The 144,179-nt window shown below is 41.9% G+C and overlaps 1 protein-coding gene across 2 annotated transcripts; it reads right to left on the bottom strand.

Annotated features, from left to right (window-relative positions):
• Window positions 1-55,870: 55,870 nt before the first annotated feature.
• On the bottom strand, window positions 55,871-142,530 carry ST6GAL2 (ST6 beta-galactoside alpha-2,6-sialyltransferase 2). 2 transcript variants are annotated; one of them, XM_025354186.1, is made up of 6 exons: window positions 142,399-142,530; window positions 97,758-98,757; window positions 88,768-88,865; window positions 87,287-87,388; window positions 84,781-84,955; window positions 55,871-61,183 (listed from the first exon to the last, which is right to left on the bottom strand). In XM_025354186.1, the coding sequence occupies exons 2-6, from the start codon at window positions 98,698-98,700 to the stop codon at window positions 60,912-60,914; spliced, it is 1,590 nt and encodes a 529-aa protein (XP_025209971.1). In that variant the 5' UTR covers window positions 98,701-98,757; window positions 142,399-142,530; the 3' UTR covers window positions 55,871-60,911. The 2 variants fall into 2 exon arrangements, with proteins under 2 accessions (XP_025209971.1, XP_025209972.1); XM_025354187.1 differs by lacking the exon at window positions 142,399-142,530 and adding an exon at window positions 141,512-142,019.
• Window positions 142,531-144,179: the final 1,649 nt, after the last annotated feature.

Raw genomic sequence — 144,179 nt, 5'->3', positions numbered from 1 at the left:
ATTAATTATTTGTCAGAAGCAATGTAATGTGGGGCAACATGACAATGTATAAGACGTTTAGAAAGTCTGGGATAGTGATGCTGAAAGTAGCTTGAGTGCAAACTGAAGCACAAAGTTCATCGTAATTCCAGGGAAGCAGATGGCCGTGCTTCTATGATGGAAGATGCTCGGTGCAGTCACTGTGCCACCCAGAAGCTGGTTGCTCCCAGGGTATGGTGAATATTAAAATCTCAATTTGGTGAATGGTGCCAGTCGCTTGGGCACTATGCAGTGGGGATGGCAGAGTAGGTTGTGGAGAATTGCTTTTGACCCAATTCATCACCTCCTTTCCGACAGTTTGGCCACTCTCTAGAATACCACCACGCAAGAGATTGGCTGGCTGGAGGAGGATGCTGACCCGCAGTGACAGAGCAGGGCATCTCATCCAGTCTGGGAGTAGCTGCAGAGAATACAGATATTCTGCTACTCTTGGACCATTCTGAAAAGACAACGCATATCCTCTTTTCCACACTGTTCGTCTCCAGGTCCCTTCTGCCGCTTCTAAATTCCTTGCTATTTGGCCAAAGCTCTAAGCTGGAGTGAACTGTGCACCCCTATCTCTAGCCACCCCTCATTCCAGGACATGTGGGGAATGAGATATGTGGCTTGAAGTTCTGCTCACTGCAGGGAAGTTCCTCCTCCACTGTCCTTTAGTGCCACTGCTGAGCTGTGATGCCATGCAGAGGCATCTGTTTCTTCCTAATCAGTTGTTCCTCAGGAATGTCCCCTGAAGATAAAAGTGAAGCTTGAAGAAAAAGGAACAAGGTGGTAGGATGAGGCTCTCTGAGATTGGGTGCTTCAGGCTTGCTAGACAATGGAGTGCAAAGCTTCTCTACGATGAAACTGACAATTCCCGGGTCAGCAAGGGCTGCTCAAGTCACACAGATGCCTGGTGTATCAATTAGGGATGCTTCAGCATGCAAACAACAGAGTATACAACTCATAGTGACTTCAGCACATCGGGCTTTGCTTTTCTCTTATAGTCTTGTAGAAATAAGTCCGAGGGGATGCAGGCTCAGTGACCCAGGACCTGCACCTTTGCAATTATCTTTGCTGGGAATTCTGCTTTGGTCTTATTGGCCAAAACTGTGACCGGTGGCATCCTACCCCACCCTCATCTACAGAAGTGGAGAGATACTTGATAATATAGCTCCTCCGGTCCTGTTAATGATACAGACATGGGGATAAGGGCTTGAGCACATAGGAATTGGTTTGACAGCCAACAGCATCTACAGCACCTGGTGATATAGTCAGCTGCTGAGTCTCCACAGAGCCTAGTTGCAAACTAAGAAATGTTTTCTCAAAGGGAAGGTAATTCCTGGTGGAATGCTGAGCCTCTCATTCTCCAGTGGGGCTCACTGCAGGCTTCAGACAGCAGCCTAGCTGTTTTGGTACTTTGCCCTTAGTTGGCTCTGCCAGTTTGTAAGTTGATGAACCCAGCTGCTTTTACTGCAGCTGCATCACTTGAAAAACTGCTTTTTCCTCTGGTTACCAATCAAAACTGGAAGTAATTTGGAAAAACAGTAAGTAAAAATGGGCCACCCAAAAGTTATGGAATATATATATATCCAAAGTCCAATGTGTCTTCTTCTTGGAGGTGGGGAGCTCTAGGTTTAGCAGCTTGTCCTTTGTCTCCCTTGTCTGGGAGGGGTATCCCGATGTGCCCCAGGACACTAGACCCCAATGCTTTATCAGGGTGAGCCTGCATGTTCATGGTGTTCACCTCCATCCCTCTGGCAGTTTGCCTTTCCCAGTGATTTAGGGTGTGCACCACTTCCTACTGGGTAAGGCCAGAGTACCATTTCATCACTATAACAGGTTGATGGACTTCTCAGTTTTCCTTTCTACTCAATGGGTCTAGGAGCCAATATGGGAGTTATCCCAGTTACTGAAAATAACAATTCCAAGTATGCGTATTCTCCTAGGAGAATAAGAACCTGAAACATGGAACTAGGAGAATAATCTTAGGAGCTATGATTGACGTTTCAACAACTGCCAAGGGAACTCGGTCTATAGTGCACGTATTCACTAATGTCCATGACAACCCTACTCTGACCCATGGATAGCAGCAGTGATCTAGGTCTCAGGAATCAGCAGTTTTCTTACAACTTTCTTGAGACACATTTTATACGTCATATAATTCACCCATTTCAAGTGTGCAATTCAATGAACAGTAAATTTACCAAGTTGTGCAGCCATCACTATTAATCAGTTTTAGAACATTTTCATCAGTCCAATAAAGCCTCTGGCACACAGGTAAAAGAGATCTTATTGGACTGATAGAAATATTATTAAACAGACTTTGAAAAAACATTTTAAGATAATTGCACTATATTCCATTGTATTGATGAATTGTCATAATGTACTTAACCAGGACTACCACTCAGATTGTTTAACATCTTGTACAATATACATAAAGATATGATGAACTTCACAGGTGGTAAATATTTTCATACATTTCTCGACATACACCTAGGATAAATTTCTAAAAATGGAATTAGTAGACTAATATTTTTAAGTGAAAAGAAAATTCAGAAATTATAAAAATTACCAGAGTCTGAATAAAGATAAAAATAGTTAAAGGGCCTTTTGTAACTCTGCAGTTGGCAAAAATGTCAGGGGAACAATTATTTCCAGTGACAGCTGACACCTACTGTGATAAAGAAGATGTAGCCTCGTCTCCGTAGGCCTGAAAGTGTCCCTAGGCGGTCCTGGGAGCTTCCCTCTGTGCCTTTACCTCTGCTGCCAGAAAAGCAATTCCTTAGAAACTGCCTGTTAAAATTTAAAATCTGACTGTTCCTGAAATCTTAAAGCCAAAAGTCACATAAATGATCTAAGGTCTGGGCCCAAATGGGCAACTGTGATTTCTCTTCCTTGACTCTTTTTTTCCCCCTTCGGTGTGTGTATAGTATCCTGTTTTCAGAAGGCTAGGCCATAGACACTCTCACTTGAGCTGCTTTGAGTTGGATGTGGCCACACCGGGGGCAAAGAGCAGCACTCCAGTGGGTAAGGAGAACATTCGTCACCTGTCAGAGCCCTCACATTAGTAAATCTGAGAAAACATACTTCAAGTTTCTCACTGTGAGTCTAGGAAGCACCAGGGCTGGAATTGAGATGGTGCAATTCGCAAGTTGCCTCCAAACTACTAATTTATCATCCTCATTTTACATTTTGCCACCACCACACCCAAGAGAATAGTTTTGACAAGCCTTCAAGTCTTCTATTCAAAAAGAATTAAATCCATAGCATCCATGTGCACACACACACACACACTTAAATGACATTTATTATTTCAATGGCATTTTTCTTGTACTTCACTATTTTCCAGAAAATTCTTAACTAGCCTCTAAGTAGTTTTGCACTCGAGGCAATAAATTCTCAGTGTTGAATGATTCCAACCAGGTTTCACTGAGTCCAAGTGTCTTGGTTTACCTCTTTCTCATATAAGAAGAGGGAGAACAACCTTTCCATTTCCAAGCTTTTGAAGGAGTCACAGAAGTTCTGGGAACTGGTGGAGTTTGAATGTGTCCCAGCAAGGATACTTCAGAGGATCTGGAGATATCTGGTTCCCAGCACCACAAGCAGCATCATCATGCTCTGCAAGCTGAACTCAGGCTCCACCAAGGCTCTGGGTCCTAAACCTCCTTTTGCCTCCTATTACTCACTGATAGATGATCAATACAAAAGAACAAAGGACAAAGCTGGAATGAGCCTGTGGTATCAGGAGGCATTGGTATGAACTCATGGTATTTTTAATACATTTACAAAAATGTAAAAATAAATAATATGATAGCTTATTTTACATTATGTTATTTTACTATTTATTATTTTGTTTTAAATTATAATTAAAATAAATGTGTCTCCATAAAGAGAAACAACAGACACTGGGGCCTACTGGAGGGTGAAGTGTGGGAGGAGAGAGAAGATCAGGAAAAATAACTAATGGGTACTGGGCTTAATACCTGGGTGATACAATAATCTGTACAACAAACTCCTATGACGTGAGTTCACCTGTATAACAAACCTACACATGTACCTCTGAACTTAAAATAAAAGTTAAAAGTAACAATAATAATAAATGCATCTCAAGAGAATGGGAAGACAATCCAATCCATGAACTTGGAGAAAATATTTACAAAAGATACATCTGATAAAAGGCTGTTTTCCAAAACAGAGAACTCTTAAAGCTCAACAATTCACAATAGCAAAGACTTGGAATCAACCCAAATGTCCATCAGTGACAGACTGGATTAAGAAAATGTGGCACATATACACCATGGAATACTATGCAGCCATAAAAAAGAATGAGTTTGTGTCCTTTGTAGGGACATGGATGCAGCTGGAAACCATCATTCTCAGCAAACTATCACAAGAACAGAAAACCAAACACCGCATGTTCTCACTCATAGGTGGGAACTGAACAATGAGATCACTTGGACTCAGGAAGGGGAACATCACACACCGGGGCCTATTATGGGGAGGGCGGAGGAGGGAGGGATGGCATTGGGAGTTATACCTGATGTAAATGACGAGTTGATGGGTGCTGACGAGTTGATGGGTGCAGCACACCAACATGGCACAAGTATACATATGTGATAAACCTGCACGTTGTGCACATGTACCCTAGAACTTGAAGTATAATAATAAAAAATTAAATTAAATTAAAAAAGAAGAAAACAAACAATGTGATTGAAAAATAGGCGAAGGACCTAGACACCTCACCAAAGAAGATATACAGATGGCAAATAAGCATATGAAAAGATGCTCAGATCATATCTCATTAGAAAGTTGCAAAGTAAAACAGCAATGAATTAAACTACCCACCTATTAGAATGTCCAAAATCCAGGACGCTGACAACAGCAAATGCTGGTAAGTATGTGGAGCAACAGGAACTCTCATTCATTGTTGGTGGGAAGGCAAAATGGTGCAGCCACTTTGGAAAGTCGTTTGGCAGTTTCTTTCAAAAGTAAACGTACTCTTACCGTATGATCCAGAAATTACGCTCCTTGATATTTACCCAAGTAAACTGAAAACTTATGTCCACACAAAAACCTTTCCCAGTGATTTAGGCTGTGCACTGCTTCCTACTTGGAAGATGTTTATCGACACGTTATTCATAATTGCCTAGAGAGAGGAAGCAACAATCCAAAACTTGAAAGAAACCAAGATGTCCTTCCGTAGGTAAATAGATAGGTAAATGATGGAATATCCAAACAATGAAATATTACTCAGTGCTAAAATAAGATGAGCTATCAAGCCATGAAAAAGTGTGGAGAAACCCTAAATGCATATTACTAAGTGAAAGAAGTCAACCCGAAAAGACTATGCACTGTGTAATTCAACTATATGACATTAAGTAAAAGGAAAATGGTGAGTGTAAAAAGACTCATGGCGGCCAGAAATTGGGAGAAGGAGAGATGAGAGATGAATAGACAGAGTACGGAGGATTTTTTGGGCAATGAAACTACTCTATATGATACTATGATGTTGGAAATTGTACATTTGTCAAAACCCATAGAATACAAAAGATTAAAACCGAACCCTAATGTAAACTATGGACTTTGAGTGATGATTATCCGTCAATGTAGGTTCACTGCCTGTAAGAAATGTACCGCTGTGGTGTGAGATGTAAATTGTGGGGAAAGTCATGCATGTGTGGGGACAAGGGTATGTGAGAAATCTGTAGTGTTCACTCAATTTTGCTGTACTCCTAAAAATGCTCTAGAAAATAAAGTCTATTAATAAATCAATAAACAATTGTGTATATACATAAATTAGTATATACACAGATATTTCCTAGTTCTTCCTAATGAGAGGACTTAGAAGCAGTAACACCCCAGTAGCAACAAGCAATCCTAATGCCCAGGACTTGGCTCCTAAATACAAGCATTTTCTAATAAAGTAAACCAGGGCTTCTGGAAGAAGTGCTTGATTCTAAGTGTTACAGACTAAGTGTTTTTGTGTCCCATACCTCAAAGTCCTATGCTGAAGCCCTAACCTCTAACGTAATAGTATTTGGTGATGTGGCTTTTTGGAGATAATTAGTGTTAGATGAAGTCTCATATAAGAAAAGACACCAGAGGCCGGGCGCGGTGGCTCAAGCCTGTAATCCCAGCACTTTGGGAGGCCGAGACGGGCGGATCACAAGGTCAGGAGATCGAGACCATCCTGGCTAACCCAGTGAAACCCCGTCTCTACTAAAAAATACAAAAAATTAGCCGGGCGTGGTGGTGGGCGCCTGTAGTCCCAGCTACTCGGGAGGCTGAGGCAGGAGAATGGCGTAAACTTGGGAGGCGGAGCTTGCAGTGAGCTGAGATTCGGCCACTGCACTCCAGCCTGGGTGACAGACCGAGACTCTGTCTCAAAAAAAAAAAAGAAAAGACACCAGAGAGTGCTCTCTCTCTTCACCATGTGAGCACACACCAAGACGGCAGTCTCCTACAAGCCAAGAGAGAGGCCTCAGAAGGAAGTGTTTTTTGTAGGCAGCTTGATCTTGAACTTCCAGCCACCAGAACTATGAGAAATACACTGCTGTTGTTTAAGCCACCCATATGTTACAGCATTTTGTTATGGCAGCCCAGCTGACTAATTCACCAAGGCTGCAACAGGAACAATCCAGGATGAGCCTGGAGCATCTTGTGGCAGCAGAAAGTAAATAAGTACCATTTAAAATAAAAAAGAAGGAAAGAAAGAAAAAAAGGAGGGTATATTAAAAGGACACAAAACCTAATCTAGAGAGTTTATAATGGACAAAACTAGAAGAATTTGAGCAATGAAATAAAAGAAATAACTACTATATAAGTATCTGTAAGTCTATATTGCAAAAATGATTTAATAGACAAACAAATGGAGGAAAGGGCATAACTCTTCATTACAGGAGAGGCCCAGTTAATATGTGCAGGAGAAATGAGGGAAATAGACAGTGACCATGAGAACACCCCGGTAATAGCTACTGTAGGTGTAGTCCCTTGATGAATGCTAATATTAAAGGACAAAAGTTTAAGGAGAACCAGAAATTTGAGTAGCCTCAAAGTGTGTGCCCTCGAGTATTCACTATTTACAAAAGAAAAAACATTCAGAATATACTAACCACTAAAGAAGACACATGGACAAATTAAGCATGCTGTAAATATTAAAACTTTTAAAAACTCTTTTAGCAAACCATAATGGTAGATTGGTGTAAAAGTAATTGCATTTTTTTTTCATTGAAAGTAATGGCAAAAACCACAATCACACTGCACCAACCTAATGTTTATACATGATATAATTTTGACTTTCTCAGAATCTTATGACTTTGATTCTGAAATCTCAAGTAAATTAACTCAAATTGGGTATTAGTAAAGTGCAAAGTTTCGCATCTGTGAAGATCTAATGGAACAGTCCTCTACATACAAACACTCTGATAAGCTTACTGGGTCCTCCACTTGGGTATGTCCAGATAAGTGCCTATTCCATTAAAAGGAAGCAGTATTCCACGAATGGGAAGCAGCTGGCCAGTTGTTCTGGTCACTTCCTTGCTCCCTGGACTGTGGCTCCTTGCCCTCCCCATGCTCCCAAGCCCCGAGACCTCCTGGACAGCTTGTCATCTGTGAGCTTCCTCTGGTGTGTGGTTTCTCACGAGCCACAGGGAGAGGCATTGGAAGAAGCTTGCAGCTGTGGGACTGTGCAGAGCCCACCGTCAGCCAGATTTGTACTAGTTAGGATTCCTGTGGTTGCGAAGTCCTAGATGGGTTTACAAGAAGGGCAAGGTAATAGGACCAGAGGGGTTGCTGAGCATCTAGACCATGTGGGCCAGGCTGCACTCAGGTTCCTCATCTATGTTCTTCTCCATTTCATTCTGCAGTTTGGTGACCAAGTCTTGAATCATGGTTCATGCATATTCATATAATACATGTGCTTCTATGATACATATTTATTATTAATATATAATTAGTTATTTGTTGATATTACAATATACAATAAACAATGGTATTTATGATTCTAGACTTCATTGCCCCCTCATACACACGGATGGGATATATATGAATATACCTGGTTCCCATGATACAGGTATTGGGGCAAGTGAGGAGAGGGTAGAGGAATATCTAATAGTTCCCAATTTTACATATCACAGACCAGGCAGTCAAGGTAGACTGACTCTTTTCTCAGGTTCATTTCCAGAATTCCTAGGGGGAAAATGCTGTTTGGCCCCCTTCGCTAGATGTTTTACTGCTGCCTGGCCAGGAAGTCACTAAAGCTCCTGCGATCATCACCCACCTGTGTGGGTGGAGGTCCCAGCCTGATAATCTGAAAGTGTCCACTGTAGTCCATAGTCAGGACCCTCACCTAGGACTCACCATGGGGAAGGCACAGTCTAAGCAGTTTACACAGACAGGGTGGTTTGGAACCCGGATTGTGTCTCCAGGCAGTCGGGCTCCAGTCTGCACTCTTATCACTGACTACACTGGCCAACATTCAAATAACTGTTTTGTTCTTAGGTTTGTTTCCTAAAGTTTTAGGTGTTTATTGTGGAGAAATTGGAAAATACAGAAAGCATTAAGAATAGAATGGGCCAGGCATGGTGGCTCACACCTATAATCCCAGCACTTTGGGAGGCCGAGGCAGGCAGATCACTTGAGGTCGGGAGTTCAAGACCAGCCTGGCCAAGACGTTGAAATCCCGTTTCTACTAAAATACAAAGGTTAGCCAGGCGTGGTGGCAGGTACCTATGATCCCAGCTGCTGGGGAGGTGGAGGGAGGAGAATCGCTTGTACCTGGGAGGCGGAGGTTGCAGTGAGCTAAGATTGTGCCACTGCACTCTAGCCTAGGTGACAAGAGTGATACTCTGTCTCAAATAATAATAATTAAAAAATTAAATAAAAAAATAAAATAATATGTTACTATTAATATCATCACTATGTAGAGATAAATACTATTAACAGATTGGTGTATTTCTTTGTGGTACTTTCCATTTTGTGTGTGAATGAGTGTGTCCGTGCTTTCGCAATTGCGTTCATGTTATATTCACCTTGTACCTTGGGATTTGCTTTTGTTTTTAAGATTTGAATCATGGACACTTTCTTATGTCATCAAATAATTTTTGAAAACCTGACCTTTTAGAAATCCAATTTTTCAAATTTTACTGCACAATGTTTAATTTTATAAGGTTACACATTTATTATTGGGTTTTTTTTGTTGCCTAAGTTTTATATAAATGATTCAATCATAAATACGTATATGTAAACATTTGTATATGTCTCCAATTATTTCATAAGTTTATTTTATAAGTAAACAAATAAATTTATGTAATGAATTCCTATGAAATTCTGACTTTATGAAATTTATTCACGAATTGCTCTGACAAAGCTCTGAGGTTTTCAAGGTCTTGAAGTTTGTGGTCCGATTGCTTGCCTGAAAAATTTACCAATTTATACTCTCATTACACAGACAGTTTGATAAAGAAAACTACCTATTTGTCTCATGAGAAATCAAACTTTATAAGCAAAGGAGAGATATACAGTCTGAGAAGACTTTGAATCTTGGAGGAAGTGAGTTTTTAGAAGGATGGTCTGAGACTATGTGCATGCCTTTACATTCTAAATCATAGATGTGGCTGACTGGATTAAAAACAGAAAAGAGATATAAATTTGGGTAGCAGAGTAGTTGCTTAGACTTAGAAGATGGGGAATTTCTTACTTGGAGTTAATTAGCTAAAGATTAAACCTTAGAAGGAAAGATAAAGGATTTATATGACTCTCTCTCTGTCTCTCTCTCTCTCAAACTCAACAAGCAGCTAAATACCAAAGTAATCACTTTTAGGAATGCAAAGGAGAGACAAGATCCATTATCCAGTAGACGAATATGAATAACGGGACATATGGCCAGGGAGGCACTTTTCTCAAATCTCATGAAAAGAAAAGGATTACTTAACTTCAAGAGGACAGAACAATTTTGGGAAAGGAGACAGAGAGAGCACAAAGTGTGTTTAAAGCAAGGAGGCAAAAATGTTGCTGAGCCCCTACGAACAACTGTGCAGCTCTCCCCTGCAGAGGGTAATAATGAGTGGGAAACAAGGACATAAGATTGTTGGGGGCAGGAGCAGCACCTGGTCATTGACAGGATGGTGTCAGTGCTCAGAACTTAGAGATTCTCCGTGAAATACAGGCAGAAAAAAAATAGGGGGAAAGGACGTTAACAAATAACAGACATTAAAGAGCAAGTGATGATAGCGTGAAAAGAACTAAGGTGGTTAAATGAAGAAATAAACGACACAACTTTCATTTCTTATGACTGCTGTAATAAAGTCCCTCAAAATTGGTGGCTTAATGCAATACAAATTTATTATGTTACAGTACCGGAGGTCAGAAGCCCTGAATGAGTCTCTCTGGGCTGAAATCAAGGTGTCGGCAACGCTGCCGTCCTTCTGAAGACCCTGGGGAGAATTGGCTGTGGGTCTTTCCCAGCCTGTAGAAGCCCCGCATTCCTTGGCTCATGGTGGTATGTCATTCCAGCCTCTGAGCTGTCTGCACATCTCCTCTAACTCTGACTTCTTGCTCCTTTATAAAACCACATTGGGGCTACCCAGATAATCCAGGATGACCCCGCATCTCAAGATTGTTAATCACACCTGTAAAGTCCCTTTTGCCATGTAAAGTGCCATATTCACAGGTTCCAAGGATTAGGACCTGGGCATCACCATTGGTCTGCCTACTGCAGACACTAAACCCATCTGAGATCTCTGGATTCCAGTAGTTGGAAATGATGTTTCAGGGAATCCTGGACAGGCTTCCCAAGTGAAGCTTAAAGCCCCTCTCTGTCTATAGGCAGAATAAATGATGAAGGATCAGAAAGGAAGCAGAATCATGGGGATGGTAGTTTTAAAATTCAACAATAGATCAACGAGAAGAACACGAAAAAAATATTGGGAATTCAGAGAACAAAATTATCCCAGATGGACAAGAAGCAAAGAACGCTGGATTTTTCCCTCTGTAAGATATCACTGGTGCCATTTAGAATCAAGAATCGTGCATAGTGGAGGATTAGTGAACCGAAGCCCCAAGAAGGAAGACCACCCCTGACTTTAATGTATGTTCTCTGACTGGCCATCTCAATGCCTGAGAAAATGTTCAATGTCATTTTGGAGAAAGAGAATAGATTAAAGTTGATTGTCGATTTTGACAACGCTTTTTCATCTTGGAGTGATGAGGAAGACCACAGGCATGGATGTTAAACAAATTCTTTAACATATAGCTGTATGTGACGAGGGCAGGAAAAGTCCTGGGGGTGTGGGGAGTAAGAAAGCCAAAGGTCCTAGCCTTTGCCTAGGCGGCCACTAAATATCCTGGGAGGAGACTGGATGCAGGAAATACAAATTCCTTCCAGAGGGGCCTGAGGAGTACCACAGGGTGGCTTCTGGCAGAGATCTTTTGGCCACAGCCTTTGCACAGGCTAGGATTTAATCTGCAATAGCCATTGTAGCACTGGTGATTAAAGTATTATGCAATAGAGGCAAATATCTTTATATTTGGTTTTTAAGGTGAAATAAACATGCTCGTGCTCTCTCTCTCTCTCAAATCCAGCAACCAACTAAATACCAAACTGATCACTTTTAGGAAAGCAAAGGTGATTACATGATTGTAAAATAGGACTGATTATGGACTAAGATTATTAAGTAATGGGAAGAATATTAAAAAAAGAGAAAAAAATTGAGGATAAGTGAATTTATCCCCAGATTTTCTTTTCATATTTGTTACTAAAACAAAGTGAGTATAAATGAATTGATTCTAATGGAAAGAAAAATTAAACTAATATCATAGAGATATGTTCCTATAGTGTGTGTGTATGTGTATATATATATTTTTAATTTTTAATTTTTTTAATTTTTAGTTTTTTTGAGATGGAGTCTTTCTCTGTCACCAGGCTGTAGTTCAGTGGTGCGACCTTGGCTCACTGCAACCTTCACCTCCTGGATTCAAGCAATTCTCTTGCCTCAGCCTCCCAAGTAGCTGGGACTGCAGGTGCACACCACCATGCCCAGCTAATTTTTGTATTTTTAGTAGAGATGAGGTTTCACCATGTTGACCAGGATGGTCTCGATCTCTTAACCTTGTGATCCGCCCACCTTGGCCTCCCAAAGTGCTGGGATTAAAGGTGTGAGCCACCGGCCGGGCGCGGTGGCTCAAGCCTGTAATCCCAGCACTTTGGGAGGCCGAGACGGGCGGATCACGAGTTCAGGAGATCGAGACCATCCTGGCTAACACGGTGAAACCCCGTCTCTACTAAAATACAAAAAAAAAATTAGCCAGGCGAGGTGGCGGGTGCCTGTACTCCCAGCTACTCGGGAGGCTGAGGCAGGAGAATGGCGTGAACCCGGGAGGCGGGGCTTGCAGTGAGCTGAGGTCCGGCCACTGCACTCCAGCCTGGGCAACAGAGCCAGACTCCGTCTCAAAAAAAAAAAAAAAAAAAAAAAAGGTGTGAGCCACCACGCCCAGCCAATCGTTACCTATTCCTGATGGATGAGAACAAATCCATTAATTGAGGAAAAAAATACATAGTTTCCAGGGAAAAAAGGACAAATTAGATAAGCAATGGAGAAGTAATGGAAAAGTTTTAAATAACTCAAAGAATTGTAAAATTAGAAATAAAATGTCCAATCATTTTGGAATGACTCCATTCTCATTAACCATGCAAAATAACATAAGATATAGACTCGTTTGGAAATTGTCTTACTTTCATTGGCGAAATTCAAATAAGTAATTCCCCTCCAAAATGAGTTTTTACTAAATCTTTATTGTCAAGTGGCGTGTATATCTTTTTGCTGAACCAGGGAAATAAGTAAGTGCTGAACTTACACTCACTGCCAACTGATGAGAAAAAAATGTTGGAGGACTGCCATTTTAACAGAAGAAAATGAAAATTTACTCTACATTAAATACTGAAAGGCCTTAGCTCCAGCACAGGGAATGTCAGACCCAAGGTTAGTCTACTGGGAGTATAGAATCTCAGTGCAGCGTGTGAGCAGATTTCAACTCACTAGACATGTTTTCTCTATAAAGAATTCCAAGCTCTTGCTTCTTTGGAAACAAAACCTTAAGATGTAGGAAAATATGGCTACATATTGGGAATATCACCAATGTAAAAAGGGGCTAGCAACTTTCTGACTCAGTTCCAAATGAAGCAATTTGTTGAATGGAAGTGAAACATTTTGCTGCCCATTCTCCCCTTGGAACATCTGTGCTGGGAAACGAAGTGCATAAGAGACCACTGTTTTGGGCTGGCCTCCTGCACTGGGCCCTAGCAGATCAGGCCAAACCAGAATGGAGTCACTGGTGCCAAGTGCCATGTAATCAAATTGAACATTGAAATAGGACTGCTTTCCTAAAAACAGGAGATTCTAGTCAACCTGATTTGGTATAATAAGGAAATCCCCTCTGTTTTTTTTTTGTTTTTTTTTTTTTTTTTTCTTTGAGACAGGGTCTTGCTCTGTTACCCAGCTGAGTGTTCAGTGCCATGATCATAGCTTACTGCAGCCTCAAACTTCTGGGTTCAAATGATCCTCCTGCCTCAGCCTCCAGAGTAGCTGAGACTGCAGGTGTGTGCCACCACACCAAGTAATTTTTAATTTTTTTGTAGATACAGGGGTTTCTCTATGTTGCCCAGACTGGTCTTGAACTCCTGGGCTCAAGCCATCCTCCCACCTCAGCTTCCTACAGTGCTAGGATTAGAGGTGTTGGGGCTGTAGCCCCTTGGCCCCCTAAAGTTTTGCTAAAAATCACTGACATGAGACACATTGATTAATAGGAGAAAAGGCATACAAATTTATTTAGTGTGCATGCACAGGAGTCTACAGAATGAAGTCCTAACTTCCCAATGAGTTAAGAAACTTGTATACCATTTCGAGGTTACAGAAAGACTAGGGGCTTAGATTCTGGTAAAACAGAGTGTGGGAGGTAGAGAAAAGGCTTGGCTGCAAAGGTGGACTTGTTATGTAGATGAAGCCTCCATCAGACAGAATAGATGGTAAACCATTTCTTTTCAGACTTTTAAAGGTGTCAGATTCTCAACATCTCCTGGATCTGGGGAAAGGAATAGAAAGGGGAGGGGCCTGGAAGCATTAACAGAGATTCTCTGCAGATGCACATTTTTCCCACTTGATATGGTTTGGCTCTGTGTCCCCACCCAAATCTCATCTTGAATTATAATCCCCATAATTCCCATGTGTCAAGGGCAGGACCTGGTAGGAGGTGATTGGATCATGGGGGTGGTTTCCCCCATGCTGTTCTCATGATAATGACAGAGTTCTCAGGATAGCTGATGATTTTATAAGTGTTTGACCATTTCTCCCACACACACTCTCTCGCCTGCCGCCATGTACGACATGCCTACTTCCCCTTCCACCATGATTGTAAATTTTCTGAGGCCTCCCCAGCCATGCAGAACTGTGAGTCAATTAAACTTCCTTTCTTTATAAATTACTCCATCTTGGGTATGTCTTTATAGCAGTGTGAGAACAGACTAATACACCACTTAAGGCAGCTTTGAAAGGCCACTTCTGTCAGGATGCCTAGGTGGCAGCCATTTCAAAATATGCCAAAGAAATCTATTTTGGGCAAAATATTTTCATTTTCTTCACAGGTGTGAGTGATTGTGCCCAGTCAATTCCCTCTGTTTTTAACCCTATACGAAAAGTAACTTTGAAATGACCAATCTTTTTGTTCCCTGTGCCTGCATTCCTCAGCCCTTTTCTGTCTGTCAAGCCAACCTCCTCTGCTCAGATTATCAGAACACTCATTCTGTTTTACAGAATAAAGTGTTGCCTGATTCTAGAATCACACATGTAGGCCAAGTAAGATCTTTAAACTAAAGTTGCTGTGATTTTGTCATTAGACATTGCCTAGGATTCAATCAGAACATTTTGGCAGCTTTGGTGTGCCTCATAATCTTGTATTTCTTCATGCCCTTTTGCTGTTGTTTTTCTGTGAAGATGGAGGTGAGATAGAAATTTGGTAGAACTTGTTTAACAAGACACAGGTGTAAATCAAAAATAAAATTCTAGGGCTGGGCACGGTGCCTCACACCTATAATCCCAGCACTTTAGGAAGCCCAGGTGGGTGGATCACTTGAGTTCAGGAGTTCAAGACCAGCCTGGCCAACATGGTGAAACCCTGTCTCTACTAAAAATAAAAAAATTAGCTGGGCATGGTTGTGGGCACCTATAATCCCAGCTACTGGGGACACTGAGGCAGGAAAATAATTTGAACCCAGGAGGTGGAGATTGCAGTGAACTGAGATTACGCCATTGTACTCCAGCCTGGGTGACAAGAGCGAAACTCCATCTCAAAAAAAAAAAAAAAACCAAAACCAAATTCTAAGCCCCTCAACCAATTGAACGAATTGGACCTCACCTCTCAGCCAAGCGCATTTCTAAGTTAACCTGAAAATCTAGGCCAGGTCATGATGGGAGGTGGGGGTCAAACATGCCTCATTTTGCTCTTCTCCCTTTGGAAATCAGGCACACCTGACCAGCGTTAACATTAACAGACCTTAAGACTGAAAAAGCAGACTCTGTAGCAAAAAGATACCAACATGAGGGATGGTAGGTCCTCAAAGAAATCAACAGAATTAAACTCAAAATATACTTATTTGACATATTATGAAATGGTCCCCAAATCTGTCTCTTCTGGGGAAAATCTACATTCTGTAGATAACCCCTTTCTTTTTCCAGGTCTTTTTCCTGATTTAGGAGAGAACTAAGAGTCTGACACCTTTTTAAGTCTGATAAGAAATATTTACAATCTATTCTCTCTGAAGCCTGCCAACTGAAGGCTTCATCTGCATAATAAAAACCTTGGTCTCCATAACCCCTTATCTTAACCCAGACACTCCTTTCTATTGATTCCATGTCTTTAAATAAACTTTTTCAACCAATTGCCTATCAGAGAATCTTTGAATCCACCTATGACCTGGAAGCCCCTCCCTCCACTTCCAGGTGTCTCACCTTTCCTGACTGAACAAATTTACATCTTATGTGTATTGATTGATCTCTTGTGTCTCCCTAAAACATATAAAACCAAGCTGTAGCCCAAACACCTTGGGGACAAGTCCTCAGGATCTCCTGAGCATGTCCTTAACCTTGGCAAAATAAACTTCTAAATTGATTGGGACCTGTCTCAGCTACTGTTTCATTTACACGAGTCACAAAGACCTGCTGATAAAACAGCATGCAGTAAGAAGCCGGCCAAAACCTGTCCAGCCTCTTTACTTTTTAATAAACATACTTCCTTTTTCGGTGGGGAGCAGAGGGACAGAGTCTGGGTCTGTTGTTCAGGCTGGAACGTAGTGGCATGATCTCACCTCACTGCAACCTTTACCTCCGGGGTTCAAGTGATTCTCAAGCCTCAGTCTCTTGAGTAGCTGGGATTAGACGTGTGCACCATCACACCCAGCTAATTTTTGTATATTTTGTAGAGATGAGGTTTCGCCATGTTGGCCAGCCTGGTTTCAAACTCCTGATCTCAAGTGATCCATCCACCTTGGCCTCCCAAAATGCGGGCATTACTGGGGTGAGCCACCGCACCTGGCCAAGTAAACATACTTTCAGTTTACTCTGCTTGCTCTTGATTTCTTTCTTGCATGGAGCCAAGAACCCACATGGCCTCCCAGGCTGAACCCCAATTTTGGGATTTGCCCTGTGACAGAGGTAGTGGTAGTATTAGAGGTAAGAAAATAGGGCAGCTTGTTACGAGTGGGCAGTGGAAAGGGATGTCACTGCATACATGTGCTTGTATACATATTTATTAAATGGGATGTAGGTGGAGGAGTGTTGGCCATCTCATTGGCTTGTTCTTCTAAATCCAGGAATTTATCCTATGGCCTCCTATAACAAATGGTTTTAGATATGATTCTTGACTCCCATCTAACTTACAAATAGCAAAAATAATAATATTGCAATGGTCATATCAATCTCTTTACACAACAGAAGACATTTTCCAGTAAACTGATTACAATTTGTCTAATGATGAAATATTTTTCTGCCTTCAGGTGATTTATGTAATTTTCTATGGCTATAAAACTCCTACAGTTCATCCCCGGGGCCCCATCTGCAACTAAGATGTCATAGTGGGACAATAGCGGGCTCTAGGATCAAATAAATGCCGAGTCCTCCTTGGGCCTGGCTGGCTGCTCAACATTGCTAAGGTATTTAAGAACTCTGACCTCGCTTCCTCCCCTGGAAGCTGTGGAGAGGGAAGATGACCCCTGATCTAGATATGATAATCAAGTGCACGTATGGCAGACAACAGAAAACCAAGAACTGTGGTTTCTCTTTCTAAAAAAAGGATAACATAACAAGTCCCTTCTTTTGGAGTGGGTAGAACTTATGCCCAGGCTCCAGAGGTGCTGTGGAGTCCCCCACATGCTTGGGCAATGGAGCAAAGCTTGAAATGGTTTATTCATTCCATCCTAGCCTTCCCTCTTCCACTTTGTTTGTAATTCTCTTTTTTTGCCATTTTCTATCAGCATCTCTTGCCCAATTAAAAAAAAAAACTAAAGGCCCTATCAGACAGCTTGACTTGAAGTCCCACAGGAATTTAACTCCATTTGTTGAAAAATTGAACTCCAAACCTGAACACCAGCCTGTATATTTTAGTATCTGTTTTTTTTTTGTTTTTTTTTTTTTAAGTTTCTTACAAACTATTGAAACTTTTTCAAGAGCTGACGTTGGTTTCATACCTGCCTTCTCCAAACCCCTTCCTACTCTCCTGAGCTATTTATTCTGGATTTCATTTTTTGAAACTATTCCACATCTTTCTTAGAAACTCTTTTTATTCCTATGACATAATGCATTTATTCCTTTTAACATAATACGTTTAATACATCTCATTTGCTGTCAAAGTTATGTTCCTTGGAAATGGCTTCCTGTCTAAAATGCCCTTTCCTGATGTGTTACCAGTTTTATTCTGTAGAGCGGAAGTTGGCCAGTTAACATTGTGATCTTTCAGGGCAGGGTAAAGAATTCAGTGGTAATCCACTGTGTGATTTTTCAAGCCAGTGTCCTGAAAATCAAGGGTCTTGTTTTCACATCCAACTAATATGAAGGCTAAGGTTCACAAACTGGTATTTGAAACAACATTTCTCATCTTCCCAGCAATTCACAGCTTCAAGAATGTTTAGCAGCTGCTGACATTGGGTGAGAGACCCTGTGGATGCCTTGCTTTAAAATTGTGAGGAGATAGTAAACACACATTGCCCTAACTGAGCCTTGGAATTCTTTGAGGGAAAACTAAAAGTCAACAGCAGAAATTATCTGTGCTGCTAATTACACATCCAGGGACTTGGGCTAAAGGTCTTATTGTGAGGAATTGTGAAACTTTGTGTCTACCAAGGTCAGCCCTGTCCTGACATAACTTGCTGGATACAATTATAAATGAATTAGATATGACAGCCTAAACCCTCTGTTAACTCCAAAGTCACAAAAGACTCTATACAATAAATTCACAACAGAATAGACGCATGAAATCTGATTTTAAGATAAAAATATATGACTTTGTTTTGCTTGGCTCCTACCAAACTTACAGCATTCTATCCTTTCATGAGGTTGTAGACAGCTTTTCTCTAGAGAAAGCCAGAAAATTCTCTCCTTTACTGCCTAAAAAAACTTTAATAACCAAGAACAGGCATAAAATCTCCCTTTGCAAATCTCCATTTCTGGTACAGAGTGACAGGAAAATGAGCCCCAGCGTTCAACAAATCCCCTTTGTGTGTTAATAATCCTCAAACATGGCTGTGAAAAATTAGGAAGCATGCCCATTTGTGGTGCATCATCCTTAGCTGTGTGTGATTGGTTTGTTTGCCTCCTGGTTCTTTGAGTATACTGATCTGCATGTCAATTTGGAAACAGGATGAGAAGCTGTTGATTTTAGGGCAAAAAAGTTAAGAACATTTAATGGCTACATTTTTCTCAATTTATTCCCTCAAATCAATGAAACGTATAACTCAGTTTTTTTTTTTTTTGTTATGTAAAATCCATCTAAAGAAGTAAGAGGTAATGCTCACCAAATGCTTTCCATGCACGAGGTACGACACAGGGTTTTTGCATTCATTTATTCACTTACTCTCAACAACAGCCTTATGAGTTAGGGACACAGAGAAATAAAAGGAATAGAGCCCTTTAAAAAAGGGTGTCTTTGTCTGTTTTGTGTTGCTAAAACAGAACACCCAAAACTGAGTAATTTATAATGAACAGAAACATATTGGTTAATGGTTCTGGAGGCAGGGAAGTCCAAACTCCAAGACCAACATCTGGTGAGGGCCTTCTTCCTGTGTCATCTCATGGCAGAAGGTGGAAGGTGAAAGAGAGAGAGAGAGAGAGAGGGAGGGGGGGCAGAGAGAGAGAGAGAGAGAGAGACCCAAACTCCCCCTTTTATAGAAACTCACTCCAGTGATAGTGATAGTGGCAATTCACTCCACCCTCATGGCCTAATCACCTCTCATCTCCCAACACATCTCATCTCCCAACACAGCTGCATTGGGGATTAAGTTTCCAGTACCAGCTTCTTGGGAAATACATTCAAATCATAGCAAATTGGTTCCTGGGAAATTAGCTTTTATATGAAAACCATCAAGAACAGCATGTATGTGCCTTGCACTAAATATTGCCTCCTGGCTTAACTTTGGGACAATGAAGTACTGAATTGTGCTTGCCATTTCAATCATTAGTATGCTACAAAAGACTGCGGTGAATTAGAGCAGAGCGTCTCAAACATTAATATCTACCCAACTCACCTGGCAAACTTGTTAGAATGCAGATAATGTTTTCAATGGGTCTGAAGTGGGGTCTGATAATTTGCAGATCAAGCTGATGCCACTTTGCCACTTCTCAGAGCACACGTGAATTGTGAAGAACCAGAAAACAGACTTGATAGAGCCACAAGACAGGAAGGGCAGCTACTGAGCATCTTCAAGATGACAGGGATAACTGACCAAGGTTCACAAATGGCCAAGTGAGCTAACCAAGTGGATGGGTTAGGGCAGAACTATGGTGAGGCATGACAGGCACCAGGGCACAAAATCCAAGGAAGCCCCTGCTCTCATTTGTCTGTGAGAATGAGTGTCGTCATCTTCAATTTGTGTCATAGACATTTTGCTTGCCTTCCTCTAGTTCCTGTTCTGATTTGCTTATCAAATCAATCTCATCCACATGAGAGATGTTACCTCATACTAAATTTTCCTGGTAGTTCTGGGCTCAGGGGGCTCCAGGTCGCAGACAAAGAGAGAGAGGAGTGGGGCAGCCTGGATAGCACCCAGGAGCCTCCTTCCCATGTCAGAGGCACTGTCAGCTGAGATTACTAGATGGGCTCCAAGTGAGGTTCTGTGAGGATCCACACAGTGGGGATGCTGAAGCCATTCTATACTGTGCCCCAGAGAGTTATGCTACTTATGTGGCATTCTCCCCAGGGAACTTTACATTGTAGATTCTGGTTTTATTTGCTCAAAGTTATTCATTAGGCAGGGACATTCTGTTAATGGCATTCAATAAATAAAGTCTCTTCCTCCTAGCAGATATTGTTAGTCTCTTTCCCCATTTGTTTCGTTGCCACAAAGCTCAGACCAGAGGCATACTACTGTAAAGCAAATGAATGGATACAAGGCCAGCAGCTTCCACTCTTTCCTCCTGCTTCCTTGAGGCACAATTTTTATGTGTTCAATGATTTTTGTCTCACTTGGTAGTAGTATCATCAGCAGTTTGCAGGAAGTTTGCATAATTCATGCAACTCATGTAAGTGGAGGAGTCAAGAGGAGTTCTCAGCAGTTGACTCCAGAGCCTATGTTTTTAATCACACAGTGGACTCCTTTGAAGTCTGTGCTGACCACAAATCCTCCTTTCTTCCCACACCTTTCTGGATCTGTGAGCCTGGCCCATATGGATGGCATCAGTGGGCTTCCTTGACTCTAGCCTCCTGTCGACTTGGGCCAGTGGGGATGGTAGAGATTGAAGAGAGGAGAAGATGAGGCTGGGCATTTATTCATCCTGATCCCCTCTTCCAGTGTTACCTCAGGCTGGACTTCATCCCTGGACTAGGTCACAGCTGCTCTTAGGTGGCCGTCTCTCTGAACTGGGTTTGAGTGATCCCTCCTTCTCTTGCCTCTTTAGTTCCAGAGGTGCCCAGGTCCTGTGCTATCCCTTATGGTCTCCAACACTACGCCCAAACCTTTACAAACAATCATTTGATTAAATTTTCTTGAGTCATGCAATCTGAATGTGATGTCTGTTTTCAGCCAGGACTCCCCCAGTTGGACTCTCACATACCTGTGGACCTCAAGTGCTCCTTCATATGTGTTTTCAATGAACTTCATCCAAACCACATCAAATGTCTGTATATAACACTAAGGAAATGTCATATTGTCTCCTAGTCCTCTACCACGGTAGGTTAAACTTTCATATTTTGAAAGTTCTCCCTCATTTTTAATAAAACAAGCTGTATGTGTCCTATATAGCCCATGAATCTTACTGTGTGGGATGTCATAGACAGTGACATTCAGGATATTTTGAGTCCTTTCTTCCTCTCAGCTCTCTTGGGACATAGATTAAAACTGTCATCTTCAGTTAAGAGAGAAGCCAACTCCAGCAGAAAGCCCGACTTTCTCAAGGTCACTGCAAGTTGTTGACCAGGGCAACATCCAAGCTCTGGCTTCCTGCCTTTCCTATCACTTTCTTAGACTTCTGCAGAAACCCTGAAGTGTGTCCATTTTCTGCCTGGTGTGATTAGTCCATGGGATGAATTATTTGGAAAACAAAAATAATAACTGGCATAAATATCCCTGATGAATATAGAGGCAAAAATCCTCAGTAAAATACTAGCTAACCAAATCCAACCGCGTATCAAAAAAAAAAAAAAAATCCATTATGATCAAGTGGATTTCATACCAGGGATTCAGGGATGGTTGAACATATATAAGTCAATAAATGTGCTATACCACATAAACAGAATTAAAAACAAAAATCACATGATTATATCAATAGACACAGAAAAAGCATTTGACAAAATCCAGCATCCCTTTATAATTAAAACCCTTAGCAAAATCAGCATAGAAGGTACATACCTTAATGTAATAAAAGCCATCTATGACAAACCCACAGCCAACATAATACTGATTGAGGAAAAACTGATTTCCATCACGCTTTATTGAAGAACTGAAAATGGACTGAGGCAGCCCTAAATCTGAGCCTATTGTGGTTGCAGATGTTGCTGGAAATCGGTGACCACTCTGGACAGCCCACTGGGACTCTTTAGGCAGCTCCTCCCCTCTCCTCACCCCAGCTCCTCTATTCCCACTATAATTAAAAATTTTTCATGGCCCCGAAATAGCAGCATGGGACTCTGCAATGTACCAATTCGTCAAATTTACTACGTATTTGTAAATTGCTCTGGATACTAGTTGGATCTTAACTGCATCTGTTTGATTGTTTTTAATAGAAAAAGGTGAAGTTTATTCTTTAGGAAATAAGTTTACAAAGGACCACATGTGTGATTCTAGACAAATTTGCTTTGAACATTTAAAAACAATAAGAAGACATGACAGACTCCTTGAGCTGTCCTGAGAACTTATCTTAGGGACAGAATCAAGCAAGAGCTGTTTTAGCTTGACCCTTGGGCTTGCTTGGGGCTTGTTTACATTGTTTCAGAGGCAATACAGGGCAGCAGTCCTACCCTGCTCTGATCCTTAAGAGATGCACACTCCCCTGTTCCACTGTGTCTTAGTAGGGGCTGCAGGTGGATTTTCATCACATGTTTGTGTGCTCCTCCCTCTGCGGTTGACTTTGCACCTTTCTTCCTGTCCTGGACTGTCGGCAGGTGTTGGAGGCTGGAGAACTACCTGAGTCTCATTGAAGAATTTTCACTATAAATGAAGGCACTGCAGTCTCAGACTACGACAACACTTGATATTGTCTGTTTCTACCATAGGGAGACATTAAGATGTTTCACCAAGTATCATGATATTTTAGTAGCCTCTGTAAATAAAATGCAAAATGCTGCAGCCCAGCCTCTTATTTCTGCTGCTGGAGGCTGGGAAGAGAGACAAGGGCTGACATGGAGGATGGGAAATCTATAAAACTCCTTAAACTTCAATTGGCTGAGGGTTTGTAGTCTCCTCCCTGGCCAAACTGTCCAGAAAAATTGTAAACAAGAGATACATTTGCTTGATTTAAGTTTTACTCATCGTTTTATTATGAAGAAATTTAACCATATAGCAAAGTTGGAAGAATTTTACAGTGAACATCCATGATATGGCCTGAATCATATTTTTATGTTAAAGTCATAATCCCCAGTATCACATAATGTGACTGTATTTGGAGATAAGATCTTTGAGTAGGCAGCTAAGTTACCATTATGTGTTAGGGTTGGCCCTCATCCAATCTGACTGGTGTCCTTATAAAGAAGAGGAGATTAGGACATCCACATGCACAGAGGGAATATCGTGTGAAGACACAGCAAAAAGGCAAAGAAAAAGGCTGTAGAAGAAACCAGCCCTGCCAACAACTTGATCGTAGACTTTTAATCTCCAGAACTCGAAGTCAACAAATTTCTGTTGTTTAAGCCACCCAGTTTGTTATGGCAGCTCTAGCAAACTCATACGAGCCATGGTGATGATACTGAACTATAAATGTCAAGGTGTGCGTGTGAATCCCTTTCCTCCCCAGGAGTTTCCATGGACCCTGCATGCATTTGTCCACCCCGTCCCAGGAACCTTTGAACTGAGTATGAAGCAGGGAAGCCTTTATAAACATGGAAGGAAGCCTGATTATGTTATTTTCCCTGGAACCAAAGGTGTCAATCTACACCCATCACCTAGATTCTACCATCATCATCCTTGCTTTATTGTGTGTCTACTCACCCCTCCATCCCTCTGTCATCCATCTTCCCACTTGGTTTAAAGTTACATAAGCCCAGAAGCATGTTAGCTGGAAAAGATGTTCTGACCCGAGAATAAGCCCCCAAAAGCCCTCTCTGTCTCAAGGATTTCAGACTAACCTGGTCACTGAAGTTATTCAAGGTGGAGCCTCAAATGGAACTTCAGAGAGAAGTGGTCTCATTGCAGTCCGCTCCTGATAATCTTCACAAATATGGGTAGACAGGCTCCTGGAACCTCGGCTCAGTACTACCATGTGAATTTTAGGGCACTGCTCTGGTTAGAAGAGAACCCACTTCAATGGCTATACTGAACTACCAGGGACAGGCCCCTGTGGCCCCCCAGGGAAGACACTGGAGGGAGAGGTTCCTTTCCTTTTTGTCTTTTGAAAGAGACTCAGTTTGTCCTTGTCATCTTTTTCTTAATCAGTCGTGCTTGACGGTATGTACTCATCATTGATGTCAGTGATAACTGTGCATTTCTGATGCACAAGTAATTGTGTGTCTGAGGAAGGAATAGTAAACAAATGAATACAAACAATAACTCTTTTCCCCTCTTTGATAAAGAGAGTCTAAATTCTAATGCTGTGCCTCACTAATCTCCCCTTGAAAATTTCTGTGGTGCCTACCATCCACATCACCGATCTTGGCCCTTCCAGTCCACTCAGTGTCACTCCACTTTTAATTTGACCTGACTGCTTGGTTGCAAACTCTTAGAAGGCTCATCCAGTCTAAAACATACTACTTGTTCCTGCCTCATCCACCCGAGTTCCCTCCCAGTGCACATACTAGGTCCTTACTAAACATGTTTTGAATGAAGGGCCTGATGGAAGCATTTCCATCTATCTTTTGTCCAAACCAATACCCAAAGCATCACTGATCTCCTGCTAGTCCACCTGTCAGCGATTATGGCTCTGGGGTCTCTGCAGGAGACAGACACAGAGTGAAATGATCCTCATGAGTTCAATGGGAGGTTGACTGCAGTCAGTTGATGCCTCTGTAACCAAAGCTTTTCCTCTTATTAATCATTGTCTCCACTGCTCTGCCCATCTAAAGTCTCCCATCAAGGTCTAGCCAGACACTTGTGTCTCTAAAGCCTTCCCTGAATACTCCATCCAAAGTAGTACATGGTGGCAAAGAACAACCAACCAGTTTCTGATAATATATCTAATAAATATGATATATAAATACACGCATATATACACACACACACACATATATATATACACACACACATATGTGTATATATATACATACACACATATGTAATATGCATTTTTGCCTTCAACATTTTTACATTTGGCAGTTTGGTTTCAAGTGTAGGAAAATAGTATAATGTTATTTTTAGTAGTATAACAAATATGTCCCCTTCACAGGTAGAGGGTACACGTTAGGTCGCATTACTTTTATTAATCAAATTTAACTTCTAGGAGTCCCCATTCTGCCAAACCCAAGAAAGCATTTTGCTTCGTTGACTTCCTGGGTGATAAATTAATCCAGAATGTCAGTTCTAGCGTTTCGTGCCTTCTAGAGAGCTGGAAAATCCACTAAAGCAGAAACTCTTAAGCTTCCATGTGCACGTAAAGTCCCTGCAGACCTTATCGAAATGCAGGTTCCAATTTGGTGGGAAGGAGACCCAAGACTCCATATATCTGATGACCTCCCTGGAGATCCCTGCACTGCCACTTTGTACACTGCATTCAGGGCAGCAAGGCAAGAGGAGGCCCTGTCATGGTAGGCTGGGCCCTTGTTCATTGCTGAGCTGTGTATGTCTGGTTCCCCAAGCCCAACCGTATCCCAGGGCCCTCCCTGCTCGTGGAGGGATTTACTTAGGTAGCTGAAGCCTGCACTGCTGTCACTGGTGTGCCAGTGACAGACATCTCAACGCTCCCTCTAAAGAAAGTCTCTTGCATACAGTAGTATGGTCACTCTGTAGCTCCAAGGGCTCAAACCCCACCAGTACAGCTTTGTACACACACACACACACACACACACACACAGAGACACACACACACACACACTTTCCCCCAGGAAAGCTCATAGTGTTAGTGTTTCCAACACGACCCCATGCTGTAAACAGAATGAGTCTTGTCCCTTCACACTCTAAACCCGAAAGTAGAACCGAGGACTATTCTAGGCTTTTCTTTCTCTTGTGCTGTAAGTGAGAACTTTCAGGTCCCTGATGTCCTTGAATGCCGGATTTCTTATATGAAGTCACCCCTATTCTTCAGCGATGTGGTGATGATATTGAAGGTGTGTGTGTGAATCCCTTTCCTCCCCAGGAGGTTCCATGGCCCCTGTGTGCATTTGTCCACCCCGTCCCAAGAACCTTTGAACTAAATATGAAGCAGGGAAGCCTTTATAAACATGGAAGGAAGCCTGATTATGTTATTTTCCCTGGAACAAAAGGTGCCAATCTACTCTCTGTCTATAGATGTTACAGGAATCACACACGCTCACACTAAAGGCCACAGGTAGAATTCCTCTCGAGCTGCACTGTATGATTTGGCGGTTATGGTTACATGCACAAGTGTGGCTAGTCTGAATTGAGATGAGTTGTGTGGACCCAGAAAATCTGAGACAGGTCTCAGTTAATTTAGAAAGTTTTTTTTGCCAAGGTTGAGGATGCGCACCCTTGACACAGCCTCAGGAAGTCCTGAGGACATGTGCCCAAGGTGGTCAGGGCACAGCTTGTGTTTATACATTTTAGGGAGACAGGAGACATCAATAAATTTATGTAAGAAGTACGTTGGTTCAGTCTGGAAAAGTGGGACCAATCGAAGCGATGGCAGGAAACTCCAAGCGAGGAGGGGGCTTCCGGGTCACAGATAGGTGAGAGACAAATGGTTGCATTCTTTTGAGTGTCTGATTAGCCTTTCCAAAGGCGGCAATCAGATATGCATTCATCTCAGTGAGCAGAGGGATAACGGTGAATAGAACGGGAGGCAGTTTGCCCTAAGCAGTTACCGGCTCTACTTTTCCATTTAGTTGAGTGATTTTGGGGGCCCAAGATATTTTCCTTTCACAGTTGTAACTGTAAAATACATGCAGAATGTCAAAGAATTTAGTAAAACAATTAAAAAATATATAAAAAGAATATATCTCATTGATAGTGTTTATAATGCTTATGTGTTGATGGAGTGGAGGATAAAAACTTTTCTTCTATCCTCTTAGATTCGGTGCCTGGGATGAGCAAATGCAACTGACAAAAGAAAGATTAACATGAGAAAAGGCATATAAATTTTTATTGATTTTAATATTTTTATGTGCACAAGTACTGCACAGAAAAGTATAGACCCCATAAAGTGATTAGACTTGGGGGCTTAGATAGCTTTTTTTTGGGAGGCGGGGGTGGAGTTTCTCTGTTGTTGCCCAGGCTGGAGTGCAATGATGCGATCTCAGCTCACTGCAACCTCCGCCTCCCGGGTTCAAGCAATTCTCCCGTCTTAGCTTCCCGAGTAGCTGGGATTACAGGCATGCACCACCATACCCAGCTAATCTTTTTTTTTTTTTTTTTTAGTAGAGACGGAGTTTCTCCATGTTGGTCAGGCTGGTCTTGAACTCCTGACCTCAGGTCATCCACCCACCTCAGCCTCCCAAAGTGTTGGGATTCAGGCGGGAGCCACTGCTCCTGGCAGATACCTTTTTAACAATGGGTGATCAATTGAGAAGTGACTAGACAAAGGAAAGGGTTGAGGCTTCCAGGGCTAATACGTGACCAGGAAATCTATGAGGGGAACCAATGGAAGGTAGGGTTATTTTAGTAAGGTTTAATCCTCGTGATGCTGGCTCCTCGTATCCAGCGATAAGGGTCACCCCTTCATTCTAGTCCAGGAGAAGAGGGAAACCTACACTCCGATTTTAGGCAGAAAAGGAGAGAGCAGAAAGCTCTTCTTGCTCCTGCTGTTTCTCGGTTGCCATCAGCTCAACATAATCAATTTGCCACAGTAGCACATTTTTGGGTGGCATATCCTAATCCTCTTCATTGAAACGACAATATTTTGAATGCTTCAGGTTAAATAAAATACATCATGAAAATTGATTTCACCTGTTTCTCTTTATTTTTTAATGAGGCTCATAGAAAATTTTAAATTACATAATGCAGCTCACATTCTATTTCCATTGGACAGAGCTGCTCTAGGGAGAAAACAGTTGTTTGTTAAGCAAATTATTTTGGACCTTTGGAAAGGGAGAAAATCGTCCACAGAGTAAGGCATGAAAAGAGAGGAGGAAAACCACAGAGCTGGAGATAGGAGTTTGAATTGGCAGAAAGAGCAGAGGACACTTGTTAAAGGCAGGAAATCCAAATATTCAGTTACATTGTTTTCAAGTTAGTGATGTAAACCTTCTTTGCCTCTCTTGAGTTTCAGGAAAATCTGCTCAGAGGCTTTCAAGGAAAATAAAGGGTAAGAGGCTAGTCCAGCTCTCTCTGGTATGAAGTGGGGTTACAAAGCCACAGATAGTGAAGTAGCGAATGGCAATTTGTCAGAAGCAGAAAGTCCAAATCAGAAGCCTGTATGCACAATGAGAGGCTCCAGAAAAATGCAGAATTCTTAGGGAGACAATTGAAATCACTGAGAAGCCATGAAATGGGCTTGTGGGTCTTGCAAGTGGGGCAGCCTTACAAAAGGGGTCACCCAGATGTCATTTTCTGGACAGTAGAGGCTCTACCCATGAACACAGCATAGTTTCCAGCACTTTCTTATGAAAATTTGCAAACAGTCATCCAAGTTGAGATACTGTTATATATACTCACTGCCTAGTTCTATCACTAACACACACACACACACACACACACACACACATATATATATATATATATATATAAAATTGGCCAAGTGTGGTGACTCATGCCTATAATCCTAGCACTTTGGGAGGTGAAGGCAACCTTGAACCAAGGAGTTTGAAACCAACCCTGGCAACATAGAAAGCCCTCATTTCTACAAAAAATAAGAGAAATAGTCAGGCATGGTGTCATGTGCCTGTAGCTTCAGCTTACTTGAGAGGCTGAGGTGGGAAGACTTTTTGAACCCAGGAGTTGAAGGCTGCAGTAAGCCATGATAGTGTCACTGCACTCCATCCTGGGCAACAGAATGAGACCCTGTCTCAAAAAAAAAAAAAAAAAAAAAAAATTACACATCTATTTCTTTATCAAATCCTCCATTTATTCATAATTCCTCTTATTTTTGACACGTTTGAAAGTAAATTCCATACCTCAGTATACATCCTTCTAAATACTGTACTGTGTGACTGGGTGCAGTGGCTCATGTTTGTAATCCCAGCACTTTGGGAGGTCAAGGCTGGTGGATCATCTGAGGTCAGGAGTTTGAGACCATCCTGGCCACCATGGTGAAACAACCCTGTCTCTACTAAAAATACAAAAATTAGCTGGGCATGGTGGTGGATGCTTGTAATCCCAGCTACTTGGGAGGCTGAGACAGGAGAATTGCTTGAACCCAGGAGGCAGATGTTGAGAAGGACCAAGATTGTGCCATTGCATTCCAGCTTGGGCAAGAAGAGTGAAATTCTGTCTCAATAAAATGAAATAAAATAGAAATACTGTAGTGTGCATATTGCAGGGGCTCAAGGTATGCCTCCCCAAAATATGCCACTTTGGCCTAAGGATTATTTTGAGCCATAGACAATTGAGAATCAACGGATGCAGGAAGAGTTCTCTTTCTTCCCCTTTTCTGCCAAAAAAGAAGGGCATACATTTCCCTTTGTGAAGTGTTTCTCTGTCCTATACCAGAAAGATGAGAGCAACTCATCACCAGAGACACAGTTGGCACCAACGAGTTTGCATAAACAGACCTAAGGAAAATAACATTCAACTTCCATTAATTTCGCACATAAGTTGGTGCAAAGGTAATTGCAGTTTCTGCCAAAGTAATGACAAAACTGCAATAATTTTTGCACCAACCTAATATTTCCTAGTCACTTTCCCGTAATTTATCACTCCTAGAAGCTCAAACCTTCTTTCCTTGGTTAAAATGGTATATAAGCCCCAAGTCTGCTTCTTTGAGTTTCTCTTCTTTTCTGTGAACTCCCATGTGTGCAAAACATTAAAACATACTGTGTTTCCGTCAATCTGTCTTTTGACATTCTTTGTTGTTGTTGTTGTTTTGCTATTGAGACAGTCTTGCTCTGTTGCTCAGGCTGGAGGGCAGTGGCATGATCTAGGCTCACTGCCACCTCCACCTCCTGGGTTTTACCAATTCTCCTGCCTCAGGCTCCCAAGTAGCTGGGATTACAGGCATGTGCCACCATGCCAGGCTAATTTTTGTATTTTTAGTAGACACAAGGTTTCTTCATGTTGGCCAGGCTCGTCTCAAACTCCTGACCTCAAGTGATCCACCCACCTCGGCCTCTCAAAATGCTGGGATTACAGACATGAGCCACCGTGTCTGGCCAATCTGTTTTCTTCAGTTAAATTTACAGCCACTGTAAATTTTAAAAAGCAACGACTCTTCTGATTTTTTTTCCTGCCATAGGTTAGTTTTGCCCTTTCTCGAAATTCATGTAAATGGAATTCTACCGTGTGTACTCTTTGATAAGGCTTCTTTTACTCAGCATGATATTTTGAGATTCACCCATGTTGTCGCAAAGCACAGCATTCAAAGGCTTTCCTCACTCAAACAAGCCAAAACAATTCTATTTCTACTGGACTAAGCATTCAGTATGAAATTTTAACATAAAGACATAGACCATCATCATAGTCCATCTTACCCAATATTATCTTTCTGATATTGATAATAGTAGAAAGAAATATCTGTGGACACCATAGTATCACTTCAAACGTTCATGAAGTACAACAATACTAAAACATTGTGTCGTCCTTTCAAGGACATTGGATAAATTCCTCAACCTTAAATAGATCATAATGCTTCATTAATTTAGCATATTCATTTCTTTTCTAATTTTTTATTGTAGTAAAATGCAAATAACTTAAAGTTTACCACCGTACCCATTTTTAAGTGTACAGTTCAGTATTATTAAGTACAGTTAGATTGTTATATAACTATTACCATCATTTATCTCTAGAACTTCATCTTCCCAAATCAAAATTCTGCACCCATTAAACAATAACCCCATCTCCGCTTCCTCTAGCCTCTGAAAATCACCATTCTACTTTCTGTATCTATGATTTTGACTACTCTATCTGCCTCATGCAAGTGGAATAATGCAGTCGTTGTCTTTTTTTAACTGGTTTATGTCACTGAGAATAATGTGCTCAAGACTCATTCATGCTGTAGCATATGTTGGAATTTCCTTTCTTCTTAAGGCTAAGTGATAGGGAGAGACTTACTTTTGTCATTTTGCTATTCGTTTTCTACATGGCTTATAGCTTTTCTGTCTTTCCTTTCTTGCATTACTGTCCTCTTTTGTGTTTAATTCTTTACAGTGAAATATTTAAATTCCTTTCTTATTTTTGTGTATATTCTATAGCTGTTTTCTCTGTGGTTACTCTTGAGATTATCCTTAATATTATAAAGTTATAGTGCTCTAATTTGTATGTAAACCAGCTTAAGTTCAATAACATATGAAAACACTGCTTCTTTACATCTCTGTCTCTGCTCCCTTTCAGTTGTTAATGTCCCATAATTACATCTGCATACTTTGTATGTTCAACAACATAAACCAATAGCTTTTAAAGGTGAATTAGTCTCTTAGATTATGTAAGAAACAAAATGTGGTTACAACCCAAAGTTACAGTAATTCTAGCTTTTAGACTAATTGTTTCTTATTTTGTTTTTTAAACAGTCTTTTACACACACTGAGGATCTTGTGAAGATGGTCATCTATATATCAAGTTGAATGGCCCTCAGAAGAAACCAACCCTATGGACAACTTGATCTTCACCTTCCAGTTTTCAGACCTGTGAGAAAATAAATTGCTGTTGTTTAAATTTTAAAAAAAAGTCTTTTAAATCATGTATAAAACAAAGCCGTGTTACAAACCGTTGTTATATTACTAGCTTTTGTAATTGCCTATGTGTCGATCTTTACTGAGATGTTTATTTCTTCATATGGCTCTGAGTTACTGAGTAGCGTCCTTTTATTTCAACCTGAAGAACTCCCTTGAGCGTTTCTTGTAGGGTATGTCTAGAGGTAACAAATTACCTTAGCTTTTGTTAATCTGGGAATATTGTAATTCTCCTTCACTTTTGAAGGACAATTTTACCAAATATAGAATTTGGGGTTCATATTTTTATTTCTTTTAGCACTTTGAATATATCAGCCCACTGCCTTTTGGTCTCCAATATTTATGATGAGACTCTCTCTTTTTAATCTCATAATTTATTATTTACTATTTTTAAATGTTTCTAGAGATATACAGTAATTAAACATATTTGTGGGATACATGTGATATTTTGATACAAGAATATACAATGCATATGCTGTGTATTCAATATACAATCAATGATCAAATCAGGATACTTAGGATATCCATCAACTTGAACATTTATCATTTCTTTGTGTTGGGAGTATTTTACATCTTCTCTCCTAGCTATCATGAAATATGAAATATTTCTTGTTAACTAGTCGCCCTACTGTGTTATCAAACACTAGAACTTATTCCTCCTATCTAACTGTATCTTTGGACCCATAATCTTATTGATGATCATCTTATGTGATGAATCACTTTTCTGTTGCAACTTTCAAGACTCTGTCTTTGGCTTTTGACAGTTTGATTATATTGTGTCTCAGTGTGGATCTTTTTGAGTTCATCGTACTTGGAGTTACTGAGTTTCTTGAATATTTTTACTTATGTTTTTTATCAAATCTATAAAGATTTTGGCCATCAATTCTCCTAATAGCTTACCTTCCCTGTTTTCTCTTCTCTTTCTGAGCCTACCACCACACATGTGGTTGTTCTGCTCAGCAGTGTTCCAGAAGTCCCTTAAGCTCGCTTCACTTTTCTTCAATCATTTTACTTTCTGTTCCTCAGATTCAATGATTTCCTTTGTCCTATTTTCAAATTTGTTGATTCTTCTTCCTTCTCATATCAGCCTTTGAAAAATCCTCTAGTGAATTTTTTATTTCAGTTAGAGCACTTTTTAGCATCAAACTTATTTTTTGTTTCTTCATAGGCTTTCTATATGTTTACAAATATTTCTATTTTGTCCTTAGGTCATTTTCTTGGCTTTTTCTTCATCTTTCTTTAGCTCTTTGAGTATCTTGAAGATAATTGTTTTTGTTTAGTAGATCTGACATCAGATCTTTTTCAGGAGCAGCTTCTTCTTTCTTCCATTAAAATGGTCCATACATTCCTTTTCTTTTGTATGTCTCTTGATTTTTTTTTGTTAAAAATGGACATTTGAAGTTAATGATTTGATAACACTGGAAATTAGGTTCTCTCCCTTCCCTAGGGTTTGCTGGGCTTTTGTTCTTGGTTTTGTTTTTTGTTGTTGTTGTTGCTTACTGTTTTTGTTTTTTTAATTGTTGCAGGCTGTCTCAGTGCTGAGGGTTAGCCTGAGGTGTAAACTTAAGGTCTTCTCAGGTCTTTCTGAGCCTGTACCTTTCCTTGGGCCTGCATAGTCACCTTCCAATGTCCCCCATATATGCAGTCACTTTGGAATGTTCCAGTCTCTAATGGATGTCTCCCAAAAGGGGAAAAGATAAAAATTAAAGAGAGGAAAAATAATGCTGGGCTTTTAAGTACCCTGGAAGTCACTTCAGCCAGAGAGAGGCTAGCAATAATGAGGGTGGAACAATAGCAATGGCCACCTGCCTCTTTGTCTATACTTCTGTGATGAGAAGTAGCAATCAGTAATCACAACACAGATATTTGGAGGACTGGGTCCTTATTGCCCACCCTGGCTCCCACAAACTGTATACAGGTTTCTTCAGGTGATGTGCACAGCCGCCTGCCACAGGGCTAGAGTGGTCAACAGGTAGTTACTACTGTGCTGAGTCCAAGTTGACCAAAATTAACTGAAATTTACTTCTAAGACATTCCCTGGAGGTTGCAATCCTTCAATAGACTCCAGAATTCCAAAATAGTTACATCAGGCAGATTCTGCCAGTGCAGTTGTTGTCTGGATGGGGAAACAGATTCCTGGAGCTTCCTATTTCAGCATCTTGCCAGAATCCTCTCCCTATGTGTATTTATTTTATCATATCTTGAGACAGTTTTTGTTTCAGAAGTTTGCTATCCACTATGCTAAGTAGAACTTCAATAGTTGCCCCTGTGTCTAATAGACTAGAAGTGGTAGACCGCAGCACGGAAGTACACACTGTGGACACACCCAACCATGTGGCAGGAAATAGTCTACTGAGTTTTTGGCTGCCATAATTCTTTGGCATTTCTGGTTTGGTGGCCATTGATTCCTAAATATTAAAGTGGTTCCTAGCATGTATCAGTTGTTTGTTAAATGACCTTAAATGTTCTGATACTTGTAGAAATGAAAAAAGCTAGTTTCTCTGTCAATAAGACTCTGATCTGAATGTGAATAAATATGCATGAGCAGTAACTTGATGCACATCTTGAAAATATGCCTTCTTAGAAATCTATCACTATTTTTTCTAATTTGGAGAGTTTTTCTCAAGAACAACTGAATATAATCAAATTTAAGGAAATGCATTTTATAAAAAAGTATGAAAGGCTTTATTAAACATCAACTCTTTACTTGAAGAAATAATGTTGTTTAAAAAAAATCTTGTGAATTGGCTCCTGGGAAGTTTGTCAGTGATTTCTTTCTTTCTTGTTCTTTTTCTCCTTATACAAAGTAGCCAAGCTTCATTCCTATAAGCTGTAAATTTTAATAGAAAGCAGACTCACACATATTTATTAACATTCCTAAATTCTCAACATCATTTATTAATCCCTTAAAAGTCATTCCTTCTTTATATTAAGATAATGGCAACCATAAAGATACATAGTTTCATTATGATGTTCGTGTTTTGTCTCAAGTCTCTTCTGAAATGCCTCTACTGAGTTGGGTGATAATGACAGCACTCAGACATACAGCACAGAGGCAGGGGACAAAGGAATCCCAGGAAAGAAGTAGGAAAAGGTATTTGGTTAGAATTTAAAGTCAAGTGGAGGAATCAATGAGCCAGAAAACAGACAAGTGAAGCTGCTTGTTCATCTGGAGCCTACAGCAGAGCAGGAGTTGGAATTCACAAAGCAGATGACTGAGATGGGTCTGCTGGGGCACAGGAGTGACAGACCAAGGTAGGATGCGGCAACCTCTACTCTGGGAAGAAGGTGGCAGCCACTACTGGGCACCATCTCCTTTTAAGGGGTGGACCCACAGAGCATTTAAGGAGGAAGCCCAGTAGATCTAGTTAATTAACATGGTATTGGGAGTCCCTAGAATTTAAGTCCAAAGCATGGTGTGATTTTTCTTTGTTGAACTACCATATGTTGAAGTTCAGGAAAGAAACCATCCAGTTGATGTAGCAATAGGATACAAAACCTGCTGGATTATGAGAAATTTCCAACATTCTTTATTCAACAAGCAAACACTTTTAATCTTACCTGTGATAGGTTTGGAACTTTTTTTTCCAAGTTGTCACACAGAAGGGAAGCAAGAAAGAAAGCATGAAGACCAATTAGAAGGATCCTTCAATATTTCTCAGAAAAGAAGATGATGGTTTAGACCAGTGGTGATGTTCAAAATCTCACAAAGGTAGAAGATTAGCAACATTTGTGACTGAATTGGATAAGGGGGTGTGTGTGAAAGAGAAGAGTCAAAGGTGACATTATTCTTCCTTTTCTAGGCAAATAGAGGAAGGGAGATTGTATTTATGAAGATGGAGGTCTGTGGGAGGTTTTGAGGGGAAAAATTGGGAGCTGAATTTTGGACATGTTAACTTTGAGATCTCTGTTAGAGATCTACAAGTCTCTACAAGTAGAGACGTCAAGAAAGCATTTCGATATAAAATTCTAGAATCCAAAAGGTAAAGAATTGGTTGGTAGTTGTTGGTATGTAGATAGAATTTCGAGCTATGAGACTGGATTTGACCATCTGAAAAAATATTCAACTTAATGAAATCTGAAATGTCTATTAAGGAGATCCAGAAAAAACAAAAGGACATATTAACTAAAACATTCAAGGAACAATGAAGATAGAATTTATAATTGGGCTTCTGAGAGAGGTGGACAGATTTACAGAAGACTGGAGCTGGGGAACACCTAACCCCAGCTAAGACACACAGTGCTTGTCTAATTTATGCCTGTACCTCGAATGGGTGGCAGAGTGCCCGAAATATCACAGATGGCCATTCAATATCTGACAAATGATAAATGAATGGATGAATAAAGGAAGGAAAGAAAGCCTGGTGGAAGGGCAGTCAGGCTTCCTGGAGATGGGACTGGGTTGCGGGGGGTACTATGTAGCAACTGGGTGTCCCTGGGTTTTCCTCACACTGGCTGTTTTCTTGGTTATTTATGACTATTCCTTTGGCTATGACTCTTTGACTTTCTTGTCTGTGCTATGAAAATTAACCTTACTATCTACCTTTTCTTTTACAATAGGGATTCATGGATAAGTGCTCAGGAATCACTAGGCTGAGAAAGGGAAGGGTGAATAAACCAGATATCCCCTAGAGAAGCTCAGGGAAAGGCATTATTGTAGGGTTTACTTCCACAGTCACATTCTTTTATCTTGCAGCACAAGTTCTCGGCATAGAATAGCAATGAGCTGAGGCACATTACTAATTTGCCAGATCGACATAACCTCTAGGGAGAAAAGCAAAAAAGCATTCCTATTAACTTCAGCATTGGGATAATTTGAATCTCTCTTCTAAGACATCTTGTCTCTTTTTTGGTTAATTACTGTGGCAAACCTTATTTTCTCTTTAAATTAAACCCTGAGATGCCTTTAATTCAACCAGGCTGCTACTAAAATGTGGTCTTCATGGAAAGGAATTAGGAGTCTTTCTTTTGAGAAAAAACATATATCATCTTGACTGTTGTCTCTTTGCCACTGATCTTGGAGAGGATGACCTTTTGTCGCTAGCCCACACCTGTGGAGTAGCACACTTACTTAAAAACCTGCTCCCAACAAGAAGGTAAGGATGTCTTCCCTGCACAGTCATGAACGTCTGCTGTTCTTCTTGAAAACCACCACCTCTTTCTCTTGTAGCATGAAGTGAGTGCTGTTTGGGAATCTCTTTTAACTTAGAGAGCTCTCAGGCACAGTATTGGCCTGGGCAGATTTCTGTGGTTGCCTCTCAGCAAAGAATAGGCAGACCTCATATGTGTAGAGCATGCGTTGTATTATGACTGCCTCCCAAGCACTTTATCCATGTCCCCTCATCGAACACCACAACACAAAAGGTTGGGGATATGAGTAGATCCTCACTGTAATAAAAAGGAGAGACAAAGGGAGCTTCAGCAATTTACCAGCTGACTTGCTGCTAGTGGGGAGCAGGACTGGACAATAAACTTACCGTCACTACGGTTTGGTCCTTCCATGCTCTCTAATTGAACGGTTCATTTATTCTGTCATTTCAACTGTACTGCAAGCTTGTAGAAGTCAGGGATGTTTTCATGGTGCTCATTCCAGGGCTGCAGGAAACCCCAGTGCTAACACCACGCCAGAAAGCTGACTGCTGAGCCTGCCCTGTGTACCAGGCTTTGGCCAGGCATCCTACCCTGTGCCCTGTTCACGATGTAACATATATGCACTGTCCTTTCTTAAGGAAATGCTGATGGTACTACAATTCCTTTCTCTCCTCTAGAGAGAGCATTCCGCGAGAGTAGGAAGCATTGCTTTCCATCTACCAGCCCACCTCTTCTCCTAACTGACTCTGGGTGGTTAACAGAACATGCCACTCTTCAGGTTGCTGTACATACTGTGTCCTCTTACTTTTCCTGGATCCATGTTATTAACTAGTATGGGATGAACAAGAGAGAGAGAACAAGCAGTGGTGTCCATTGGGCAACTATTTGCAAATACTTGTATCTCTCCTATGAGATGCCCAAAGAGCAGAGATCTTGTGTTTCTCTTCTTTGAATGCCCCACCTGCTAGAATAGTACCTGATACGTAGTACATGCTATTTGAAGGCATCACACAAAAATCCACATAAATTTTTTTGGATGAATTCAGTGCTGATTATTTTCCTTTTCTGATATTGTCTTTCTCCATTGTAAGTGATGAAAACTAGTATCCTATTCAAGAATTATTTTAAGAGTGTAGTTAGAGTGAAATGATCAAAAATGAATTCAAGACTGATGGTCTTAATTGGAGCACACTTCATAAACAACAGCAAATAAAATCTCCATGGCAATTTTAATATTTTTTTCTCCTACTGTTAAAAATTGTGGCATGTCTTAATAGGCATGCATAGATGCAATAAGTGCTCATATAAATGCAAAGCTTGCTCTGATAATTATATATTACTCAGTCACAGTGATTAGTGAAGTGCACAGAAAGAACACTAAGAACAATGCTATTTCATAATAGAGACTAAAGCTGCTGAACTTTTGCTATAGAACTTCTGATAAATGATGAACGATATGAATAGAATTGTACCAATAAACTAAGCCGAGATTCTAGTTTGAGTCTTATTTTAAAACTCAATACACGACAATAAGTACTCATTGTGTACCTTTTGTGTGCCAGGCACTGAAGGTACAAAGTCAGTGAAACACACAAAAGCTAACAAAAAACTCAGAATGCTTAGAAGTTTGACTTTCCATGATGATTTTACAGGTTGGAGTTATGTAACATAAAAGAGGCAACTGAACACAGCTCCTTTGGAAACAGCCAGGGCAGTGGTATTGTCTTAGTCTGTTTTGGGCTGCTATTAGAAAATATCACAAACTGAGCAACTTACAAACAATAGAAATTTATTTCTTAAAATTTTGGAGGCTGGGAAGTCTAAGAACAAGGTGCCAATAGATCTGGTATCTGGTGAGGACCCGTTTCCTGGCTCATAGAAGGCATTTTCTCGCTGTGTCCTCACATTGTGGAAGGGACAGGGAGTCTTTCTTAGGCCTCTTTTATAAAGTCTTTAATCATGTTCACACCGATAATTAGGACTTTGTGGGAAGGCACAAACATTCAGATCACAGCAGGCATTTATATGCAAGTAAAGGAGTCCATTTCAATTTCTTTCTGATACTCGGCTTTGTAGGAGCTGGGAGATAATTCTCCAGGGGCAAGGATCTTTTCAAATGTTCTTTAAAAACATGGAGGAAAAAACAAATGAACATTTACTGAGCATCTACTGTTGCACAGACAAATAGCTCACAATGATAGTGATAAAGATTACTAAAACACTTGTAAACAGTGCAGATTTCTGGGCTCCACCGCCAGAGGTTCTGACTCAGGGGGTCTAGGAATGTGGCATAAGAACCTGTATTATAATATGAGTGGCCTGAGGGCAGCATTATGAAAAAATGGATCTCGGTGGAGATGAGAAAGATGAATCTGAACCAAATATCTGCTATTTCTGGGCTCTATGAAGCTTGGCTGAGATCAACCAAATGTGGCTTTTCATTACAAACTACATAGATGTCTGGTCTCAGACTTCTGTTTCTGGCAATATGGGGAAATAGGTACCCTGGGAACCCTCACCCTACAAAATGCCTCTAAATACTAAGTCAAATAGAACAAACACCACCTACTAGTCTTTTATATGAATATTTAGCTCTTCTCAGTATTGCGTAATACTAATGCAGCTTCCAACCTGATTACTGCTCCCAAGCCATTCTTATTTTAAAATTTCAGAGATTCTGGAACTACCTATAGTAGGTCTTTTTGCCTGACTTGACTGATTTACTGCCTGGCTTGGTTCTGCCTCAGATGTCACCTCTGACTGTCTCCCATACTCCTTCACTGAGCTTACATGGGTCTTGTTCTGGCTTCAGGCAAAGAACAAATATAGGTTTGTCCCAAGAGAGTGGCTCCCAAGTCTCTAGGTTCCCACGGCTTAGTTATTTACTTTTTAAACTGTCTTCTCCCACATGCCTGCTACTCTTTTATGATTCTGTTTATTCCCAAACCTAGTTTCCTCATCCCCTCAGCTACCAGATGTCTGCTTTAGATGAAGATCAACTGTTAGAAATGACAACGGCCTCACCCCTTACTGGCTCTGCCATCGGATCCTATCACGGGTGCTTTTGCTGTGGTGTTTCCAGGCCCTCTCATGAGTCACAGGTTCAATTCCATGTCTGCTCCTTTACCCCAAACTCTCCCCATCTGGGTCCTCAGCCAGTCTTAAGTCATCCACTCAAGCATGGTGGAATCATACTCTTTTCACCCTTTGAAGGTGTTTACCCTCTTAGAATTCAGACCAGTCGTATTTTCACATGACTATGGGTCTCTTTAAGATAACAATAACAACCACATTTACTAAACATACAGAAAATGTACTGAACACATATGGAGAGGTCCAGAATATGCCACTTCAAAATATGCTACTTTGGGATGAGGATTATTTTGAGCTAAAGGCAGTTGAGAATCAACACATGTAAGAAAGCTTCTCTGCCTTCCCCTTTCTGCCTAAAAGCAGAGCATAAATTTCCCTTTGTGCAGTGGCCTAAAATACCCTCAACCCCAGTCCCCATACCAGGATGAGGAGAGTGACTCTTATCACCACAGACAGAGAACTAGAGCTAAGTTTACATAAATGAACCTTACCAAAATAACTCTTATCTTCCATTAGTTTTCCCTACATATTAGCTAGTTCTCTTCCCATAATTTATTGACCCCAGAAGCCCAAACCGGCCTTCCTTTTTCTAGTCACTTCTCCACAATTTCTCACCCTTTGTTAAAATGATATATTAGCCCCCAAGTCTAACATTCTTTGGGTTTTTACTTCTTTTCTGTGAAAACTCTCTGCACATAACAATATTATAAATATTGTATGTCTTTTCTCTTATTAATCTTTTGTCAGTTAATTTACAGTCTACAGGTTTGAACCTAAGACGGCAGAGAAAAAGTTTTTCCCCATTATGTGTATTGTGTATCAGGCACTGTGCTCAAATCTAGTTTTTATTTTAGCCATACCTCACATAGCCATGTAAGACATTTCTGCTATTATCCACCATGGTTTTAAGACTCAGGAGTTTAACTGCTTTGCCTGAGACCAACAAGAAAGCAAACTGAAGAAAGTATCTCCAATGGAGGAGGTTTGGGTAATGGAGCACAAAGGGGCTGTGTGGAGGAGAGAGAGAGGCCATTCAGCTATTGGTAAAATTGTAATTAAATGCATATTTATATGTTCAATATTGATTAGTGGCCTAGGGAATTGGGAAAACAGAAGGGGACAATCAGTGTATTATTTAGAGTAATGTTAGTTGGAATAATACATCAACCCCAAAATATACATTGGGTTAAGACAAGCCTAAGCTTATTTCCTGCTCATATTGCAGTTCCTAGTAGTTTGGGTCATTTGGGGAGCTTGGTTCCACGCAGCCATTAAGGAAAGAACCTGGAGCCTCATCACACATGAGAAGTGTTTATAGGCCAGCCCAGTAATTGGTACCTGTCACTTTCAGTCACATTCCATTGGCTAGAACTCAGTCATGTTGCCCCATTTAATTGTAAAGGAGACTAGGAGATACTGTCTAGCTGAATATACAAAAGGCAGAATAGAACATGATGTCTGGTGTGATGCCAGCAGTCTCTGTCCTAGTCCATCATTCTGTTCCCCAAATATCCATTCATATCCTTATTTCCATCTCTGCTCACATTCTATTGGCTAAACGCAGTCATGTGACTACCAACAGCTGCAAGGAAGGCTGGGAAATGAAGTCTTTGTGTGTATCTTGAGTCAAGGCTCCTGGGAAGAAGGTTGAGAACATACCTTCTTCTCTCCCTAGAGGAGACAATTTAAGACCTACCCAGATACCACATCAAGTTTAAAGTCCAAGTTCTCCTGGTTATGTGCAATCTATTCTACCACATCTGAAGGTAGCTTTGTATGGTTTGACAAAGTAAAAGACAAGTTACCATCTTCCTACTCTGCCTGGCATCCTCCATTACACTCACTCATAATGCTGAAGCAGGAATAAGAAAACCACAACAAAAATGTCCCTATTAAAAAAGGGAATGGTTTTGCACATACAGCAGTCATTGGTCCGTAGCAATAATAAAATCCTTACAGGCAGGAATTGCAAGCCTCTGCCCTGGCATGGGGCACAGTTCTTGATACAATTCTGTTGCTTCTGTGTAGCCTAGAAGGAACTTCCCTATCCATCCATTTTTGTGCTTCCGTCCTCTGGGAGGGCTTTCTTGTTCTTTATTTTATGTGTTCACAGCAGAAGGGAACTTCAGAGTATTAGAAAGGATATCCTCTTAGGGACCATGAACTTTCACTGCCCACTTTCTGCTTATGTGAGTTTGAGGAGCCAAGGTTGCAGTAAGACTCAAACCATCAAAGGCGTTTGTTTTTGTTTTCATTTTGTCTGGCCTTCTTGGCAAGGTAATTCTTTCAAACCTCTGAAGGCTTCCGTCTAATCTGTGTGATTCCACTCTGTTCTGTGCGGGAACACAAGACTTTTCCTAGATGTAATTATCAAGCCTGAATTTATTTTCTTCCTGGACTCCATTATAGCCTCAATGTAATGGCAGCTGCTCTGAGGCCATTTGAACCACTGGTAAGGGTAGGGGAGAAAAAGCCCCACCCTTGATCTGATACTTGCCACAGGACAAGTCACTTAACTGAGAAAACTTAATGGGTCATTATTGATGGAAACCTTTTTTAGTCTTTTTCCTAAAAACGTGTGGTCTAGATATTTTCTGCTCCTTTTAACCCTGCCAGACCCTAAATTTATGCGCACATTCTCTGTTCTCTCTCTCTCTTTGATTTTTTTTTTTTTTTTGCTTACAAACTTGCCAGAATTTCCCAAATTCATCTCTTTCTTGCATCTTGTTAAATGCACCAGCAGGCAGCATTTCAGCTGGTTTCCCTCCTTTCCAAGTTGTATTAAGTAACCATTTTACCAAAGTTTTTGTCTTGACCTAACAGGGATGTGTATTGCTGTAGAACTCAGGCTGATGGAAAGTCTGCCATTTTCAGAGTGGCTTCCCAAGGTTACATGGCCTTTGCCACTTGGTTGCAGGGGGGAAAGAACTTGGACATGCAATGTGGCAGGTTTGTAGAGGCTATGGGCGGATATGGTATGCACCATCTCTGCTCACATTCTACTGGCTAAACTCAGTCATGTGACTACTGACAGTTGCAAGGAAGGCTGGCAAATGAAGTCTTTGTGTGTATCTTGGGTCAAGGCTCCTAGGAAACTAGTCATGCCCAGTAACTTCCCACTCACTCTTACAAAACCCAAGACTGACTGCTTTTTAGCCCCAGGAACACATCCTTCTATTGCAGGATTCTCTCCGTCCTTGCACATTCCCCAATCTGAATATCTCATACTGACCTACTTGCTGGCCTCAGACATGCGAAACTCTATGAGAGCTCTGAGCTCTCACAACCCAGATTACCCAAAGTTCCCATACAATCCCCTCCACCCAGCATTTTCCTTCCTCTAGGATGTAACACCTTGCAAATAAAGACTGAAACGTATGTTTTAGCCTCAGAATAAAATTATTTTGTACTCCAAAATAAAAGAATCTGGATTTTGGAGAGCACTAACAATGTTGACCACAATAAGGAAAGAGAAGCTTGTTCGCAGCACTTTGGGTAGGGTACAGGATAACAAAGAAGAGATTTTTGGGCCGGGCGCGGTGGCTCAAGCCTGTAATCCCAGCACTTTGGGAGGCCGAGATGGGCGGATCACGAGGTCAGGAGATCGAGACCATCCTGGCTAACACGGTGAAACCCCGTCTCTACTAAAAATACAAAAAACTAGCCGGGCGAGGTGGCAGGCGCCTGTAGTCCCAGCTACTCGGGAGGCTGAGGCAGGAGAATGGCGTGAACCCGGGAGGCGGAGCTTGCAGTGAGCTGAGATCCGGCCACTGTACTCCAGCCTGGGCGGCAGAGCAAGACTCCGTCTCAAAAAAAAAAAAAAAAGAAGAGATTTTTGATCTCCTGTAGCCTTGGAGTTTTGCTTTTGTTATTTTTCTTTGTGGAATGAGGACTGGGAAGGGGAGTCGTTTCTCCATCAAGGCTGTTCACATATATCAAGGTATTCCTCTCTGCCATTGAAGTACTGCCTGTAAGTAAAGCTTGGGGAATATAATACACTATCTGCTCACTCCTTTGGGAAAGGAATTATAAACTTGACTTTTGGGCTCATGAAGTTTTTAATCTCAAATGCTGCCTTTTAGAAACTCCAGGGTCAGCTGTCCGTGTCACTATTACGCTAAGTCCCCCAGGAGCTGTGGCAGCATATTAACTCTTAACCTTCCCAGTGCTCCTTTCCACTGCCGCTAGCCAACAAAGAGATAAATCAAAATGTCAAGGCTTGATCCTGCATACACATCCCATTAGCACCTGCATCATTCTTGATAAGCATTTAATTGAGCACAATAAATGGTTTAGCACTGAATCATGTCAGACTGTACACTTGGGGTCTCCTTTAAGGTATCTGGGGAGGGAAGAAACATGGGCAAGGCATGGGTTGTGATTACAAGCCTGAAAAATCTTCAGTCACTTCTCAGTAATGTGCTAGAATCCACTGCCAGACTCTCACCTAAGGAGGAAACATCAAGTCCAAATGGAGATTTGGGTGAACCATCTGGGCTTCTTTTGGTTGTAAAAATAAAGCTTCAGTAACAAAAAATAAATAAATAAATAAATTGTGGCCTTTCCTTTAAATGCAAAATGTCTTTAATCAACAACAAAAAAAATCAGGTTAGAAAAATGCATGACTTGGACATATTCACATCTATTCATGCTCAGTCGGCATCAGGAGTCCCATAACCAACGTCCAAGGTCAATGAGGTGGAAATGGGGAGCCAATATTTTGTTGGCGGTTTATGAGAAGTTCCTTGATCCGTGTACTCTAGTTACAGGAAAAATGACAATATATATTGGTCTCTGGTCACGTTGCTGTTAGCTTGTTGATGCTACAATTTGTAGTGATAAAGTGTATGGTAAAACCAGTGGATTCCATGGGTATAAGGTCATCACCACACTTCCTGCATTGTAAAATGAGTTACCTGATTGGAAGACTTGTCCTGTGGAATACGACAGAGAATAAGGTCTTCTAAAAGTCCAATAGAGGCACCAGCAGAGGTATTGCAGGCAGGGAATGTGAATCCATATTCAGAGGAAGTGATCATTCCAGTGAAGGCGCATCCCTTCCTCTGCCCCCACTTGCTGTGATGGGGAAGAGGGTCCAATGTATCCAACCAGCTGGCCAGCTGACTGCCAGAAAGAAAGTTGCTAAATTAGAGGGCTTGGTGTTACCCTCTGCTGTGGTCAGGGTCAGCACTCAGTAGATGCTATGGCCGGGTCAGCCTTGGTGGGGGAAAGCCCATATTGTGGCGCTCATACTTGACCATCAAACTTGCCAGTACAATTACTTCACACATAAGTCTAGTGGGCCCACGTTGGGGAGGTGGCAGAAAGAGTGACTGATAGCCATTCATCAGGCTACCTATTCTGCTGTTTGATAAGAGCCACCTCTAGCATAGTTGGGAAGAATTTCCAAGGGGCCCAAGTCCTCATGGTCTGTTACTTCAGAAAGGTCCATTCAAGCACTCTTTTCCCAGAGCATTGATTTTTTCACTTCCAAGTCCCTGAACATCCCATGATGCCATTAAGCGTGACCTCTCACTCAATGTGGTTCCATACCTCTGGCCCCTCTCTTCGCAGGTATAGAGAACAAACCTGGGAGGACCCCCCCTTTCCACTGCCCTTGAGGTCACTCCCCTGTGGTGCTGTAGAGCTACAGCTGCTGGCTTTCAAAGATGCCAGTAGAACCATATGAAAATGAAGTCAAGGTTTTTTCTTCTTCTTCTTCTTCTTCTTCTTCTTCTTCTTCTTCTTCTTCTTCTTCTCCTCCTCCTCCTCCTCCTCCTCCTCCACTGGTGTGGCGTGAGTTGAGGTAAAGGTATCAGTGCAAGAGGACAAGCTGCACAAAAGTTGAAGCCACTTGTTCAAGCAACTTACTTGTGCCTTTAAGCCCAATTTCCCATATAGCAGTTCGACTTGATGATGGACAGCAGCTACCATACCCAGCTTTATGGCTCAGTGACTTACAGCAGGACTCCACAATCCTTGGGCCATGGACTGGTACTGGTCCGTGGCCTGTTAGGAACCAGGTCTCATAGCAGGAGGTGAGTGGTCTGTGAGTGTGCATTATCACCTGAGCTCTGCCTCCTGTCAGATCTGCAGCATCACTAGATTCTCACAGGAGCAGGAATCCTATTGTGAACCATGCAATCAAGGGATCTAGGTTGTGTGCTCCTTATGAGAATCTAATGCCTGATGATCTGAGGTGAAACAGTTTGATCCTGAAACCATCCTACCCCCTACAATCACTGTGGGAAAATTGTCTTCAACAAAACGAGCCCCTGGTGCCAAAAATGTTGGGGATCACTGACTTAGAGAAGATGCACCTCTCAATGTGCATCTTGAGTTACATAATGCTACCAGGGCCCAGAAGCAAGTCAGGAGTTATTTCTTAAAAGGAGAGGAGTTATACGAAGGAGCGGATGATCTTATTCCAAAATTTTAAGGGATTTTCCACATGTAATCTTCTGTCAGGGCCTGCTAATGCCCACATTGGACCTGCTAGACATATGGCCCCTATGTAAGGCCTCTTGCCCAGCAGGCTAGATCAGCTACAGAGCCTTCTGTAACTATGGCACCCATTCAAATCTGGCAACCTGATGGGTAACTTGGGAAACAGGTTGGAACAGTATGGTCAAATAGAGATTTGACCAGGAATCTATTTCAGAATCTATTTCTATACATATTCCTCAGGTTACACTCAATGTAAACCAATAAAATTTTGTAATTATTTTGATGCATATTGTATTAGTCCATTCTAACACTGCTATAAAGAACTATATGAGACTGAGTAATTCATAAAGCAAAGAGATTTAATTGACTCACAGTTCCACACACTGCACAGGAAGCATGGCTGGGGAAACCTCAGGAAATGTACAATCATGGTGGCAGGTTGAAGGGGAAGCAAGCACATTTTCACATGGTAGCAGGAGAGACAGAGAGAGTGAAGAGGGGAGTGCTACACACTTAAACAACCAGAGGTCATGAGAACTCACTCACTATCATGAGAACAACAAGGGGGAAATCCACCCCCACGATCTAATCACCTCCCAACTGGTGCCCCTCCCAACATTGGGAATTGCAATTTGATATTAGATTTGGATGGGGACACAGAGCCAAACCATATCACATATAGAATCTCTTTTGAGATCACATTTTATACCTCTCCCCTGATGGTCCACAGTGAATCCATAGCTGTTATTTTATTTTATTTATTTATTTATTTTTTGAGACGGAGTCTCGCTCTGCCACCCAGGCTAGAGTGCAGTGGCGCAACGTTGGCTCATGGCAAGCTCCACTGCCCGGGTTCACGTCATTCTCCTGCCTCAGCCTCTCAAGTAGCTGGGACTACAGGCGCCTGCCACCAAGTCCGGCTAATTTTTTTGTATTTTTAGTAGAGATGGGGTTTCACTGTGTTAGCCAGGATGCTCTCAATATCCTGACCTCATAATCCACCCACCTCAGTCTCCCAAAGTGCTGGGATTACAGGCGTGAGCCACCACGCCTGGCCCATAGCTGTTATTAGACTCTAATTACAGATGTGAAAGCTTTGAGAGTTGGTGAGGTGGGTCTGAGGGAGAATCATCACCCCCTGCAAGCTAACTACTTCAAATGCGGTTATTACACAGTCTTCAAGTAAGAGGAGGCTCACTTACTTTGCTTGGGAAGAAAGGGCTACTTTGGCAGGGTGGGGCGCTTGCTGGGATGTGGGATTCTAGGTCCTCAGAATCACAGGAATAGGATCATATTGATCCCATTCTAATCTCAGGGACGTTCTTTCCTGATCAACACTTTAACTTCACAAAAGACACCAGACAACACTGCAATTTCAATTTGTATTATATTTCAGCTACTCTCAGGATTCAGTTTTGGCTTGGTTAGCTTCCCTGAGTCCTGGTTGTTCAGCTATGAGAAACAAGGGATTTCTTGAGGACAGCTGTAGAACCTCTCTATGCATGCCTTAAGATGAGAATTTAAAGTGACAAGCGTGTCACTGCCTTTTCCCCAAATCTTTGAGAAATAACCATTAAGCCCCACATTAAACCTTGGACTCTTCATTTCCATCAGAACATTCCATGTAGCAGCTGCTCAGTTTCCCATATTTCGCCTTCTATAGGCACTTGGTTCCAGGCAACTAACTGCATTTGAGAACTTCAATGGCTTTGCCACAACATGTCATGGGTGGTAAACATCCCATTTTCCACTGGCAATAAGGTCTCCACTACGTTCATATCTGGTCAGATCTGAGGAATCCTTTGGTAAGAAAAACCGTGTCCTTCAACATTCAGATAGTGAACAGAAGCCACACTATGTGCTCAAGGTTTAGAGCTTTTAATGTAAGGAAATAGTGGCTTGCACAAACAGTTGGAAGAGGTATGAGTGAAGGTCGGGGAAGCTGCCACCAGTGATCTCAAGCTGGCACACCTGAGGGTTATTCTTAAGTGCACCCCAAGAAGCCCCCATAATTCTCCAGAACTTATGGCAAGCTACTGCCATTCTCCCAGTAGAAGCAATGAAGTAGGGGGGGTCTTCAGAAGTTGCTGGGAAGCTGCTGTGAATCGCATCTGCTCACACCTTTGTCCCCAGTTGCCTCTAGAAACTCATGGCCCTTCACTCTCTTTGATCTTTGAAATCTCCTTTGAATGCCTCTGATTGACACTCTTACCCAGACCCACATGGAGTGAGGATTCCAGGGAGATGGGGTGCACAGCTTCTTTTCTGCATTGTGGAGGGGACCCCAGGGTGCAGCATTGGCAATAGCGAGTCAACTGCAGACTGTCCTGTGCGAGAACATCTCTCTGCTTTACCATGGGTGGGGAATCTTGCTCCCAATTTGGATGAAGTCATGGGAAAATGGAAACACAGTGACTTGGGCAAGGAGCAATTGGCTTGCAGCAGAAGAAGTGAGGGCTCACACTCAAGTGTGGTGAGCTGCTCTACAGCCACAAATTGGCCCATCCTGACACATGTCCCTTTTCCAGGGTCGTTTGGCCACCTTCTCCCTTATACCCTCTTAGGACCCTACTGTGAGGTTTGCTGGAAGGGAGCCGCCCTGGCTCACTGGAGCCTGGGCGCCTCCATGGAGGAGAAAGGAGGGAATCCAGGCGATGGCCAGTGCCACCTGCTGGACATGTGAATGTGACCATCTCGAACCGTCCAGCCCGGCTGCCTTTCCAGCCGAACATGGCTGCTGGAGCGTGCCAGGAGAAGCGAGCAGAGGAGCTGCCCAGCAAAACCTCGGAAGCATGAGGAATGACACATCACAATTGTTTTGAGCCACTACAGTCTATTGTGCCACAAGATAACCAATAACCACAGTGGGAAAGCTCCAGTAAGGCGCGAAGCTGGAAAGAAGAGAGCGCAGAGGGTCGCTGTGCTGTTTACAACACTCCCTCCGTTTGCTAGCTTCATTTGTTTAGTGGGTGTGTGCATTCTGACAAGCATCATTTGAACATGTTTGACCCCGTCCTTGGGGGCCATGAAGCGGAGACCTCTCAACAACAGGCGCAGATCCTCTATATGGAAAAAACAAAACAAACAAACAAAAAACACAGGACAAGAAAAAATGTTGAAAAACATTTTTACCTATACTTCTCATTTCACCAAAAAGGATTCCTGCAGAGTTTTGTTTAGAGGACCTTGAAAACAAATCATCACCACAAAGACTCGGTTTTATTTCACTTTTAAAAATTAAGCAGATGCAACTTCCCTGAAAAAGCAACCATCTGCAACTTGTAGCATTCATCAGTGTTCCCCTCTATTAATTATTTAGATATACTGGACTGGGGAGATCAAAATATAATAATAATAATACCACCACCAGTTCATATTCACTAGGTGTCAGACTGTGTTAAATAATTTATATGCAGTGTCTAAATTAATAATTGCAATAAGTCAATGAGTAGGTACTGTCAGTATCTCTATTTTATGCATGAGGAAACTAAACTCAGAGAAAATAAGTAATATACACAAGGTCACATAGCTAGTTTGGGAGGCAGGGACTGACCCATGCCTTTCTAATCAATAATGCGATCCCAGGTGCTTGCCCCAAGGGCTTGGATATAGATGCAATTCTGGTCACCGGGTGCTATGCAGCCTGTGTTGCTGTGGACATTTGTGGCTCTGGCCCTCATCACACTTGGATTAAAACAATGCATAAACAAAAATCAGGATGTGAATTTTCTTCTCTGATCACTCACACCATTTATCAAAGCCCAGTCTCTTTTCACTAGACCCCAAGTCTTCCCTAATGTTTTTTAAACTTGCTTTTTAAAATTTGTGATTGTATTTACTGTCCTTTTAAACATGAGTGTGATATAAGATATTAGGACAAGATATAAACTACCCTTTTCCCCACTGCCCAAAGATAATAACTATTGTTATATTTTGACATCTTTAAAGATTTTGGTTTTTTGTTTGTTTGTTTGTTTTGAGACAGAGTCTAGCTCTGTCGCCCAGGCTGGAGTGCAGTGGCCTGAGCTCGGCTCACTGCAACCTCCACATCCCAGGTTCAAGCTATTCTCCTGCCTCAGCCTCCCAAGTAGCTGGGACTACAGGTGCCCGCCACCATGCCTGGCTAATGTTTGTATTTTTAGTAGAGACGGGGTTTCACTATGTTGACCGGGTTGGTCTCAAACTCCTGACCTCAGGTGATCTGCCTGTCTTGGCCTCTCAAAGTGCTGGGATTACAGACATGAGCCACTGCACCTGGCCATCTTTAAAGATTTTTAAGTCATAGAAGTATATAGGTATGACTCATATACATATATCTGTGTATAAATTTATAAGAAATATATGTATCTATATGAATAATAAAGAGATTATGACATAAATAGTTTTCTATCATACTTGTTTCCCTTAACATTACATCATATTAGTTCCCACGTCATACACTTTTGCTTGAAGACATGGTTTTCATGGCTGCATGGAACTCCCCAAGGCCTTGTTGCAGTCATTCTATGATGTTTTCACTGAGTTAGGACATAAAAGAGCTAGAGTCTAAGATAATCTTCTTGGAAATCCCATTCACGGTGGATGTCCCCATGTTTTTGACACAGGCAAGCCCCCATCTTTATACCTGCATTTGCTTTGTTCCTTATGCAAAGAAGTGGGGGTGAATATATTAGAGACTTTGAGCCAAAGGACCTAGGCTGATATCCTGCCCTGCCACAGTGACCTTGATCAGGGAAGAGAGCCTCCTAGAGCCTCTATTTCCTTGTATATCAAATGGGGGTGATGATATCTATCTTCCAAGGATGTTGTGAGAATTAATGAGGTAATGTTGGTGCAGCATCTGCTACATAGTGGGTGTTCAGTCTCAACATGTATGTTATTTTCTACTTTCCGGGCTTATTTTCCTTGGGGAAGGCAGATAGAGGCTAAATTTTAAATACTAATTATTTGTCTCATACTGTCCATTAAGTATGGCTGTTTAGTATGTCTGGTGGCTAATAAGGCTTTGTGGCAGGCTCCTTTTAACAGTCGATAACACAGTAATAGCATAACAAAGGGATCAAGGGCTATGGAGCCAGCTACCCGGATTGGCTCTGCCCCTTACCAGCTCTGCAACCTAGGTTATTTCTCCATGTCTCAGTTTTCTCATTTGTCAAATGCAGAATCAATAGTATTTTGTCTATAAGACTAAATACATTCTTTCATGTGGTATGATACGGTAGGACATTAGGCAGAATGAAGTGCTTAATAAATATTAGCTCTTAACTATTCAACATCATCTTCCAAATCAGGTAATATACAAGGTCACATAACTAGCATGTGATTGATTTCAGCACAGTGGGCAGAAGTCCTGCATACCATCCCAGGCTAGGCCTGAAAGTGTCCAAGAGGTCCTGCAGCTCTCTCCCCATCTGGTGGCTCATGCAGAGGCTGCAATGGGGGGGGCGCTGCAGCCTTCAGGCAGGGGGAAGAGCCTCAAGGTGCGGAAACCTGTATCTGCATTCCCCATGTGGAAGGATGTTGACCAAGCACTCTATTGAACTATCATGGATGCACAACCCAAATTTTATACTTGGGAGTTGTTACAACAACAACTTGCTTTATTAATATAGAAATCATTTCCTAATTTGCAGGTGGGTGTAAAAACTACGATAATTGCTAAATTTTTCTCAATGTAAAGTACACCATCCTTATTTTTCTCTTAAGCCGTTGGCCCCTACTGTTGTCTGCTAATGATGCCGGGAAATGACAAAACTATTAAGTCACAAATGAAGAAAAATTGTAAATTCAAGGAATAAATTATCATTCTTAGCTCAGAAATTTGCTTTGTTGATCTTCAGGCATACTCATGGTTATAATTACAGAATGTATCAGTAGCTTAGAAGAAAATTCTGGAAACAGTCATGGAGTGCTCTTTAAAAGTAGTGCATTGTCATTGCTTCTGATGGTGCAGAAGACAATTTGGGATAGAAAAAAAATCATAGCAATTGGCTGGGCATGGTGTCTCGTGCCTGTATTCCCAGCACTTTGGGAGGCTGAGGTAGGTGGATCACTTGAGGTCAGGAGTTCAAGACCAGCCGGACCAACATGATGAAACCCTGTTTCTACTAAAAATACAAAATTAATCAGGCGTGGTGGCACAAGCCTGTAATCCTAGCTACTCAGGAGGCTGAAGCAGGAGAATCGCTTGTACCCGGAAGGCAGAGGTTTACTGTGCCAAGACTGCACCATTACCCTCCAGCCTGGGCAAAAAGAGTGAAAACTGTGTCTGAAAAAAAAAAAAAAAAGAAAGAAAGAAAAAAAGGAAGAAGTAAAAAAAGAAAAAAAGAAAAAAAAAGAAGTAATTAATGACTTATTCAAAAGGTGATTCAGAAGAGAACTACCGTAAGTATAAATGTTTTAAGAATAATTTAAATCATCAGTTTCACACATATTGTGCTTTCCTTTGTATCCCTTGGTGATATGTAATGAAAAATCTATGCCTAAATAAGACTAAAATGGTTTTTCAACAAATATGGAAGTTCAAAGCTACTATTGTTTACTGGAAATATAATGTGAGCAGACAATTTTAAATCTTCTAGTAAGCATGTTCAAAGATATAAAAAGGAACGTCAAAATTAATCTTAGTAACATGTTTTTATTTGAAGAAATATGTGGAAAATATCAGTTCAACATGTACTCAATATAACAAAGTTACTGAGGTATTTTACATTCACCTTTTCATACTAAGTCTTGGAAGTCCAGCCTGTATTTTCCACTTCACACCTCAATTCAGTACTGGCCACATTTCAACTACGCCAAATTCACATGTAGCTCATGGCTACTGTGCTTCACAGTGCATACCTAAGTGGGACAGGAGACTCGTGTTCTAGTTTGATTACGTTTTTCTTTGTACTGGAGTGCAAAAGAATGGTGCATTTTATACTTTGCCATGTCTTAGATTAGATGAAATAGGGTAGTTTTTACCTTGCATTGAAAAGGGGTTCAAGGTAAGAAATAAATTTAGTTAGGGAAAAATATTTGTTTCTCACACATACCTACTATGTAGTTTTTAGAAGAAAGTCGTCCGAGAATGCAATTACTTGCACAATATTCCTAAAATGAGTTCTGTGAGTCACCATCACTGCTGGCTGTTTCTCTACGTGGGCCCACATGGGTTGCCAAGGTCCCTGGATGTCTTCTTCTAGGTTTTCTAGCACCCACCTCGGCTCTCCCATACCCTCTTCAACCTCTTCATGCCAGCATTGTTTTAAAAACTAAAGAGCATGTTGTTGTTTCTATCACCTTTTTTTCCCCATCCTTGGGACGGTAAGCCAGCAATGACAAGAGAAGACATGTTTTCCAAAGTCATTGATTTTTCTTTTGCTTTACTTTTCTGATCAGTTTCTCAGGGGGTTCCTCATTCTTAAGTACTGCCTGTTTCTCCAGCATGATACAATTGAGCTAGGAGAGTGGCTGGGCATAGAGTTTGTGGAATGTCAATCTTTCCTGGCTGCATTCTCTACACCACATCAGAGGCACTCTTTACATTGGGCTGTGACAATCATAGAGGCTGCCTTCTTATAACAAAATAATTGTACTTGACTGACTTCTACAGTTCAGAAAGATTCCGGGGCTCTGGGGATTTAGAGGACTGGAAAAGCCTCTGGAAAAGCCCAATGTTAGTCTCCATAAATTTGAAAGCACAGTTTCTCACAATATTCAAAGTGCAATGATCCTCTGTAGAATTTTTGAGTGTTAGGGCAGCATCCCAGGGCAAGGCTGCTGTTAGAAGACTAACACAATGCTTCTCACCAAAGGCTTAGAAGCCAGTCAGAGATTGCATGCCTGGCTCTGTCATTTCCTGGCTGTGTGTCAGAGGCTGACACCTAACCGCTCTGACTTCAACTTTCTTGGGCTAATATAGTACCTATTTTAGAAGGTGTTCTTATGATGATTACATGTACATCATCTACCACAAGACCAGCCTAGAGTTTTCCACAGATTGTATTCATGATCAGAGGTCAGCAAACTGTTTCTGTAAAGGGCCAGGTTGGCATGGTGGCTGCAGAGTCTCTGTTGCAACTCAACTCTACCCTTGTAGGGTGAAAGCAACCATAGACATGTGAATGAATGAGTGTGGCTGTGTTCCAATAAAACTTTATTTACAAAAGTAGGTTGTGGGCCAGCCCCTGCTCTAGGCAATGAGGGGCTTGCAGAGATCTAGTGCAGGAGGGCCTTCTCCCTGCCACGCTGTGTGCACCAGGGTGTCTTGAACACAGTGCTTCAGTGCATTCAGTGGGGTTGCCTGGGTATGCCTTTGGTTATGAGGTAGTTCTGTTTCTGATTGCAAAAAATCGTTGATTTTGATATGCAAATGGCATCTGGGACCCCTGGACTTACTTTTCACTCCCTCTCACTTTAGCCTTCTCTCTCTATCCTGCTGTTCACTTCACCTCCTTCCCCTAGCTCCTGCCGTCTGGGAATGCAACTTATCTTACACAATTCCTTTCTCTTCCTCTGAATCCTCCCAGCAGCATCTAGCGCTAACTGACACCGAGTCTCCTGTGTGTGCCCCTCAAAGTCCCCGGGGTTTGTGCATGCCTGGCTTCTCCAAGAACATGGAATAATATCCTTCCAGTGATCTACTCCAGCCCTTCCCGATCAGGGCTGGTGTAGCCAGGTCTACCTTTTAATTACCTGGAAGAAAGTGGTCAGCTTGTGGGGAACGAAATATGACAACAGCACGAAGGTGGTGGAGTCGTCTCTGATTCAGCACAGCTGTTTGAGGTGATGGAAGACTCTGAATTTCCTACCTGCTCACACTGTCCTCACACCAAAAACCCCAAAGACTTCCTTGATTGGAGGATTTCCTCACATTCTAAACAGAAAGCGCAAATGACCGAGAATTTCTTTCCAGGAGCCTAATTAACTGATTTTCCCTTCACGTCACAAGTATGAAAATATCAAGGCTAATTTGACATTGTGGTGGGTTGCAGGTGACTCAGCTGTCTTTAGGCTTTTCTCAAATAACTTATTTATGTTTTCCAAGACTGAATGCCCTGTCAAGCCGAGGAAGAGTCTCCCAAAGCCATGCATTCATCAAAACCCTGGCTTATTAAGTCAACATCAAGATTTGTTAGCCTCAATATGCCTTTTCCACTTGATTTCGCCACTTTCATTCTCCTGCATGTGGCAATTAATCCCTGGAAGAAAAAACCCCGCCCACCTGTGGTTTCAGGCCCAGGCTGCGTCCATATTCATGGCTGAAGGCCTGCTGCTGTTCCTTCTGTTGCCACTCAGTCTTCTAATTAGATTTCAGCTTTGCCATTTGTTTTCCTAGGGATGGATTGTTACTTTGCCACTTCCGCATTTGTATGTGTAACTTCTATGAATTAAAACAAGAAACTTCTAGACAAATGAAAACATGTTTTATTTACAAGAAAAAAGTCTGTACATTGTGTATACATAAAAATATACAAAACCAAAATAGAAAATATCAAAGTGTTAAAATGTGTACAAACACTTTTAAAATGCGACTCCTGGAAAACTTCAAGCCTTAATTAGTTTGAAGAGTACACATTTCATTTTAAAAATTATTATACAAAAGAATTCCCAAAGCTGTTAAAAAAGTTCACTGGTTTCCACTGGAAGAACTAAGTATTTCATCTAGAGTAAAACAGGATTTGTTATAAATGTTACATTTTAACACTCCCGGTGCAATTTCTTTGTTTCAAATCTACCTAGCAAGAAGACTATTTTCCATAGAACCAGTAAAAGTTTCTTCTAGTCTTTGAAAGCCATGAGCTATAGCTAAGCTTCCCTTCAAAGTTCAGTGTTAAATCAGGCTTCTGACTAGGATACAATATTAAGGTAGTGTTCTACCTACATAGTGCCTTTTAAATAATTCTGTCAGACCATTTTAACGTATCCAAGATGTGCAGAGTATGAGTGTGTGGGAAGTGGTTGGCGGAGGACTGAATTTTTTTTTTTAACAGAAGGACATATAACATTTGTTTCCTTCTCTTAAAATATTAGTGGTTACATAATTAAAATAAAATTTATAGTAAAGGCTTCAGTCAAAAACATTGATGAAAAAGCAATATGAAACCAACCATGTTTGTAGATATGTATATACACAATTATATAACTATATCTACTACATGTATGCTTTTTATACTAAGAACTAGATCATTGTCTTTACTTCTTTAAATTTCATTAGCTCAAGTTTGAACAGAAACATGTTAGATTACTTTTTTTTAACCAAAAGGCTTCATTCATTTAATAAAACAAGAACTTAACATTTTATTTCCTTGAACCGACAGAGAAATACCTTTCATTTATCAAGTGTGTAAATAATGCCCATGTGACACAAACATGCATAATAATCTCACAATGAGGATATCCAGAGTATAAAAGACAAGTTGAAACTCAGGAACATGTTACCTAAACAATTAATTTCCAGATAGAGTTGCCTTGATCAGTCACGTAACCACTGGGTAAGAGTTCTAAACTATCAGAAAGTCAGAAATCGAAACAGACAATACAATAGAACAGACTTGGAAGCTACCTGGCCAATAGGTTCACTCATGTCTCTCTGATAATTCCCCTGATCCCACCTCACTCCCTTTCTCTGTCTCTTACCACAGCTAAGCAGAAATTCAACCAGGTAACTGACCACATGTAGTGCATGTTGATCGATAAGAAAAATTGGAGAGAGAACTTGAATCATGGCATTTGTTTGTATGAAATTCTTCTATCATATACTGGCACTCATCTAAGACTGATCCCACTTAATGCACCCAAACGGGATCTACCTAATTAATGCAGGAGATGTGTTACTGCTTAGAAGAGTCAATCAGCAGCATGAGTATGATCCGTCCCAGCAGAATGACCTGGCTCATATACATGTAAGAGAGTGACCCAGCTACTTTGATTTCCTAATTTTGAAAATGCTAATGATTATTTTAGCACTTCTTTTTGTGCAGATGCTATGGCTACAATGACCGAGGACTACTGGAGAGTCCAGGGTTGATTAAGTGTCTAGCTGAGAGACCAAGAGGACCAGACACATGGGAAGTGCTGTTCCTCAAAGCTCTGCCTTCAGGCAGACAAGGAAATACCTGGTCATTCAAAGATGTATAAAAGCCCCCCTTGCCCATTTTAATGCACAAGCCTGATGCTGACATGCAACTTTTAATTGACCATCCCTTGGTCCTGAGCACAAAGTTCTCTGTAGGAGCAGCTCTATAAGGACGTAGTGGGAAAGGTCAGCTCCCTGGGACGAGCATTGGTATTCCATGAGAACACCAGGTCTGTAAAGGTTACCTGCCTGCTTGGTGTGACCCGCTGGAGAAATAAGTTAGGGAGAGTCTAGATGTGGTTGAATTGTCATTGCTGGTCAAAATTTGTTTCTTTGTGATAACAACAACAACAATGGGTGAAATTATCTTGAAATACAAAAGAATGTTTGTTGGTCCTGAGAGTGCAAAAAGGAATCCTTAACAGCTTTGGCTTGCACCAAGAGGATTTTTTACCAGCTTCCCTTCATAAGAGAGGATGGAGGATTTTGGAAGAGACAGAACCTGGGAGAAATTCAGTGAGCTGCCACTTATTGTTAACTACTCCACAGAAGAACTGTGTGTTTACTGGAATTCAGTAAATGTAAGGATTTAGGCATGTAAAGATTTAGTCAATGTCTGGCAAAATACTGCCACTTAGGACCCATTTGGCTAATACTAGAAGTAGTCATCACGTTAACTATAACTGCCTAACATTTTTTAGAAGTTAAATAACTTAAACTTTTATAGAAGAATGCCCAGTCAATACTATATTAATATGTGTATTACATTTACTGACTGTTGAACAGACCCTGATTCCCAAGAGTCTTTAAGGCTATAATAAAAGCAAAAATTGTAATTAAATTTCCGTCGTACTCTTCAGTCTTTCTTGTAACCTCAGTGAAACTGAAAGTACTATTTTAAAAGTACAATGATTACAACAAAATTCTATTTAAAAATCTTTTAAGTGTGGGGTTCTGAGGCTTTTGAACTTGAATACTTACACTGACCCCCATAAATTCTCCTCTAACCAAGTTCTCATGTCAGCCAAGGGGGATTGTGCTGGATAGTGAGGATGCCTACAAGTAAATCCACTCGCAAAACTATAAAAGGAGCTTCAATAGTCAGGGGCATTTAATGGCCGGGAAGATCTAGAAAGATCCAAGGATTGTAGGGAGTAATATTCACCCACCAGAGCCACCTCACCCACATTCCAGAGCTGCTGAACTGATTACACACATGTAAACATAAGGACGAGACCAAGTTCTTTCAAGAAATTAGAAAGGAACAGCCGGGCACGGGTGGCTCACGCCTGTAATCCCAGCACTTTGGGAGGCCAAGGCAGGCAGATCACAAGGTCAGGAGATCGAGACCATCGTGGCTAACATGGTGAAACCCTGTCTCTACTAAAAATACAAAAAAGTAGCCGGGCATGGTGGCGGGCACCTGTAGTCCCAGCTACTTGGGAGGCTGAAGCAGAAGAATGGTGTGAACCCAGGAGGTGGAGCTGGCAGTGAGCCGAGATGGCACCACTGCACTCCAGCCTGGGTGACACAACGAGACTCCGTTTCAAAAAAAAAAAAAAAAGAAATTAGAAAGGAACATGGCTTAACCATGTCTATTTAGACATAAGTTAATACATAGGACAAAGTTATCTATCCCTTCTCATAGACTTAATAACAAAACTCTCAAAATGGGCTTTTATTGGATATTGTTGTGATTAAGACTTTCCAATTTTTCCTTCACTATTATAATAAGCTATAGGAGATGTCTTGTTATTCAGCTCCATATCTGCTGAATAGACTAACCAAACAGAAGCCGCCAGTCTCTGTAAGCCGTTTTTGCTCAAGAAAATAGTCCTGAGAACAGTCTAGAAACCAATCCTGAAACAAGTAAAACTTTTCCACTAAACTCTCCTGACATTCATACACTTTGCAAGGGAGAACGCCTTTAATTAAGCTGCTATTGTCACTGCAACAAGTCTTAACTGTACCATGGAGATACGTTTTGGTTATACATTGAAATAATAGCATGTTTAATTAAAGTATTACAAAATGTTTCTGTTTCACTGTATTCTCGGCAAAAAATGTTCAGTGTATCAGTGACAGTTGAGATTTAAAAAAAAAATCAACCCTGAATATAGCTAACATATTGGGATGAAAATTTCCCTCTAGGTGCCTTTCCCTCTGAAGCATCTAGATATTTTCCTTGTTAATAAGCAATGCTTTCACATAAATGATTTAATTACATGGCTTTGTCATGCTGCTGACATAAAACATATCTGCGAAAGCAAGGATTGGATTCCTAAATGTCTGTAGGAAGATTTAGTGAAGATTCAGTGCTCATCACTCTTGAGCGCCCCCTGGTTGATGAAACCTGCCGGAAACTCATACAATAAAGACAGGCGTGCATCCCTAGAAGCACAGAGTGACGGCTCCGAAATCTTTCCTTCTAGTTTGGAAGGAGCGAGGTGTCTCCTGTCTTCCCCAGCATGGCTGTGCCAATTGTCAGGTGTGTCACTGACTACGCAAAAGCTGTGGGGTAGATCTGCAGGTGAGGAGGTACAAGGCAGAACAGCCAGAACCGGGAAGTGTCCAGGGGCACCTGCAGCCCCGTGATTCTGTGTCACTTGCCGGTGATGTGCCTCCTGGTGGATGTGATACTAATGCTCCTGGTTGAAATTCTGCAGGGAAACAAAGGGCCTCCTCTGTGCTGCTATATGGAATTTGGCTTTTTCTTGGACCTTTCAAGGTGTATGTTTTCTGGTTCTAGAGCTCCGTCTTGACGCACAGAAAGCAAAGCATTCAGTGGGCAATGGGAAGCAGAGATGAAGAATGCAACGGCTGGAAACACAAGCATTTGCCAGGATGTGCTGGGAATTTTTGCTGTAAAACACATCTGAGTGATAATTTCAATGTTTGTCATAAAACCTAGGATATTTAATGATGAAGGCATGTATCAGTGATGCACTTGATGCTGTAAATGATGTCCCTCAACTTGGATGTTTCTAAATATAAACCACTTCCTGTGGTCAGGAGCATCACCAAAACCTATTACTGAAACCAACCCTGATGAGGGGTACTCATGGCAGAAGAGTAAGTTGTTAACATTTCTGGAGGTACCATACCCATGGTCATACACGTGTTTTCTTTCTAGCTATCCTTTGTTTTGCATCTTTCTTGTGCCCTACTTTTTAAAAAATCCGTTTCTATATTCAAAGCAGTAATAAATACTCAATGGCTTAGAAAGTGAAGAATTCTCATGACCACCACTAAATTACAGTTTAAAGACTCAAAACTACATTGTCTAAAATCTATCTTCAAGTATTCTTTTGTGACTTTGAGTACAACAGTAGTACCTTATTGCACATTGATTCCCAAGAAACCCTTTTTAAGAGTGTGGAATGACTGGACTCGGTGCAGGGCAGTGCACCGTCTGGAAGCCAGGCAGAACCACCTTGCCCTTGCGTTGCAAATCCCCCTGCGTGCCTGTGTTCAGGCGCTGCACCAGAAGCTTCTCATAGAGCAGCGGGTGGTACGCCCCAAGGGTGCAGGCTGCGTCGTAGTACAGCTCGTGGTAGTGGCACAGCTCCGTCTGCCGCACGGACGGGATGTATTCGTACACGTGCACCTCTCTGCACATGGACATCATGATGAGGATTCCTGACATGAAAACGAAAAATTAGAACCTAATGAACAACTCCACATGAGAGGAATGATTTTTTTTTGGGGGGGGGTGGTTGTGATGGGGTATGACTGTGGCAAGAGACACTTGCTTTGCATTCACTTTTTTGTTATTGTTACATTTGCAACGTTATAACTTCCATTAAGTGGTGTGTATGCAGTTCATGGAGTATGGGTGCATATTAAAATGTAATACTCTCTCTCTATATATATCTATTCACTCATTCAATTTATCACTGTGGGCCTGGTAAGGAGAGATGAAAAGAAGTCAGTGAACTTAAGGGAACCACACTCTAGTGAAGAACAGATTTGCAACCCCCAAATCAGAGTCTCCTATATCACGTTCTACACACATGTCCCATCTGGTTTGCAATGGTGGGACTGTTACATTCCAAAGAAACAAATGCCATAAAAACTAAATTATAAAATAGTTGCTTGATTATAAATTGACTATAATACAGTTGTTCGAAAAGTTGTAACATAAAACTGTACAATGGACCAGCTCTTATAAAATACTATAGTTCTCTGAATGGAAAGAAATGGAGTTAGAGGGACACAGAGTTTAAGATTCATATTAACAAAATTATTTTTCTCACTGCACTATCACTGTTAAAGGTTTAATTTTTTCATGTTTCAAATAAACAGCTATAACAGCTAATCATCACTGAGTAGATTTTATTCTTTTTTTTCTTTTTTTTTGAGACAGAGTCTCACTGTGTCACCCAGGCTGGAGTGCAGTGGCACGATCTCCGCTCACTGCAAGCTCCACCTCCCAGATTCACGCCATTCTCTTCCCTCAGCCTCCTGAGTAGCTAGGACTACAGGTGCCCACCACCACGCCTGGCTAATTTTTTGTATTTTTAGTAGAGACAGGATTTCACCGTTTTAGCCAGGATGGTGTCGATCTCCTGACCTTGTGATCCGCCCACCTCGGCCTCTCAAAGTGCTGGGATTACAGGCGCGAGCCACCGCGCCCAGCCTGAGTACATTTTATTCTTCATCTAGACTAATGGCTTTCTTTCTTTTCTCAACACCATCAGTGCCACTATTAACTTGAAAGTTTAAAAAAAACATGCTTATCTGTTTTCTGAAAGGGATATCCCTTGTTATAAAAAACATAAAGCAGCAGTTATTCTTGTTATATAGCCAATATTTATCTGAAGATGACAGTAATATTCCCTAATTAATCAACCATGTGTGCAACACAAAAATCTCATATCAGAGGAGTCCTGTATAAGGGACACTGGGAGAGAAGAGAGAAGGGGCCTAATTTTGCTGAGGGGATCCAGAAAGGTTGCCCAAAAGTGGAGAAGTGTGAAGCTCAAGGGGCTGCCTGGTAGAAGGAAACAGGAGAAGGGATACTGCTCCAGAGACAGCAAGGATAGCTTGCATAGAAGATGTCAGAGTCATGATACGGTATCATAGTTGAGAGTAAAACACACTCTTAACAAAGAGAAGGGGATTATGCAGTTCAAATTCTATGCAGTCAAGTTGCTCTCAAGAGCGATGGTCAGAACCTCAGGTTACTGGATCAATTCCTCTTGTTTTTCTCCCAGGTCCTTCTACCACTTTCCTTCCTTCTTCCACGGCTGCCTGGCCGCTGCCACTCCCTTAGGTTAGCCCAAAGCATGTGATTCAGGCATTCAGGTGGCACCAATTGAGAACAAGGAAGCAGCACCCCCCAGATGCTCAGAGTGTCTGCACCCATGGAGAAACATGAATGCAGGTGGTCAAAAGTTTGCCTCCTGATTGGTAATGACTGCTCTCAAACATTTTTTCTCCCCTGCATAAAATCATATACAAGGAATTCACATGGTGAATGACATCTGCCCATGGAGAATTAAATTCTTTTATTTCCAGTCACTTGCCGACGTGGTGAAATCCCATCTCTACTAAAAATACAAAAAACTAGCTGGGCATGGTGGCATGCGCTGGTATTCTTAGCTACTTGAGAGGCTGAGGCAGGAGAATCACTTGAGCCTGGGAGGTGGAGGATGCAGTGAGCCAAGACTGCACCACTGCACTCCAGCCTGGGCGACAGAGTGTGACTCTGTCTCAAAACAAAACAAAACAACCCACAGACAAACCTAAACAAACAAGAAACGCTCTGGTGTGAATGTTCTCTGGTGGCTGAAGTTTTCCCAGAGCCTGTGTCTGTGAAGCTGAGGACAGCTTCATGCTTTCTAATCAGGGGCTACAGACCAAGTTGCTGTGCATTGCCCAGCACTGGGGGCTCCCTCTCACCTGGGTGTGACATCTGCTCTGCCAGCTCTGCACAAGGAACCACATTGAAGGAGGTGGACTTCATCACGGGCATCATTAATCGATATATTTATTACAACACTTTCCTTGCACATGGCAGGGAGGTGGCTCCAAGGGTGTCTTTTGCACAAAGTCACTGTATAACCTAGCAGTGGAACTGTACCCAGAAACCACAATTCTTTGCTACTTGGGCATTTCTATGAGCTAATAACCCAATGGCATCCATAAGGACTGGAGTCAATTGTGTTGGAGTTGTGACCTTTGCAACTCTGGCTCTTAAACTGGATGGTTTTCAAAAGCCAATCTTATACTTAGGGGAGTATGTTAGCCATGCAGTTGGTCCTCCCCATGAAGCAGTAGTCCTCAGAGTTCAGCATAGAAAAGAATGACACAGGCAGCTTGATCAAATGCAGGTTCCTGGGACTTGTCTTCATTTCCAGAAATTCAGGTTCCATTGGTTTGTGCTGGGGTCCAGGAATCGGAATTTTTAACAAGCATTCCCTTTAGGTGAAAGGCCAGTTAGAGAAAATCTCCAAACTATCACAGACCAATGCTTTTGTAAAACACCATAATGAGGAATTATGAGAAAAATGATCACCTATTTGGATGCCATGGCTACGGGAAATTGCTGTAAGGTGTGTAAATCCTTCCAGTTTCTACAGTAATCTAGTTGCAGAGCAATAAGACACGTTCCTGGACCAGTGCGGGTCTCGTCTCCTGCTCTAAAGAAAAGGTTGTTCGAACACACATTTTCTGAGAACTGCTGAGGAATCCCTAAGTTGTCTCATAGGCAGGAAGACATTCTGTATGTTGACAGCTAATCTAGATTTGAACTGCTACCAAATCCAAGTAACTCTGGGGAGTTTCCCTATACATCCTTGCTATCCTCTTGGACTCAGAGAGCTATCAGATGCTTGAATCTGATTGTTTTTCCAGAGACAAATTTTACTCTTGCTGCTAGTTAACCGTTATATCTTAAATCATGTTGTCTGCTAAATATACAATATAGATTTTGTCACAGACTATGCAAATAGTTATGCTTTCAATATATGTAAATAGGTACACTTTTAGTATTTTCTTATATAAGTACTCTATATTTAAAAAGAACTTCTTCAGCTTCAGAAATAGAGGGATTTGTCAGTTAGCTCATGGTAGTCCAAATTGAAAGCCAATAGATGCTATGAGAGTGGGTGTTTGACCTGAGTTTTCTGCACAGTTCTTCCTGATCTTTACCTATTGGATACAGATTTAGCAACAATGATTTCTCCATCTTGTTTTGTAGTCTCATGAACTTGTGGCTGCCTGAAACTATGAACCATGGCTTGGAGCATCCTAAAATTAAAGTAACAGTAGAATCTACCCTGAGTGTTTAAGTGGCAGCCAGCTGCAGCCACTGATATGGAATTGGTATGGAGGCATCTTCCAAAAAAAAATGAAAAAATTAATTTAAAACTCACTATGGAGTAAGGCGTGCAGTGGCTCACGCCTGTAATCCCAGTACTTTGGGAGGTCAAGGCAGGTAGATCACTTGAACCGAGGAGTTTGAGACCAGCCTGGTCAACATGGTGAAACCCTGTCTCTACAAAAAAAAAAAAAATACAAAAAAATACAAAAATATCAGCCAGGCATGGTGGCTTGTGCCTTTGGTGCCAGCTACTTAAGAGGCTGAGGTGGCAGGATCACTTCAGCTCCGAGGTTGAGGCTGCAGTGAGCCATGATTGTGCCACTGCACTCCAGCCTGAGTGACAGAGTGACATCCTGTCCAAAAAAAAAAAAAAACTAGTAATAAAAATAAAACTAATTGCGTTATGTGAAAGGTAGACAAGGAGATTTATGCTGTCAAAGATGTAGAATATTCTTTAATATTTTCAGACAGCATGATCAATTCATTTAGCATATGCATACTTTGCTTTTTAATTTTCTTTAAGGCTGTTGTTACACATAAATTTGAGTTTAGATTCAGACTCTGTCATATAATAGTGAAAATTATTAGTATTAAATTTCATTCCATCTACACATCAATTTTCCTAAGAGTTAATAATAGTACTTAGCAATGCACAAACACTTGAAGAATAAATTTCTTCATACTTTGCAAAAAAGAACTAGGTAGATGTCAATGTTTGGACATATACAGTAATAGCTCTTACACGGTTCAGAATGGGGTATGTGGGGAGTAGACACTGCAGGCAGGCAGAACGGGGACAGGATTAGGGAAGAATAGAGTCTTTAAGTGCTGTTTGAGGCCTCCTCAATTAAATTCAACATCTATCAAACTGCCCACGTTACTAATCATCAGAGATTTAGAGCACCTTTCTTTAAAAACAAAACGAAGTTAAACAAAACGAAAGATTTCACCTTTAAATTTAATGACAGGTAGAAGGCCCATGACCATTCTCAGGATGGCTTGAAGAAAGTATCCTAAACGTCATACTGAGAAAAATGTTTATGAACTACCATGAGATCTCTTCCGCAATGCCCCAATGCTGAGCCTTGTCATTCACAAATGACTACCAACAGCACACAGCTCTCAAACGAACTCTGCGTCATCACCATTAAGGTACTGTCAGTTCCCAACACACCCTTAGGTTCAATGATTCAATAGGAAGACCCAGTATCTAGCACAGAGTTTTACTCACGATGATGATTTATACAAAATGATACATAGCAAAATCAGCACAAGCAAAAGGTGCACGGGGTAAACAGTCCAGGGGGCACCAGGTGCGAGCCTCAAGAATCCTCTCCCAGGGAATGGCACAGGGACTGAATTCCCCCAGCATTGAGTTGTGACAACTGCTATGAACCAAATGTGTCTCCATCCCCCACTCACAGGTTGAGATCCTTCCTAATCCTTAATGTGATGGTGTTAGGAAGCGAGGCCTTGGGAAGTGATTAGGTCATGTGAGTGGAGCCCTCATGAATGGGATTAGTGCCTTTGTAAGAAAAGACGTTGTGGAGATGATTTCTCTCTGCAACACCACCATGTGTGGAACCAGCAAGAAGGCTCCGTCTCCGAACCAGGAAGAGAGTCCACACCCGGAGCCAAACTGACCAGTGCCTGCTCTCTAACTTCTCACCTCCAGAACCATGAGACAGAACTTTCTGTTGTTTAAGACATCCAGTCTATGGTATTTGTTATAGCAGCCAGAAATAATGGAGACAGCAACACAAATGAAATGTTGCCAACCAGGGAATCTTTTCAGAGACTCAGTACTCAGTGTTTTTATTTGAAACTGGTCATGTCAGCAGTCTCTGCCTGGCATGTACGAAAATTCCAGACTCTAGGAAGGAAAGCAAGTATCCAGCATAAAACACATTTCTTGCATAAACAGTACACACACAGTGAACAACACTTATCAATTAGAGGGGTGGGAACCTTCCCAAAAAATCCAAGTTCCCAGACATCAGCCAAGGGCCAGTCTTGCAAGCACGCCTTCCTGAGGATAAGCAGTCAAGCTGGCCATGTTGTCTTTTCTGCCCTGATACCATATATGCACAAATTCAAAGTCTCACATTACTTCGTAATCATTTCCCCATGCCAGATTGATGTGGGGAATTCACATCTGGTTATGCTAAAAATGTTATTGATTCTTTTTTTATTTCCTCTCTTATGTCTGCTCAGGACTACCCAAAATGCAAGAAGAATACAAATCATCTAATAATATGCAATTCAGTAAAGGACAGCTTTTAAAAAGCATTTAAGAAACTTTTATGTTAAGTAATTTTGTTTAAGGACTACCAAAAATTAACAACTTTAATCGCTTATAAAAGTTTTACTGCTTTCAACATGAGGCTGGACTTTTTGATAGGCAGATCAAGATTTAGACACTTTTTAATGTTATTTTTCCAAGCCAATCAAATGGGTGTGGGACCAGCTGTTTAGAATCTTTAAACGGTATGAATGTTAAGTTTCTTATATGGCCAGTTGTTACAAATGAGTCCATATGAGGGATTCATTTGAAGAAAATAAGCATTAGTATTTTCTAGGCAATTATGACTCAAGAAGTATTCATTTGCTAAACTGTATGCTTTTAAACGTTGTATAATGCAAGACAATTATCAAACCAATTAAAAAGCATTTCTACTGGTCTTTATAAAATGTCATGTTATATGATTCAGCATAATAAGCAGAATGAGCACTTATTTGTTCTAAAACCTGGTTAAAAGGCAAACTTTGACACATGCTCAGATTATCACAAATTCTAGATGGCTGAGGTTTCCTTTATACATCTTTAATTGGCATATATAGATATATTTGATGTGTTATCAGAGCCTAGTATAATCATTTAGCATTTAGCTTAACTGTGGTTATGCCAAAACTATCTTGTTTTTCACTTGGCAGAATATTTAAAATAACATCCCAAATCATTGAGAAAAACAAAATTTTCTCCTTGATGAAACAGCCTTTCATTAAATGGCAAAATGATGGATGTAAAACAGAACATAATACAAGTAACAGGAAAAGTACCAGTTTAAATCAGTTCTAATAAACACTTGAACATAACTCACACATGAAGTAAATTAGCAGTTTCTACGAGTCACCAATAGAACACTGCAGAACACGTTTCTGAATGAGGGGTGAGGGTGAAAGGCTAAGTGTATTAAATATGCCAGGCTAATAAAACTCTAGCAGCTGTTCTGTGGTTTCTCCTTAAATTCAATCATAAAATGGAAAATAATGAGAGCTACACCTGAGATTCTTAAAGAGATAAAAGTGACTTTTTAAGTGGCAGTTCTAGAAAATATTTGTAACTAAAAGATGCTTTGGAAATTTGAACCTGATGTCATTTAAGAAGACTCTACCACCCTAAACAAAATAGTATAATGCGAGAATAATACTGGAAGGTCAATTTGTAGCTCATTATTTCTTGTTATCACACACTCAGGATTCATTATTTACAGGAAAATACAAAAAGTTGTTCCTAACCAACAAAACTGTGACACATTTTACACAATCCGTAGTTTATTATTTTGTGCTAATGTTCTGAGTTTGGGTGACATATTAAAAAATGAGATTCGGCCGGGCGCGGTGGCTCAAGCCTGTAATCCCAGCACTTTGGGAGGCCGAGACGGGCGGATCACAAGGTCAGGAGATCGAGACCATCCTGGTTAACACGGTGAAACCCCGTCTCTACTAAAAAAATACAAAAAACTAGCCGGGCGAGGTGGCGGGTGCCTGTAGTCCCAGCTACTAGGGAGGCTGAGCCAGGAGAATGGTGTAAACCCGGGAGGCGGAGCTTGCAGTGAGCTGAGATCCGGCCACTGCACTCCAGCCTGGGCGACAGAGCTAGACTCCGTCTCAAAAAAAAAAAAAATGAGATTCCAAAAACCAATATAAAATGGAAAAGCAAGAAGTTATGACATGTTTTTAAGCCTATTATTCTTGTGCATATATAAATTAGCCTGAAATTACAGTGTTTGCACCTGTAAACTTCAGAAATATTAGTTATAATATTATGACTAGTGGTTGCATTAAAAAAAGAAAAAAAGTCAGGGTGGGGGTGTTGGTGGCTTCTGCAATGAAAAGAACTGGCAATTGTACCTTAAAAAGGAGTTCCACGTCCGTGTGTATGTTGGGCGGATCCCCTGGCTACAAGGTCTGTCTGCCTGTCAGCACTCAGGCTGGGAGCCAGAGTGGGTGAGGCTGGTGCCTGCTGGTGTGTCTGGATGCCCAACTGCATGCAGATGGCAAACCCATCCAGCCATGCTTGAAGACCCCAGGTGAGATCACTCACCTATAAAAATATGTCATTACGTGGGCAAAATAGAAGCTGCAGGACTCCAAGAAAATTATTCCTTATCCTCAGTCAGGCACATTTCAAAATGACTTCATTGCACTGAATAACAAGATAAAATCTCTAGTATCCGACTAGGGATGAAAGAGAGAAATGCTCTTCATATGTGAACAAGTAGCTCCCAATGGGCTGAGTGTAAGGAAGCTAACGAGATGGAGAAGTTGTTCCAAAGAAACGAGTCCTTATGGATCATCTAAATTACCCTGATTCATGTTACATCTTTTTGGTTTTAAAAATACATGTGCAGTCCAATAATAAGTTTATGAATTCCTTTATTGCTTCTCTAGAGAAGGAGATAGTACCTGCAATCCAATCCAATGTATCTACTAGTGTCCTTTCTTCTGTGAACCCATAGGACAAACATGGAGTCTAATGAGAAACTCAACTACATAATTCTTGGGAAAGCAATATATCAGCTCTTATCAACAATCATCAGCGTGTCATACCCTTTGCACTGGCACTAATACTCCTGGGAATTTATCTTAAGGAAATAGTTTAAAGAAAAGCCTCTATAGTCACATACTGCACATAATCTATATTAACACATAAATATAGTAATGACTTGTCAACATAATTGTTTGATAATATCAAGCACTCTGAAACAACAGAATACTCAACAACTAACAAAGGCATACATTATGATACACCTGTTTGATGTAATTATATGATCTCTGTAATAGCAAAGAAAACAAAAGTCTATTTTCACCTCGATTATAGGTCTTAATGAAAGAACAGTCCTTTTCTATTTGGGAAAGAGTCTTATTTGACCTAGCATAAATTTTTAGATGACACACATTACAATAATAGTGAATAGTAAATATTAGTTATTGTGCTTAGGCACATGATAATTCAAAGTTAAAGGTACTATCCGTATCTTCATTTTACAGATGAAGGAACTGGGCTTTAGAGATGCTAAGTAACTTGTTCAAGGTCATATAGCTATTCAGTGGTAGGGCCAAGATTTGATTCTGGTCTCTGTAGAATCTAAGGTCTTAGCCACAGTGCACACATAAAGTGACAGGTCAGGAGGGTGGCCACCCTTCTACATATGAGACCAGTTAAATCAAAGGTGAGAGTCTATAAGATGACATAAATTACAGCCTCCCATTCATTCATTTGTGTTTTCATTCAGGGAACACCGTGCACTGGGCTGTGGTGCTTCACAGTGAGGGAGCCTCGTTCATTACAACAATGCTAAGATCTGGATGTGGTCAAGATTTGGAAGAGTATTCACTAAAGTCAAGTCACGATGGCAGTACCAGAAAATAGGGTGGAGTTATTTGGTGTTTTAAAAAATGTGTAAGCATTTAGTTGTATTGTTATTTTCTTTCTTTTTATAAAGACTGCAAAGTTCTAGGGGATTATTCAAAAAAGTTGCAAAGAGAAACTAATGAAGTAAGGCAGAGTCATTCTCTTCCTTAAGGTTTGGTGAAAGCTTTGGACACATACTTATGTGAGAATAAATAGTAACTCTAAACCTCCTCAGCCTTACATATGTTAATAAAATGGGATTTCTTAAAAAGCTATCAGACTTTTACTGAATTCCAAGTAAGAATCTTGATACCAAAAGCAAAACATATTTGCAAAGTTATGGTTTAAATGTTTTGAAAAATAATTATCAATAATCGATATGCAACTTTGAGTCAGGTTTCCATGATAAATTGCAGTAAATAGTCAACTCTAATAATGATTCTTCAGAATATTTTGTTAGGTGGAGTTGCTCAGTAATAACAAAAATCTGACGTTAAAAACATAGAAAACATGATTTAAAAATATTAATTTAGAAATTTGAGAGGGCTAACTTCAGTATACACTAGTTTTAAAACCTCAATAAAGATATAGGGAGGCAGAGCAAGATGGCCGAATAGAATCCTCCGCCAATTGTCCTCCCAGCAGGAACATCAAAGTCAACAACTATCCACACAAGAAAAGCATCTTTGTAAGAACTAAAAATCAGGCGAGAGATCACAGTATCTGTTTTTAACTTCCTATCACTGAAAGAAGCACTGAAGAGAGTAGGAAATTCAGTCTTACACTGCCAGCACCATGCCTCCTCCACCCACCAGCAGGGAGGAGAACCTGTGCACTTGTGGGGAAGGAAAGTGCAGTGACTGGGAGACTTTGCAATGGAACTCGGTGCTGCCCTGTTACAGCAGAAAGCAACACCGGGCAGAACTTAGCCAGCACCTATGGAGGGAGCATTTAGAAGAGCCCTGGCCAAAGGCAAATCATCCATCCCAGTGGTCACAACCTGACCACTGGGATGGTAGTCTGGCAAGCCTCACTACCAGGGGCTAAAGTGCTCCTGTGTCCTAAGTAAACTTCAATGGCAGTCTAGGCCACAAGGACTTCCATTCCTGGGCACGTCCTAGTGCTGTGCTGGGCTCAGAGCCAGTGGACCTGGAGGCATGCAACCCGGTTGAGACACAAGCTAGGGCAGCCAAGGGAGTGCTTGTACCACTCTTCCCCCAGCTCCAGGCAGCACAGGTTGCAGCTCTGGAAGAGACTCCTTCCTTCCTTGTGAGGAGAGGAGAGAGAAGAGTAACGAGAACTTTGTCTTACAACTTGGATACTAGCTCAGCCACAGTAGGATAGGGTACCAAGCAGAGTCCTGAGGCCCCCATTCCAGGCCCTAGCTTCTGGATGACATTTCTAGACACACCTGAGCCAAAAGGGAACCTGCCTCATGGAGAGGACTCAGTCCTGGCAGGATCCATCATCTGCTGACTAAAGAGCTGTCAGGTCTTGAATAATCAGCAGTGGTACTCAGGCAGTACTCACTGTGGGCCTTGGGTGAGACTCAAGAGCCATGTTGGCTTCAGGTGACACTCAGCATTTTCCCAGTGGTGGTGGCTACAGAGAGGAACTCCTGCTTGAAAAAAGGAGAAGGAAGAGTAAAGGGCACTTTGTCTTGCAGCAAAGATACCAGCTTGGGCAAAGTAGGGTAGAGCACCAAGCAGGCTCTTGGGGTGCCAGATTCCAGGCCTTGGCTCTCACACAGCCCTTCTTGACCTGCCCTGGGCCAGAGGGGGGCCCCCTGCCTTGAAAGGAGAATCCCAGGTCTGGTAGCATTTACCATAAGCTAACTGAAGAGTCCTTGGGCCTTAAATGTACATTGGTGGAAGCCAGATAATGCTCACTGTGAGTCTGGGCTGGTAGTGGCCATGGGAGACACTCCTCTGCTTGTGAAAAGGGGCGAGAACAGGGGGAGAGGACTTTGTCTTATGCCTTGGGTGCCAGGTTGGCTGTGCTAAGTACAATATCAGGTAGACTCCTAAGTTTCCGACTCTAGGCCCTGGCTTCCAGATGGCATTTCAAGACCCACCTGGGGCCAGAGGGAACTCATTGCCCTGAAGGGAAGGACATAAGCTGGCTGGCTTCATCATTTGCTGATTGTAGAGTCCTGGGACATTGCGTGAACATAGGCAGTAGCCAGCCAGTGGTTACCATGGTCCTTAGGTGAGACCCAGTGCTATGCTGGCTTCAAATCTTACCCAGTACAGTCCCAGTGATGGTGGCCACAGAGGTGCTTTTGTCCCCCGTTCCCCAGTCTAGGCAGCTCAGCACAGAGAGAAAGACTCTGTTTGTTTGACAGAAAGTGAGGGAAGAAAACAAGTCTCTGACTGGCAATCCAGAGAATTCATCTGGATCTTATCCAGGACCACCAAGGCAGTACCTCTACAAGTCTGCAAGGGCCAGAGTGTTACTGGGCTCAGGGTGCCCCTTAATGCAGATACAGCTGAAGTGACCAAAAACTTAGATCATAATACCATACAACTCCTTTCAAAAACCTGGAAAGCCTTCTCAAAAAGGCTGGGTACAAACAAGCCCAGACGGTGAAGACTACAATAATACCTAACACCTGAATGCCCAGACACCAGAAAACATCCACAAGCCTCAAAACCATCCAGGAAAATGACCTCATCAAACAAATTAAATAAGGCACCAGTGACCAAACCCAGAGAGACAGACATACGTGACCTTTGAACAGAAAATGCAAAATAGCTCTTCTGAAGAAAGTCAGTGAAATTCAAGATAACAGAAAGAAGAAATTCAGAATCCTATCAGATAAATTTAACAAAGAGATTGAAATAATTAAATACAATCAGGCAGAAATTCCAGAGTTGAAAAATGCAATTGACATACCAAGGAATGCATCAGGGTCTCTTAACAGCAAAATTATTCAAGCAGAAGAAAGAATTACTGAGCTTGAAGTCAGGCTATTTGAAAATATATAGTCAGAAGGGACAAAAGTAAAAAGAATAAGAAAGAATAAAGTACACCTGCAGGATCTAGAAAATAGCCTCAAAAGGACAAATCTAAGAGTTATTGGTCTTAAAGAGGAGGTAGAGCAAGATATAGGGCTAGAGGGTTTATTCAAAGGGATAATAACAGAAAACTTCCAAAACCTAGAGAAATATACCAATATTCCAGTATAAGAACACCAAGCAGATTTAACTTGAAAAAGAATACCTCAAGAAATGTAATAACCAAACTACCACAGGTCAAGGATAAAGAAAGGATCCTAAAGGCAGCAAGAGAAAGAAAAACAAATAATAATAGCATACAATGAAACTCTAATATGTTTGGTAGCAGACTTCTCAATGAAAACCTTACAGGCCAGGAGAGAGTGGCATGACATATTTAAAGTGCAGAAGGAAAAACAAATACACTTTTATCTTAGAATAGTATATCCAGCAAAAATGTCCTTCAAACATAAAGGAGAAATAAAGACCTTCCAAGACACACAAAAACTGAGGGATTTCAAGAAAACTAGACATATCTAACAAGAAATGCTAAAGGGAATTCTTCAATCTGAAAGAAAAGAATGTTAATGAGTAACAAGAAATCTGAAGGTACAAAACTCACTGGTAATAGTAAGTCCATAGAATATTATAATACTTAATTGTAGCCTGTAAACTATTCATATCTTGAGTAGAAAGACTGAAAAATGATAAAAAAATAATAACTATAACAACTTTTCAAGACACAGACATTTAAAAAAAGATATAAAGAAAAACAACAAAAACTTTAAAACTGGGAGGATGACATTAAAGTGTAGAATTTTTATTGGTTTTCTCTTTATTTATGCAATCAGTTTTGTCATCAGTTTAAAATAATGGATTGTTAAGATATTATTTGCCAACCTCATGGTAACCTCAAATTGAAAAACACACAACAGGTACACAAAAAGTTCCTTTTATTCACACTATTTTGAAGGGATTTTATCATGAAACGATGTTGAATTTTATCAAATGCTTTTTTGATAAAAAAGGTTTTATCAAAGGTTTTACCTCACGGTAACCTCAAATTGAAAAACACGCAACAGGTGCACAAAAAGTAAAAAGCAAGAAATGAAAATACCACCAGAGAAAATCACCTTCACTAAAAGTAAGACGAGAAGGAAGGAAAGAAGGAAGAGGAGACTGCTAAAACAATCAGAAAACAACAAAATGGCAGGAACAAGTCCTTACTTATCAATAATAACACTGAATGTAAGTGGACTAAACTCTCCAATCAAATACATAGAGTGGTTGAATGGATGAAAAAACAAGACCCAGTGATCTACTGCCTACAAGAAACACACTTCACCAATAAAGACACACATAGACTGAAAACAAGGAGACAGAAAAAGACATTCCATGCTAATGGAACCCACTTCCCAACTGAAAGCAGGAGTAGCTACACTTGTATCAGATAACATAGATTTCCAGCCAAAAACCTATAAAAAAAAAGACCAAGTAGGTCATTATATAATGATAAAGGGGTCAATTCAGCAAGAAGATATAACAATCGTAAATATATATTGGACCCAACACTGGAGCACCCAGATCCATAAAGCAAATATTACTAGAGCTAAAGAGAGAGATAGACCCCAAAACAATAAAGGCTGGAGACTTTAACACCCCACTTCCAGCACTGGACAGATCATACAGACTGAAAATCAACAAAGAAACATTAGACTTAATCTGTATCACAGACCAAATGGACCTATAATTATTTACAGGACATTTCATCCAATGGCTGCAGAATACACATTCTTTTCCTCAGCACCTGGATCATTCTCAAGGATAGACCATATGTTAGGACACAAAACAAGTCTTAAAAAATTTGAAAAAAACTGAAATTGTATCAAGTATCTTCTCTGACCACCATGGAATAAAACTAGAATTAACAAGAGGAATGTTGGAATTAAAAAGATGAATTTTGGAAACTATATAAACACATGAAAATAAAATGGTATTCTCCTGAATGACCAATGGTCCAGTGAAAAAATTTAGAAAAATTTTAAAGTTTCTTGAAACAAATGATAATGAAAACACAACATACCAAAACCTATGAGATAAAGCAAAAGTAGTAGTGAGAGGAAAGTTTATAGCTATAAGCATCTACATAAAAAAGTAGAACAACTTCAAGGAAACAACTAAATGATATATCTTTAAAAAGTAGAAAAGCAAGAGCAAACCAAAACCAAATTTAGTGGAAGAAATAAGAGAGATCAAGCAAAATGAATGAAATTGAAATGAAGAAAATGATACAAAGGTCAATGGAACATAAAGTTGGCTTTTTGAAAAGATAAACAAAATTGAAAAAATCTTTAGCCAGACAAAGATAAAAAGAAAGAAGACTCAGATAAATAAAGTCAGAGATGAAAAAGGAGACATAATACAACCGATGTCACAAAAATCCAAAGGCTCATTAGAGGCTACTATGAGCAGCTATACACCAATAAATTGGAAAACCTAGAGAAATGAATACATTCCTAGACACATACAATCTAGTAAGATTGAGTTATAAAGAAATCCAAAACCTGAACAGACCAATAACAATTAATGAGATCAAAATTGTAATAAAGTTTCCCAGCAAAGAAAAGCCCAGGATTCAATGGCTTTACTGCTGAATTTTACAAAACATTTAAAGAAGAACTAATACCAATCTTACTCAAACCATTCTGAAAAATAAAGGAGGAGGGAATACTTCCAACCTCATTCTACAAGCCATCCTGATACTAAAACCAGACAAAGACACATCAAAAAAGAAAACTACAGGCCAACATCTTTGACAAATATTGACTTAAAAAATCCTCAATAAAATACTAGTAAATTGAATTCAACAACACATTAAAAACCATTCATCACAACCAAGTGGGATTTATCCCTGGAATGCAAGGATGGTTCAACATACGCAATCAATCAATGTGATACATTAACAAAATGAAGGACAAAAAACATATAATCATTTCAACTGATGCTGAAAAAGCATTTGATAAAATTCAACATCGTTTCATGATAAAATCCCTTCAAAATAGTGGGAATAAAAGGAACATAATTCAACACAATAAAAGCCATATATGACAGAGCTAATATCATAATGAATGGAGAAAAATTGAAAACTTTTCCTCTAAGATCTGGAACATGGCAAGGATGCCCACTTTCATCACTGTTATTCAATATAGTACTGAAAGTCCTAGCTAGAGCAATCAGACAAGAGAAAGAAGTAAAGGGCATCCAAATTCAAATAGAAGCAGTCAAATGATCCTTGTTTGCAGATGACATGATCTTATATTTGGAAAAACCTAATTAGAACTGATAAACATTCAGTAAAACTGCAGGATACAAAATCAACATACAAAAATCAGTAGCATTTCTATATGCCAACAATGAAAAATCTGAAAAAGAGATCAAGACGGTAATCCTATTTACAATAAGTACAAATAAAATACATAGGAATTAACCAAAGAAGTGAAAGATCTCTATAATGAAAATTATAAAACATCCATGAAAGAAGTTGAAGAGGCCACAAAAATATAGAAATATATTCCACGTTCATGGGTTGGAAGAATCAATATTGTTCACATGTCCATCTGACCCAAAGCAATCGACAGATTCAATACAATCCCTATCAAAATACCAATGATATTCTTCACAGAAACAGAAAAAACAATCTTAATCTTAATATTTATATGTAATCATAAAACACTTATTCAATAGAATGACCCAGAATAGCCAAAACTATCCTGAGTGAAAAGAACAAAACTGGGGGAAATCACATGACCTGACTTCAAATTATACTAGGTTGGTACAAAAGTAATTATGGTTTTTGCCGTTTTTGCCATGCGGTTTCTCCATTAATAAGAATCTTATTAATATTGAAGTAAGCTTGTAATAAAAGCATAGTTTAATTTCATATTAGAATGTGTTTATATTGTGTCAAGAATATAATTGTTCACATGTTTTGGAATTCATTTATTATAAGGAAAACAATCATTCTTATCTTTGATACATTTTCTGTGTTCGTAAATTGCAAACTTCTGAAATCAGGTGTTTTTCCAACAATAAAATGACTTTTGTTGAAGAGGTTCTTAGAGTTTGCTTTCTTCAATGCTAGATCAATGTGTTCTTAAAATTTTGAAACCTATTGTTCTTTCTCTTTAAGCAGAAAAGGAAGCCCTGTTATTTTCAGAAAAACAGGAAGAATTTATTGGCTACAAACTTAAGTATTTCTGTCCAAATCTGATTTCACTAGGAAATCTGATTTTCTTTTCCATAGGAAATAGTGCACAGATCTTACAGCACCAAAGAAAAAGCTCAGCCCGGCCTATGGGGTACTGGATCAATGACAATTCTGATGTCAAAATATCTCCAGGCCTACTAACCAAGAAACATTCAGACTGGTGCACTGAACAGAAGTTGCTTCTATACTCCTTTTCCCTTTAATATTTATTGCTTTCCTTTTCTCAGCAGAAAACACACGTGCGTGCACACACACACACACACACACAGAGAGAGAGAGAGAGAGAGAGAGACAGAGTTCTTAATCCAATAAGACAAGACCATGTGATGTATGAGCCATCAAAGAGACTACTGGTACTGGGCTAGGGGTTCCTAATGAAAGTGCAAAAAGTATGTTATGCTTTTTGAGAGGAAGGTGTTGGCTGAATGTTTTATTCCATTTGGGCTGCTGTACTGAAATGCAATAAACTGGGTGGCTTATAAATGACAATAATTTATTTTTCATAGTTTTAGGGGCCTGAAAGTCCATGAACAATACGTGGCAGATTCAATGCCTCATGAGGGCCCACTTACTGGTTCATTGATGGCCATCTTTCTGTTGTGTCTTCACAGTGGAAGAGGCAAATGAGCTGTCTGGGGTCTCTTTTACAAGGGCACCAATCCTATCCATGAGGGAAGCTCCACCTTCATGACCTAATCACCTCCCAATGGCCCCACCTGCTAATATCACCTTGAGGGTTAGAATTTCAACATACAAATTTTACAGGGAGAAACATTCAAGTTGATCACACCGAATTTCATCTGCCCAAATGTTAGTGAGAGAATGCCTTCCTGAAATCAACGAGAGTTGGAACTTTGCTTGCTTTTTACAAACTTATACCCCACTAATCAGTATATCCAAGAATCTGGGTCCCAACTTGATAGGAACAAACAAAAATCCACTTTTGAGGAAAACATTTACAGTCCACACTGTTATGTATGTCATTTCACAATAAGTTTTAAGGACAAAACCTGAGTTCATTAGTAAAGTGAGTAAATTTTATAGTTATGTCTTCCAAAGAATCAAAAAGAATAATTGTATTGATAATTAAAACATCCAGTAATGCTGGAATAGGCCAGGCACAGTGGCTCACGCCCATAATCCCAGGATTTTGGAAGGCCAAGGTGGGCAGATCTTGAGTTCAGGAGATCGAGACCATCCTGGCTAACATGGTGAAACCCCATCTCTACTACAAATACAAAATATTAGCCGGGCATGGTGGCATGTGCCTGTAGTCCCAGCTAGTTGGGAGGCTGAGGCAGGAGAACTGCTTGAACCCAGGAGGCAGAGGTTTCAGTGAGCTGAGATTGCTCCACTGCACTCCAGCCTGGGCAACAGAGCGAGACTCCATCTCAAACAAACAAACACAAAAAACACACACACACATCCAATACTGCTGGAATATAGGATTTAATGTTACAGAATTTCAAAAGGCAAAAATATATAAAAAGTTATATTTTTAGTAATATGTTACATTATTTTAACTAAAGACAAATAATAATAATTATCCCACTTGGGATTGAAGATTGCAATAAGTACATGATTAGTAGTTATTCAAGATTCCTGAGTCCTCCTACCGAGCCAAATGCATATCACGTTGCTGGTACATCCATCAGTACAGAGACTGTGGACTAGATTTCTGAAGTTCTTAAGATTCCACAATTGAACAATAATACAACTGTGACTTAGAGATTTAAAAAATTATCTGCAAATGTTAACATTAGTCAATATGAAGACATTCACAGAAAGACAATGAGGAGATAACATTCCCTCTTTTCTGGAAAGTAAGTTTCTTGTCAAAATAAAGTCTTATTTCTACTGAAAAAAAAAAAAAAAAAAAGATTCCACAAAGCTAAAAGAATGGTTCTCAAAGCGTGGCCCCTGAACCAACAGTGTCAGTATCACTTGGGAACTTGTTCGAAATGCAAATTCTCACAATCTCCAGCTACTCAAAAACTCTGGGAGTAGGCCCAGTAATCTGGTTTACAAAACTGTGACAGCCACCCTCCAAACTGACTCCATAACGATTGGTGCCTGCTATTCATGTTTTTTGTGTAGTTTCGTCCCATAACAATGGTGCTGACTTGTGTAACAAAGATAATGTAGCAGATGTGTTAGCTTATGACATCATAAAAACATTGGGCCTTCCTCCCTGCTCTTTCTCAGATCCCCTGTTCTCTGGAAGCCAGCTGCCATGTTGTGAGGATGCCCAAGCAGTGCTATGGAAAGAGGTTCATGTGGTAAGGAACTGAGGCCTCCCGCCCTCAGCTACGCAAGTGAGTCATCTTGGAAACACATTATCCAGCCCGAATCCAGACAGTTTGATTGTAACCTTAGGAGACACTGTGAGCCAGAATCATCCAACCAATCTGCTCCCAGATTACTGACCCACGGAAACTGTGAAAGAATAAATGCTTATTATTCTTTTTAGAATCTAACTTTTGCTTTGCAGGAATGGTTTATTAGCACACAAACCTTTTGCGTGATTCTGACACATGCTAAATTTTGAAAAACATTGAGCTAAAACATTCATTCACTCACCAAGTAATTATTATTTGTATCTACTATGTACCAGGCTAACAGCAGAAATACAATGATGGGCAAAACAGACACAGAACAATCCTTGATGCATTCTTTTCTTTTCCTTCGTTGGACTTATCATACTTTATAACGATTTTATTTACGTCTGTCCTGCAAGTTTTGCGTGGGCAGGACCCTTGCCTGGTTTCTTCACCACCAGGTTTCTGGGGCCCAGTCCTGTGTCTGGCACACAGGAAGTGTGCAATTAATATCCACTTGAGTATGACCCTTACCTTCCTTGCTCACTACCTTTCGCCTATATGAAGGATTCAGGCCCCAGTAACGAGGCCTTGAATAGCACTAACAGCACTACATTTAAGGGGCTCAGTAACATCTCCCTGGGAATCCAACTGCCGCTGGATAATCTCCATACAAAGAAATGTCTTTTGTGTTCAAAATAGTCAGCTTTTTAGAGTCTCTCTATTTCAAACATGCAGATTCCTAAGCATGTATAAAGAAAATGTATGCAGTGGATGTGTTAGTCTGTTCTTGCACTGCTATAATAAAATACCTGAGACTGGGTAAAATATAAAGAAAAGAGATTTAATTGGCTCATAGTTTCGCAAGCTGTGCAGGAAACATAGTGCTGGCATTTGCTTCTTAGGAGGCCTCTGACTTTGGAAGGAAAAGTCAGAGTTGACACTTCACATGTTGAAAGCAGGAGCAAGAGACAGAGTGGGCGGGAGTTGGTACCACAACGATCTCAAATAACCAAATCTGTAGTCCCAGCTACTTGGGAGGCTGAGGTAGGAGAATTGCTTGAACCCAAGAGGCGGAGGTTGCAGTGAGCCGAGATCATGCCACTGCACTCCAGCCTGGGTGACAGAGCGAGACTCTGTCTCAAAAAAAAAAAAAAAAAAAAATCAGAAAACAACCAAATCTCATGAGAACTCACTATCATGAAGACAGCACCAAGCCATGAAGGATCTGTCCGCATGATCCAAACACCTCCCACGAGGCCCAGGTGAAGTGGGGATTACAATTCAGCATGAGATCTAGGTGGGGACAAATACCTGAACCATGTCAGAGGGTTTAGAAATATAAGTAATTGCATGGGAGACTATAAGGATGGACACATTAGGAAAGGTTTTAGTTCAAAAATATTGGAAACCAAAAGCCCTATGAAGCCAACCATGTGTGCAGTTATGTGTATATATATGTATCTAATGAGCACATCAGTAAAGGAAGTGGGGCACACTGTTTCACCTCCAGGGCAGCCCCTTGTGGATCAGAACAACCAGAGGCCAGAGACACTGCCAAGGTGATCTTTTGTGATGGTGACTGTCCTGCTGACCGGTGGACCCAGGGCTGAAGATGGGACTGTGCAAACTGAAATGTTCTAATCCCTTCTAACAGCTCTTGGATGGGTTCTTTCGTTCAGCAGCTGACGCTAGAGGTTAGAGCACTTGGAAACAATGAGGTGCTGAGACAACAAGTCAATGCCTTCTCAACATGACCTCAGTACATGAAGGGGGCATTTGGAGAACATTTTTTTGATAACAGAAAAAAAAAAACAAACCAGTCATTGATTTTTAAAATTCTCATAGCAGACAGATTGAGATGTGGGTGACATCATTTTACTGCTATTTAAGGATGTCGGATAAATTATAAAACAGATTCTGGCTCTCAGCCTATTTATGATCAAGATCAAAGAAGAGGGGCAAAGACTACTGCAGTCTTGTGGGTAATCAGAAGGTGCTGGAGGTTTTCTGAGCAGAACTCATCCAAGCTGTCTCCACTGCCCATCCTTGGTGAGGGTTCTCACATGCTTCACCATGACAAGGCACAAGGGCCACAAATAAACTTAACAACGCCAGACCACATCTTCTGTTGCCTCTTCTAACCTCGCCCGACCCTAACCCTTACCCACAGAACACAGCCTGCCCAGTGGGCACTGAGGGATTTCTTATCAACTTGCTGTTTTTCATTCTTTTGTGACTAGCAAAACATAACAGTGCTGTCCTACATAACTTTCTGGGACAATGGAATTGTTCTGTCTCTGTACTATCCAATATGGTAGCCATCAGGAGCATGTGGTGACTCAGAATTTGAGATGGGGCTAGTGAGATTGAGAAACAAAAGGTTTCCTCTTATTTAGTTTGAAGAAATTGAAATGTAAGTAGCCATATTGGTCAGTACAGTGTTAGAAAATAATAATGATTATTAGTACTTCCATTTCTCATCTGTGGATATTCAGGGTCAGAGGATTAAGTAACTTGCCCAAGGTCAGCAAGCCAGCAAGCGGGCGAGGGGAATTCAAACTCAACCCATCCTCTGCCACCTCAACCTCTTGCAATGACATCAAACTGCAGCCCCTTCAAGTCAAAGAAGCCTTAAAGATAATCTTCAGCTTCTGAAACTTTAAATTCTCAGTAAAGAGCTTTAAAAGGAAGCTGGCTATACGTGGCATGATTTCTTTTAGCAAAAACAACATAGGAAAGTACTTTTTTTTCAGTTATGACTATCTAACTTGAATTTTTTAAACCACGTGTTGATAATAAGTGTATCTGACAGGCCCCTCTAACTGTGCTTTAAAACTTTTGCTCTAATCAAATATTAGCCACATGAATTTATGAGAGGGTGAGGATATGAAAAAGACTTTATTAAACTTCTGTCACATCTTGTTATGCTGTCTAGGCATTATTCTATCCTGTTTACTCTTTGCTGACAAACTAGATTATACTTTTTTTCCTAAATCAACAAGATCCTATGAAACCACACCAAAGATAAAGAACTTAGGATTTCAAAAGAGTGATTCAGAAACAAAGAGTGTCAAAGGCATGAGTTTAAAAGGGAGAGAAAAAGCTGAGCTTATGGAAAAGAGTATGCAGTCATATTGTAAATTTTTTTCTTAAATTATATGTAAAATAATTCACATTATTATGATACCAAAAACCCACTCTAAAATCTGCAAGCTTCAATTCAGGATACCTGTGTGTCCTGAATTCATAACCAAACCAGTGTTATCTCCACAAGTCTTTCCTTTATTCATGGCGAACCACTGTGCAGCCCAAGAAAGGAAAAGGGTTGTAAATTCATTGAAATTGGGGAAGAGAACATTACAGTTCTTTACAGACAAAACCAGTATCGTTTGGTTCTTGTGTAGGTTTTCATATTGCCAAAAGGGTCTAGGATATTGCTTAATATTACCCTACTCAGGTAATATCAAAGAGACAATGGGGTGATGAGCTAAAACACAGATAAAGAAATGAGGTAAAAACCAAAAACTCTGAGGATCAAAGCTTGACTAGAAGACAATGTAGGCCCAGTGTGATGCTCTTGTTACATAAAACCCATCTGTAGATGAAAGATACTCTTCGGTGAAGAGAGCTAAATGAGATACTGGAACTAGTCTCATCAAAGCCCATACCAACTCATAGTCTTGAAAACCAACACTCTCTCCTGTGGTCACAGATTGAGCTCCACAACCAAGCATGGCATAAGCTACATGAACAGGCATGGGTGGTAGATTCACGATGCCGCACATTCCTGGACATGCCTGCCTCACCTCCCTCAAGAGGCGGGGTCTATGTTTTCTCCCCTGGAATCAATAAGCCCTGAAATGACTCTGGCCAATAGAATTGCACCTGTGATGGTGTACCAGCCCCTAGGTGTTGGCCTTAAGAAACTGGCAGTGGCAGAGAAGAATTCAAATTCTTGAAATTCAAATTCTTGACTTCCTGTGTTTTCGAATGTTCTCCCTGGGATTCATAAGCTGCCATTTAAGAAGTCCAGTTACTTTCAGACCACCATGCAAAAGAGACTATGTGCAGGCACATGGTCAACTGTCCCAGCCGAGCTGGGCCTTTAGCCATCCCTGCAAAGGGACCGGAGGGATGTGGGAGTGAAGTCATCCCATAAAGAGCGGAATGCACCAGGCGACCTCCATGGATGCCATATGGAACAGAAAGAACTGCCCAGTCAGGCCTGTCCTGACCTATAAAATCATGAGAAAAATAAAACAGTTCTTTCTTTTACACCTTGAAATTTTGGAGTAGTCTGTTACACAAGTGTTTCTTTTTTCCTTAGTTAACCTACCTTTCCTCCAAAACCACCTGTTAATGGCTCTTACTGTACAGGTGGAACATGCCTAATCTGAATAACCAAAAGCTGAAATGCTCCAAAATTCAAAACTTTTTGTGTGTCCACATGGCACTCAAAGCAAAGGCTCATTGAAGCATTTTGGATTTTTGGATTAGACATTCTCAACCAGTTAAGTATCTGTGAATATTCTGAAATCTGAAAAAAATCCAAAATCAGAAACACTTCTGGTTCCAGGCATTTCAGAGAAGGTATTCTCAACCCGTACAACATGACTGTATATTTGTTAAATATTAGATCTCATCCTGTCTGCTCCCCCCTCATTCCAATTTTTAATATGACACCTACCAATGAAACCAGAAGAAGGTGGGTTTGGCTGAATCTTCTCTTTAGTGTTCTCCTGGATAATATCCCAGAGCTGCCATATAAATTTAGGATGAAGAATGTAAAATGGCTGATTTGGGTTTCTCTGACGATGCTGAATATATGGAGTGAACAGGTTGTAATCCGGTTTTTTGTACCACTAAGGAAAAAAAAAATCAATGCAGTCAAGTAGAAAGAACTAAACCGTGAAAGGAGACAGGGCATGGCTGGTTGATTCGAGGCAGAGGGGCCAGGCTGGGGCTAGAGGATGGGGAAGGATCACGACTCATTCCATCTACAGATACTTCCTCATTGGGACGAGGGGATGAAAACAAAGAGAGACCAGGGTGCTATCCCTAGCAGAGATAATGCTTTGTGCTTTGGTCAAATGAGAAAAATGGACTAGGTCACGGATCAGCATCCCTCTTCTGCAAAGGGCCAGATAATCAACACCTTGGGCTTTGCAGGCCATAGAGTCGATCGTCTCTACTCAACTGTACCATCGTAGCACAGAAGCAGCCATGGACAATAAATATTGAATGGGCGTGCTGTGTTCTAATAAAACACTATTTATGAAGGCAGGTGGTGGCTAGATTTGGCCCATGGGTGTAGTTTGTTGGCCCCTGGGGACTGGATCAGTGTATTTCAAAAATAAGTTTTCCAAATTTCATCTATAGTGACAGAAATTGTATTGCTGCTGCCTGGGCCTGGGTTGGGGCTGGGAAGATTGACTAGGATGGATTGACAAAGGAACTCTCTGGGGTGAAGGAAATATTCCAGTTTTTCATTATGATGGTAGATACATGAGTATATAGATTTGTTATCATTCTTCAAAATGTACACTTATATTTGTTTACACAATGTATGCTATTGTATGAAAAATCAATAAGGATGTTTTTCAAAAAGGAAGTTTTCAGAAGCGTCTCAGCTGTAACCATGACATGGATTTGGAGAGGGTGGGTGGGAAGAAGCTTAGCTCATAGAACTCCCTTTAAACAGACAGCAGCGGTGTATAGTGGGTATACATTAAGATCACAGGTAATATTTCACTAATGAAATGGCGCTGTCGCTTTAAAAGCTTTGAGAATGACTGGACCAGAGTATCTTTCATAATCGAAGCCCCAAGCCATGTGGCCCTGGCAAGGGAGCAAGAGGAATGTGGAGTCAGAGCGAGAGTCGCTCCTTTACCCTCCCTCCTCTTGGGGCCTCACATGGCAGTAAAGGCCTTACAGAAAGTGGACTTGTCACTGGGATTTTAGCACTGCCAGTGGCCAGCTCTGTGCCCTGGGTTGGGCTGCTTCCAATAGAGGAAGAAATAAGGTCCAACAGCTAGAAACTCTCAGTCTGTTCACAAATAGCAAGAAAGCTGCAAGAGTTTAAAACCAGGGAGCCTCAGGCTGGAAAGGAAGTTGAAAAGTTCAAACACCCATCTGATGCTTGATTCTCAGTGGAGGGTACATATGAGAATCAAAGAGCCCTCTCAAAAAATATACATTGAGGCTATATATATCCTACATTTCCGGAGATGGGGCTCTGACAGATTTTGAAAAATACTCTCCAGGTGATTTTGACTTGCACGCCTGGTCAGGAATTGTAAGTAATCATACGAGGTAAATGTCCAGCCTCAGTCTCAAGGTCAACAGTGACCAACATGCTCCTTCTCCAGGAGCCGCTTCTATCTTGGGAGGTTACCTCTCGAAGAAGCAAAGATCTTTCCCTGACACTCATCTTAAGAAGGTTGCATCCTCTCTGGTCTTCACTAAACAAGTCAAAGACACTCGTTTACAGAAATGACAGCATCTCTTACTAGGCTAAATACTATCCATCTTTTCCAGCCCTCATTGAAAAACAAGCACGCTGGCTTTTCATGAAAGGTTTCACCAAAAGTAGCTGGTTGCTTGTTTAGATAGGCAATGATTTACCAGAATATCCCAAATATAACCTGTTTGTGTTTTTATGGCTAGTAATAAACTTGTTTCAGCCCTATTGCATAAAATTAAGCAGATTCAGAAGCAGAAGCCAAAGAGGAACACACTCAAGAAAAACCTGGAAGAGGCCCCATTTAAATAAAAATGAGCTGTGGATTCACAAAGTTGAGATTTTCGTGCCAATCACTTTCAATTTATTTCAAAAGGTCTTCCAACTACTTGAAAGGTAATGTAGCCCCATCACAGTGAAACAATTCTGAGTATAATCAGTCAACCCTTTAGTGTAACTAGAAATTTCTGAATATTTAGATATTCTACATTTCCCCCACCCAGCTGCCCTGCCCACCAATTCTGCACAAAAGCACTTTGGCATTAGATAACTAATGTTCACAAGTGTGCTACTGTAACTGGGTATCAATGCGGTATTCATAAACATGCATGAAATTGATATTGATGGGTACTTTCGTTGTCTGTCAAAGCTTAATCCTTGCCTAGATCTTATGATCAATTAGTCAAAGCCATTGTCTGACTGTTGGGGTGGGCGAATCCAGGGAAACACTTACCAGGTTAAGATTTGCGGAATACGGGGCAGGATCCCAGGCCACCAAAATGACGTCTTTATACAGTGAACTGTCAATGAAGTGATGGCTGGGGTTGGTCAGGATCTGCAAACACACAGAAAAACCATTTCGAAGCCAGGGTTTGGTTTTTAAAAACTGCATTTTAAAAAGAGGTGAAAATTAAAAAGAACTAGGACAAGAAAAAGGTGGCTCAGACTTTGTAGTTTCTTCTGGGGGAGGGAGAGACGCAGGCATTGCATGCAGAAGCACTTAAATAATGTTTAAGGAAATTATTATTTTTTTTTTTTAAAAAAAAACACAAGTTCTGACTGTTCACCAGCAATGTACTCATGTCTGGTGGTACTGAATCCAGATCCTGAAGGATGCAATTCCCCAGCTAATTCAAGTCCCACAACCTCTTCTACAATTGCCTCCACGTGTAATTTGGAGAGAGCGTTGCAGGTGTGGATGAAGTGAGTCCCGAAGGAGCCTCCAGCGTGCCAGCTTCCCTCTGTGGCCCTACCTAGTTCTAAATGAATTCTTCAATCTCAGCTGCCAATCATCTTTTTAAAATTATTGTTTCAGGAAAAAACAAAGTATTATTTTCCCTGGGTTTTAAGACACATTTTTTTTAACCATTATTACGATATACTTTTTTCCCTCACGTTAAAGTTTCTAAGTTAGAATGTATGTTACAGATGATATGTATTCTAATTTGGTGGCATTTATCTCCTCCTTTGCAAAAAGTTGTTATTAAATGAATGGCAGATTTTACAGTCAAATGACATCTCTGAATTAAGGAAATATGGTAATTGTTTCTTACCTTGAGGCAGGCTGCCTGGTGCAGTGAACTGTGCAGAAAGCTAATCTTTTGTTCTGTAAGCAACTCACCATAAATCACTCATCACCTCATTTTTTCTACATATTTTGAAACTCCAGAAATTGTTGTGGTTTGTTCTGAGGATAACTTTGCTATACATTTGCAAGGTATTCTTATTAAGAACGTGAATAAACGAGGTATTTTCATTTCCAATTAAATAATTCCTTTTCATTTTTTAAAATTTCCAAATGGCAGACTAAAGTTGCAAAGATCTCCTACGAACTCTCAGATTTTATACTTTGCTTTCTCCCCTTTATCCTCTGCTTTCTTTATTGCCATTTCTTCTAAGTTTAACTTTGGTCAGTTCACACAATGCAACATGCTAAGTCTATGATTACAAATATGTATATATATTTCTATTTCTACTGATTTTTCCTTTTAATCTTATTCATTTCCTCCTATTCATGTCATGTCTAAATTACCATTTCTCTGCAGTTTTCCTCATTAATTTGCATTAATTATAAGATTGATAGAAATAAACAAGTACCATGGTCATAATTAACCAGGTAACTTCTCTTCACTCATCCAGTTAAACTCATTTCTCTTCACTCATCCAGTTAAACCTAAGAAACACACATCCATGAAAACACTCCATCTGTCTTACCTGCGAATTAATGATGCGTACGGTGGTTTTATTCCCAACATCTTTCTCATAACCACGTGTAGGAGCAGAGTTAAATCTCAAAACTGCATCATGAGAATCTAAGGGCACATAAGTGACAAGCTTACTTTTGTTCTCTGTAGAATCACATAATCTAGGAAAAAATGTTAAAGCAAACCTTTCAATACCTGAAGCTAATGAAACACCATCAATAAAGTTAAGATGTCCCCACATGATTTGCAGAGAATTTACTCTTCATTGAGAATGAGATCTTGGCTAGAGGAAACATCAATATGGATATATATATATATATTATATATATATAATATATATGTATATTATATATATATAATATATATGTATATATAATCTGTTCAATTATGGGCGATACTGTATCATCTAAGTGATATTTAGATACCTGCTACCTTTACGGCATTCTTTACAAGTGTCATGCTTGATGCAGCCATTCTCCCAAAGCTTCCAATGCATCTTGAGGGAGACTCTACTGGAGCAGATAAAGACACCAGAAGGCAAGAGCTGCTTTCTGGTGCTGATGTATGCTTAAAAAGAAAGCCAACCCTTCAGCAGAGATTCTGCATTTAATGTCGAAGAAAGAAAGCAAGCCAGCCCTGACTTCCATGCAACCTGACGTACTGCTGCCGATAGCAAGAATACCTGTGTGAAAGCAACCTTAGAGCATTCTGCGTTAGCAGCAGACCAGACCGCTGTAGCCCAGAGGATGGGCAAGATGGAGAGACCACCAATGCCACCAGCTGCCAGGGCTCTTATGTTCTATAACCACACACTGTGCTTCACCAAAGTTGAACTATGAATGCAACATAAATCTACATCTCACCTCATTCAACCTGACAGCCCGACTTGCCCAAGTTCTCTGAATGCTGGGCTGGGAGGACCTGGATGAAAACAAGTTACCCCTATCCTGGAGGCTGACAAGGTGGTGAAGAGTGGGAGGCACAGGAAAGTGGGTTCACCTGATTTAGCACTGGGAAGAGGGGATATGGTCCCTTTGCATAAGGCAGTCTATAAACATACATGTGTCTTGAAATTCCTAGAAACCAGCCTGAAGCGTCAATGAGCAAGAAAGCAATTTTCTAAGGGCCATCTTTAGCTGCAAATATCTCATGCAGATTCCAAGCTCCGCCTGGAGCAAGGACAGTGCCTGTCTGTGAGGGAGAGGTGAAAAGAGGTATTTCTGTCATGCCCAAGGGGAGCTGCATGTACAGTCCCCGAGTCCCGCACAAGTGCCTAAGGCAGCCGCCTTCTTCCCCAGTCCCTGCTACCTGCTCCTTTGGAGTCTTCTTCTTGCTCTCCAAATAGCAGAAACTTACCATGCATGCCCCCACTAAAACAATGTGAAAAAAGGTGTCTTCACTGTCAAGCCCTGAACTAAAAGAATTCAAAGTCCAGCTTTAGCGCCAACATTAATCCACTTTTGGAACACGTGAATGCGTAGGGTGTAGGTGGCTATGTCATCAAAACCCTGCAACGTTCTTTTAGGGGAAATTTTGCAGGAGTTGGCAAACTATGACCTTCTGGCCAAATCTGGCCTGCCACTTGTTTTAGTAAATCAAGTTCCACCATAACACAGACACATCCACTGTACACGCTGTCTATAACCACAGAGTTGAACTGTTGAGACAGAAACAGAGATACAGTTCACAAAACCTAAAATATTTACTACCAGGCTCTGTAATAAAGTCTGCCAATCTCTAGATTCAAGGGGATCTACTCTGGGTATAAACGATGCCAACATACGTAAATGCCTCCAAGTTAAAACCTGTTCTTTACTTCGCAATTTAAGGATTTGTTCATACTTTATTGAGATAATGGATTTATTATTTATTTTTATTGAATAACGTTTTGTCAAAAAATTCAAACAATATTTGAGGTGGAAAAACTAGATTACCCCAAACAGTAGACTCTTGAAATTTATTGATAATCCAAACACTTTTTAGGCATATGGAATATATCTACTGATATTTACCATACTAGAAAGTAAAGCAGGGAATTTTTAAATGTCTATTAATTTATTTTAAAATAGAGTTTTTTCAATTTAAAAAAACCCTGTATTTTCAAAAACCAAAAGAATACTGAGAAGACTGGCACCGTTTTCAATGTTTGCAAGTCTCTTTTAGGTCTGGTTTTTCAGAAAGTTGGTTTCTCATATCTGCTTTCGAATTCAACTTGTTGCAATATGTTGTTTTATTTGAAGTATATGAAGGCTCAGACACATTGTTGAATTGAGAAAGCTATTTAAAGAATCCTTTCAAAGAACTGTGAATATTCTTCTTTGATACCTAACAAAACTCTACGAGGGCTAGTTTCTTAGTGTTGGTTATAATTTGGAATCTGAAACCTGTCAATGAACTTTTTGTGCTCTGTTACATTAAAACTTGTGGTCTGTTTTTCTCTTAAAATGGACCTTCCACTCATGCGTAATTGTATAATATTGTACAATGATCACCTGAAAACTATCAGCTAGGCATAGTTATATGTAAGTTTTATATATATATGTTAGGCAGATCTTCCAAATGGTGATGCATTTTGTAATAAAGAGTTGAAACACTGGCTGGGCGTGGTGGCTCATGCCTGTAATCCCAGCACTTTGGGAGACCCAGAGGGGCGGATCATTTGAGGTCAGGAGTTGGAGATCAGCCTGACCACCAGGGAGAAACCCTGTCTCTACTAAAAATGCAAAAAAAAAAAAAAAAGACAGACAGACAGACAGACAGAAAGAAAGAAAGAAGGAAAGAAAGAAAGAAAGAAAATTAGCTGAGCATGGTGGTGCATGCCTGTAATCCCAGTTACTCGGGAGGCTGAAGTAGGGGAATCGCTTGAACCCAGGGGGCAGACGTTGCGGTGAGCCGAGATCGTACCATTGCACTCCAGCCTGAGCAACAAGAGCAAAACTCCGTCTCAAAAAAAAAAAAGAATTGAAACACCATATTGGTTAGTATCACCATGGAGTTCACCGGTTTTTAAAGTCTGGATAACTTCCAAGTTCATGGTTCAAAGCTTGAATTTTATCATTGGCAAGAAATACTATCAGTTATTTTCCTAAAAGTGACACGCTCCCTTGATTCCTTTTTGAGAACATATCTGTCAAATATCCAAGTCTGAATAATTAACATTTCTTTTCAAGTTGAAATCGCATTTCATGAGAAAAGTGGCTAGTTCGGCTCACAATGCAATTACACAGGGGCTTTTCCTTTGTGAACTGGCACACATAAGCGTTTTTCTCCTATTTCCCCATGAGTCCCACTGAATCTGAAAAAACACATATTCAAAGGTTGAGCTTTGGGTTCTGCTGCCCTGACTTGTGCTAAGAAGCCCCAGTCCCACGCATCATTGTGTTTGTACCACCAGTGCAAATGTCAACAACTGGAAGGAAAAGAACTCTGAGTATACTTATCACAGTAGTTTTTTCTCATGGACCCTCGATAGGGCCTTGGAAAGTCTAAGGGTAAGCTTAGATCTCACTGTGCCAACTGCCAAGCCAGGGCAACCCTCTGGCTGCAGACAGTGAGAGGAGACTCCAGACAGCGAGGTGACTGCAGGTGCTGGGAGGGAGTCACCCCGAGCCTGAGGGGAAGTGTGATGCCAGCAATCCTCAGCCCCAGTTCTCTCCAAACCATGCTGACAACCCCTCAGACACAGCCTAGCCAAGGGCCCCAAGCGGTGGGTGCATTTCTATTAGTTGACTAATAAATGTGAATTAATTGCATCACCCTTGAAAACTTTCCAGCATTGAAATGCCCATTGTCTTATTGTGGAGCTGTGCTCTAAGCCATCCAAGGACTTCACGAGGCACAGGGCACAGAAAGATAAAGCAGTGTAATTCCTTTGGAGGTGGTATTAGTCTGCAGAGTTAAGAGGCCACCTGCGTGCAGAGGACAGCGAGGCAGGGTCACGTAGGCTTGTGGCTAGGCCCAGTGCAAGCCCTCTATGAACAGCCTCCATGAGCAGCGTGGGGTGGGGATGGAAGGGGAGGGTGCACTGAGACTGTCGTCTGTCACACAAGCATGTTTTATAAACGTACACCTGGCTGTGCATGCCCTGATAATGCACTGTGAGAATAGAAGCTGTCCATTCCTATTTAAACAAAAAGGAATAGGTCAGACAGCAAACACAAGGGGAAGAAAGTCAAGTTTCATTTCTGGAGAAGGCATTCCCAGGCCAGAACCATGCCGTGTTGACCTTGAGAATGGAGCCAGACAAGTGCATCCATGGAAGGAAAATTAAAGTCCTTCAAGGAGCTGCTGGGCCAGCAAGCCCTCCAGCACCCGGTCACTGCCCTGCCCTGGGGCCCATCCCCCACATCCCCCTCCTCTCCTACGCTGATGAGAAAATTCACACAGCGGAAGAGCCAGCCTCCAGTCACTAGAGAATGGCCTGCCTGGGATTGGACGAAGCGATGTTTTCCCAGCACCACGGAGGCCCTGTTTTTCCCCAGGACCTGTAACCCTCACCTCCTGACTTACTTCCCTCGCAGCCTCAAGCCCAGGCTCTGGCGTGATTTCTATAGCAACTATCTGAGATGGCTGTGCATTGCCGGCACAGGGGTGAGAGCTAGTGTTTCTGGAGACCCACACTGGGGTTTGAACCCAGGCTCTGCACGTGTGACTGGAGGTATTTCCTTATCTATAAAATGGGAACAAACTTACCTATCAGTCAGGGTTGTAAGGTTTACAACAGTTAGCACAAAAAGAGCATTTTGGGCCGGGCACGGTGGCTCATGCTTGTCATCCTAGCACTTTGGGAGGCTGGGGCAGGAAGATCACTTGAGGTCAGGAGTTCAAGATCAGCCTGGTCAACATGGTGAAACCCCATCTCTACTAAAAATACAAAAATTAGCTGGATAGGGTGGTGGGCACCTGTCATTCCAGCTACTTGGGAGACTGAGGCAGGAGAATTGCTTGAACCTGGGAAGTGGAGGTTGTAGTGAGCCAAGATTGTGCCACTACACTCCAGCCTGGACAACAGTGGGAGACCCCCTCTTGGAAAAAAAAAAAAAGAAAAAAAGAAAAAAAAAAAGGATTCTGAACAGGGCCTTGTCTATACTATAAGTGGTATCTATGATTACAATTGTTAAGTAAAGAATAATTTTCAGAGTGGCTTGCAAGGACATCTAGGAAGATGATCTGCCTTCCAAGTTGGCTTCTCTCTTCTGTCCCTATGAGCCCGTGTACTCCCTGTAGCTCTCACCACCTGTATACCACGCTGTTTCTCACTTCCATATGATGCTGGGCTTTCAGCTGGTCTCCTCTCCCTGGAGCAGTCTTTACCAACCTCTTCCCTCTGCCCCGCCACCAGCCCTCAGGGGAGTTAGGAATTCATCATCATTTCTGCCTTGTCAGCCTACATATCTCCCTGTCCTTCTCCAATCCACAACACGGGAATTGTCTGTTTACCACTGAAGTGTGCCAGTATGGATGCTCGGGCCCGTGACCTCTTCAGTTTTGTGTCTAGCACAGGATCTGGTGGAGAGTTGGTGACCAATAAATAACGCTCATCGGAGGAGTATATGGACTGCTTTCTTCTTTCTTGCTTTTTTAAAAAAGTAACAGGACACGTCAAATCTCAAGCCCTCTCCACCAGTCTCTGCATCCCATCCCCAGTCTCTCCCTCCACGTCCCATTTCCCATGCACTTGCCAGAATCTGAGTTTCAAGTACACAGATCTTGGTTTCCCACATGAAGGCTATCACTGGTGGTTTAGAGCAGAACTTTCTCCTCCGTAACGTGTTTCCACATGAATGCCAGTAGCACTGCACAGAAGCAAATTATTATTGCTTATATGCAGGGGTGAAAACAGATCATCTTATGACTCTAGGAGAGAATGATCCAGGTTTCCACAACAATTAGTTGGTTTTTCAATAACATATTCATAGCAAAAGTGTTTACAAATGCTATACTTTCCTAACCAAAACCAATTCCTTTGTGTGACTCAGTTCCAACAGAAGGGTAGGCGGATGGGGGCCGCACTGCCAGTGGAACAAACACCAGGGGGAGCTAAAGGGCAGCCAGTAAGCAAACCTGAGACTGGGTCTTCCCTGGACATAAGCGTGTACAGGTGGCCTCCTGGCAGAGCGGAGGTAGGGCTGGTAAGCACTGACCATCTGAGATACTTTCTAGCTCTGTCTTCAGTTTTTCATAAGATTGTGATCTTTGGTAAGTCTTTTGATCTTCACTTAGCCAATTCACAAGTAGATACTTAGGGACCAACATGAATTTAGCTACAGCTGCCCCCAATACTCTAAGCTGCCTAAAGGAATCTGCTGCCAGAGTTTGTTTGTATTCTGCAAGCCATTCATAACTACGTGGGTTTGCTTGCATATATTCAGGTGAACAGGAAGGAGCGAAGTCGGCACCTGGCATGTAAAGTACTGATGCTGAGATACCAACTTATACAAATGAAACTTTTTGTTTATACAAATTGAGCCACGCTATGGTTACATGTTCTTAAAATAGTAGATACACAATCTGATCCAAAAGACCCTAGACAAAACAATAAAGATAATTTTAAAGAAATTTCCAGGCATGTTCTTCAGTTGTGATTCTACAGTTCTTAAAGGCATGCAAAATAAATTAGATTTGGATACTAGAAATTAACAAAGATATAACTGGCATTTCAAGTTTCCCAGAAACATGGACTTCTCAGTGTCTTTCATGCTCTCTTCCAAATTCTAGTTTACAAGATTCTGGTCAGGGATATTTACGCAGAAATAAAGGACAAGGGAACTGCTCACTGGCATGCAAGAGCAATCCAGATCTTCACCTCTGATGCAGAGGTGTTTAAAACAAAACCAAACCGGAAGCAAGTTACTGCCTGCTTCAAGCATAATACTTAAATTCCTTTTCTACATTGTTACTATTGGCCCTCAGAAATGAGAAAGAACTGTGGTGTTATTTCACCCCGGGGACCTCTTAAACCACTGCTTCTTCTTAATAAATTGCAGGCTGCTCTGCTCTGGCTTTGGCTACAAGCTTATGTGACACATGGACTGTGTTATTATGAGCCTGCTGTAATGTCAGCACAGGGACACAGGGACCCCAGACCTTGATTCCAGACTCACTATCTTTTTTTTTTTTAACTTTAAAAATATTTCTCATTTAGCCTCATGCCCAAGGACTTCTGCTGAGCTGAGGTCTCGGTTTCTGAGCCTGCCTACAGTGGCTTCACCCTATCCTAAGACAACTCTGGAACATGGGCCACTCTTCCAGGACACAGAACAACTAATGGATCCACTTAAAATGAAGACAACAAATTTTACTTATTTGCAAAGAGGGAGCAACATTCCCTGAATGTCGCTTCCAGACCAGTTATGACCTAACACTGCCTACTGTGAGAGTGTACAGGGCGCGATTATCTTACATCTGGACTTGAGGCTGATGCTGTATTTGATTCACATTTGTTTTCCTGCTCCTAGTACAGAGTCAAGCACATATTAGGGGCTAAACACATATTTGTCGAATGAATAAGCCTAAAGAGCCAAGCTGCTTGCTGACTGGTGCAGCAATGGAATTAGCCTGGGAACGGGGGCAGTTCTGGGAGCAAAGGGATCTGAAACTGCTGAGGGAGAGCCCAGCCATGGGAACACAAGAGCCTGGGTATCTTCACAGGGTGAGAGGCCGGGGTAGGTAGGGAAATGAATGTGATCCAGCCAGGAAGGGGAATTCTGAGGAGGGCCAATGCTGGCCCATCTGGTGCAGAACCTACACCACTCTGCAGGAGGCAAATGTATTTGAACCCTGCCATGCCCCCATCAATCAAAAAAGATTAGACCTAGCACTTCAAAACTAGGAAGACATAGCGATGGCTCATGTTGTGTGCCATCTTGGCTAGGCCACAGTGCCCAGCTGGTTGGTCAAACACTAGTCTAGATGTTGCTGGGAAGGTGTTTTTAAGATGTGATTAACAGTGAAATCACTAGACTTTGAGAACAGCAGACAACTCTCACAATGCAGGTGTGCTTCCTCAAGCCAGGTGAATGCCTGAAGAACAAAGACTGAAGTTTCCTTAACAAGAAATTCTGCCTCAAGACAGCAACACAGAAGCTCCGCCTCAGTTTCCCATCTGCTGGCCTGCACTACCTATTTCAGACTCTGCCAGCCTTCACGATCATGAGAGTCAAGTCCTTAAAATAAATCTTTCTCTGTATAGACACATATCCTCCTGGTGTGAGTCTCTGGAGAACCCTGACGGATACAGGCGTCGGGAAACAGATGTGCTCCAGCGCTCTTGACAGGGATGTGAAGACAGAGCCTGGCAGGGAGGGAGGAAGCCCAGGTGTTGCGTGTTATTTACCATCTTGGAGAAGGTCCCCGGTAGGTGCACTGGCAGAGCCCCAAAGGTTGGATTTGCGCCAACAGTTGGGAGGCCAGAACTTAGGCTCCCATGGGAAAGATGTTCCCAACAGCAGCTGGGCTCTTCTCAGAGCCCACAGTAACCAACATGATCTTCATGCACCCTGCTCTTTGGAGGTGATGCCCTGATTGAGCAGCTCTTGCTTTCCTGCCTCCTCCTCCTCTTGTTCCCTTCCCATATTCCCACTGCAAGATGGGTTCACCCGGCTTTCGGGGGCCAGCCTGGGAGCCTATCCATGCAGACTGTGGTTTCTATGGGATACGAAGTCTGAACAGTGAGAAGGACACTGGAAGCAAGGGGCGGCGCTTTTCTTCCACTGCCCACTGGCATCAGCTATGGGGAGGACCCTTCTTGCTCCCCAGCATTCCCCAAATCCTTGCTCTAAGAGTCCCCCGAAGAGTACTTCTGCTGTGACCCCAGAGAGACTCATTCTGCGCCAGCAAGAGGAAATCACCTGAAGAATCTCCAGCTCACACAAGAAACACCTGGTGCGGAGACCCCAGCCTGCCCCGCCAGTGAGATCCAGAGGCGCGCACGGAAAGAACCAGCTCCCAGGGACACACTGGCTCAAGACAAGGCGACCTGGTCCCCGCACTGAGACCTACCTATTTCCTCGCCCAAGGAGGAGTTGAGGATTGAGCCTGCAGACATGACGACAGCGCAGCTGCGCAAGCCGCGCGGGTGCAGCTGGCTCAGGGGCACGGCGGGCACCAGGCGCCGCCAGCCCAGCGCAGAGAAGGGCGCCTCGGTGCCGTCCAGCGTCCGCACGGGCGCGCGGCTCCGCAGCTGGCACAGTAGCTGTGCTCTGCTCAGCCCGGTCTCCCGCTTCCCGCGGAAGCGCACCCCGTGCTTGTTGGCGGTCAGATAATCCTTCATCGCCTTCTGCAGGCGCGGGTTCAGCATTTTGGAGGAGACGTTCCCCTTCCAGAGCCGGTACAGGAAGGCCCTGGACATGGAGGAGTACAGCCTGTCGCCGTCGTCGCCCTCCTCCAACACGTGGCTCCTTCTCTGCCTCCGGTGCCTCTTCTTCACCCGCCTCCTCTGGACCTGTGCAGCCGGAAAAGCCCCATCCCGCGGGCCTGGCTCCCTGGGGGAAGGGAATCCCAATGTCCCCTGAGTGTGGCTGTGCCACCCTGGCTGCCCAGCAGCAAAAAAGTAGTCGTCATCCTCCGGGTAGAAAGCACTTTGAGATTTTCTTCCCACCTGGGATGAAAAAAACTCTTCATGTTCAAACCCATCTTGGGACTGGGCCCATTTCTGCGGGTCTCCAGGCCCCGCGTGAAAGGAACTGGCTGGGTGGGCGCGGGACAGCCCCTGGCGTGCGTCCAGACCCCCAGGCGGGGAGGGCTCGTGCGCGGCGCCCATGATGGCCCGCTGCTTCCCCTGCACCGGCAGGAGCCTCCTGGTCTCCAGGAAGGAGAGGGAGCTGGGCACAGGCTCAGCGGGGTTGCTGTCGGTGAAGTAGATGAAAATCAGCAAAAAGAGGAGCCCCCAAGCGAATATTCCGAAAAGCATTCGTTGTCTCCATTGCTTCAAGTGTGGTTTCATGGCAGGTCTCTGCGGTCAGCACCTTGTGTCTTAAAGCAGATGGGTGGCAGAATGAACCTGAAAAACAGCCAGATGGCACAGTTAGCCAGCATAGGGCATCTGCTCAGATGCTGCTGGGGACATTCTATCCTAAGCAGTGTTTCTATAGGTGGTGGAGTGGGGTTGTAGAAGGGGCACTAGAAACCAGAATCATCCAGGAGTTTTAGCTAAATCCAGGTGTCATATCTGTCCCTGACCCAACCCCACCTCCCACCAACCTCTGCAAAACAAGGGATCTCACCATTTCAGGTGAGTCTTTGGAGAGAGGCGATGGATGAGTGTATATTTGCAAAATCTTCCCCATGGGACTCAGGGACAAGTCCGCCTTCCCACTTTGATAAGACAGTAGGGCCCCTGCCCACAAGTTCCCCCTACTTTTGAGATTATAAAATTCCAATTTGATAAAGCAAACCCAGAGAGGTAAGCATAGTTTGCCCTCTCTTGTCTGCTTATCAGACCACCAAAAGCTCACAGCTCATAGATATTACAGTAGCTGCTGTGCACTTCTAAGGAGTGACAACCATATCTGATTCTTCCTGTTCTCCCCAGTCTGGAAGGCTGCCTAGAACATACCAGAAGTCCGCCGATGGCACTGAATAAAACAATGCTTCACTGACTGTGTCTGCGGGTGAATGTTATTTCAGGGTGCCTGAACAATGTCCTCAAGACTACCCTCCTACTTCACCCTTACCATGAACTTTTGGTGAGATAAGAGGGAAGTACATTAAAACTTTAAATAGGAGGAGAGATGAGGAGAGAGCTTGCTGATTCTAGATGAGACTCAGAGAAAGGGTAACAAAAAGGGCAGAGATGAAAAGTAAGATACAATGAAAGACAGAATGAACCGCTCCTCTGTACAGCATTGCAACTAATATGTATTGCTACGTGGGTAGCACAGCACTTGGTACCAAAGGAAACAATAAAACATTAATAAGAAATGCTCCTAACCTCAGGAACTTAAGCAAAGTCCTGGAAAGGGAAAATAACCTAAGGTATGTTTGTGGCATAATAAAATAATAATTAAGCTTGCTGGAACTTCAAGCTGAGTACAAAGCCCAGCACAGGCAGATATTCAATAAATATTGGCTGGGTAAATGATGTGAGCTTGTGTTTGTGGGTGTGTTTTGCAGAGGGCCTTGTGTGTCTGTGGCGATGCATGGGTGTTTTGGTGGGGATGCTGAAAGAAGCAGCAAGACCATTTGGGGAAAACATAATTGGAAAGCTATCCTCTTCCAGCTGTGGGGGGTCTGTAGTCCCTACCTGGATGTGTGGGACACATGCCGTATTAAGACATAGGAGGAGACTGAAGTTCTGAGAGCAAGGGAGTGATGCATTGGTTCCACGGGCTTTCAGGAGATTCCTTGGTGGCAGGTAAGGCAGAGAAGAGTGCAGGGAGGCAACACAGACTACAAGGAGGTCACTAGTAGAAATCAGACACTCAGAAAGTAGGGTGATTCTGAGGGGAGGGTCTGCCAGGCGAAATCTGTGACTCCCATGCTCCTTCCTGAGTACAGGCTGACCAATGCCAACACACAAAGGCATGTCGGGCATGGCTGTAACACAATGGTGGTGTTTTCACTCAAAAAGAAGGAACTGAAAGCAAAATGAATATTCCTACCTCAATGTGGTCACCTTGGGAAATCATACAATGTCGCTGGTGGGAAAGGACGTGCTAAAGTAAGAAAACTACATTCCTTTTGTAGCTTTATGGCAGGTGAAAGGTGGACACAGATTCTTTGACCCTCCACCTAGAGAGAGGCAGGGTCTGTGTCTCCCCCCTGTTAAATAAGGACAGGCTCAATGACTGCTTGGACTAGTAGAATATGGCGGTGGTGATACTATGCCAGTTACCAGGCCCAGATCTAGCATTTTCCACTTCCCGCCTCTCGGAACACTCACTCTGGGGGAAGCCAGCCACCAGTGAAGACACATCCCTAAGCTTAGCCCAGCATACATCTAGGAAACCCAAGCTAGGAGAGTCCACATGGAATGAGAGATACCCAGCCAGCCCCAAGCTGTTCCGGCCGTCCCAGCCATCCCAGCCCAGGCACCAAATGTGAAGCGTGAAGAAGTCATTCTGGATGTCCAGACCTGTTGCACTTTCCAATGACTCCATCCCCAGCCAACATCTGACTGCAACCCTGGGGAAGACCAGACAGGAGAACCAGTCTAGCCCAGTCAGTCAATGGTGAGTGATAATGATAGACTGTTGTTCTAAACCACGAAGTTATTTTTTGTTGGCTTTGGTTTGAGATATGTATAGATGTGTATAAATACATTTATCTACCTATATATGTATTTGTTTCAAATTTTAGATTCAGGGGTACATGTGCAGGTTTGTCACAGGGGCATATTGCACGATGCTGAGTAAACTCCTACATTTTAAGGTGATTTGTTACATCAGAGGATCACTGGAACAGGTTCTAATGGAAATGCTAAATAAGTTCCCAGAATCATCAGTAACATATACAACTATCTTGGACCCATAATAATTAGAAAGAAAAATTAAGCAAAAAAGAAAAAGTCCTAAAAATGCTTCCAACAATTGCAACATTTTCAGATAGGACTCTAGCATCCCAGAGGGATTCTACAAAAAGCAACATTCGCTTACATGTATAAGTTGTGGCTTTTAAACAGTGTTTGCTTTATTTTGTGTTCACATGAGAGCAAGGCTATAGATTTTACATACAGTAATACATCAAACCTACATAGACAGAATATACTTTAACCAAGCCAGAACCATGGATGCCAAGAAGCGAACGTAGAAGAATTAATACCCACAGTTAACTTACTATATATACAGGTTTGTGGTTAGCATTTGTTCTGGATTATTTTATTTGGTCTTTCCAGCATCGAATTAGATAGGAAATACTGTCATATCCATTTTCTAAATGAGGGAACTGAGTCCCAGAGCAATTAAGTAACTTGCCCAGGACCACAGAGCTAGCAAGCAGCAGATATTACATGCAAATCCATCTGCTTCATCCTATGGCTTACACCTCTCACACTAAGTTCTAATTCCATCTGATCATACCAACCAAGGCTATATTTTCTAAATTTACACTCCTCAAACTATCTGTGGTGAAGGATAATTTTTTATCCAAACTGTCACTGTGTGATATTTTAATATTTCCATTTCTGAATGTCTTGGCATTGTCCAATTGCTATAAAAGTTTCTATATGCCGGCTCTCAAGTTCTGTAAACATCTTACCAGGAACTGGTAATGAACAGTTGTGGATGTGCATAGTCTGGACCCACACTTTGAGGGGCACCTTCCGCATGATCTGTCTAACCTGTCCACCCAGGGACAGTGCTTTGAGCTGTAATGCTCAACATAAAGGTCTAGAAGCCGTTTCTAATATTTGAAGACTTCTGTAAGAAATTGCAAAATTATCCTTAATAACAGTTATTCTGTTGCATCCCACCGGGTGCACTGCAGTATAATTCTGACACTTGCTACTGGGAGTCAGTGCAGACCCCATGTGTTAAGGGCTCAGGCCTCCAGGAGACTGCCCTCATTTCACATGCCAGCTGTGTGGATTTGCATGTAGTAGCTGCTGCTTGCTAGCTCTGTGGTTCTGGGCAAGTTATTCACAAGCTACTCAAAGCCACTCACACTTTTACCTGTTCAACTACCAATCCCCAGACTCTAGGACACACTTCAGGTTGGATAATCTGCTAACATGACTAACAGAAGTCAGGAAAGTACTATATTTACAGCTATGGTTTTATTGTAAAGGATGCACACAGGGTGAGATCTGGGGTGAATGCAGTTCCACGTTCTTTCCCTGTGGAATCTGGGTGTATCACTCTCCCAGCATATCAGTGTGTTCATGAATCAGAAGCTCCAGTGAACCCCAGCATCTAGAGTTGTTATTAGGGTTCCATTAGAGAGGCATGATTGATTAAATCACTGGCCATGTGAGTGAACTTAATCTCCAGTGCCGCTCTTCTCCCTGGAGGTCTGGCAGCCCAAGATTCAAAAAGCTCAAATCCTGCAATAACCCTGCAATTTCTTTTTTCTCCTTTTCCCTTCCTCCCTTCCTCCCTCTCCTTCCTTCCTTCCTTCTTCCCTCTCCTTCCTTCCTCTCTTTCTCTCTCTCTCTCTCTCTCTTTCTCTCTTTCTTTCTTTCTTTGACAGAGTCTTGCTCTGTCACCCAGGCTGGAGTGTGCAGTGGTACGATCTTGTTTTACTGCAACCTCCACCAACCGGGTTCAAGTGATTCTCTTGCCTCAGCCTCCTGAAACCCTGCAATTTCATCTGGTTGACCTTTCTGGTGATCAGAGCCCAAGGTGAAGCTATCTGGGAAAGCAAAGTAAGTTCCCTCATTAGCAAAATGAAAGCAGTCCTATCACTAAGGAAATTCCATAAGTTTTAGAAGTTCCATGCTGGGAATACCAAGGCTGCAGCAGCTGACTTAAAAGCCAGTCTTTTTGTTTCTAACTGGTAGTCATCATTTCCTGGTTTCCCTGCACTGAGCAACAGCTCTGGTGGGCAACTGAAAAACGGGATAGGTTTCTGATTTCAGCAAATCAGAAAATATTTTTGCTCCAGAAAATATTTTTAAAAAACAGAGGCAAAGATGAGATGTGTGCAGAGTGATGGGAAGTGCAACAACAACAAAAAAGCGTGGAGCTGCTGGGAGGAGCTCAAAACCTCTGGCCTAGAGGGCTTGGGGCTGAGAGCCAGTGCCCCCCACACCACAGAAGCTAATACGACCTTAGTTTGATGAGTCAAGAAGCTGCAGGAACTCTAGCTGAGAAAGTGAACTGGGGAAATTTCATGGCAGGATTCAAATGATCAGATGTAAAATTAAATAATTCAAATTTAAAATAATTCAAATTTAAAGCTATTGGAACTTGAAATTATCTTGAGCCTTGAGAGGAATGTGGCTATGCCGCCTGCGTCAGACAGCTGCAACTTCTGCCTTTTGGTTTCTGTAAATAATTAGAAAGACCACGCAGCGCCAGAGATAAGACCCTCTCAGATCATTACCCCTCCTCATGGAATAGTAAAGTATTCTTACTTAAAATGGAACAATCTGTAACCAATCAAACAGCTGTGGCATATATACCTGGTCTTGTATGGAAAATGCTGTGATCCTGCAGGAACTTCTCTGTCTCTGCCTATATAATTGAAACTTTTAACTTCTCCGTTTTGGAAACACTGACCCCATTCATCTGCAGTTGGTGCTTTCCCAGGTGGCCAGCCTCAAGCTTTGCACTCAAATAAACTCTGTACTTAATCATATTTTCTGAAGGTTGACACAGATGTAAACTGAAAATAAACTCCTAAACCCCTCAACTGACCCGACAGACCCTTCGTGGCCAGACGGACCCCAGAGAAACCTGAAAAACTGAATTTCCAGTCATGACTGGAAGGGAGGTCAGACAGGCCTCCAGATACTCCCTCTCCCTTTGGAGTCTGGACACAACTGACCAGGATTAATATTAAAATAGACATCATAAACCGACCAAACTCTTCGTGGTGATAAGATACCAAATTCCAACCTGACTCTGGTATAGCATCACATGACAGATAGCAGACCCCGAAGGAAATAAAAATATTTTACCCCAAAATATATTTCTTTGACATATTTTGAAATGGCCAAGCAAAGCTGTCTTTGGTGGGGGAAATTTGCATTGGTAGAGAATCTCCATTAACGCAGCCTACCTTTCCCCTTCTAGGCCTTTCCTGGACCTAGGAGAGATTAAATATGAATGTGACACCTTTAAAGTCCCAAAAGAGACATGTACATCTATCCTCTCTGAAGGATATCCCCTATGAGGCGTCATCTCTATAACAAGAACCTTGGCTTCCACAACCCTCTTAACTCAGGCATGTATTTCTACTGACTTCAAGTCTTGAGACAAAGCTTAACTCTTTCAATCAACTGCCAATCAGTTGGTTGCCAATCAGAAAATCTTTGAATGTACCTATGACCTATAAGGCCCCATTTCAAAATATCCCACCACTTTAGGCTGAACCAGTGCACACCTTTCATGTATTGATTAATGACTGTTTCCACAATTCCTGTCTCCCTAAAGTGTGTAAAACCAAACTGTGACCCAGTTGCCTCAGGCACATGTTCTCAGGACTTCCTAAGACTGTTCCCTGGGCCATGGTCACTCACAGTGGCTCAGGTTTAAATATTTTACAGGGCTTTTTGTTTTTCTTTGCATCAACACAGACGTAGCCTCCATTATATGAAAACGCCTAGTTTCGAACCAGAAGGTGGGAAGCCTTGTTTGCCATGGGGAGATGACATACGAGAAAGGAAAGGAGAAGGATGAGAGGATGTCAGAGGACACAAATAAAGAGAAGAAGCACCTGGCAGGATAGAGGGGGCTGCGTCGGTGTCAGGACCCTGTGGCAGAGTTTGCTCTCTCTGCCTGCTGTGCTGGGGAGTAGAAAGAGGCAGGATTTGTGAAGCTCTCTGAGCATCTTTAAAGGAGTATTCCAATGCAAAGAATGAAGACTCTTCATTAGGTGGAGCTTAAGTGGCTCCTAATGCACAAGAATAATAGGAAGGAGTGGATTTGCTGCACTGCCTCAATTTGTGATTAGGTCTCAACTTTTAATAATCCAAAAGCCTCCGCTACAGCCTCTGGAGCTGCAAACCTTCTGCTGCCAATTAAGGGAACATTCTCCAAAATGATTAAGTCTCAAGGCAATGTCAAATCCTCTGCTAGCAAAATGCTACAGAAATCACGATCTGTACCATGGGTCTCAGTCATCAGCATATCTGTAACAAATCCAGGTTAGAGAGAGGCGAGGGACGCCATCAATGTTACAGCCCTGGATCATTGTTTTCCTTGAAATGACCATAAGCCCAATAATAGGAAGGCTTAGCTAAGCAAGAGAAAACACGTCTTTTCCTCTGATATAGTATATCTGAAATAGTATAATTATACAGCTTAAAGAAAGTTGTCGATAATACTCACTGCCATATCCCATCATTAGCTGGTGTGATATAAATGACATCAGGGGATATAAGAGGCCCATTAGGCAAATTGTTTGGCCCCAGGCACCAATGGGAAAGTGCTCCTTAATCACACCTTCACATGTGCTTTCTCTGGGATGGTTTAAGTGACTGGGGCTGTCGAGTTCTTGCCAGTTTTCCCCTGGGAAGAGCACTGGCAAGATTATACTCATACTGGATTGGGTGTAACTTTCTTTTTCTTTCCACTGCAATTCTAACATTATTACCTGGCAATGCAAAGGTTTGAATTCCCAGTGGATGTTCGCTGCCTATTTGGACTACTTTTCTCCATTTCCATTCTTTCTCCCTGTTCTTTGCCCTTTCTGGCCAGGCCTCTAGGGAACTTCTATTTTTAGAGGCAAAATCAAAAGTGCCCCTCTGCTGGAAATCACGGCGATTGTTCCACTTGCTTAGGAAGAAGTCAGTACCCATATCTTAGATGCTAATTCCCAAACAAAGACAGGAGTCACATTTCTTACGGATATTCGAACTAGCACAAAAGAGTGTTTAAATTCTCCTTCAAATCGTTCTGAGAGAAATCCCACTTTCCAAAAGGCACAATTTATTATGAGTTGTCAGATGAAACCATGAAATGTAAACACTGCCACAGAGGAACACTGCAACGCAGCTTAAGGTTAATGCAGCTAACTTCTTATTTTGTTCAAGGGCAAAGAGAAGTTAATTCTAGGTCTTACCACGTTAACGATGTCCCTCTTAAGCCTCGTGGTTGACGAGCTTTATTGCCCATTTTCTTGACTGCGGAGTGGTTTTCATTTTTTTTTTTCACACTTTGATGGATGTGTCTGCTATGAATTACCAGCTGCCCAGGTTTTCTGTGGGTCTGAGACACGCTCATGTCCTTTTTTGTGTCGAAGAGTTGTCTGGACTAATGTTAAGTCTAAGTATTTATTTTAATGTTGAAATAATAAAGAAGATTTAGCATGTGAGCTGTGGTGAGATACTCGTGTATCTTAATGGCCTTCAGGAGTCATTTTCTTTCAAGAATCATTTTTTCTAAAATTAGCTCTTGTCACATATCCAAGAAAACATCCAGTCTGCAGCACAGAGGAAGATACCTCCCTCAGCTGGAATTCTTTTATCTCTTAACACCCTTATTGGCACTTTTTACAAATGGGCCCTTCTCTTTTCTTTCTTTGCTTTTGGTAAATGTGAGAGTCTCCAGACTGCTAAAGCCAGGACACCAAGGAGGCACTCCCTCATTCATTCTCCCTCTAGTCTCTGTCTATTCTTAAGCCAATGTCCAGAAGAAAAGAAAGAAAAAGGTCGGCCAGGTCAGCGGAGCCTGGGGTGGGGGAGGCCGTCCCTCTCTCTAAGGAGTGCAACCCTGCGGGATTTCAAGTCCTTGCCTCCTCAGAAGGGCAGCCCCCCTGCAGGCAGCGCCCCCTCCTTTTGATGGCGCTGTTTGACACCAGAATGCATGGGGCAATCCCACCTGCTAAGAAGGGCACCGCTGGCCGACCCAGTGACCTCGCTTGGTTGAGTCATAAGTTTAAAACACTGGTGCCTGGGCTTCCGGTTAGTGTAAAATTCAGATGTTTGAGTAACCCACAATGGGGATGCCTGTAAGGTTCCTGAAGGCGGGGACTACATCTTACTCAGTCTTGTATTCCCACCAACCAACGTGGGCTGGCCTGTGGAAGGCTCCCAATAAATATTCCTGAAATCAATGAATGTCTGAAATTAACAAAATAAGTGGGGGACATGTACTGTCATGGCATTGCCTGACCAGGGGCTGTTGGTTGGTCCTGGAGGGCAAGGGTTCCTCATCTACTGTGTTTCTCAGCCTGGCAGAAGTGTCTGGGTGTCTGCAGGCAAAACCACGGTTAGGCTGTTGTAGGGTTAGGTCCGAGTCATTAACAGCAGTCGTGGCAGAAGTCAGCAGGCTGGTGGGTACATGAGCAGCAAAGGTATCCCAGGCTGCCACTGGCCAAATGCCTGTGCTGTGCTGGGCACCGTATCTATCTCACTCACATTGTCTCGTTTCAATTCCTCGTCTCAGTTTAATCTTGACAACAAATTCCTTAGTAAACACAATTTGTCTCTAAGCTTAGGCCTACGAAAGCTCCAACTGATTCCCTCTGGTTTACTGTCCCAAAGCCCCTGTCTTTTTTTCACTAGAACACGAAGCCAGAAAAAATTGCTGGAGTCAACTCAAGCACCAGCCTTAAAATTTTAATAAGATTTATTTTTCCTTTTGGCCACAAAGTACTATGTCTAATTTCACTCCAGCTCCCTACATTTAGCAGAACAAGTGATCCTCTGACACCCCTATCTTTGTTTGCTGGAGTAAATGATGTTCCCAGTTAGGCTTTACAATCCATACCTTCGCATGCCCCACATTTGTCAGAGCTAGCTTAGTCTTGGGACACCTGCCAAGTGGATTTTGCCTGGGCAGAATGGGCTACCAATTTACTAACATTTCCGAAGAGACTACAGGCGTTAGGCCCACGGTTGCAGGGGTTTGCTGCCTCGGCAGGAAGGCAAAAACGGTTCTGCCTGCGTTGTTGCTTGGTCCCAGGACTGCTAAATAAATGACAAGCAATATGGATTAAAGTAAGCCTGGAAGCCTTCAAAGAAGAGGAGGTCCAGAGCTGGACCTCGAAGGATGCATGGGTATGGAAGAGAATCAGTGGTTTCAATCCAGTGGAATGCCGGGGTCCAGTGTGCCACGGATGAGAATGTGCATGCTGGACAGACTCACGGTGAGCTGGGGCTGGACAAGGGTGAGCTGCTCTTAGAAAGATGATGCCATTATCTTTCTGGGTCAGGTCATTCCAGCAGTACAGGGTTTTTGCTCAAGAGATATGGCAGATGGGAACTAGTTTAAAAGGCAAGGATTCACATATGTGAGCCACTCTGGGCAGCTCCCAGTTGAGGAAGGGGGAGGTGGAAATGATTCCAGACGTCTATCAGTGATTGTGCAGAGACACAACACAAGCTGCCTACTAGTTAGGGTCTGCTGGCTTCCAGAAACAGCATTCATCTGCTTTGGACTCAGTGGCCTGTTTGTTTTACAATAATTAGCATTCAAATATTTATACTTCATACCAGAAATGTGCCAAGGCTCATGACTGGAGCTGTAAATTCGCTTCAATCCTGATGGCTGATACTAAGAAGATGGACGATGTATACCTGCCATTGAGACTTGAAAGGTTAGGAGAACTCCTAAAATGTGAAGCGGGCTTTGAGGTAAAAGCATAGGTGGCCAGCAGGTGGCTTTTACAAGGAGGCTTCTGTACCAGCAGAGGCCACATTTCTTTCAGTGGGTGTTACAGAGTGAGATAGATAATGCTACCTCCTCTGAGGAGTAAAGGCCATGCACGGTTGACCAGAAAGCGCTGTTGGCAGCTGCCTAATTTTGGATAAGCCCTGATGTTGGATAAGCCTCAGTTTCATCAAATGTAAATTGTAAGATCATCACTGCTTGATGAGATGAATGAATACAGTCATGTGCTGAGCACTATGCCTGGCCCAAAAAGAGAGCACAATAAGTATTTTTCAGTCCAAGTTTTGAAATTCTGTAAAAGTGGAAAAGATGGCATAACGTGCATGGATTTCATTGTATTAGTGTATTGTATTGTATATTACTGTATATTATACTAAATAATTTAATATCTATCACATACAGTAATTTGTTACATTATATGTATTATAATATACTGTATTGGTGCCATGTGTATAAACCTGAAGGTTTACCAGGAGGTATCTCTCTTTAACTGACCATAAACTGACATACCCTGGTTTAGATAAACACGAGTATCTGACTCAAGCTAATAAGCACTGAATAAGGGCTGCCTAAATAAAGACCTCTCTCTCGTGTCTCAGTCATAAAAAGTAACCCTGTCAGGGACTGCATACCTGATAAATGTCTTCTAATGGGTTCACTGTGTTAATCAGCTTTTTATAACTTACGCTGCTACAATTCAGCAAATATTATTAAGTGTATCATAAGGTGGCACATACAGCACATGATACCTTGCCCTTGGAGAACTGACTCTGTTCTTGGGAAGTATTTAAATTCTTGTGTAACAAGGGTGAACCAAAGGATACTGTAGATTCAAATTCCAGTATCTCTCTTCAGTCCAGACCAGTGGGGCCCCTTACAGGAACCCAGGAAAGAAAGGATGCTTAGGGGCACCCATTCAGAGGACTGCAAAGGCCCCACATGGCATCTGTTTCTCTCTTTGGAAATGGTGTTTTATGTGATAAGAGCTACACCTAAAAAGATAAAGCAAAGCTAAATCTCTTAGCTCTATCTCTGTGGGCCAACTTCCTGTGTAACAGTTGAGAGGAAAATAGAGGCTGCAAAACCAACATACAGAACTGGGCTATTTATGTAAAATGTTTAAACACATAATATAAACCACCTAGTAGCTGCCTCTGAGGAGGGAGGAAAGGAGTTTGGATGAGTGAGAGAAGGGATGGATGCCTGCTTCATTACTCAAGTATTTCCTTCCTTACAAAGAAAAAGTTGGAAGTAAATATGGCAAACTATTAGTATGTGTTACATCTAGGTACATAAACTCTCTTATATTAGTTTATCTATTTTACCACATAAAGTATATAATAATTTTAAACAATAAAAACTTATAAAAATAGAGTTGTAATAAAAGTTGTAAAAAGTTCTAAAGTAAGAGAAATAATTCATATTTCATCTCGATTTCCAAATCAATCCCCTTAGGTAACAATTCTTGCTGATCTAGTAACACAAAACATACATCTAACATTTTACACTGAACTCCAGATTTAGTTAAAGCTTTCGTCTGGTCTTGACATGACCAGTCAAGTCAAGAATTACTGAATGCTATAATGGTTTATGAAAGCGTCGCAAAGCGCTGAGCTTCTGGTGGAACAATCCTGACTCCTACTATCCATGTAAACTTGGGAAGGTTTCTTTACCTCTTTGTGCCTTGGCTGCATCTTCTGTAAAATGAAGAGCATCCCAACCTCACAGAGTTGTCATAGAATAACATATTTTAAAAGAGAAAATGCAAATAAAGTGTAACTCCTATAAATAATAGACATGTAAAAATCCCAGCTCTGCCGTGTGCCTGCAGGCTGAGCTAAGCACTCACGTATTCTACCTTGGCTCCTAACTGCCTGGGATAATGGCATCTCTCCTCTTTCCATGTTTGGGGACAGCCCACAGGTAACATCCCTGGCTTCTCACTCCACCTTTTAATCCTTCCCACAGAAAAGGAGTCCCCAGTCCACTAAGAGACATGGATCATGGTGTGAGTCTCTGGAGACCCAAACTGTCCCTCAAATGGGTTTCTTCGAGATCTAGACTTGAGTGTGGAAGGGAAAAGGAAGGACTGGCTACCCAATTTGTTGCTCACCTCCAGGATACAAGCTTCACCTGGCTTTTTCACTAGCATCCTTGAGATTTTTACCCTCCTCTGTTTGACATTCATGGCACCAACTATGGTGTTGAGCAGTTACTATTTCAGTTTCCCTCACATCCTATGACTGAGGAGCTATGGTCAAGCCCATTTTATGGATGAGAAAAATGAATGATAGTGAGGTATTAATTACTTAAAAGCACCACTTGTTACTGTGTGGTGAAGGTAAGACAGGACCTGGTATCTTTGAAGGTAGTCAAAATAAGGACATTTGACAATGACATTTGCTCTCATCACCTCCCGGTATTATTGAAAATAACCAAGAAAAAATGCATTGGCAAGAACATTTTGAGTGGCCGGGCGCGGTGGCTCACGCCTGTAATCCCAGCACTTTGGGAGGCCGAGGCGGGCGGATCACAAGGTCAGGAGATCGAGACCATGGTGAAACCCCGTCTCTACTAAAAATAGAAAAAATTAGCCGGGCGCAGTGGCGGGCGCCTGTAGTCCCAGCTACTCGGGAGGCTGAGGCAGGAGAATGGCGTGAACCCGGGAGGCGGAGCTTGCAGTGAGCCGAGATTGCGCCACTGCACTCCAGCCTGGGCGACAGAGCAAGACTCCGTCTCAAAAAAAAAAAAAAAAAACAAAACAAAAAACAAGAACATTTTGAGTTTAGATGTTCTACCAGTTTGTTCAATTTTCATGACATGAGGAACAGTCAATAGATTTAATAATATGCCACAGGAATCTGGGTCAATTTTTGGTTTCATAAAATAAGTGTAAATGAAAAGATGATCCTGGCATGCAGAAAAATCACCTTGGCAGATGCAGAGGGGCCAGTGAAAGTCACAGACAGGTGAGCGTTTTTCTGGGCATGGGCAGATGGAAGCTGTTTGCTTGGCAAGGCTATGAAGAGGCTGTGGTAGAGTAGTATCGACACTACTTAAGTTTGATTTCTGAGGATGGAATTTTAAGACCTTATTCAAATAAAATGCCAAGTTGCTAATGACCTAACACCTTGCCTTGTATGATGGGATACATTATCCGTAGAAGTCACAGGAAAAGTCAGCCATGGGGTGTTGATTTTAATAAAAGACTTGGGCTGAGAGAAACCCATTAATTTTTATATTAAAACACATATACGGCCAGGTGCAGTAGCTCATGCCTGTAATTCCAGCATTTTGGGAGGCCAAGGCGGGTGGATCACCTAAGGTCAGGAGTTTGAGACCAGCCTGGTCAACGTGGTGAAACTCTGTCTCTACTAAAAATAAAAAAATCACCTGGGCGTGGTGGCAGGTGCCTGTAATCTCAGCTACTCGGGAGGCCGAGGCAGAAGAATTGCTTACATCCAGGAGGCAGAGGTTGCAGTGAGCTGAGATTGCGCCACTGCACTCCAGCCTGGGCAACACAGCAAGACCCCATCTCAAAAACAAAACAAAACAAAACCAAAAAAACCCACACATACATACACACACATTTTGGAGTCAAATATAAAATCAACTTGAAAATTTAATACAAAATATGGCCCTTCAAAGAAATTTCTTCGTGTGGGGTTTTCAGCTCTGTCCTCTGATCATCTTGAGCTGAGTGTTCTCTGTCCGTAGAGGGGCCTCTCTGGGCAGGTGTGAGCAGCACGGCCTTAGGAGGTTGCTGGGGTGACACTCAAGAACAAGGCCTCGCCGCTAATAAGAAAACCTACACACAGGTCACGTGTTTTCTCTCCAGCCTACTTGTCCAGTGTTCACTTTTCAATGCCAGTAAAAACAGATACTAGATTATGAGTAATTTCTGAATATTACAAAATAATTTTTGAGGTTTCTACCTCTGAGCACTATCTCGCTGTCATATCTTCTTCTTATCAATAAGCTCGTCATGGCCAGTCAGTGAGTCACTGTTCCCATGTGAACAGCAGCATAAAAGCTTTTTTGTGTATGTGCGCCATGTGTACATATGAGCACAGAACTGGTCATGCATTACACATTCACTTACTTTACTCATTTACCTTTTTACTTGCTTTAGTCATGTTTTTTACTCACTTTACTCATTTTGCAGATATTTGAGCACCTGCTCTGTATTGAAGTCTAGGTAAAAATGCTGAGCAAATCAAAAAGAACTTCTCCCGCATTCAGCTGACAGTAATGTGGGAAAGAGAGAAATTATACAAATTCTTCAGGACACTGTGTAGTTTTACCTGATTTTTTTCCCATTCCCTTTTACCCCATGACCTTCCTCCATTCACGGTGAAAAACTCAAGACTCCCCAGCCCTAAAGGATAATTGGGGCAAAGGAATCAGAGGAGAATTACGTCAATTCTTGGCTTTTAAGTTCAAACGCTGTGTTGCAAGGAGTGAAGAAGGGAGGTCAAAAAATGGAAAGAATACTTGCTAAGCCAGTTTTCTTTTGGCCAAGGGAAGATAAAAATTATCTCTTGGCTGATGGAAAACAAGAGTGGGAGTAGATGAGTTAGATACTGGCAAGTGTCTCCAAAGAGGATTCCCATATCCTGCCAACACCAAACCCTCTTGGGCTAGCACCAAGAGGAAGAGGACGCTAGAGCCCTAGGTCAGTTTGGGGACTGAATGTAGAAGAGATCTTGACCCACTCTGCACCTCTGAATCTTAGATGTGAGGATCTTGCAGGAATTCCCTACCCTACTGGAAATGGAAGCACTGTGATGAATGTGTGAGCCAGAGTTGTCTGTGCTCAGAATGGCAAGGGAGGACAGCCAGATGGGCCCCAAAGAAGGAAAAATCTGCACAACTAAAGAAGAAGGTGTGCAGGCATGGGAGTGGGGGCAGGCAGCAGACGGCAGCACATGTTGTAATGCTTCACAGAACGGGAGACCAGGCTGGCTGCCAATGCTGGGACAGTACAACATATGTGCAAGTGGATGCTAACTAAGGACCAGACAATCTTCCTGATGTCACGAGGCTGTCTGTGTCCCCAGGAATTAGAGGGAGAATAAAGAACCTATGTTTACAATGTCAACTTTATTTAATCACCCAAAAGCGTTGGCTGAATTGGCAATAAAATTTCCCTGTTCTCAGTGGAATGTGGTCTCAAAATATAGCCTAAGTCGAACTTAGATAAAGTTGCATTTTTTGAATACTTGTGGAAGTGGATGGAAAATACACATCTGCTACACACATGCACAGTTATAATTGTGCTGTGTTCTCTCTATACTGATGTCGCCATGTTGACATCCATATCGTTGGTTTCTCCCCTGGACTGCAGATCCATATAATCAATAAAATATGTGATATCACTACTTAAATGTGTTCTGAGAACCTCAAACTTAACATCCAAACAAATATCTGTTATTCTTTTTTCCTTCCTTAGTCTTCCCCATCCAGTAAATAGCACGGCCAGTCACTCAGTTGCCCAGGTATTGTTCTTGATTCCTCTTTCCACTTACAACCATATCCAATCCCAACCACAAGCAAACCCTGACAACCCTAACTCCAAAATGCATCTAAACTCTGACAATGCGTTGCCTTCTCCACTGCCCCCATGTGGACCCAGTCATCTCTCACCTGAACTGTGTAAGAACTTTTGAACTGGTCTCCCTGCTTCCATCCTGTCTGTCTTCTGCAGATGCTCCATGCAGCAATTGGAGTGACACTTTTCAAATGGAACTTCAACGTGGAAAATTCCTGTGCTCAACCCTCCATTATTCTTCCTTATACTAAGAATTAAAAAAAAAAAAAAAAAAAAAAAAAGACAGACCCTTTGCAGTGGCCTGCAAGGCTGTGTCCCTGCTTGTCTCTCTGCTCTCATCACTTACCCATTCCCTGGCCTCCTTGCTCCCTCCTACCCGGCCCCTTGCTGCCCCTGAGTCAGCTCACACAGCTTCTGGGCATTTGCTTGGGCCCTTCCCTCTGCGTGGGACAAGTCTACTCTAGAACCCGGCTTGGCTTCCTCCTAGTTTTGTTGAAGTCTTAGCTCAAATGCTACCTATTCGGTAAGGGTTTCCCTCTAGCACGTTTGCATCCCTTTCTCTCTACCTCTCTTGGTCATCTTTGCTTGGATATTTGGTACTGACGCCACCGGATATGCTTATTTGTTTACTGCCTTTCTTCTCTAGTGAGCCCTAAGCTCCTGCAGGGAGATCTCTCTTTCTGGCTGACCATGCATCCTCAGACTGGAACAGTGCCTGGCACATAGTAAGAAGTCTGTCAGTCCAGGAAGGAGGTCGAGGAGGAAATGATTAAGGTGCTGCGGTGAGACAAAAGACTTAGGGCATAATTTCAATGGGGGAGCCTGGGAAGGTCTTTTGGAGGCAGAAAAATTTAAGCAGGGAACAAATGGCTAGTGAGGAGTACTTAGGTACTTGGGGACGGAGTGCATCTCACGTGCAGGAAACAAGAGCTGCAAAGGGCAGGGCAGCTGAGAGCTGTACACCATGTACTGCAACACGGGCAGGTACATGGCTGTATCACAGGTCCTCTTTATGAAGATCAAACCACCTGTTAGTGACTCTATAAACACACTGTGAAAGAAGCTTCTATGAAATCGACTAACAACAACTTTTGAAATATAATTTTAATGTTTTTATCACGTCTAAGTACATGAATAAGGTGCAGTGGGTTTCAGCATCCACATCCGAGATCAGTAAAGGCCTTCCCTCACAAATGGTTTTGGCTAAAACTCAACCATATACAATTGGGATATGAAAACTTAGAATTACGTGTGAAAGCTTATTTTGTGTTGTACGGAACTAGAAAAAGAGAAAAGTGAAAACAATAACATAGCTACACCCTCCCCGCTTCGATTGACTGCACAAAATTTTGCTGGCTTCAGCAGTTTTACAGTCTTAACACGCTTAGGAGGCACCAATGCCAAATGCTAGAAACCTGAATCTGCTCTTGAAATGTCAGTGATAGAAATTAAAGGAAGAGTAGAAGAGGGAGACCCTAACTGTGGCTAAATCATCAGACTATGAACATAAAACTAACCAGGATGACACAGGAAAATAGCACAGCAAAGGGGAAGAAAAACGCTATTTAAAAACGCTATTTTAAAAATTAATTAAGAGTAATTAAGTGCTCTGAACATCTCACAAAGTAATTGTGGGGATCAATAGAGACTGGGTATAAAAGACGATGTGGAGCTAGAAGAGATACTATCATTACATGCGTGTTCTTTCCTCACGCTATTTAAAAACGCTATTAAAAAATTGTGTGTCTCCAAGATGTCACCAAGAATCACAAAGCCTGATGAACTCTGCTTTAATATTCATATTAAACAAGTCATCTGTTTATCTTCTCATCTCAGCCCATCCTGGCCCTTTTTCCTCACTGCCCTAACCTCTCTCTGACCTACGGAAATCTCTTTCTCCCAATTTGTAAATAAGTCATGGCATATAAACTGCCAACCTACCGCTTGATAAGAATACCCATTTTTATATATAATTGTGTGTGTGTGTGTATTAGACATTTATTATATATCCAGGCACTGTGCTAGATGGTGGGGATTTAAAAAGACAATACAACATGGTCTTATCTTTCATGATCCTATAATTTAGTGGAAATAACTGGTGAAGTCTTCATTGTGTCTGTGTCAGCCAAGAATATTTCATTACTAAGTAAAATCGATGGTCTTTTTTTTTTTTTTTTTTGAGACAGGGTCTCACTCTGTCACCCAGGCTGGAGTGCAGCAGCCGTGATCTTGGCTAACTTCAACCTCTATCTCCCAGGTTCAAGTGATTCTCCACCTCAGCCTCCCGACTAGCTGGGACTACAGGTGCCCACCACCGAGCACCATGACTGACTAATTTTTGTATTTTTTGATGGAGATGGGGTTTCAGCATGTTGGCCAGGCTGGTCTTGAACTCCTGACCTCAAGTGGTCTGCCCGCCCTTGGCCTCCCAAAGTGCTGGGTTTACAGGCATCAGCCATGGCATCCAACCTCATTTATTCTTATTTCATACTCTTATGTAAATATACAAACGGAATTACAATAAGGGTATCTGCATCTAATCTCCACACTGATTAAATGACAGTTCTGTATCACAAAAGAAAGCACTAATCCAACACTTATTCACTCAACAAACATCTCTTGTAAGCCACAGAGTCAGACATGAAATTATGAGAGATGATTCCATATATGATATGCAGCTCAAATGAAATGCTAATGCCGCTGCACCAGAGTCGTGAAGCAGTACCCATCTTTATGTTGCCTCTCACTCCAGTGTGCTTTTGCTCATTTTATTTCTGCTCCTGGCAAGATTTAAATAAAGGCTTTTTTCCTTTGCTCTACAAATGTTTGCAGCAGCTATAGTACAGTGACTTAACACAGCATTAACTACAGTACAAATACATACTCCCTAGATTGCTTTTCAAGAAAGGAAAATGTTTATGATATCTATCAAACAAACACTGAATTCATCGGTCTGAAATTTATTTAAAGTGTCAGATGAGTCTGACAAAAATCTACACCGAGAATTCATTTCTGAACAGTGTGGGCTTATTACTTTGACTTCAAAGAAAAAAAAATACCCTAAAAAATGTTCTGGCTCTCTTAGAATGTAAAGTTCAAGGTAAGCCATGTATGGCTACTATGGGTTTACAATGAATTATGAATTATTTCTGGCTTGGTTGCTTAACTTGCAGTAAAATTTTTAGTCCCAATTCTGCAATAAAACAAAATATCAGTCTAAGTGAAAACAAGTGAGAAGCATGGGCTGAGAGGAATGTACTTTCATTATGCTTTACTTTATGACCCAGGCACCAACCTGAGGCAGGGCACAGAAAAAACATTTCTAGACAGAGACAGGGCAAATCAGCCAAGAAAATGACTAAGTGCTGGAGAAAACAAATCACTGAGCTATTTTAAATCTAATTAATTTGATAAAATATTTTTCCCAATCTAAAAATAAATGAATACAATAATAGAATCATGAGTGCATTGCTTGCAATGTAAATGTCTTTTTTTTTTTTTCTATTAAAGAAGCCAAAGAACAGGGTATTCCTGGGGATATTCTTCTCCCTTGGAAGTTTGCCATCATGTGTGTTACAGCTGGGACAGGCCTTAGAAGGACTCCAAATTTCTTTCTTGTACAAATGAGGAGCCTGTGGTCTGGAGAAACGAGGCAAGTTACCTATGGTTACAAAGCTAGCTGGAGGAAGACACAGAATGAGAGGACAGGTTGCCTGGCTCACGTTTGCCCTCTTGTTCTCCATCATGAAGTGATGGAAAGGGACCGAAATACTTACAACCTACAGAAATCTATTCCACTCACGATATGCTCCTTGTCACCCAATGATACAGAACAAATTGGATCATGGATTTTTGCTTCTTGGGTGTTTTGGAGTTCTGTAGCTAAACACGATGCTGCAGAAGCTGGGAATGAGGAACCTCAAGAACAAAACCCCTACGCTGTAAAGTGTGTAGAATCATTCCAACAGAGTTCAAGATATTTTGGGGAGCACAGGTGACCCCTTGTCTAACGCACAATGTTTCTGAGGCTGGTTCCCAAGCAGACCGCCATGAGGTGGCATCGTAGAACATGTGGGCAGCAGCCCTATGGGGCACTGTGCAATCAAGGAAATACACCTGCAAAATACTGAGAAATCTGGGTCCTCCACTTGCTAAAGGTAGGACCTGGCACTACTTCATTAACCTCTCCTATCCCCAGTTCTCCCAACTGTAAAATAAGAAGAATAATTAAGTGCTCTGAACATCTCACAAGGTAACTGTGGGGATCGATAGAGACTGGGTATAAAAGATGATGTGGAGCTAGGAAGAGATAGTATCATTACATGCATGTTCTTTCCTCTTGGGAAGACAGCACAGAAGCTACAAACCAATATTATTTCTGGAAGTGTGGTGCCTGGTGCTGCCTCAGAACCTCTAAGGAGGTGTATTTAAAATGCAACTTCCTGGGTTCTATCCCAGATTCACTGAAATGAAATCTGGGGGGGAGTGGCCCATGATCCTGTCATGTCAAAACTTCCTTTGGATTGCATGCCCCTAGAAGGGCTTCACTAGAAGAGATCCAGGGACTAAAAGCCGGAGGAGGCTGGGAAGATGGGCAACCGCATTCCACAGCAACAGTGTTCAACCCACTGGTTGGAATCTCCAGACTACCCACCGATGTCTGTCTGATTTCAATCCTGTAATTCTTGTTACCTCTACCAAAACCAAGCTCTCTCCCTGCAGCACTTCAAGCCCTGGAGACTCCAGGCACTGGCAGACACACACCTGCAAGCCTGTGCAAGGGTTGTTTTCTTAAGCCTCCTGCTCTGATGGCCCCCGGTCTTCTCCCATGTTCCTGCAACACTTCATAGGTAACTATTCCTCCCCAGGCAGAACCTTTACATGACCAGTGACCGGCACATTTTACTTTCAGCGTGTGATGTACAAATACTTGAATGAAAGATAGAATATGGAATTCACAAAAATCTTACTATAGCATTTAACACTATTCTTTTTGCAAAATGTATTCACATTTCCGTTCGAGAAGGCAAAGCTAATAAGCATTTGAGTAACAAATACCTGGATTCAAATACATTTCCAACTAAGTCTTTTTCTCATTTACTAGCTGTATCAACTCGGGCAGGTTATTAAACCTCACATCAGTTTCTTCAACTGGAAGACAGATGTAATATCATACAACCTAGCCCGCCTTCGGAAGATTTTAATTGGGCTCCATAGGAAAGGCAATTAATGTATTGCCAGGCACAGATGCTCAAAGAATGTTCATTCTCTTCTTGTCCTTTTCCCTTTTCACACTTTCTAATGGGTTCTCTAATAGTCTGCAATAGCCACAGCTTGTAACAAATCTTCCAAAAGGAACTCCGACAGTAAATTTGATTCCTACTCAGTAGCGTGCTATTAAATGTTTTACAATCATCTCTCAGGGAGGGGGAGTGGAGGAAGAATCCTGATTGTCAGTGTTTGCGCATCCTATGGTGTAAACGCTTCCACTATAGCCAATTTCAAACTACCAATGGGATGTTACTGAACAGAACTGGGATGCGATGTGCCAGAGCTCATTATTGTATGAGTATTTCCACCACACAGATACAATAAGAGTAAATAACTTCAAGAGCGCAGATAATATGAAATAAATTGCAAAATGAAATAAAATAATCAGAAAGTGATGAGTGTGCAGCATTTGCCACCTTTGTTTTTAAAGTGGCTCATAAAATTCCTGAAAACGTACAAGCCAACTCCAGCACACTACTGTATCTTACTCCATCAGGAGAACTCTGCCCTTAGGGAAGTATTAATTCCAGGCATTTCCGCCTACCTGGAGAGCTTTCTTTATGCAGGACCTTTTAAAGAGATGCAGAAAACACATGCTTAAGAGTTTCTACAGAGGTGAAACATAGCTACAAAACAGTACGTGTCTATATAATACTGACATGCTGTACATGTGCATCAGTTCTGCTAGGGAAAAACCTTGTCTGGGGAGAAAGAAAGCTGCATAGGGCTTAACACATGGAAATACCCTGTCAACAGTAATAGGTAGTAAGCAAGAGTAAAATTTGTTACACCTCTTCTCTCCATCTTGTCCTTATTACATACATTTATTTACGTGGCTTAACTTTTACCTTAGGTCCATCCTCGCTGTATGACACTAAGCCATGATGTAATAATTTTTAGGGTCCCTGTCAGACACGTGTGCCACTCTCACTTCAGACACAAGGAAATGGAGGTACAGAGGAGGAAAGCGAGTTGCCCACAGTTAAAGAGATGTGGGATTGCAACTCAGGCCTTATACTTTTATAAAATGGATTAGCTCTCCAAAGCCTTTAGGCTACTATATTTTATTTGCTTATTCATTTGTACGCTGACTGTTTTCAAGAGATAATAAAATATATTTGTGACGTATACAATTTTGTTTGCAGCCTGCTCAGTTCTAGAAGTGACATTTAATGACCCTGACTTGCATTTGCATTAGGCTGTCTTTACCACAAGAGAGCCATCATGTTTGAAAACTTGCTCCGTAGAAGAAGTGGTAGGAATTAATTTTCATTAAAGGTTTATTAGGTACCAAGGATATCAGAAAATAAATTATAAAGATGGCTTCATTTAAACAGAAGAACCACCTACAAGTTAGGTCATATTATGGCCTCAATTTTATGATGAAGAAACGGAGGCTCCTTGAGGTTAAGAATCCATCAGGAGGCCGGGCGCGGTGGCTCAAGCCTGTAATCCCAGCACTTTGGGAGGCCGAGACGGGCGGATCACGAGGTCAGGAGATCGAGACCATCCTGGCTAACGCGGTGAAACCCCGTCTCTACTAAAAAATACAAAAAACTAGCCGGGCGCGGTGGCCGGCGCCTGTAGTCCCAGCTACTCGGGAGGCTGAGGCAGGAGAATGGCATAAACCCGGGAGGCGGAGCTTGCAGTGAGCTGAGATCCGGCCACTGCACTCCAGCCTGGGTGACAGAGCGAGACTCCGTCTCAAAAAAAAAAAAAAAAAAAAAAAAAAAAAGAATCCATCAGGAGTCTCTAGGGCTGGCTTCCTGGGCATGTGACCTGTGTAGTCATGTGGGACCCCACACTCAGAAGAGCCACACTTGTTTTAATGCTCTCCTGCCACTGGCCTGAATTTCTCAGTAACTCTGTCTTTGACTTTGTGCGCTGTACCTGAAGTTAGATGGGAGAGAGTGGAACGATGAAGCAGACAGGGGTCATATGTGTACCACATCCTGTCCACCGTTCCTTGCTGCCCACTTGCAGACAACATTCATGATGCCTCATGAGCACAGGACTCTGGTGAGGCCACAATGCTTGGGAGTTCAGCAGGACCCAAAACGAGTGCAAGGTGAGTATGACACCTCTACGAGAAGTGGAGGATCCCACAGCTCCCAGAGGCCATGCTTTCTGTTAGAACCAGAACTAGCTTCAAACACAAAAATAAGGCAACTGTACTTTAAGAAACACAACCGACCAAGGCTCCTATCATGTCCTTTCTTATTTCCTTGTATTGGCCAGCCACTCGTGCTCCAAATGGTGACAGAGAAGGAAAGTCCTGCCTTAGTCATCAGGAAGCTGAAGGTAGAATGTGTTGGTAAAACATGCATGGATCAAGAAGTGAAATAAAAACAACAGAATTAGTTTTTGGCAGCGTTTCCTCTGTTCTGGTCAGAAATAAATGCATAGGCATGTAACAGCTATGAAATACAAATTGTGTAACTTCAGTGATTATACAAACAAGTTAAATGCTCTTAAATTTGCAATTAAAACTGGCATTGCACGAGTTAATGAATAGAAAAAATCATACCAATAACTAAATTTTTAATATTTCTTTACTTAGAACATTTGAAATACTGTGACAGTTCAAGAGGGAAGGAAGAGAAGGGAAAGGAGGGCAGGGAAGCAGTGGGAAGGAAAGGGCAAAACATTTTGTTTTAGCACCTTGGAGGGCACTTCTTTCCTGGTTTTTTAATAAATGGCTCCACATTCTAATCTCGCACAGGGTCCCACAGCCAGCCCTGGCTGTCACACAACTTGGAAGCATCAGAGTCAGTATCTGAATCCAAACTGACTCCAAAGCTCCTTTGCTTTGACCCCATTTTATTCAGCCTTTTATTTTAAGCAACAAGGCTCTTCAGTTTCAGAAAATTTTTGTCATGATTCCACTGTTGGCAATCTGGACATGTGACAATTGTTTATCCCTCTTCCTTTTTCTTAATTTTTTCCCTTTTCTCTCAATCATTTAAGCTGTGCTTTCTCCATTCATTGAACAAGTATTCACTCTGTGCCAGGGACATCTAACTCTGTTACCCGGTGGTGCATCGGCAAAGCCTAGGATTTTAGAGACAACAAAGGCGAAGTCATTTCTAAGAACCTCCAAAATCCCAAGTGACCAGGTTTATGCAACTTCAAAGTCTTTCTGCTTTTTTTTTTTTTTCTCCTAATACTTGATTACGTCTCTAAGCAGAGGCTGCACTTCATGCAGGTCTAATCTTTCAGAGCACAGTGTGGTTACGAACCCATCCCCCACCCGACCCCCACTGCCAAAATAAGCACTGGCTGCTAAGTAGGCATTCAGTTTCAAAGAGGGTTTGTTCCACTGAACACTAAACGTGGACTAGAAGCAGCAGATTAAAATTCTGTTTGCTTGTGTCCCGCGGAGGACTCAAAGTCAGGGGATTTCTATCCAAGACTTTCTGTTTTTCCTTCCTCAACTGCTCCCTCCCCCTGCAAAAGCCATTGTCTGGGTTGTAAGTTAAACCAATCATAAGTCATCTCAAAGGATAAGGTATTATATAAGAAGGTAAGGCAAGAGCGAAACTAACAAACAAAACCCTATGCCACTTACGCTGCTTAAGCAAGAGCCAAAACATGTGCTTGACATGCCGCCAATTCTATTTCTTTTAATTCTTCTATTGTGTCCTAATGATAATAGCCACAAATGCTACCTTTGAGCCCAGCACAGGTGTGCTGGCTGGCAATTTAAGATACTGTTTGTCAAAAGAAACTAGATCATTTACTCTCACTTTACAGGGGAAGAAACTGAAGCCTGGAATACGGTTAACTTTTTCGTGGTTTGTTAAAACAAACAGAAGGAAAAGAAAGAAGGAAAGAAAAAGGTAACTCTCACAAATCCCCGCAAGGTGCAGGGCCTGGAATTTAAGACTAAAATCTGTGGACTCCAAAGCCTCTGTCTCTCCTCACAGGCTGCCCCCTACAGGCTACAAAGTGCATTCCTGCACTGCGCATCTCAGTGCCATATGGATTTCGGATTAAATGTCCAATTCTGACTTCAGTTTTACTGAAAATAAACTCTTCATAGTTCATAAATTTTTAGAACCGGCCATAATAAACTAAATATCTGTGTACAAGTCCCAAAGCGAAGATCACTGCACTGGAAGCCTCTAGCAGTGCTTCAAACATGCTTGCTGCTAACACTTAGAACTGCCGTTATCAGAGACAGAGACGGGAGATGAGAAAGAAACGGACTGGGAGAATAGAAACTGAAGAATGCCAAGGAGAGAACCCAATATGACAAAACCGTCATCAATCTACCATCTGTGTAGAGTTTGGGGGTCTCAGAGACATCATAGGTCAACTTGTTTTTCAAATGTCTGAAAATGTTGTCCCCACGTGTGAATTGTGGCTAAAAACCATGAATCAGGGAGTGCAATACAAAACAACCCCACTTATTAAATGCATTATTCATGGAGCGAGTGTCATTACATTCTGCTGTAAGCTGGTGGTAAGATTCAAAGTAGACTGGCGGTGGGCCATTGTTAGCTTGTAACAAACCCACTATGGTGAATGAAAGTAGCTTCTTTTATTTAACAAACATCTATGGAAGAAATTTGCTAACCACTGGGGATATAAAGGCAAATGAGATGAGCTCCCGTATCTTAAGAACTGGTGGCTGGGGAGGGGTGGTGGGCTTTGGAGGGGATTTTGGGAGTGAACAGAATATTCCACAAGTACAAGACAGGTACTCCAGGAAAGGAAGGCCTGGAAGGGAGCTGCAGACTCCCTAGAATTCTTCATTTGGAGGGGAAGGGCACTTTTCAAACAGGTGCAACCAATGGAGAAAGGGGTGTGGGCCTCTGGCAGCTTCCTTGTGCACAGAGCTTGTCTTCTTCCATTGAGATATTTGGATGAAAACAAAAGTAGGGCCACTCTGTTAATTTTCTGCAGCAAACTGTAACACATCTTGTTTCATCCTTCCATCTTCTCCCCCAGGAACTTCAAAATACCGACCGCCCTTTAAACTCAGGGATAACTGCTCCCATCCTTGGAAGCCCGTGATTTGGCAATGGGGGCGGGAGAGGCTCTAGCTCCCACCCAGTCAGGGAGGGCATGGGCTGACTGTTCACAAAGTGCAGACGCCCCTCCCGCTGCTGCTTTGGCTCTCTGGGCAGAAGCAGGGCCTTCAAAGCTGTCAGTCAGACCTTTGAGAACATGAAAGAACCCTGGGGAGGGAAGAAAGGGTTTGTTTGTTTTTAAGCTCTTCTCATTAAGTTGACTGATAGGGAGGCTCACACACAGCAGTGGGGGGCATCCAAATCTGATGTTGGAGCCCAGACAGCTCCAAGGGGACACCCGTTGGCTGCTCTCCCTCGCACCTGCCCAGGTGGCCGGGCCTCCAACTGTCCTCTCTGCACCTCACCCCTTCCGGACACCAAGCAGGACTGAACAGACGGCCCTGCCCACAAGGCACCTGACCTTTGAGCCAGGGAGACAGCCAATCCTTGATTTAATTGTGGAGACTGTGATGAGGCTAGCCACTGTGCTGTGCCACTTTCCACTTCACCTGGGTGACGGACCAACACAACTAACGAAGGTGACGTGCCTGGGGTCTGTCTGCAAGATGGCCAGTGAGAGGACGGGGGGAAAGCCAGCTCTGTACAGGCAGTCACCTAGGGGGTAGGAGGTGTTACACTCAGTCACTTTTTGCACAGGAATCATCTGATCCCCACAGAATGAGATTTTCCCCACCCTTCATTGGCCAGAGAGAGTGAGTCCTGGAATTGTGCAGAGCCCCCAGCCTGATGCTAGTCCTCTGTTTCCTGGACACCAAGAGACAGCCTTTCTTTCCAAAAATGAATAAAGATGGTTATTTTGATGTATAAACTGAATGTTTAATAGTAAACCACTAACAGGGTGAAAAATGTGAAAACTTCCACTTAGCTCGGATAGTCATGAAATGTAAACAGGTAAACCCAGGCCACTTCTTCTTGTTAGATCCATGTTATTTATTACCAGTTTTCGAGGAAGCCACAAAATTGTGTTTACTTTCACTGCCTGAGAGTACATGCTCTCAAGGAATATAAATCAGTTGAAAAAGCAATCTAACAAATAAACAAGCAAAACACCAAACTCATTACTGAAGGTGTGCCCAGGCCAGGTTCATCTCTTCTCCCAAAAGCTTGAGATCCTTTCAAATCCAGTGCCAATATCCAATAATTACGGGCTTCCTGAAGAATGCAACATTCTTCAGGTTGACAGGTTGGTTTGGGCACAGGATGAGGGCTTCCTAGACATTAACATTCCGGAATACAGTCACAGACCTTTCTAACCACATCCAGTCATCAAAAAACTTCTCCAGGACAACAATATAATTAAAAAGTGCAGAGAAACCAACCGGCAATGTAAACCCTATTAATATGGCATAGCATGGCTCATAAGGAAAATGAAAAGGGCTTGGGGGTGTGCGGGGATCTAAGGTCATTAAGCAAAGTGAAAGAATTTTAACAGATTTTTAAATGTAATACAGTCACGCCTTGCTCATGACAGAGATACATTCTGAGAAATGCATCCTTGGGCAATCCATCGTTGTATGAAATCACAGCATGTACTCACAAAAAATCTAGATGGTACCGCCTATTGCACACCTAGGCCATGTGGTATGGCCTATTGCTTTGCTCCTAGACTGCAAACGTGTACAGCATGTCACTGTACGGCATACTAGGCAATTGTGACACAATGGTATCTCTGTGTCTAAACATACCTAAACATAGGAAAAGTACAGTAAAAATATGGTATAAAAGATTTAAAAATGGTACAGCTGTACAGGACACTTACCATAAATGGAACTTCCATGACTAGAAGTTGCTCTGGGTAAGTCAGTAAGTGGTAAGTGAATGTGAAGGTCTTAGGACATTACTATATGCTACTGTAGACTTTATAAACACTGGACACTTAGGCAAATTGTAAGTTTACATGAAATTTACAAAAAACAATGGTTTTCTTTCTTGAAGAATACATCTTAGCTTAAGATTAGTAACTTAGCTTAGTAACTTTTTAACTCCATAAACTTTTTATTTTTGTGGAACTTTGGACTCTTTTGTAACACTTAGCTTAAAACACAAACCCATTGTACAGCTGTGCAAAATACCTTTTCTTTATATTTATTCCATAAGCATTTTTCTATGCTTAAACTTTTTTATTTTATTTTTCGCTTTTTAAGCTTTTTTGTTAAAAGCTAAGACACAAACCCACAAATTAGCCTAGACCTACACAGCGTCATGGTCATCAGTATCACTGTCTTCCACCTCCCACATCTTGTCCCACTGGAAGGTCTTCAGGGGCAGTAACACGCATGGAGCTGCCATCACCTATGATAGCAACACCTTCTTCTGGAATCCTCCCGAAGGACCTGCCTGAGACCATTTTACAGGTAGCTTTTCTTTTTTATTAATTAGAAGGAGTACACTCTAAAAGAATGATAGTCGTATAGTAAATACACAAACCAGTAACACATTTATTATTGTTATTTTATTATCGTTTATAATCATTATCAAGTATTATGCCCTGTACATAATTGTATGTGATAGACTTTTCTATGACTGGCATATAGTAGGTTTCTTTATACCAGCATCATCACTTACAAATAACACAGTAACGCACTGCAGTACAACCTTACGGCAGCTACAAGTCTCTAAGAGATTGGAATGTGGTAGCTCCATTATAATCTCCGGAGACCTCCGTGTTATATGTGGTCTGTCATTGACTGAATGTTGTATGTGGCACATGACTGTATACTCTCTGAAATAACATCAATGCTGAAGTGCTCTAGGAACCAACTGAGTTTCCTAATAGAAGACCAAGTTTTCTTCTTTGCCTGGTGCATGAGTCCAGGGCCAAACCTGAGTTTGTGCTTACGTTGTGGAAATCAGGAACAGCCCCGGGCAGTGGTGGGGACTGCCAAGCTGACATAGTCAGAATGACAACCACTAACAGTCAGCATCCATGAAGTCACTGAAGTCCATTTCAGTTGCTTATGAAGGTGATTTAAAATGATTTCCACAGATGTGAGGACATCCACACTTAGGTTCTTCTTTCTTCACGTGTATGACAGGTCCCTTGTGTCTAACATAAATGGAGAAGTGACATCATTTATTCAAATGCCCCACACACATCCTTTTGTTATTTATTTATTTATTTATTTATTTATTTATTTATTTTTGAGACAGAGTTTAGCTCTTGTCGCCCAGGATGGAGGGCAGTGCCATGATCTCGGCTCACTGCAACCTCCGCCTCCCGGATTCAAGAGATTCTCCTGCCTCAGCCTCCGGAGTAGCTGGGCTTACAGGTGCCCGCCACCACACCCAGCTGATTTTTTGTATTTTTAGGAGAGACGAGGTTCCTTTTGTTTTAAACTTCATGTGCCTTCATTACATCCTGTGAAGTTCTATTTAACACTGAAGATCACTTAATGTTCCTAACTTCATTTGCTGGTAGTTTTTCAAATTTCGATTCTAGTATAGATTCAGAGTAAGGAAAAGAGTGCTTTTAATTAACTGACATGTGCCAGACATGCCCCTGATTTTAACCTCGCCTTTGGGAAGCTGCAAAATTTCAAAAAACAAAACTAAACAAAACGCTCACTCAGAAGGATGTGAGTCTGGGAAGAAATTCTGAAAATATACAAAGTTTCATATAAACTCTAATGACCCCAAACGCTCACTAACCCTTCATTTATCTCCGTAGATGTCCCCAGCCCTGTGGCCATCTCCTGCAGGGAGCGATGGCAGAATGAAGTCATGGCCATGCATCTGATACACACAGGCAGGGGACAGTGCAGCAGCTTCCCTGGGCTTTAAGCTAAAGGTGTGCGTTAGTTTCCCCATCTGCAATGGCGTTGGGCTGAACCCAAGATTAAGGCCCTGCATTTATAATTCTTCATGGACAACTGATGTTGTACACTCTCCTGGTGTTGAGGTACCTTTTTCAAATTTTAATGGCTATTCATAGACGATTCTTGGGCGGGCAGCATAATAGCAAAACACTGCTGAGCCCATTCGTTCTGGAACGGCCTTATTATCACACCAGGTGCTGAAAATGTATGTAGTTCTAATTGCAGGATTTGTACAACATTTATGAATCCAAGACAAAGTGCTTTTATAAATTCCAAATGGACAGATCCAACCCAAGATATTTACTAATTATTTACTGATTACACATGTCCGTTAGTTCTGAATGCTTTGCTGAAGGAAGAAACAAAGATGCTGAACCTTATTTTTAATCATTTTCAAGAGAAACGTGAATTTCAGGTTTTCTCTGTGAGATTCACAAGTGGCACAAAAATTATGAGGTTGAATGGTTTAGCAGTGATTTCCTAACATTGCTAGTAAATGTGTTTCTCCCAAGTGATTAGTGGCAACTCTGAAGTATAGGACAGTGTATGTGCAGAATGGCCCATCTGGGCCATGGTCTCTTGTCCTTAGAGAATACACTGTTTATAAATGGATCACTAGAATTTGAGGAGCTCTGTTCACGGCGATTCAACTTGAAGAAAGAGGGAAAAAATCCAACCTACTCTCTTTTGTTTTAGAAATCGCATTTAGGGAGTGGACAGCCATCCTTTCTATCTAACAGGACTCTTAGATCCCTCCATTCGACACAGATTCACGAAGAACCTCCAGGGCTCAGTACCACACAACATGCTTGAGAGCTGGGACACAGAGTTCTGGAGGCTGCCTGCAAGGAACTTACAGTTTAGCAGGATGGGAAGGGAGCAAAGTCAATTACAACAGAGTATAGCAAGTGTAGCAACAGAGGGATGACACTGTGGTGCAAGTAGGGACCATTAAATCATGTTAGGTGTGTGTGTGTCAGGGAAGGCTTGCTGGTAAGTTAACGGGAGCCGGTGGAAGTTAGGGGTTGGGAGGCGGTCAAAAGGAGAGGGAAAGAACCAAGTCCGTAACAATCAGGTCAAGGAGAGATCCTGAAGGTAACTGTGGCTAATAGTGAAGCAGGAAAGTGGAGACCATGAGCTTGGACCCAAGCCAGAAGCACATGATGTTCTAAAAATGGCAGACAATGTCTCGTATGTAATGGAGGATGACTGGGGAATCTAAGGAGGAGAGGATGCACACAATCGAGCTTAAGGTTTGGAAGGAGGACTCTTGGCCAAAGCGGCAAAGGGATGGGTGTGCAGGAGGGACGAGAGTGGATGGAGACATCTGTAAAACGAATTCTAATATAAAATGCTCCGTTAGCTATGAGCAGTGCATGGCTTCCACTCAATTTTTTCCTTAAAGAGTGCGATAAACACTGGATGCTGAAGCCCAAGAAACACTTCACCCTCTAAAACTGTAAATGTCACTGTTTCCATAAGGGCAGAAACTGTGGACAAGCACGTGAAGCATAATCACATAGTTTCAAGCCTCTTAAATAGCACATGCCCAAGGGCACGTTGTAGACAAGCCAGCATTTGCAGCAGCAGGTAGCAGAGGCAGTTCCTCTTCAGGAAACAGACACCAAATCATCAGAACCTTAACGCTGTGTCAGCTGTGGCTGCCAAATATGCAGCTCCACACCAAACGGTACCATTTGCATCTGGCTGTGAATTTAAGCCAACTTCTTAGGCTTTAAGAAAATTCTGAATTTATACAATATAATACAAGTGCATCTGACCTTCATTAGGCAGTCTGCCTGTTCTCCTTTTATACTTTTGAAATCACATTTATATTTCTTATTCTCTTCCGTTCTACTCCATTTTAAGATATCATTTTACTTTTTTTCTTTTCTTTTTTAAATGGGGTCCCACTCTGTCGGTCATCCAGCCTGGAGTGCAGGATGCAATCTCAGCTCACTGCAACCTCCGCCTCCCAGGGTCAAGCCATTCCCTCAACCTCAGCCTCCAGGGTAGCTGGGACCACAGGCAAGCACCACCACTCTTGGCTAATTTTTTGTATTTTTGGTAGAGACAGGGTTTCGCTATGTTGCCCAGGCTGATGTTGAACTCCTGAGCTCAGGCAGTCCAATCATCCTCCCAAAGTGCTGGGATTACAGGCGTGAGCCACTGCGCCCAGCCCATTCTACTTTTTCTTTATATTCCTTTGAACGTTAGTTTTTGGTATCATGGACACATCTCTCAAAACTGGCCGGCACACTCCAAGTACGGACCAGCAACTGATGGCGTATGGGACAGGCCTGGACTGGGTTTCTATATTTACATTTATTATTTCCAAATTGCAATGCAGAATTTCTCTATAAGAACAAAAACTACCAGGAATCTATATGACTTTAATCTTCCATGTCCTGATGAACTTTTCCTGATGAGCTAGTTCTTTAAAACATCTCCGAAGAGAATCTAATTATATTATGTATAAAAGCTTCTAGAACTGTCCATATAATAAGCTTCCATATTATAACGGGAATAGATATATATCATCTGGAAACAACAGAGGTTCCTTGGGCTAAGAGTCTTATATCAATGTCCACTTGCAATATTAAATTTTTCCAAATTCACAATTCAGAGGCTACAAGTTCAATGCCAAATAAAATTGAATTCAGTTAGTAAATTTCTTTTTTTTAAAATAGACGAGGTCTCGTTCTGTTCCCAGGCTGAAGTGCACTGGAGCGATCATAGCTCACTGCAGTCTCGAACTCCTCTAGGCTCAAGAGATCCTCCTGCCTCAACCTCCTGAGCAGCTGAGATTAAAAGTGCAAGTCACCATGCCTGGACACAAATTGCATTTTTAAAGTGTGTTTTTTCCATATAAATGTTATATGTCCAGCATTATTTTTAATAAACTGGAATATATTAAAATACATCTTTAAGATTTAGAGTAAAATGTACTGACTTGTACTATATTTTAAAATTTAATTTTGGTCTTCTGGTTATAGTCAACTGAAGGAAGATCTACAGCACTAAACAAATGGCAAAACTAAGATCTTACATTACAACAATCCTGGGGTTGTTAATAACAAAATGAACTTCAGACAGCATGAAAGTTTCAATGATGAACGAATACTGAACTTTCGTATTTTAATGGCACAACCAATACTTCACTCCTGGTTAAATTTTACTTTAACTTTAAAAACATAAATTGTTTAAAAGTTATTTTGTTTAAACTTTAAGTATAAGCTGGTGAGCAGGTGACACAAAACTAATCTACTCTGATATAAATCAGAATAGTGAGTACCCATTGGGGGACAGTGACCAGAAGAGGGCACCAGGAGGCTTCCGGGGTGCTGGTAAGAATTGCTTCTTGATATGCTGGTTATATAGGTATATTTAGTTTATGACAGTTCATCAAACCGTACACATGCTCTATGCAAGTTACCACTGGCAAAAGATTTAATAATTATTTTTTTGCAAGTAACAATTTTCTGGTTAAGGCATATGGCTGAAGAAAACACGACAGGTAGAGTAACTGCATAAAAGCCAGAGTAAATCTGCACCTTGGAGGCAGCAGGCACCATAACTTCCTCCCTCCGCTTGTGGACAGAAGAGGCACGTTGGTGAGAAAGACATGCTTTGAGAGGAAGAAAATGAGGAAGAGAAATGTTCAGGACTCCAAAGAGTCTATTTAGAGACAAAAAAGGTGGTAGGTGGGGGAAAGTAAAGCTGACATGTTTCTTTGTACCCTTTTCTCCTCCCAAATCCCATTTGACATCATGCAGAAATGTTCCTTTGACATTTCTGGTTTGAAGACTATGAGGGGAATGCATCCCATGGGCCAGTGGTTACTGACTACAATACCACCTTTAGAAAGTTTAGGAAATCCTCTTATGGCCTCTGTGATTTTCAAGCTGGGGATATAGCCAAGTTGGCTTCTTGTAGGCCTTCGATCCCACAAGGTGGTTTGGGGGCAATATTCCACCTCGATCTTTTGTACTTGAAGTTGATGAAATCTGACAGGTGAGATTACATGGAGCTGACAATGTCACATGAAAGTAAATCTGGATTAAAATATTACATATATATGTACACACACACGATAGAAGGCCTGCGAGCTCCACACCTTCGTTGTGTGCAAATTCGTCACTCACCCAAGCGTCTGAACGCATCAGCACCTGTGAGCTTCCTTTGGTAAAATTTAGTGTCTACCTCCCATTCTACCATCACAAACAATGGGGCCTGTGAGTTAGTCTCTATTTCTCCCCCACCTTAGAGACTGTCAGTACCAAATGAAGAAAATTTTATTTTGAAATACACAGTTGAACATGCCAAGAGGCTTAACCACATCTTTATAAAAATATTTGGTTGGCACCTACACAAGATAAACAAGAGTGCTCAAATACCTTACTGCATTCATTAATCCTTATTTTCTATCCACCATATATATATAAAACAAACAAACAAAAACAGGCATGAGCACCTTCCTATATCCTGTCCCCTACAACCTCTCCTCACACACAGACTTGAATGTTACTGAAGGAGAAACAAACCAATCAATGTGGGTATGCCTTTCGGTTCAGTGAGGAACAGCTCTAAGGAACAGCCTTGTGACCAAGGTCTTACTGTCTGGGTTCAGGAGGGACCTGAAGGGCTGCACCCTGGTGCCTGGCTGGAGGTTGTGTCCACCACCCTGAAAATTCAGTGGCTATTGCTTAGGTGCTGAATGCACACAGTAATTCCCAAACCAAATCTGTATGCCAGTCACAGTTAACCCTCTGCATCCGCAGGTTCCACATCCACAGATGCCATCCACCACAACTCAAAAATATTTGGAAAAAGAAATAAATAAATAACAATACAACAATAAAATGAATACCAATAAAAATACAGTATAGGCTGGCATAGTGGCTCCTGCCTGTAGTCCCAGCACTTTGGGGGTTGGGGTGGGAGGATCGTTACAGACCAGAAGTTCAAGACCAGGCTGGGCAACAGAGTGCGACCCTGTCTCTCCAAAAAATTTTTAAAAGTAACCAGGTGTGGCGGTGCACACCTGTAATCCCAGTTACTCAGGAGGCTGAGCGGGGAGGATTGTCTGAGCCCAAGAAGTTGAGGCTGAGGTGAGCCATGATCACACCACTGTTCTCCAGCCTAGGCAACAGAGTGAAATCCTGATTATAAAAGATAAAAACCAGGCTGAGCGTGGTGGCATATGCCAGTAATCCCAGCATTTTTGGGAGAGCAAGGTAGGAGGATCACTTGAGTCCAGGAGTTCAAGACCAGCCTGGAGAGAACAGTAAGACTCCTGTCCCTCAAAGAAAAATAAAACAAAAAACAGCATAACTGTTTAGATAGAATTTACATTGTATTAGGTACTATAAGTAACCTAGAAACAATTGATTTAAAATATACAGGAGAATCTGCCTAGGTTATGCAAAGATACTATGCCATTTTATATCAGGGACTTGAGCATCCATGGATTAGGGTATCCATGGAGAATACTGGAACCAATCCCCTAAGGATACCGAGGGAAGACTATATTTCTACATTATGAAATCACCTCTCATTTTCAACACAGTGTGGTAAGAAGATTGACCTAACTCGGGCAATTGAAAGATAGGGATCGACACGGAGTAACATGGGTTTGTTTAGTTTTACCTGTTAAACATGCACATTAAGCCCTTGATTATACTCATGGGCTTCCAAATTATAATTGGGATAGATATGCACCATCTAGAAACAACCGAGGTTCCTTAGGCCAGGAGTCCTTCCATTACCCCTTAAGAGGCACTTGTGTTATACAGTCTAAAGCTTTTCTTTCATCCACTTCTGGTTCTACAACTAATACTGTGTTTAACAGTCCTCAGACAATATTGGAAAAAAAGCCAAACAAAAAAAATTAACCCTGCTTTTTCTGTGTATGTATCCAGTGGTGATATGTGGGGTATTATTAGGATATGATGATAATACAGCATGACGTGTTTTAATTCTGTGAGGCAACGTGTAGAGTGAAGCAAGTAACAAATGTTTAGATTTAACTTATGGAAGCAATCACATTATTTTAAAGCCATATCTTTCAGACACTTTCTTACTGCTATCAAGTCAACTCTGGAAACTCTCCCACCTCAAAGAGTTAATGAAATAACCTATTAATGGCACCCCATGAATGTTATTCCAACATATCAAGTATTGAGTCAGGCCAATTACTTAATTAGTTCAACTCTCCCAGCTACTAATTTTGAACATCAGGCAGAAGAATGTTTTTTAACGACACTGTCACTCAGAGGGGGTAAGCTGCCCTTTAAACAACAGAAATTATAGACCAATTATATGCATATCTATTATAGACCAATTATATATATATCTAATGTATATGATAGAAATTATACATTGTAGCTCAATTATATACATTACAGACCAATTATATACTATTATATAGACCAATCATATACCATTATATAGAGAGACCAACTATATACTATTATACATACAGACCAATTATATAGACCAGTTATATACTACATATAGATAGTCTATATATAAATAATCTATATATAAACTATAATTAATATACACTATATTATACATATAGACCTACATATATACATATAGACCAATTATATACTATTATACATATAGACCAATTACATAGACCAATTATATACTATTATATATACATATAGACCAATTATATACTATTATATATAGATCAACTATATACTATTATATATACATATAGACCAATTATATACTATTATATACACATATAGACCAATAATATACTATTATATATACATATAGACCAATAATATACTATTATAGACCAATTATATCCATATCTAATGTATATAATAGAAATTATAGACCAATTATATACATAGCTCTACATATATTGGCATACTTTTAAAAGAAAACCATATTACACTTGTCTATTTCCCATTTATTCATAAATTATTTAAAATTTACCTTAGAAATTAGAGCATATAGTTTTCTTTTAAAATTACTCTTAGGCTTACGGTCTTAATTATTTTGCCTATGTCTATAGTGATTAAAAGGCACTATAATTCAGGGCAATTCCAAATAGTTGCCTGGTCTCCAGAAAAAAGATTGAATCACCTATAGTATTCGGTGAACTTCTGGCTGACCTAAAATATCTCAAGTGGTTCAGTCTCTGTCATCACAGAGACCAGCTAACCAATATGTAGGATTCCAGTCATCAGCCTGGGCCAGATTCCCGGAAGGACCTGCCTGAGAAGCCAATGTCAAAAGTTAGTCTCAACAGTCAAATGCATTCTGCATATCACCAAAGGGACCAAGGGAGTAGAGGTTCTTGCATGTTGAGCATGATGTCTGCTGTCATCATAAAGAACATTTACACAAACATGCACACTCACATATATTTACATACATAAGTAAAAGTATGTTTTCCATATGTATCCTGTTTATAACAAACTAAGAGAAAGTTTAAACCTTAAACATTTTGGTTGGCTTCTCACAAGCCACATATAATTTGGAACATAAAATTTTCTCAGAGATAAGCCATATAGGAAAGAGAATATTCTTCCTTCAGTTGGAAGGGCTAGGCTCTTGTCCTGATTTTGTTAGGCAACAGCCATGAATCTCAACAATTAATGCTCAAGTATCTTAATTCAAGTTCCCACTCCTGATTGCTGATGTAACAACACATAATGCAAGAATTTATTCTTCTGGTACCTACTTGCAAGTGAGTGTGTCTGTGTGTGTATGTGTGCACATATGTTCTTTTTAAAGACAATCCTTTTTTTCATATGAACATTTCTTTTATTTATTTCTTTATTTTCTGAGATAGGGTCTCACTCTGTCACCCAGGCTGGAGTGCAGTGGAGTGATCCTGGCTCACTGCAGCCTCAAACTCCCGGGCTCAGGTGATTCTCCCAACTCAGCCTCCTGAGTAGCTGGGACTACAGGTGCACGACCCCACACGCAGCTAGTTTTTTCTTAATTTTATGTAGATATGGGGGTCTTGCTATGTTGCCCAGGCTAGTGTTAAACTTCTGGGCTCAAGCAATCGCCTGCAGCAGCCTCCCAAAGTGCTGGGATTATAGGCACCGCACAGGGCCCATACAGAGATTTCCAATGGGGTACACTTGCCCTAATTTTAAAATATGATTTACATAGCAAGATCCCTCTTCTAACAATAAAAACAAATCCATTCATTTAATTCTACATGTACAGTTCCATTTTGTAACTATATTAACTGTACTTTTTTCTACCCATTTGAGGTCAGTGGCACAATTATGGGTTTTTAACACATAGCGATATACTTACATTTCAGAAAGGTCATCATTACACTTTCAAAGAAGCTACTTTTACATTTTACTTCTGAATAATGAAAGCTATTGGATTATCTAAGAGACCAACCCTTTACTATATTTAATTTAAAGAGAAGTCATTTTAGAAACAACAATTACCAACATGCAAGAACCTCTACTTGAAACATTTGTATAATTTGAACATGAAAAACCAATTGTTTTAAATTTAATAAAGCATTTTTCTCTTGGGCTCAAACAGTAGAAGCAGCCCAGAGTAGAATTTACTGTGTGAATTATAAACTTCTGAAAACAAGGGCTTATAATCAAGACATTGTAGAATTTTTCTTTACAGTGTATTCTCTAATGCTTTAGCCAATGTATTTCTAAATGCACCAGGAGACTACTTTTTGAGCTTGCTCTCCTTACCAACCCAGTAACTCAAAGCAGATGGATCATTTTCTTGAATCTTAGCCTCAATTTTTTCTTGGAAATTTCACTTGATATGACATGCTTCATATCAGCCCAAATCTCATTCTGATATTGACTGCCTGGATATTCCACATTTCATAGTCCATTTTTAAGTTGCAGCTTAAACCTTTTTCTGCTTCCAGGTTCTGATGAACACATGCTTTCTGTATACATGGGTTCCCTGACATCCTCTTCCATTGTATACAATTTTTCCCATCCAGCAGGCTCAGCCTGGTTTGAGGACATGAAACTTCGAGTCATAGTTGGTCTCTGGCCCCACACAATGGCAGGAGTTGTCATTCTTGTTTTCCTCTGTTGAGTGGATCTCAGTCTAACAGCATGGGTTTTGGACACTGAGACACAGGTTCAAATCCCAGCTCTGCCAAGGCACTTGACCTTTCTGAGGTTCAGTCTTCTTGTCTGTAAAATGGGCGTAATGATACCTCCCAGGATTGTGGCTAAAGTGCACTTTGATAATCCGTGCAAAGCAAATGGCAGGATGTGGTACCTCACAAGTGCAAATTAGTTACTACTATTATTCTTTGAATTACTCCTATCTCCTGGGGCTGCAGAGGAATTAGCTTTTAAGTATGCCAAAACTTACAATGCTCAATTTTGTGGAATCTCACACCAGAAGACGTGTTGGAAAGGATTTCATGTCAGCCTTCCGTTTCCGGCCCTGGAAACTGAGCTCTGATAAGGCTGTCTTTCTCCAGTGCTGGTCACTGCAGGAGCACCGGCCAATAGCTTTCCTTAGCTCTCTAAGAAAGTCCAGTGCAAAACTACAAAACTAGGCTTCACATGCTTCTAGCTTTGTGAAGCCACCGCCTGCCTTCAATTTGGACTTCTTCCCTAGACAAAACCACAGAGGGCAGTAGAAGCCAGCAGGGCACACAACAGTTCTGTCCAGATAGAAGTCCCCCATAGTGGGCAGCATGCCTCTGATATCATTTCCATGCACAGAACAATTCCCCCAACCAACCAGTAGGCACTGGGTACTGTGGGATAATCAGGAACCTGCAAGTGAAGATAATAGTCCCACAACTGCAGGGACCCTGCTTTTACCAGGGCTAGGACCAATGCTGGGGCTGGACCAGATCACCAACTCCTGCAAAGCCTTAGGACTGCCCAGGTCATACTTCATCCCCTTTAAATGTATTTCACCTGCGGACTAGGTAGATTCCAAGTATTCTGAATTGCAACCGTTCCCCTATCAATCCCATGGGAGGGGTGGGAGGTGGCTGGGACCAAGTAAGGGAAAACTTCAAATTTTGGAAGGGGCATAATAAATCCGTGTTTCTCTAACACTGATATCTTTGCACTGTGTACTTGATAACATTTAGAAACAAATGTCTCAAAAGTTGGAAGGAGAGCTTTCGGGAAAATGGTAGCCATATTAAACTGAAAATGTAGTAATTGACTAACGGTGGCTGGTCATCCACAACCCATTCAGTGTTTGGCACTGGCATCAACAACTGGTGTAAGAACATTGAAAATTTCGGTGCAAATACACACCTGTGTTTCCCTTCCACTTTCCAAAATTAGTATATAATTATATGCAATTATTACTTTTATAGTCATTTGGGAATTTCATCCCATTTTTTTAAAGGGATGGGCTTTCAGGTTTCAATGCTTAGAAAATCAAACCTTAACATACACCTGCCATGAGGGTACTATCTAATTCCCTTAGATATTTACGCATGTTGAATTAAGTACTTAATTTAATTTAAGCAATTAAATTTTAAGATCTTATTACAGAAAATCCAGGAGAAGAAAAAACTCAATCGATCAGGAATAACACAATATTCTTAAAGAACAAATGCATTAACAAAGACTGTCCTTATTATCACGCATAAGATATTTTTATTCAAAGTCTCACCAATGAGGTAGCAAATCTGCAAATTAATTAAGAGCTTCCCAGAGGACAAATATCTCCAAGTTTTTGGAAAGGAACCTATCATTTATTTACCTAAGCAGGAGGGGCAGAAGCCTAGAAATGAGTTTGTCATTTCAGAAAAGATTTAAGCACTTGAGAAATGCTTGGATAAATTCTAAACCTGGAGGGTGAAATTTCAATCAGTATCAGTATAAGCAATAGAACAGAGCCTCACACACTTAAGTCATCTCAGAAAGAGGAGAAGCTCGGGGTTGGGGGATGGAACCTCCAGAAATAAGCACGTACAGGAATTTTTTCAGCAGTCCTTCCACTGTTTAACCAATCTTTGCTGGCTGGATTGGCCACAACATTGTAGACTCAACTTATGTCTTCACCCCACAGAGTAAACCTTTTCCCTCTTAATTATCCTCATCAGAAACTCAACACAGATAATTGCCCTCTGCTGCATAATAAATCATTCACATATTTTCAAATGTTAAATTGTTTCAACCTTGAATCCTCTAGTCTAAATATCCTCAATTTTGTATCCTTGCTTCCTAGATCGTGTGCACCACATAGCAAACTCAGCAAATGTTGGGCCTTGCTCTGACCTCTTTCCAAGAGTATCCATCCAAAACCTCTCTGAACTGTGGGGCTCAGTACTCCATATAAAGCGGTGACTCCTATCACAATCTCTACAAGAGATTTAACTCAAAACTCCAGAAGCTTTCACAGCATCAAGCAAAAAGGTAAGATGCTATAATTTATACCTATTGAAGTAACAATCGGAGAGAATTCCAAAAAGTCTGAGTACCTTTTTAACTTTGCAGTAAAATTCAAGGCACTTCACCTATTATTTTAAGGTTTCATCAGTTTTGAGCACAATATCCATTTACCTTTGCCAACAGTTTCTTTTAATGCGTTAGTATAAAATTCCTCATGTGCTATAAAAATTTTGGTTGTCAGTTCCAGAAAAATAATGGGGGAAGAGGAGTAGGTAAAAACTGGTTCAAGGCCACTCATCATTTTTCCTTTTAAAAGAGGTTTTAACCCTAAATTTTCAGAGTTTTCAGAAGTTTAACCCTAAATTTGCAGCAACAGGATGATATATATATATGTGTGTGTGTGTATATCATCCTATGTGTATGTATATACATATACATCATATACATATATAGCACTTCCCTTTACTGGAATTCTTCCTTAGTCATAAATTATATTTCAAGTTGGCAAAAAATGTTGATCAGAATTTCAAAAAATTGAAGCATCAAAGTAACCAGCATGCGGTTTTTCAAGTGTGCAGAAAGTTCCCTAAATACAAAATGTGCTGCCGGTCCACCAAAGATCCCCTCACCCAAGCAGGCAGTCCGCGGCGAGGAGGGCCAGCATGTCCCTTTATGGTCAGAAGGGCAGTGGTGCAAAAGACAATGATTTCAACCAAATATGGTTTGCCTCTCGCCAAATTTTTCGCATGTCCAATAACAATAAGTTCACAAAAATCCAGCCAAGCATTACTTTCCCCCCAAAAGTGCTTCTCAGATTACAAAACAGCTTTGAAAGTTCAGCCTGACAAAACAAATATGGTACTAGGAGGAGAGACCTGGAAGGCAATCACAAAAAGTCTCATTTAAATTCCTGGAAAGCACAGCTTCTCCAAACACAGCTATTCAGCTCTTTGGAAGGCAGCACTTGCGAGAGCCATGAGTTCCGTCCCCCAACACAGAACCGGCAAATCCGAATGAGATGGACGTCACACTCCCTACTCCAAAGAATGCATCAAATATCCACTCTGTACACCGCGGAAAGTAAACCCAAAAGCGGAGTTTGCCGCCTGCCAACTACATAAGAATTAACACTCGGGTATTTAGGATTCTAAAGATCCCTACTACCCCTAACATTATAGCTACAGAGAACCAGAAATCAACAGAACACACTGTAACCTTTAAGAAGTGCAGTTTTGTGCTGAAGAAAGACAAAAATCTTCACTCCCTTCCAGAGCCAAAAATAAAAGATCACCGTTACTGAGCCACAGGGGCACAATTGGATCCGCCCTTCCCCAAAGTGCAAGGCGTCCTCCTGTTCGCTTCTCCAGAATTTCCTGCTTCTCCCCAAACCACCTTCAATATTCCCCACACACGGGTCTGGCCCCTAAACGGGGAGTGTAACTCCGCGCAGAGCAGCGCGCAGGCTGCAGAGCCACCGAGGAAGGTGTCGCCCACCCTCAGCCAGTGCCCTCTCTTACCAGCCTTCTGCCTAAACCGCGCCTCGAAGCGCACGACACCGTGGTGCTCGGCGCTCCCCCTGGCCGCGCGGCACTGGAGTCCGAGGCGTGCGTGTCACATTTTATTCCCCAGCAGCCGCTCGGGTGCGCGCGCCACGCGCTCCCACACTCACACTGACGCCCGCTAGAGCTGGGACCCCAGCCGGGGGCTCCCGACTCACGCCGCCGAACTTGGGGGCTGCAAAAGGCTAGTGTGCGGCTGGAGTCGTCCTCGAGTCCTCCTCCTCCCACTCCGGGGTCTTCCAGCTGCCCCGCGCTCCGGTCCCGGGCGGCCTGCGGGATCACCTCTCCGGAGCCACCGCTGCTCCACGCCGGCGGCAGCTGCAAGCGCGGGCGGCTGGGCACAGCGGGTGGCTCGGCCTCAAAGCCGGCGGGGGGCTGCGCTCAGCCCCGCGCCGCACGCCTCATTGTTTCGGGCAACGCGGCGGCGGCTCCCGCGGCTAGAGGAACCGCGGCCCCGAGCCCGGGGGAGAGGCGGCGGCTCCCGGCCCCCGCACCGAGGCTGCGCCGCGCCCCGCCCCCGAGCTCCGCTCGCCCCCTCCGCTCGCCCCAGAGCCCCCTCCCTCTTCGCCATCCCTTTCATCCTCCCAGCTCCAGGCTCACCTAGCGGGCGGGAGCCGCGCACTGGGAAGTTGGGCTGCCCCCTCCCCGCGCCCCCGGCCCGGCAGCTCGGCCCGCCGGCGAGCGCAGGCGGGGCGCTCCCTGGCTGCGCGCGGATCCCTGCTTCTCGCGGAGAGTGATTGCAGACTTGGGCTGCGTGGAGCGGTGCGGGGCAGCACGGCTGCCTAAAAAGGCGTGTTTCTCCCCGGCCGCCGCCTCCATCCAGCCCTAGTTCTTCCGAGGGTTACCTGCACAGTACCCGCCTGGCACCGCGCCTGGACACCCCCGGGGCACTCGGGTCCCGGGCGGCGGCAGGGATGCAGGAATGCGCACAGGCTGTGGGCGGCAGGGAGGGAGTCCGGGCGCCTGCCCCGGCGGAAGTGAGTCTTTATGTACCCTCTCCAACACCTCCCTCCGCCAGCGCCGAAGGCCGGGCTACCTGCGCGCCTGGCAGCGCCTGGCAGCCGGCTGGGTGGGGCGCAGGGAAGCGCAGCATCCTCCCCAGCTCACTCGCTCCCTTTGTTCCTCTCTCTCAGCCAGGCTCCGAGCTGCTGCCTGGCCCTCGCTCCCGGAGCTTCTCTAAGGATCTGGGATGGACTTGGGAGCCGGCCACCTTCCATTTGGAAAGGGTCCCTCGCCAAGTCCTGTAACGGTGCTCCCTGGAGACCCCCACCTGCCCGCCCTTCCCCACTGCCAGTCCCCAGCCCCAAGAGGGACGGAAAGTTCTTGGGGTAGCGGCCTGCAGGACACGTGGTGAAGCGGCCTCGGGAGCCAGTGGGCGGCTGCGGGCCGGGCAGCTGGAGCCTGCGGGCGGGGCCGCGGGGAGGTGCAGATCGAGTGTCCGTCTGGTCGCGTGCGGAATGTCCACTTGTCACTGCGGCCCTTGCGTTTTCTAGAGGCCGCTGCAGCTGGTCCTAGGACCCCGAACCGCGCCGCCCTTTGTTTGCTGGTAAATACTCTCCTCTGAACTTCAACGTGGCTCTCCGCGCGCGCTCCTGGCATTGGGTGCCCCACCCCGCTGGTTCTCTCGCGGACCCAAAAAGCTGCTCAGGTGTAGGGGAGTGCCAGGCAGATGGGTAATATTGCTAAGGTTGGGCCCATTTCAGGGGGACTGGTTAGTCACCCCTCACCCCACCCCACACCCTCAATCGCTACAAGGAGGCACATTTTGGAGACAGAGATCTTCCATTAAATGTATTATTTAAAAATCCACAATTAAGTTAATTTAAGTAGTTTACGCTTTTTTGGGGGGTGGGGAAGCAATTAACTGGCTACCCAATTCGTTCAGCATTCATTAGTGCCTACCTTGAGCCTGGAACTCTGAGTTAGACAGTGGGCGCCCAAAACTCCCTCAAAGAGTTTACAGGAATGTAAAACAACACGGGAATTAAACTAAAATCGAGTGGGCATAATGCACTGTGTTCAAACAAAAGTGTGGGCTGAAAACGCTTACTCAGTATTTCCCCAATTGTATTAATTATGTATGACACATGGAATTCTGCGGAAATGCCTGAATGAACAATGTGTTACATAGATTTCTTAAAAAAGAAAAATTATATTTTATAAATGTGAAATACAGTGTGGTTAAAAGTGACAAAAACAAAACAAAACAAAAACAAAAAAACAACCTGATAGAGACCCATGGCTGGTGGGGATAGAGAAAGGAAATACTGCAGACTCACTCTCTTAATAGCAGAGGGGCACAGAGGGCAAAGTCTGTGGGCTTCTGTTTCTCTTCTGTATAATGGGTATAATAGTACCTACCTTAAGCCCGACGCAGTGGCTCACTCCTGTAATCCCAGTACTTTGGGAGGCGGAGGCGGACAGGATCACCTGTCTCTACTAAAAATACAAAAATGAGCCGGGCTTGGTGGTATGAGCCTGTAGTCCCAGCTACTCGAGACTGAGACAGAAGAATCGCTTGAACCCAGAGGCGGAGGTTGCAGTGAGCCGAGCTGGCGCCACTGCACTCCAGTCTGGGCGACAGAGAGAAACTCCGTCTCAAAAAAAAAAAAAAAAAAAAAAAAAA

The sequence above is a fragment of the Theropithecus gelada genome, chromosome 13 (assembly GCF_003255815.1).
Source record: "Theropithecus gelada isolate Dixy chromosome 13, Tgel_1.0, whole genome shotgun sequence".
Taxonomy (NCBI): domain Eukaryota; kingdom Metazoa; phylum Chordata; class Mammalia; order Primates; family Cercopithecidae; genus Theropithecus; species Theropithecus gelada.
This window is presented reverse-complemented; position numbering and strand designations above follow the sequence as displayed.

Coding starts and splice junctions, on each gene's coding strand:
- ST6GAL2 (XM_025354186.1), bottom strand. CDS start 98,700: ATGAAACCACACTTGAAGCAATGGAGACAACGAATGCTTTTCGGAATA. Junction 88,866..97,757: donor CTCCTTGGGCGAGGAAATAG/GTAGGTCTCAGT, acceptor ATGTGCCCTTAG/ATTCTCATGATGCAGTTTTG. Junction 87,389..88,767: donor TACGCATCATTAATTCGCAG/GTAAGACAGATG, acceptor GTGTGTTTGCAG/ATCCTGACCAACCCCAGCCA.